Consider the following 128685-nt stretch of genomic DNA (forward strand, 5'->3'; position numbering starts at 1 on the left):
CAAAACGACGACAACGGCAGGTGCCGAATGTCCTCGGTCGATTCGTCGAGCCGATCGCTGCAGCTCGTGGCGTGTGAGACGGAGGCAGTAGAGAGAGAGAGACACACGTAGAGACACGGAGACACGCCAATACCAATACCCGCCATTCGCCCCTAAGTGACGGTTCAAGTTCAAGTTCATGTACTAGGTATAGCCCTGTGAGCCATTCGGCTCTTGAATCGGGTGCAACCGCAACAAACAAAAAAACAAAAACATGAACAAAAAACATCTTAAAGTGAATATGTGACTGAGTGCAAACAGAAAATCCAAGAAAAGACAGCAAAATATTGCAGAAAAAACACCGTACACCAACGCTGTGTGCAAAAATCCCAGTGGGATGCAAGTCAAACAACCAACAACAACCACAAGACAACTTAGATTAAGGCCATCAGTCTAACTCTGTACTACAACAAACAAACATGGCTAAACCAATACACTTTTCGAAATCACCAAACTAAAGCCATGAAAGCAATGACGGTGACGACTGTGCCAGGCCAGGTGCACTCTGAGAGACGTGCAGATGCAATTTGTATTTTTTATTTTACCAGGGTAAGGCCCCACTGAGGTATGTGGCTCTTGTTTAAAGAAGCGACTACCTGGCTTAGCCGGCTATCACAAACGACATGCTCAAGGAAGTGGGCTGATCATCGTGTGGACATTTGCAGCAGCCGAAAGTTCTAAACGCGCGACGTTGATTCTAAATGTGGGAGGACCCGGGCAAAAATCCGTGCTACTCCAAATAAGCAGCAGGTGTCAGTAGGTCGGGATCGAACCCACGACCTCCTGTATACCAGGTGAGCTAGTTGACATCTCACCTCTGTGGCGCCATACACGAGACAAAGGTCCCCGTATAGTCTTAACAGGCTGTCGGGGCAAGTGCTGTTAGCGAGCACCTATGAAGGCCGGCACGGCACACACGGAGGTGGGTGGCCAGCAACCACGCCCGGCCGCTTTTGTCTCCCTAGTGGCGATGTTTACACACCGCACCAGGTACTCATTTAAGGCTGAGTCGACCTAGGGGAGGCCCAGGACCGGTTCAGATCATCTTCACCGGTGTTGGCCGTGAGCGGGAATCGAACTTTGGTCGCCGTGTTCGCAGCGCAGCGCGCTAACTGCCCCGCCACCGTTCCCCACAAAAAAGACAAAAATCCCCCGTATAGCCTTAACAGACTGTAGGGGCAAGTGCTGTTAGCGAGCACCTATGAAGGCCGAAACGGTACACGAACGAGGGGGTGGGTGGCCAGCACCACGCCCGACCGCCTTTGTCTCCCCAGTGGCGATGTTTACACACCGCACCAGGTACTCATTTAAGGCCGAGTCGACCTAGGGGAGGCCCAAGACCGGTTCAGATAATCGTCACCGGTGTTGGCCACGAGCGGAAATCGAACTTTGGTCGCCGTGTTCGCAGCGCAGCGCGCTAACTGCTCCGCCACTGTTCCTCCCACACATACACACGGACACGTGCGACGCCCAATGTTTGAATTCCACGGTGAGACGGGGTCAGGATAACAATGAGGCCTGGGGCCGCAGGAATTCGACCTATGCGCGGTAGCTGGTGGGTCAGGGGGGGGGGGGGGGTCAGTCTCGGCGACCCACGCAGGCCACCTTAATTTCAAGCGGGGTCCTCGATCGGTAGCGAGTTTCAATGGCGGGTCTCTTGACCTGCGTGGAGACCCCCAAAAGGCGCTCGCCACAAATGAACCACGGTTACCGCAACAGCTCGATCGTCTCGTCAAGGAGCAGAAACCATCATCGCGCAAACTCCGGGGGTCATCCTCGCAGCAGCAACAGCAGCAACAGCAGCAACAGCAGCAACAGCGGCTTTTGCCTGCTAACCATCGAATAAGTAATATAAAAAAAAAATTGTAAAAACACGCTTTAATTAAATGTACCGTACTAGTAATGGAAGAACTCCACGACTTCAGGAAGTGGCCCCGAGGCTTGCCATAACGTCAGGGGCCGTGGTGATTTACAGTCAACCTCAGTTGAGCGTGGACAGTGAGACCCAAGCCGAAACATAACAAAATAAAAAAGAATGTTAAAAAATATATTGTTAATTTTTTTTATGATAGAATATAGTATTGTCATCAGTATGACATAGGTATACCAAGTTTGCAGTCGATACCACATTGGGAAGTGGGTTAAAATTGAGTTACAAGATTTGAGGATACAACAACAACACACAGAGTGAGTTAAATAAACGCAGTTACCGCATCGCACACTTTCAGATGTGCTTCTGCGGCCGTCTGGAACGCTCCTCCTTCTGATATTAGAAAGCCGCCGGAGCTCTGCACGTTTAAATCATCTCGATTGACAAACTCATTTCCTGAGAACTGCTTTTTGCATTTAGTTTGCTGTCCTTCCTCCGCACCTCCCATGAGCACGATTGGCTACGTAGAGTGTAAAGGAAGTTAAAAATACTGTACACACGCAGAGACCAATAGACTCGCATAGAGACCCACAAACTCACATAGGGCCCAATTGGCTCGCATAGAGGTCCACAGACTCACATAAAAGACCCACAAACTCACACAGAGACCCATAGACTCATATTGACATCAAAATACGCACGCAGAGCCCAACTTACTGATGCTGTATATAGATCCACTGACTGCCATAGAGATCCACAGACTGACACATGGACGTGAGTTGTGATTAGACTGAGTTTGCAACTGTGCCGAGTTCATTATCTCTAACCCCCATCACGTGCAGTTTGGCTCTGCACTTAATGTGGATAAAATCCAGCTCTGAGATTTAAAACGATACAGAAAAAAAAAGTGAGTTCGTTGCTCAGCCCGCTTGTCTTGGCGAGGGTTGTGGCGGTCCACACCTCCCTTTCCCTGGCAACGGACTCTAGCACTACTACACTACACTATACACTACACTATAAACTACTATACACTATACACTACTACACTACACTATATACTACTATACACTATACACTACTACACTACACTATACACTACATACTACTATACACTATACACTACTACACTATATACTACTATACACTATACACTACTACACTACACTATACACTACACTATATACTACTATACACTACACTATACACTACACTATATACAACTATACACTACTACACTACACTACGCACTACTACACTACACTATACACTACACTATATACTAATATACACTATACACTACACTATACACTACTATACACTATACACTACACTATACACTACTACACTACACACTACACTATATACTACTATACAATACTACACTACACTATACACTACTACACTATACACTACTATACACTACTACACTACTATACTACACTATACACTACTATACACTACACTATATACTACTATACACTATACACTACACTATACACTACACTATATACTACTATACACTACTACACTATACACTACTACACTACACTATACACTACACACTACTACACGACACTATACACTACACTATATACTAATATACACTACATTACTACTACTATACACTACTGCACTACACTATACTCTACACTATACACTACTATACACTACTACACTACACTATACACTACTATACACTACTACACTATACACTACACACTACTATACACTACTACACTACACTATATACTACTATACACTACTACACTACTATACACTACTACACTACACTATACACTACTACACTACACTATATACTACTACACTACACTATACACTACTATACACGACACTATACACTACTACACTATACACTACTATACACTACTACACTGCACTACTACACACTACACTACACTATATGCGACTATACTGTACGCAACTATACACTACTACACTATACACTACTACACTACTATACACGACACTATACACTACTATACACTACACACTACACTATATGCGACTATACTGTACGCAACTATACACTACTACACTATAAACTACTACACTATACACTACTATACACTACTACACACTACTACAGAATACACTACTACACTATACACTACACTATACACTACTACAATATATACAACTATACACTATACACTACTACATTATACACTACTACACTATACACTACTACACTATACACTACTATACACTACTACACTACACTATACACACTACACTATATACGACTATACTGTATGCAACTATACACTACTACACTATACACTACTACACTATACACTACTATACACTACTACACTATACACTACTACACTACACTATACACCTATACACTATACACTAAACACTACTACACTATACACTACACTATACACTACTACACTACACTATACACACCTATACACTGTACACTATACACTAGAAACTACGACACTGCTGCTGCCCGGTAGAGATCCAGGGGAAGTCTACTAAGGGGGGGAGGGGTAACATCTTACTGGGTGCCCACACCCCCTCAACTGACTCCTCTCGATCCGCAGGAGGAGCAGCGGCGGCGGCTCGACTCTGAGGCTCTCCCGGATCACTGAGCAGCTCCTCGCCCGATCAAGGCGAGAGAGACCGGCGATCCTGCGGGGAAAACCTCATTTAGGCCTCTTGTAGCCGCCATAAAACAAAAGAAACTAAACAGAAATCCGTTCCCACCACCATCCATCCCAGAAGAACTCCCTCATCAAGACTCTATAAAATAGAGCCCAATGCATCTCCGACCAGGAACACATTGCCAGTGAACTCAAACACGTACGCCAAGCTCTTAAGGCTAATGGTTACTCCGACTACACAATCCGCAAAGCCATCACTCCAACCATCAAGAAGGATCCTGTTGAGGAGCCTTTAAAAACCATCACCTTACCCTACATTGCTGGGGTCACAAAAAAGATCTCCAAAATCCTGATTAAACACAAGATCCAGGTCCGATTCAACACAGCATATAAAATCCGTGATCTGGTCCCATCTGTAAAAGATGTGATTCCAGACATACAGTACCCTGGCGTCTACAAACTAAGTTGCCTCTGTGGTAGCAGTTACATTGAAAAAACCAAACGACATGTCTCGGACCGCATCCGTGAACATAAAGCAGACTTGAAACACGGTAGGACAAACACCTCAGCCGTGGCTGATCACTGTTACAATTCAGTGGGCTCACATGATATTGACTTCTCCAAGACAGAGGTTCTCTGCAAGCCATCTGGCTACCATGAGAGATTCGTTCATGAGGCGATCCACATATACAAACACAGAGACAATTTCAACCGAGAAGATGGATTCTGGCTCAGCAACCATTGGAAGGACGTAATAAATCATTTCGGATCTTAACTGATTGTGTTCACGTTTACGGTGACTTTCAGACCGCAGTCCACTCACTGGCATTGACTGTGTATCTTGTGTTCTCCACAGGGAATGGATTATTTGCTCCGCTGCGGGTCTCCTTTCATCGCTCTCCCATTGATATGTTTCGTTGCTTCTACATACTATTAACATTCCCTCCCTTTGTTAATGCTACCCCCTACCCCCTCCCTTTGATGCTGCTAATCCTGCATAATACATGGGCATAATATGACTTTGAAAACCCCCCGCCCACCTCCTACGCATTTCCCATAAATATGCTAAATCCCTCTTGATATACAAATTATTTTGTCAAGGCGCTCTTCTTCCCCCTCCACCCCAGCTTAAATATATGCTCCAAGCTTGGTGGCGTTTCATTCTTCACCTGAGGATGGCTGCTTGCGTTGTAGCTGAAACGTCGTGAGAATTATTTAATGTTTTATTTTTATTATTTTATTATTTTCCTTCTACGTGACTTTACCAAAAGAACCAAGAAGAAAAATCCGTTGGTGTGACTGTCAACGGTGAACCACTGCGAGTGGGGAAAGTGCAGCCCCCTCAGACGAGGGTTGGACCAGGCAGGGGTCGCGTGAACTTTGAAAGGAGGTTCTCAAAGCTAGCTCTGTGATAACCACTTCCAGGGGCACGGCTCCTCGGGATTTCGTCAAGCCTCCTGACGTCACGGCAATGCTATGCAAATTGTGAGGAATGGGGGTGGGATATTCAATTATTTTTTATCTTTAAAAACGTTCTGAGAATGTGATGGAAGCATCGTGCAAAAATGCGGTTGTGTGGTAAATTTGGCTGGAGTCCAGCAACGAAAATTGAAAAATATCTGAGCATCGAAAATATCTGCTCGATTGTTATGGGATGAAGCTGTGCGTGGTAGTGTCTCGGGGAGCGGTGGCGCAGCGGTTAGCGCGCACTGTGCTACGAACCTGGTGACCCGAGTACGATTTCAACTCATGGCCAATTGACGCCAGTGACGATTATCCGAACCTGTGCTGGGCTTCCCCTATGGCGACTCAGACTGAAATGACCACCTGGTGTGGGGTGTAAAACATTGTTTTCAACGACAGTGTGACAGAACAACAAGTTATTTAAAACGCGGTTTGAATTATATATTTTTTTCTTCATGAAAATTATTTCATTTACGTTCCACGTTTTGTTGAAATGCAACTAGAGCGGCAACGCGATGTTGCAGAGAGGTAAACTACCAACGGAGCTGTCTGGCAGCGGCTGCATTTTGTGAACGCCCCTCCCATCTACAGCGTTAGATGTTCGAGACCGTGAGCGACGATGATGATGTGGATTAGGGGCACGAGGATGAGGAGGATGACGATGATGTGGATGAGGAGCATGAGGAGGATTAGGAGGATGAGGAGCATGATGCGATATATAATAATTATAATCACCTCTAGGGCGGTGGAGGAAGGGGTGGAGGGGGCGTGGAGGGGGGGTGGTGGAGGGGGGGGGGCGGTGGAGGGGGCGCGGTGGAGGGGGGTAGGGGGGGTATAGAGGGGGGGTAGAGGGGGGGTTGGAGGGGGCGGAGAGGGAGGGCGGTGGAGGGGGGTAGAGGGGGGTTGGAGGGGGCGGTGGAGGGGGGGCGGTGGAGGGGGGTAGGGGGGTATAGAGGGGGGTAGAGGGGGGTTGGAGGGGGCGGTGGAGGGGGGGCGGTGGAGGAGGCGCGGTGGAGGGGAGTGGAGGGGGGGGGTGAGGGAGGGCGGTGGGGGGGGGGGTAGAGGGGGCGGTGGAGGGGGGGTTGGAGGGGGGGCGATTGCAGCACCCTCCTCCCTGATGTCGCTTGCTGGGCCCCGCAGCAGCGAGGCGAATGTCTCGTGTGGCTGCTCCGCGTCGGCGACTCTGCCGTGCGAGTTGCTTTGACCACCTCTCTTATCGGAGGCGTCGTCTCTCCCCCGTGCCACCTCTGCTAGCCAGTCCTTCGTGGTCTAGAGATGCCGGCGTCGTTCCACTCTTCATGCCTTTGAACGCAAGAGGAATGTGGCCTTCGACCAACTTACAAAGACAAAGATCCCCCGTGTAGCCTGTAGCGGACTGTTGGGGCAAGTGCTGTTAGCGAGCGCCAGCACCACGCCCGGCTGTCTTTGTCTCCCCGGCGCACCAGCTACTCATTTGAGGCCGAATCAACCTAGTGAAGGCCCCGGTCCGGTTCAGATAATCGTCACTGACGTTGGCCGTGAGCGGGGATCGAACTTGGGTCGCCAGGTTCGTAGCGCGGTTCCAGTTTCAAGTTGTATTTATGAGGTATATCCCTGAAGACGGAGGCTTGTGTTGCCTCCGAAACGTCGTGATTTTTATTTTATTTGTTATTTTACTTTTATTAATTTAAATTTTTTACCTACGTGACTTTACCGAAAAAACCTAAGAATATGAATCATTGCAGTCACGAAAGCTTCAAATCTAGAAAAAAATATCCCTGTGAGCCACGCGGCTCTTGAGCCGGGTGCAACCGCAACAAACTAAATATGAACAGAGAAACATCTTAAAGTGACGACGCGCAACAGAAACATCCTGGAATAAACCAGCAGCGACTACACACGGACTGCACGCCTGCCTTCTCATAGCGCGTACAGCAACAAGACTAAAACCAACTCTCGTCACAGAACTCGCCAGCCACTTTGTGGCCTCCTTGGTAACAACATTACCGACTGTAATCACCCAGAAATGTCTGTCCGTCCCGCGCGTGACGTCACTCCACATGAGGCCCACCCCCCCCCCCCGCGTGACGTCACTCCACATGAGGCCCACCCCCCCCACACGTGACGTCACTCCACGAGGCCCACCCCCCACGTGACGTCACCCCACGAGGCCACCCCCCCCCGAGTGACGTCATTCCACATGAGGCCCACCCCCCCCGAGTGACTTCACTCTACATGAGGCCCCCCCCCTCATTAATATTCATGAGATGGTGGATTTTAACACCAAGGTCGAGCTGAATGAAATAATTTATTACGCAAAGTCGCTTCAAGTTATGACGTTTCTTGACAGAAAGTGGTGGTAAAAAATAAATCTACGCAGCATAGTGCGACATGCGTGCGTGACGTCACTGCAAAAGAGCCCCCCCCCCCCCTTCATTAATATTCATGCCCGTGTGAAAATTTACACGAACGCACAAGAAGGTCGCGCACTCCACATGCCGCACCCCTCCACAATCACCATGAGGGGGTGACGTCACTCCACGTGCCGCACCCCTCTACAATCACCATGAGGGGGTGACGTCACTCCACATGCCGCACCCCTCCACAATCACCATGAGGGGGTGACGTCACTCCACGTGCCGCACCCCTCCACAATAACCATGAGGGGGTGACGTCACTCCACATGCCGCACCCCTCCACAATAACCATGAGGGGGTGACGTCACTCCACATGCCGCACCCCTCCACAATCACCATGAGGGGGTGACGTCACTCCACGTGCCGCACCCCTCCACAATAACCATGAGGGGGTGACGTCACTCCACGTGCCGCACCCCTCCACAATCACCATGAGCGGGTGACGTCACTCCACGTGCCGCACCCCTCCACAATAACCATGAGGGGGTGACGTCACTCCACATGCCGCACCCCTCCACAATCACCATGAGGGGGTGACGTCACTCCACGTGCCGCACCCCTCCACAATCACCATGAGGGGGTGACGTCACTCCACGTGCCGCACCCCTCCACAATCACCATGAGGGGGTGACGTCACTCCACATGCCGCACCCCTCCACAATAACCATGAGGTGGTGACGTCACTCCACATGCCGCACCCCTCCACAATAACCATGAGGTGGTGACGTCACTCCACGTGCCGCACCCCTCCACAATCACCATGAGGGGGTGACGTCACTCCACGTGCCGCACCCCTCCACAATCACCATGAGGGGGTGACGTCACTCCACGTGCCGCACCCCTCCACAATCACCATGAGGGGGTGACGTCACTCCACGTGCCGCACCCCTCCACAATCACCATGAGGGGGTGACGTCACTCCACATGCCGCACCCCTCCACAATCACCATGAGGGGGTGACGTCACTCCACGTGCCGCACCCCTCCACAATCACCATGAGGGGGTGACGTCACTCCACATGCCGCACCCCTCCACAATCACCATGAGGGGGTGACGTCACTCCACGTGCCGCACCCCTCTACAATAACCATGAGGGGGTGACGTCACTCCACGTGCCGCACCCCTCCACAATCACCATGAGGGGGTGACGTCACTCCACGTGCCGCACCCCTCCACAATAACCATGAGGGGGTGACGTCACTCCACGTGCCGCACCCCTCTACAATAACCATGAGGGGGTGACGTCACTCCACATGCCGCACCCCTCCACAATAACCATGAGGGGGTGACGTCACTCCACGTGCCGCACCCCTCCACAATCACCATGAGGGGGTGACGTCACTCCACATGCCACACCCCTCTACAATAACCATGAGGGGGTGACGTCACTCCACATGCTGCACCCCTCCACAATCACCATGAGCGGGTGACGTCACTCCACGTGCCGCACCCCTCCACAATAACCATGAGGGGGTGACGTCACTCCACATGCCGCACTCCTCCACAATCACCATGAGGGGGTGACGTCACTCCACATGCCACACCCCTCCACAATAACCATGAGCGGGTGACGTCACTCCACGTGCCGCACCCCTCCACAATCACCATGAGGGGGTGACGTCACTCCACATGCCACACCCCTCTACAATAACCATGAGCGGGTGACGTCACTCCACGTGCCGCACCCCTCCACAATAACCATGAGGGGGTGACGTCACTCCACATGCCGCACCCCTCCACAATCACCATGAGGGGGTGACGTCACTCCACATGCCACACCCCTCCACAATAACCATGAGCGGGTGACGTCACTCCACGTGCCGCACCCCTCCACAATAACCATGAGGGGGTGACGTCACTCCACATGCCGCACCCCTCCACAATAACCATGAGGGGGTGACGTCACTCCACGTGCCGCACCCCTCCACAATAACCATGAGGGGGTGACGTCACTCCACGTGCCGCACCCCTCTACAATAACCATGAGGTGGTGACGTCACTCCACATGCCGCACCCCTCCACAATAACCATGAGGGGGTGACGTCACTCCACGTGCCGCACCCCTCTACAATAACCATGAGGGGGTGACGTCACTCCACGTGCCGCACCCCTCCACAATAACCATTAGCGGGTGACGTCACTCCACATTGGGCAACTCCCCCCCCCCTCCCTCATTAATAATCATGAGCTGAACAATTTTTCTATTTGATTTTCAGATTTAATGCAATCTACACCCGTCCTTGGACGGGCAAACAAACTCGTTATTTATATTCTCAGGTTTTTTCGGTAAAGTCACGTAGGTAAAAACATTAAAATTAATGAAAGTAAAATAAAACAAAACAAAATAAAATTCACGACGTTTCGGAGGCAACACAAGTCTCCGTCATCAGGTGGGACCGTCACAGCCGAATTAGCTGCATCAAGTGAAGCAATGATTCAAGATGTAATCCCTTATAAGCAAGTTGAAGGTAGGTGGAGAGGGGGGGGGGGAGAGCTTATCAGGCTGTGGTAGCCAATGAATGGAAACGTATCGGGAGGGAGGAGGAGCGGTGATCAAAGACTGCACGCAGTGCTCAACACAATGAATGGAGACGTGTCGGGACGGAGGGCGAGCGGCGATCAAAGACTGCACGCAGTCTTTCGGGGTAAAGGCCTTTCGACAGTACCATAACAAGGGCGGTATGCGGTCTCGTGTGTGAGTCCGAGGGTCTTGTACGAGTCTGTAAATCTCTCTGAGTCTATGTGTTTGTGTGAGTCTGTGTGTCTCTGTGTGTCTGTGTGAGTCTGTGTGTCTCTGTCTGAGTCTGTGTTAGTATGTGTCTGTGTGTGAGTATGTGTCTGTGCCAGTCTCTGTATCTGTGTGAGTATTTGTGTCTCTGTGTGAATAGTTGTGTATCTGTGTATCTGTGTGAGTCTGTGTGAGTCTTTGTGTCTCTGTGTGAGTCTATGTCTCTGTGTAAGTCTATGTGTCTGTGTGAGTGTCTATGTGTCTGTGTGAGTGTCTATGTGTCTGTGTGAGTGTCTCTGTGTGAGTCTCTGGATCTCTGTGTGAGGCTGTGTATATATGTGTGAGTCTATCTCTGAGTGAGTCTTTGTGTCTTTGTGTGAATCTGTGTCTTTGTGTGAGTCTGAGCCTTTATGTGAGTCTGTGTCTCTGTGTGAGTCTGTGTCTTTGTGTGAGTCTGAGCCTTTATGTGAGTCTGTGTCTCTGTGTAAGTCTGTGTCTTTGTGTGAGTCTGTGTCTCTGTGTGAGTGTCTCTGTGCTAGTCTGTGTCTCAATGTGAGTGTCTCTGTGTGAGTCTGTGTCTCTGTGTGAGTCTGTGTCTCTGTGTGAGGCTGTGTGTCTGTGTGAGTCTGTGTCTCTGTGTGAGTCTGTGTCTTTGTGTGAGTCTGTGTCTCTGTGTGAGTGTCTCTGTGCTAGTCTCTGTGTCTCAATGTGTGTGTCTCTGTGTGAGTCTGTGTCTCTGTGTGAGGCTGTGTGTCTGTGTGAGTCTGTGTCTCTGTGTGAGTCTGTGTCTTTGTGTGAGTCTGTGTCTCTGTGTGAGTGTCTCTGTGCTAGTCTCTGTGTCTCAATGTGTGTGTCTCTGTGTGAGGCTGTGTGTCTCTGTGTGAGTCTGTGTATCTTTGTGTGAGTCTGTGTCTCTGTGTGAGTCTGTGTCTCTGTGTGAGTCTGTGTCTCTGTGTGAGTCTGTGTCTCTGTGTGAGTCTGTGTCTCTGTGTGAGTCTGTGTCTCTGTGTGAGGCTGTGTATCTTTGTGTGAGTCTGTGTCTCTGTGTGAGTCTGTGTCTCTGTGTGAGGCTGTGTATCTTTGTGTGAGTCTGTGTATCTTTGTGTGAGTCTGTGTATCTTTGTGTGAGTCTGTGTCTCTGTGTGAGTCTGTGTCTCTGTGTGAGGCTGTGTGTCTCTGTGTGAGGCTGTGTGTCTCTGTGTGAGTCTGTGTCTCTGTGTGAGTATCTCTGTGTGAGTCTGTGTCTCTGTGTGAGTATCTCTGTGTGAGTCTGTGTCTCTGTGTGAGTATCTCTGTGTGAGTCTGTGTCTCTGTGTGAGTATCTCTGTGTGAGTCTGTGTCTCTGTGTGAGTATCTCTGTGTGAGTCTGTGTCTCTGTGTGAGTGTCTCTGTGCTAGTCTCTGTGTCTCAATGTGAGTATCTCTGTGTGGGTCTGTGTCTCTGTGTGAGGCTGTGTGTCTCTGTGTGAGGCTGTGTATCTTTGTGTGAGTCTGTGTCTCTGTGTGAGTCTATGTCTCTGTGTGAGGCTGTGTATCTTTGTGTGAGTCTGTGTATCTTTGTGTGAGTCTGTGTGTCTTTGTGTGAGTCTGTCTCTGTGTGAGGCTGTGTGAGTCTGTGTCTCTTTGTGAGGCTGTGTGTCTCTGTGTGAGTCTGTGTCTCTGTGTGAGTCTGTGTCTCTGTGTGAGGCTGTGTGTCTCTGTGTGAGGCTGTGTATCTCTGTGTGAGTCTGTGTATCTTTGTGTGAGTCTGTGTCTCTGTGTGAGTCTGTGTCTCTGTGTGAGGCTGTGTGTCTCTGTGTGAGTCTGTGTCTCTGTGTGAGGCTATGTGTCTTTGTGTGAGTCTGTGTGTCTTTGTGTGAGTCTATGTGTATGTTGTATTCGCACCGTACGGAGCCAACCGTGCAAATCGGAGGTACGGCGGAAGGACAAGAAACTCAACACAAAAATAACTTCTAAAGAAACGAGTGTCAATCTAGATGGTGATGATGATTTAAAGGTGCACAGTTCCCGTGGCTTCCTCATATCTGAAAGAAGAGCGTTCCAGACGGCCGCAGTGGCCACCACCGTCTTTGTTCGTCTCGCCAAACCGCCATAGGAATGTGGAATGTCCACCACTGGCTCGAAGGGGGAGGGGGGGGGCTAGGAAGGGGGAGCTGAGCTACGTTTCCGTTTCTATTTTGAGCAGCCGCTCGGCTGAAAGGAGGGCGAGGGCGGTCCAGGGTGCATCGAAGAGGAAGGAACGAGATCGGTCACCCCCCGACACCACCTGGGGGTGAGGGGGGGGGACCGGTCTCACCGGTGGGACCGGACCCCCCCCTCCTCGCCCCCCCTCTACTCGCCCCCCCCCCCCTCCTCGCCCCCCCTCCCTCCTCGCCCCCCCCCGTGTGCCCTCTCCCCCGTGCGTCTCACCTCTTGACCCACGCGGCATGAGCATTAAGGGTGATTGCTGGTGGTGATGCTACACATGATGATGACAGTGGTGATACATGATGATCAATACAAAAACGGATGACATTCATGCTGCCGAGGATGATGTTACTGCAAATGGTTCTGCTGATATGTGATCTTTCTGATAGTGTTGATGTCACCGGTATGCTGCTGATGGTCCTGGCAAATGCTGATGTTGATGATGTTACTGATAATGATACTGCTGCTGATGTTGATGATGTTACTGGTAATGATACTGTTGCTGATGATGATATTACTGGTAATGTTACTGCTGCTGCTGATGTTACTGGTAATGCTACTGCTGATTATGATGATAGTACTGTAATGATACTGCTGCTGATTATGATGATAGTACTGTAATGATACTGCTGCTGCTGCTGATGATAATCCTGGTAATGATACTGCTGCTGATGATGATATTACTGGTAATGATACTGCTGCTGATGATGATAATCCTGGTAATGATACTGCTGCTGATGATGATATTACTGGTAATGATACTGCTGCTGATGATGATATTGCTGGTAATGATACTGCTGCTGATGATGATAATCCTGGTAATGATACTGCTGCTGATGATGATATTACTGGTAATGATACTGCTGCTGATGATGATATTACTGGTAATGATACTGCTGCTGATGATGATATTACTGGTAATGATACTGCTGCTGATGATGATAATCCTGGTAATGATGCTGCTGCTGATGATGATATTACTGGTAATGATACTGCTGCTGATGATGATATTACTGGTAATGATACTGCTGCTGATGATGATATTACTGGTAATGATACTGCTGCTGATGATGATATTACTGGTAATGATACTGCTGCTGATGATGATATTACTGGTAATGATACTGCTGCTGATGATGATAATCCTGGTAATGATGCTGCTGCTGATGATGATATTACTGGTAATGATACTGCTGCTGATGATGATATTACTGGTAATGATACTGCTGCTGATGATGATAATCCTGGTAATGATGCTGCTGCTGATGATGATATTACTGGTAATGATACTGCTGCTGATGATGATATTACTGGTAATGATACTGCTGCTGATGATGATATTGCTGGTAATGATACTGCTGCTGATGATGATATTACTGGTAATGATACTGCTGCTGATGATGATATTGCTGGTAATGACACTGCTGCTGATGATGATATTACTGGTAATGATACTGCTGCTGATGATGATATTACTGGTAATGATACTGATGCTGATGATGATATTACTGGTAATGATACTGCTGCTGATGATGATATTACTGGTAATGATACTGCTGCTGATGATGATAATCCTGGTAATGATGCTGCTGCTGATGATGATATTACTGGTGTAGGGCTGTTACGGGAGGGCTGTAAGTGCATACGATCCAATGGGTAACAAACACAGTGGGCGGAGTTACGGGAGTACACGGGGGGGGTGCCCGCAGCGACGTCCGCATCAGGCAGCCTGGGGGGTTGTGATCCTGATGGGGGGTATAAAGGGGGAGGACAAAGAGAGCTCGGGGCTCAGTCTGGGAACGAAGGAGGAAGAGTGAAGATCCTCTAGCTAGAGCCCTGGACTCCCCTCGACGCCGCCCTTGTCAGGGCTGCAGAGGAGCGAGCCAGAGGCGTGGTTCCGTGAACCAGGGTTAGACCCTGGGACTCCGGAGACCGTAGCCCGACTCACCAGTGTCGGGCCAGTTAGCCTCCCCTAGCTCGTTAGAGGAGGACTTGGGGATAGGTGAGATTAGCTAGGGGGTATCCCCAGTTATCCGGGTGAGGGGGCCGCTACCCCCTCTAGTGTTGTCCTGTACCGATAAGCTGAAATAAATATACGTGTGCCTCAACCTGGGTGTCCAGCGTCTTCACCGGTACTTCATCTGGTGTCAGAAGTACTACGGACATGGAAACACGTCAGACAGCTCGAGCCAGAGTACCGGAGGAGGACACTGCTGAAGTCGTTGAGCCCGAGGCGGCTCACCAAGACATGGCGCAGCCGGGGGCCGACGCGTTCCTACCGGGGCATCGGCATGAAGAGGGGCCGCAGCCAGACGCGCTACGGCTGGCTCACGAGAGACTGGCGGAGCTACTGTACGCCGCTGCCGCCACGCTGGAAAACATCACGCGGCTGGGGGCTGGTGGTCCACCACGGGGCGAGGGGAGTCGTCAACCTGAGCGCCTTCCCGCCATTTCTGAAAACTCAAACTTTGAAATTCCCGCCATCGTCACGGCAGCTGCGGAGGGCGTGGCCGGGCTCAACCTTGGGTCCGACACCGCTCTCGCTGGGACAGCTGCGTCATCTCCAGCGGAGGGAGCGTCATCACATCCGCGACAGGCGATTCCATCTGCCATTCGCGCCGACGCACAGCCGAGTCCCGGGGATAGCAGCCTACAGACGTCCAAGGCGAACGCTGCGCTACAACAACGGCTGCCTCCGCTGAAAGAATTTGTTGGTGCAGAGGGCGACTGGGGCGGCTTCCAGCGACGCTTCATCGCCCACCAAGAAATGGCAAGGTGGTCCGACGATGAAGCCCTCTGCGCGCTGCCGGCGCTCCTCGACGCAGACGCGCTCGCCGCCCTCACATCGGCGCCGAAAGAGAAGCGGTCTACTCTGCCGAAGGCACTACAGCTGCTGGCCGGGGTCTATGGACCTTCAGCGGAATGCAGAGAGCGGTTCTACGAGCGCAAGCGGGGTGAGAAGGAGTCGCCCCTGGCATACAGGACGAGCCTCCTAGCGCTGGCTAAGACGGCTTTTCCCCGTATGGACGACGATGGCGTGGACGCGATGGTCACGGAGAAAATACTCCTCCTGGCAGACGACCTGGACATCGCTGTCGTCGCACAGGAGGACGCCGAGATGACCTCTCTTCAGGCGGCGCGCCTCCTTCACGCCAACCTTCTGTCCCTGCGGCGGAAAGCCAGCAGGGCATCGGCAGGGCGTGCGGTGGCTGCAGCCACCCTTCCGACGGAGGAGCTCTTCGCCGTCGACCATCGACGGCAACAGGCGCAAGAAGTACGGTCGGCCCGGGACGGGTCAAGCCGTTTCAACCGCCCGTCGTCTCCACCGGGGCTCCCGCGGTGTTTCAACTGCGGCGTCCGGGGCCACGTCGCCTCGGGGTGCCGCTCTCCTCGACAGCGCGGGACGACGGCTCGACGGGACGCCGGGCCTCCTCCTCCCAAGCTCCAGCAACATGACCCGGCGAGTCGCGGCACCACACATGTTTGGCCAAAGCACCTACCCGTTGCACGCTCTCGCACCACAACAAACGGGGGGCCGATGTCGCGTTGCGAGGGGCCAACGCGGATCACTGCGGGGACTCAAATCGAGCCCAAACAGTGGTCCGTGTTGGCCCATCGCGTGGTAGCCGCGTCGTCAGGGTCGTCGGCCGTAGTCGGACACATTGACGGGGTAGAAGTACGCATCTTGGTCGATACGGGGGCATCGGCGACAATCATTTCGGAATTAATTTACAATATTCTGCCCGTACAAAGCCGGCCTTTACTGCCGGTTAACGTCCCATTCTATGCCGCTAACGGGGGCTCTCTCGGCATCATGGGACAGATTCGAGCGCAAATTTCTATTGGGGACATCAAATTGTCGGGGCCGATTTTCGTTTCCTCCTCGCTGGCGGTTCCGTGCCTGCTGGGGACGGATTTCTTAGGTAAAATGCCCATTCGTATTTTGATCGACCAAGGATGCATTGAGCTTCCATCGGGGCGGCGCATGGCGTTCCTGCCATCCCCTGCGGCGGCTCGGTCGGCGTTCGCGACGGTACCGGCGTTCGTCGTTGAAACTGTTCGTGTGCCGCCGGGAGCTCAAATGCTAGTGCCTCTGAAACTTCGTAAGCCCTTCGCTAAGGGCATAGGGGATCAGGGTGTTTTGCTGGGACCGTCTAGGGCCGGGGTTAATGGGCCTCATTTGATTCCGGCCCAGACCGTCGTAAGAGGGGACGGGGACCCTTTCATCGCGGTCCTAAATGTGGGATCGCAGACGGTGGTGGTTCCTCAAGGGACGGTGCTCGCTCACGCGACGCCAATGCCCTGCGAGGAACCTGTCGCGAACCACGTTGGCACTGCTTCCCGGATGCTCCCACATTCGGACAGCGATGAAGGGTGGATCGACGCGCTTTGTGCGGGATCGACGGACCTGACAAATTCAGAGCGCCAACAGCTTAGAACGCTACTGAGGGAATTTTCCGACGTTTTCAGTCGTGATAAATATGATTTGGGTTGCACTCACCTGCTGCGTCACCATATTGACACGGGTGACAGCGCGCCAATTCGCCAAAATCCGTTTCGGTTAAGTCCCGCCGAAAAGGACCATGTCAAATCGGCTGTTGATGACATGTTAGCCGCCGACATCATTTCTCCCTCCACCAGCCCGTGGGGAGCGCCGATCGTCCTGGTTAAAAAGCAGGACGGCTCGTTGCGGTTTTGCGTGGATTTTCGGCGCCTTAATAAAATTTCGGTTGCCGACGCATACCCGCTCCCACGGATGGACGAATCGCTGGACGCTTTGGCGGGAGCGCGATTCTTCTCCACACTAGATTTACTTTCGGGATTCTGGCAGCTTCCTCTGGACGATGATTCTAAGCCTAAAACTGCTTTCCGTACACCGCACGGCCTGTTCCAATTCAACCGGTTGCCGATGGGCTTACACTCAGCGCCGGCAACTTTCCAGCGATTGATGGAATTGGTTTTGGCTGGATTGCAATGGGAATCGTGCCTGATTTATTTGGATGACGTTATTGTCTTTGGTAAAACTTTTGATGAACATCTCCAGAGGTTGCGGGCGGTTTTCCTAAAGATGCGGGCTGCTAATTTGAAATTTAAGCCCCAAAAATGCCATTTGTTACGCGAGTCGGTGCGTTATTTGGGGCACATCGTAGGGCGCTCGGGTATTGCTACCGATCCCGCCAAAACGCAGTGTGTCAGCTCCTGGCCGACTCCCACCTCGGTGGGAGAGGTCAGGAGTTTTATTGGCTTCGCATCATATTACCGACGCTTCGTCGCTAATTTTGCAACAATTGCCAAACCCCTACACGCGTTAACATCTAAAGGGGTTCGGTTCCACTGGGGTCAGGATGAGGAAGCTGCTTTCTGCTCCCTTCGGGACGCGCTGGTGAAGGCTCCTCCCTTGATTTACCCAGATTTTTCGAGGCCGTTTTTGCTCGACACCGACGCGAGCAACACGGGTATTGGAGGCGTGCTTTCCCAGGTGGTTGACGGCGTGGAACGGGTGGTCGCGTACGGCAGTCGGGTGTTGTCTCCAACGGAGCAAAGATATTGTGTCACCCGTAGGGAACTGTTGGCAATTGTCTATTTCATCCAACAGTATCGCCCATATCTGTACGGTCGGCATTTCACCGTCCGCACAGATCATGCGGCACTGCAGTACGCCCTGAAGGTTCAACAGCCATCGGGACAATTGTCCCGATGGCTGGAGGTCCTCCAGGATTTCAGTTTTGAAACCACTTATCGTAAGGGCGTTCGCCACACCAACGCTGACGCTCTGTCACGGATGCCAACCGCCTCCGAATGCGCATGTCTCCTGGGGTCGGGGCGTTGCAAGCCAGTGGGGGACGTGATGGTTCCGGTCCTGGCGGCGGCCGCCGACGATGAAACGGTAGTCCCCATTGATATCGCCGAACAGGGGAGAGATTCCCTGCTTGGATTGCCCGTTGATGAATGGGGGCGCCTCCAGTTGGAGGATGCCTCCCTCCTCGCGTTGCGTCGTCGCGCCGGGGAGAGGGGGCGTGTGACGGGTCATGCCGACGCATGGGAAACCCATGCGGGCTTGCTTATGCATTGGGACGGGAAATCCCAGCGTCACCGGCTGGTGGTCCCTTCTGGCCTACGAGGTAAGGTGGTGTGGGCTGCTCATGAGCGCCTCCTCCACCTAGGTACCCAGAAAACACTCGCCTTGCTTCAGCTGAATTTTTTTTGGCCGGGTATGACAAGGGATGTTGCTGATCTGTTGGCGGCATGCCCTCAGTGTGCGCAGCGCAAACCACCGGCACGGGAGTCGAACCCGCCCTTACAATCCATCCAGGTCTCCAGAATAAATGAACTGGTCGCACTGGATATTCTGGGGCCATTCCCCGCCACCTCCAGGGGAAATAAATATTTGCTTACTGGGGTCGAATATTTTACGCGCTGGCCTATGGCCTGGCCCCTGGCGAATCAGTCGGCAGCAGCCATCGTCGACGCCTTTGTCCAAGGTTATGTCATGGACAAAGGTGCCCCGGAGCGGTTGTTGACCGACCAGGGTAGAAATTTTTCGGGGAAACTCCTAAAACAAGTCTGTGATCTCCTGGGAACGAAAAAAATTCGAACCTCCCCCTATCACCCGCAAACGGACGGGATGGTCGAGCGTCTGCATCGCACCATCACGTCTATGTTGTCGCAGCAAGTTTCGGACTCACAGGCTGATTGGGACTTACAAATTCAAGGGGTTCTAGCGGCATACAGATTGGCTCCCCATGCTGCGACGGGGTTTTCACCTTTCTTTCTTATGTATGGCCGCGAACCCGACCCACCTGTTCGGGCACAGTTGCAGATCCACGTGCCGCTGGGCAAATCTAAATTGGACGATCACGTTAAATTTAACCTTGACAAACTGACTGAGGCGCGGGATGCGGCGAGGCTAAATTCTGACAGGCGTCAGAAGGCGAACGAGCGCCTCAGACTGGCTCGCGCGCACGTGCTGCAGTGGAAGCCGGGGGACAGGGCATGGCTGCACTGTCCCCAGGTACCACTCGCGACCTCCTCTAAACTCGTACGCCCGTGGCGGGGCCCCGTCGAGGTTATTGAGGTTTTGAGGCCTCAGTGCGTTCGAATCCAATGGGGGAGGCGCCGGTGGTTTGTACACCCCTCTAGGCTGAAGCCGTTTGTTGCGGTGCGGGGGCCCACGCCACGCACGCGAGGCCAAGCATGTGGGGGGTCGACCGACTCGGAGGGTCCGTCGCTGCTCTCGCCTGATGTGTTGCCGGCTGTCCCACCCACAGGTGTACCGGGAATGACGGGCTCACGCCCTGGAACCCCCACAGGTGATGCCGACAGTCGCGCGACTTCAATCGCGACCTCACCTCGAATGGGACAGCCGCCACCGGATGGTCCGCCGTCCGGGGTTGCCCCGTGTGACGGGCCTGCGGCAAGGACGCGCGCTAAAATGCGCAGACTCTTATAATATACAGCAGGAAGAAAAAGAAAAAAAAAAAAAAAACTTTTCTTATTTATTTTCCTTCACGTGTCATGGTTACTGTATGCTGCGTCGGTGGTGTGCTCCTTGCACACTGAGTGTGTTGTGTTGTGTGGGCGCGGTGTGTGTTGTGGGTGCGTTGTGTGTCGTGGGTGTGCTGTGTGTGATGGGGGAGTTCCTGGCTAGTTGTACATACGTGCTTACGGATTTCGTATTTATGCGGGGGGGGGGGGTGCGTCGGACATTCCCTTCGGGGGTATGGTTGTTGTTCTTGTTGTTGTTCTGCTATTTGCATTTTGTTGAAAAAATGAGGCACACACGGGGTCGAGGGGTAATTGTTCCTTTATTTGGAATTGTTGCAGCCGGGACGGCTGCGAGCTGTAATGGGGGGGGTGATGTAGGGCTGTTACGGGAGGGCTGTAAGTGCATACGATCCAATGGGTAACAAACACAGTGGGCGGAGTTACGGGAGTACACGGGGGGGGTGCCCGCAGCGACGTCCGCATCAGGCAGCCTGGGGGGTTGTGATCCTGATGGGGGGTATAAAGGGGGAGGACAAAGAGAGCTCGGGGCTCAGTCTGGGAACGAAGGAGGAAGAGTGAAGATCCTCTAGCTAGAGCCCTGGACTCCCCTCGACGCCGCCCTTGTCAGGGCTGCAGAGGAGCGAGCCAGAGGCGTGGTTCCGTGAACCAGGGTTAGACCCTGGGACTCCGGAGACCGTAGCCCGACTCACCAGTGTCGGGCCAGTTAGCCTCCCCTAGCTCGTTAGAGGAGGACTTGGGGATAGGTGAGATTAGCTAGGGGGTATCCCCAGTTATCCGGGTGAGGGGGCCGCTACCCCCTCTAGTGTTGTCCTGTACCGATAAGCTGAAATAAATATACGTGTGCCTCAACCTGGGTGTCCAGCGTCTTCACCGGTACTTCACTGGTAATGATACTGCTGCTGATGATGATATTACTGGTAATGATACTGCTGCTGATGATGATAATCCTGGTAATGATACTGCTGCTGATGATGATATTACTGGTAATGATACTGCTGCTGATGATGATATTACTGGTAATGATACTGCTGCTGATGATGATATTGCTGGTAATGATACTGCTGCTGATGATGATATTACTGGTAATGATACTGCTGCTGATGATGATATTGCTGGTAATGACACTGCTGCTGATGATGATATTACTGGTAATGATACTGCTGCTGATGATGATATTACTGGTAATGATACTGATGCTGATGATGATATTACTGGTAATGATACTGCTGCTGATGATGATATTACTGGTAATGATACTGCTGCTGATGATGATAATCCTGGTAATGATGCTGCTGCTGATGATGATATTACTGGTAATGATACTGCTGCTGATGATGATAATCCTGGTAATGATACTGCTGCTGATGATGATATTACTGGTAATGATACTGCTGCTGATGATGATATTACTGGTTTTGATACTGCTGATGATGATATTACTGGTAATGATACTGCTGCTGATGATGATATTACTGGTAATGATACTGCTGCTGATGATGATATTACTGGTAATGATGCTACTGCTGATGATGTTACTGGTAATGCTACTTCAGGCAGTAGACGATTAAGTGACGCCCTTAGCGTTGCCAGTGAAACACGCGGACGATCCAACTAAAATGTGTATCATGGGTCCCAGAAATCACAGCAGCAGCAGCAGTAACATCAGGATCAGTAGCAAGAGCAGCAGCAAAATCATCAGTAGTGGAGGCAACATCGCTGCCAACCCCGTACAGCTTCTTGGTTCTTTCGGTAAAGTCACGTAGAAGGGAAGTAATAAAATAATAAAAATAAAACATAATAAAATAATTCTCACGACGTTTCGGCCACAACGCAAGCAGCCGTCCTCGTTGTGGCCGAAACGTCGTGAGAATTATTTTATTATGTTTTATTTTTATTATTTTATTACTTCCCTTCTACGTGACTTTACCGAAAGAACCAAGAAGATGAATCCCTGCAGTCACGAACGCTTTAAATCGAAACCCCGTACAGGTTTACACGTATTCTTGTCCAGGGAAATTGAAAAATGTTTGTGTCTTTTTCTTTGTGCTTTTCTCCTTTGTGATGTGACTTTGTAGGATGAACGCTGATAATTATAAAGGCACGGGGGTGACCAATAAGATCTGAACTGGTCTGTAATAAGGTAGGGGCACTGATAAGGGGTTGATAGCTATGCGACAATATGTCATCATCAGTAGCGGTATATGCAGAAGCAGCAGTAGTATCAACAGAAATATAACCATCGGTATCCACAGCTGCAACGCCATTAAGATCAGTAGCGGCAATATGAACATCATCAGTGCGTCTTCTTGGTTCTTTCGGTAAAGTCACGTAGAATGGAAATAATAAAATAATACAAATAAAACATAATAAGATAATTCTCACGACGTTTCGGCCACAACGCAAGCAGCCGTCCTCAGGTGAAGAACAGGTCTGTCGAGACGACAGAGTCTGAATGACACACCCCAGGCTTGGAGCGTATATTTAAGCTGGGAGGGAGGAGGAAGAGCGCCTTGACAAAAGAATTTGCATATCAAGAGGCATTTTAGCATATTTATGGGAAATGCAGATATGCGATTAGTACTACTTGTGAAATGCGTAGGAGGTTTGGCGAGGGGTTTAAAGTTATGTTTTGCCCGTGCATTATGCAGGATTAGCAGCATCAAAGGGAGGGGATAGGGGGAAGCATTAAGAAGGAATGTTAATAGTCTGTAGCTGCAGCAAAATCGATCGGCAATGATAATCATCTTCAGCAGCAGGCGTATTACAATCATCGTCGTCAGCATCGTCGTCGTCATCACGAATCGCATCATCTCAGTCGTCTCAATCATCGCGGTCGACCTCTGTACCCCCAACCCAGACGACTCTTAACCCTCTGCTCACTCCGGGTGTCAAGCAACACAGCGCGCAATGCCATCAGCACGCGTTCGACTGCGCACGGAAGTTCTATGTCGACGTATCTCTCTCTCTCTCTCGGCGTCAACAACAGCAGCAGCAGCAAGACGCAGCAACAACGACCAGCACAGTACAAGGGTTAGAGTCAATGAGTAGGGTTAGAGTCAAGGGTAGAGTCAAGGGTAGAGTCAGGGGTAGAGTGACGGATAGAGGGGTAGGGGTAGAGCTAAGGGTATGTGTTACGTTAGAATCGCGAGTAGCGTTAGGGTGAGCGTTACGATTTATCCTGAAGGTGAAGCTTCACTTACAAGAGAGACCCCCCCTCCACCCTCTTGGTCAAGGCGCAGTTTCAGATGACAACGCTTCGGTTGAATTTCGATTTAAAGCTTTCGTGCCTGCAGGGATTCATCTTCTTGGTTCTTTCGGTAAAGTCGTCACGTAGAATGGAAATAATAAAATAATAAAATAAAACATCATAAGATAATTCTCACGACGTTTCGGCCACAACGCAAGCAGCCGTCCTCAGGTGAAGACCAGGTCTGTCGGGGGAGACGCTGTCTACGTGACTTTACCGAAAGAACCAAGAAAACGCTTCGGTTATTGGGAGTCGCGGTTTCGGGCGTTTGATTGCGCCAGTCTCGCGCAGGTAAATCGTTCGCGCGAGACGCTCACTCACTCTCTCGCACTCTCACCTGTGAGCACAACCCTCCTCACCTGGGCACGGCGGGCTCGAGGCGAGCAGCAGGATGAGGGCCCCCCGTCTTTGGCTTAATCGGCGCACCAAAGGTTACCCACCCTTCACGATGGCAGCCGGGTAAACCCGCACACGGCTCAGCTGTACGGAACTTCACGAGGAAGTTGTGTGGATGTCGAACAGGCGAGTGTGTGTGTACCTGTGTGTGTACCTGTGTGTGTATGCGCGCCCCCTACAGATGAGTGTAGCGATGTCCCGATGCAGGTGTGTATGTGTCAGTGTGTGTGCCCCTACAGGTGAATGGGTGTCTTTGCGTCCCACTCGATAGGCCTGTGTACCTGTGCGTGTGTGCCGTGCCGGAATTCATCGGGGGCTAGCTCACAGCACTTGGTCCGACAGTCTGTTAAGACCATACGGGGAATCTTTGGGGCCGTCCATAAATGACGTCACGCGATTTTTGACGATTTTTTACCCTCCCTCCCCCTCGTCACACGGCGTCACAAAAAGTCAGACTCCCCCTCAAATATGACGTCACAAATCTCTGTCCCCCCCAAACTATCTTTTCATTTTGAAAATAAAAGATGCTTCAAATCGCTTTAAACGATTGTCATTGTAGTGCGTATTTAATGTGGCGCTGCACTCTGATGTTGTAGGAGAAAACATTTATTAAAAAGGAGGCGTTGGAAAGCTTACATCTAGCATAAAATGTGAAAATGTTTAATAACAATCATTAAAACATTTTTCAAAATGTATGCTTCTCCATTCTCCCATGGAGAAGCAAACTGCTCCTTCATGGAATAAAGAAAAGGTGACCTTAGTAAATTTAAATAATCAAATAGTTAATAATGAAAATGTATCAAAATTAGTGTTGCTATAACATTTCTATATTTATTTAAAGTTGCGCATTTTTATGTGACGTCACATTTCTCAACCCCCCCCCCCCTCGTCACACATCGTCACAAACGTCTGAACCCCCCCCCCTAGGTGCGTGACGTCATTTATGGACGGCCCCTTTGCCTTGGTACAGGTGGGTATGTGTACCTGTGTGTCCCCCTACAGGTGTGTACAGTACCTGTGTGTGTGCGCGCCTCTGCAGGTGAGGAGCGGTGGTGGAGCGGTCAGCGTGCTGCGCTCAGAACCTGGCGACCCGAGTTCGATTCCCTAGGTCTTCTCAGCCTCGAATGAGTCCCTAGCACCACTAGGGAGACAAAGGCGGACTGGCGTGGTGCTGGCCACCCACCCCCCTCGTGTGCCGTTCCGGCCTCCGTAGGTGCCACTACTCGCTAACCGCACTTGCCCCAACAGTCTGTGAAGGTTCTAGATTTGAATTTCTCTCACTCGATACAGCTACCGTGCTGTGACGGTTCCACCTGAAGACGGAAGCTTGTGTTGCCTCCGAAACGTCGTGATTTTTATTTTATTTTTTATTTCATTTATATTTTACTTTTATTAAGTAAATTTTTTTACCTACGTGACTTTACCGAAAAAACCTAAGAATATGAGTCTGTGAAGGCCACACTGGAATTTGTAGGGGCGGGGGGGGGGGTCTTTGTCTTTGTGTGTACCCCGACATGCCTTCGTGAGAGCGTGTGTCCAAAGTGCACCGGTCCGCGCACAAAAGCGCTCCGGCGACGTCCCTGCCATGTCGTGCCCGTCTGTCTCTTATGGGGAACGGTGGCGCAGTGGTGAGCGCACCGTCCAAGGTCAAAGTGAAACCACAGACTGCTGAGCTGCGGAGCGCTTTTCTTTTTAAATCCTTTATATTAAGTTCACTTGCTTGCTTGCTTGCGTGCTTACGACCGTGCAAATCTTTCGGTCGTTTTTTAACCCACTTCCCGTGATCCAATCGAGCTGACATTTTGCACACAGACTCGTTGTGCGTGGCAATTTATTTTCGTGAATTTTTTTTTCCATAACTTTACACTTTTTAGGAATTTTTTTTTATATTTAATTACCAATTGCTTAATGGTGGCAGGCAATCATCTGACCCATAGGTGGCAGCCATCTCAAGCCAGAGGACGAGAGGACTCTAGCCGCCACGCATATAAAGGATGTATAGTGAAAAACTTTGTTTTTATGGGTACATTTTTTTAGAAGCGACCTGGCGAATCACAAATGACAGCTCAACGAAAGTGGCTTAGCCACGTGGGGACTGATGGTAGCAGCCGAATACTGTGGACGCGTGGACGTTGATTTTAAATGTGGAGGGAACAAAAACAAAAACCGGGGGACCTGGAGAAAAATCCACGGCGGGAGAGACACGCAGACTCCAAATATAGAGCAGGCGTCAGGGTCGGGGTCGAACCCACGACCTCCTGCGTACCAGGCGAGGTAGTTAACATCTCCTAGCCACGGTGAAAAAGACACGCAAACTCCAAATATACAGCAGGCGTCAGGGTCGGGATCGAACCCACGAAACCTCCTGTATACCAGGCGAGGTAGTTAACATCTCCTAGCCACGGTGAAAAAGACACGCAAACTCCAAATATAAAGCAGGCGTCAGGGTTGGGATCGAACCCACGACCTCCTGCGTACCAGGCGAGGTAGTTAACATCTCGACACGGTGAAAAAGACACGCAGACTCCATAGAGCAGGCGTCAGGGTCGGGATCGAACCCACGACCTCCTGCGTACCAGGTAAGGTAGGTAACATCTCGCCACCGCGGTGCCCCAAAAAGCCAGAAGGGGCACGCGGCTCCAATATGGGCTCGGAGGCGTGGTGATGAATATCGAGACTCTGGTGGAACACACCCCAGACAACAAATATCCCCCGTATAGCCTTAAGACTTTTGGGGGCAAGTGCTGCTAGCGAGCACCTATGAAGGCCGACACGTTGTGAACGGGGGCGGGGGGTTGTGGAGGTAGCACCACGCCCGGCCGCCTTTGTCTTCCCGATGTTTACCCACCGCAGCAGGAACACCTGCACACCGAGCCAGGCGGTGACTTACCCGGAACTGTGGAGGCAGCAGCGAGGGGTTGGTGGGTCACCACACAGATGATGTTGATGATGATGTGAAACTCTTCCTCTTCTGTGGGCGTGCAGGAGAATGAGGAGGAGCCGTACCCTGGCGACTCGCCAGGAGAAAGTATGGGATAGTGTATGGGGAGTTTCGATTGAAAGCTTTCGTGACTGCAGGGATTCATCTTCTTGGTTCTTTCGGTAAAGTCACGTAGAAGGAAAATAATAAAAAAAAATAAAACATAATAAAATAATTCTCACGACGTTTCGGCCACAACGCAAGCAGCCGTCTTCAGGTGGAGAACAGGTCTGTCGAGAAGGCAGAGTCAAATAATTCTCACGTCGTGAGAATTATTTTATTATGTTTTATTTTTATTATTTTATTATTTCCCTTCTACGTGACTTTACCGAAAGAACCAAGAAGATGTATGGGGAGTGTTGAGGATAGTCTATGATGATAGTTTATTGGATAGTCTATGGGATAGTCTATTGGATAGTCTATGGGACAGTGTGTGGGATAGTGTTTCCGTCTTCCGCACGTGTATTTTCTACGGGCACCCAGTTTCCTCCCGCACGTATAATAAACACCCGTCATTAAACGCCTTAATATAGAGGACTGCCAGAGCTTGGGCAATCTTTGGGAGCGCCGCCTCACTATGAGGCTGCCGCTGCCTTTCCACTTGTCTGTGGGTCATCCTCCTGGTGCCTCCGAGTCTCTACGAGTCGTCCTCCAAGTCGTCCCCTCTCTGAGTCGTTCTCTCTTGAGTCGTCCTCCAAGTCGTCCCCTCAGTCGTTCTCTCTCGAGTCGTCCTCCAAGTCGTCCCCTCTCTCAGTCGTTCTCTCTCGAGTCGTCCTCCAAGTCGTCCCCTCTCTCAGTCGTTCTCTCTCGAGTCGTCCTCCAAGTCGTCCCCTCTCAGAGTCGTTCTCTCTCGAGTCGTCCTCCAAGTCGTCCCCTCTCTCAGTCGTTCTCTCTTGAGTCGTCCTCCAAGTCGTCCCCTCTCAGAGTCGTTCTCTCTCGAGTCGTCCTCCAAGTCGTCCCCTCTCTCAGTCGTTCTCTCTCGAGTCGTCCTCCAAGTCGTCCCCTCTCTCAGTCGTTCTCTCTCGAGTCGTCCTCCAAGTCGTCCCCTCTCTCAGTCGTTCTCTCTTGAGTCGTCCTCCAAGTCGTCCCCTCTCTCAGTCGTTCTCTCTTGAGTCGTCCTCCAAGTCGTCCCCTCTCTCAGAGTCGTTCTCTCTTGAGTCGTCCTCCAAGTCGTCCCCTCTCTCAGTCGTTCTCTCTCGAGTCGTCCTCCAAGTCGTCCCCTCTCTCAGAGTCGTTCTCTCTTGAGTCGTCCCCTCTCTGTCCTCTCGAGTCATCCTCCCTCTCTCGGAGTCATCCTCAGACTCAAGAGTCATCCTCTCCCTACAAGTCGTCCTCTCCCTCTCAGTCGTCCTCCTTCTACGACAGCGAGGAGCGACGCGGCGTTGGGAGTCCACATCGCTACTCTTGCTCACAAAGACAAAGATCCCCCGTATAGCCGTACCAGACTGTTGGGGGCAAGTGCTGTTAGCCAGCACCTACGAAGCCCGGAACGGCACGCGAGGGGGTGGGTGGCCAACACCACGCCCGGCCGCCTTTGTCTCTCCAGTGACGATGTTTTTACACACCGCACCAGGTAATAATTTGAGGCTGAGTCTACCTAAGGGAGGCCCAGGACCGGTTCAGATAATCATCACCGGTGTTGACCGTGAGCGGGAATCGAACTCGGGCCGCTCATACACGTGCGCACACACAAACTCGCATGGCGATGAACAGCAAACATTTTCTTTTACTTTCCGAAATCAACATCGCATTCAAAGCGTGCTCAGGAACGACGCAAAGTGCTCGTGACAGCACAGCGACGTCAACCCGCGGCGCCCACCGATTACCAAGAACTCCCAAAGAGTGATCATAACGAAGCAATGCACACAACAAAACAGCGGGTAGCATCGAGTACAGGGTACAGACCAGGAGTGGTGCAAGTACAGGGACTCCTGCACTTACGAACATTCGACTTGTGAACTTTCAGAGATACGAACAAACCCGTCCGTATGTCCAGTTGCCTGTACGGACCGAGAGTCGTAAGTTCAACCGCCGTGCAATAAATAGATGGCGGTGGTGGCATCTGCATCTACAGAACGTGAAGAACCAGTGGCATCTACATCTGCAGAACGTGAAGAACCAGTGGCATCTACATCTGCAGAACGTGAAGAACCAGTGGCATCTACATCTGCAAGAACGTGAAGAACCAGTGGCATCTACATCTGCAAGAACGTGAAGAACCAGTGGCATCTACATCTGCAGAACGTGAAGAACTAGTGGCATCTACATCTGCAGAACGTGAAGAACTAGTGGCATCTGCATCTGTAGAACGTGAAGAACCAGTGGCATCTACATCTGCAGAACGTGAAGAACTAGTGGCATCTACATCTGCAGAACGTGAAGAACCAGTGGCATCTACATCTGCAAGAACGTGAAGAACCAGTGGCATGTGCATCTGTAGAACGTGAAGAACTAGTGGCATCTGCATAACGTGAAGAACTAGTGGCATCTGCATCTGCAGAACGTGAAGAACTAGTGGCATCTACATCTACAGAACGTGAAGAACCAGTGGCATCTACATCTGCAAGAACGTGAAGAACTAGTGGCATCTACATTTGCAAGACCGTGAAGAACCAGTGGCATCTACATCTAGAGGAGATTATACAATTTCGATTTAAAGTTTTCGTGACTGCAGGGATTCATCTTCTTGGTTCTTTCGGTAAAGTCACGTAGAAGGGAAATAATAAAATAATAAAAGTAAAACATAATAAAATACAATTCTCACGACGTTTCGGCCACAACGCAAGCAGCCGTCCTCAAGTGAAGAACAGGTCTGAATGGCATTCAGACGCTGTCTTTCTGACAGACCTGCTCTTCACCTGAGGACGGCTGCTTGCGTTGTGGCCGAAACGTCGTGAGAATTGTATTTTATTACGTTTTATTATTTTATTATTTCCCTTCTACGCGACTTTACCGAAAGAACCAAGAAGAGATTATACAACTTTCAAAGCCATTCCCCCGTGTTTAGTGTACACGCCGTACAACACGTTTGGAATCGACGGGAGTACAGTTGGACTTGTGAACAAATCGACTTACGAACAGACCACTGGAACCGAACTCGTTCGTAAGTAGACCGCACACCGTCGTCATCCCGCCGCGTCCACCGATTACCAACTCCCCAAGAGCGATTATAACAAAGCAATGCACATGCAACAGAGCGGATAGCGTTTTGTGCAGGGTACAAACCAGGGGTGGTGCAGTGGTGGTGGTGTTGGCTCATCGGGGGTGGTGGGGGGGGGTCTCAGCAGAAATCAATTAAGGGGGTTACCTCCGCACCCCCCCCTGCCCCTTAAGTGTATAAACTCCCAGTGAGATGACAGAAGAGATTTGAGAGAAACAAACGTGGGGCGTAGAAATGTAGACATGGAGATGTACGGTGAGATGACAAGCCGAGAGACACGGCCAAGACAGAGACACGTGAGTGAGATCGAGCAGAGAGAAGCAAGCGAAGACAGATGGAGACACGAGAGAGATGAAAGATGTCGCGCGATTAGAAAAAAATAAGAAAGATGCGGGTATGATGACAAGCGAGATACAGAACGTGTAAGAGAGACTTGGGACTTTTCTTTAATTAGCATTTTTTATTTGAGCTCATTTTTACACACCACCTATTATTTATTATGCAATGGAACCCCTTCAACCACCACTCTGTGACAGCCCCTCCCCCACCACCACCACAGCTCAGCTCTGACTTGGGGAGTTGCCGATGCCCAGTGCTAGCCACCACCACCAAATGTCCCGAGCCTGAAAACCCTCCAAGGGCCAAGAGCCACACTGGGTTTGTCAAAGCCCACCCCGGTTTAGCTGGAGCAGGTTGGCTGTAGAGATCTGCGGAAGCGCGCCCAGAGGGCAACCAACCCACGCTTGGCTTCTGCAGCCCGAGCGCGAGTGTCACTGGGACGGCGCTCTGACGCTTCCGCAGATTTTCTCCCCTCGTATCAAACAAAAGTTACAGTCCTGTCTATTGAAAAAGTTTAGAATAACCGCGGGAGCGCCCCTCGGTTGCTTCCTCACATTCCCCACCCCCGTGTCAACTAAAGTTATATTTCAAAGTTAATAATAAGCTGTGTCTCGATGCAGTGGTATATGAACTTATCAGGGGGCATGGTTTCGCCACCCCTGGTATATACTGTGTGCGTGTATTTACGTATGTTGAACTTCTTTCGCACCGTACGTAGCCAACCGTGATAGTCGGAGGTGCGGTGTGCGTGCGCATTCACCGCGTAGAAAAATATTCACTGCGTTTCCACGCACAAACAAAATGCACTAATCTCTATCCAGTGGTGCAGAGCCAGTGGTGAAAATTCCACATTCCTATGACGAGGGCCGCACGAACGTATGTTAACGCGTGTGTGTCGCCGTGTTTGTGTGCGGGTACGGGAACCGCAGGTGGGCGGCGGTCAACCGGGGAAGCCTTCACATCCAGCAGTGGATTGACCATGGCTCCTTCCTTTCACGACGATGCTGGAAGTATACATATGTGGGCCACGCTTCTGGACAAAATCTTTCCTGTCATAGGAATGTGGAATATCCACCGTCCCCTCTGAAACCTGCCGAAACGCTACACACCCAGCCACAAAAAACAAAGCCCCTTGGTGCAGGGAGACCTGTGCGTGTGTGTGCGTGTGTACGTGTGTGTGTGCGTGTATGTGTGCGTGTGCGTGTGTGTGCGCGTGTGTGTGTGCGTGCGTGTGTCTGTGCGTGTGTCTGTGCGTGTGTCTGTGCGTGTGTCTGTGCGTGCGCCTATGTGCGTGCGCGTATGTGTGCGTGCACGTGCGTCGAGTAGTAGTGTAGTAGTTAGTGCAACGCTGCGCGATGAACCCCGGCTACAGAAGTTCCATTCCCGCTCACGGCCACCAACACCGGTGACGATTATCTAAACCGGTCCTGGACCTCTCCTAGGTCGACCCAGCCTCAAATGAGTACCCGGTGCGATGTGCAAACATCGTCACTAGGGAGAAAAAGGTAGCCAGGCGTGGAGCTGGCCACCCAGCCTTTGTTGTATGCATGTGCGCGCGTGTGTACGCGTGCATGTGTGTGCGCGTACGTGTGCGTGTGTGCGTGTGTACGTGTGTGCGTGTGAAAAGCATCGGTGCCGACCCCGGGTACGCCCGTGACCCAGTGACCTGGTGCACCCGGTGACCCGATGACCCATCAGTCGAACTCGCGGTCGGACAGAATGAGCGGGGCGATAAGGGTCCAGGTGTAGAGACCCAGGCAGATCCAGCTGCTGGAGATTTTCACCCAGACGGACGGCCAGGACGTCACCATCGTCTTGCCGTCCACGTCCGGCCTGGTAGAGGCACGGTGGGGGGGGGGGGTGGAGAGGAAGGGGAGAGAGATGGACGGGATAAACAGAGACACAGACAGAGAGAGGCATGGGAAGCGGGGAGAGATGGAGAAGGAGAGTCAAGCCAGGCACCAAACCGTCATATGCTGCTGCTGGTCTCACAAGACGGATGAATCTGTCTCGGGGCCCAGCAGGGCCAGGGCTGGGCCTTTATGACGAGTTCACCGCACGTGACGTCAGTCGGTACGCGGTGAGGTCACAGCGTCACTACCGCGTCACCTGCACCGCGTCTCCACTCGTTCACCACGCGTGACGTCAGTCGGTACGTGGTGAGGACATAGCGTCACTACCATGTCACCCTACACCGCGTCTCCACTCGTCCACCTCGCGTGGTTGACAGTTGCTACGCGGTGAGGTCACAGCGTCACTACAGCGTCACCTGCACCGCGTCTCCACACCACGGCTCACGTACTTCACCGGTAAGCAAAGAGAAAACCCCCGACGTGGCGCCTCCCGGCTCGGCTCGGCGGCGGTGCACGGCGGAGCGCTCACCGGTACCAGTTGGTGAGCGTCATCATGATGTAGAGCGAGGCGAGGCACATCAGGAAGTGGAAGAAGCAGTAGCTGTAGGTGACGCCGCCCGCCTCGTTGTCTTGGGCCCGGCGCACCGTGCCACCCTCCTCGTCGCCCTCCTCCTCGCCCTCCGGCCCGCTCCCCGACTTGACGGCGACGCCTTCGTCCGCCGAGCCGCCCTCGTTCACCAGCACCGACTCGTCTCCCGACAGCGTCAGCCGCCCCACCTGGCTGTGGCTCGACGTGCGGATGCTGGCGGGGGGGGGGGAGGGACGGGACGCGGGCAGAGACGGGGAGAGAGATGGGGATGGTGAGAGAGAGAGTGCAATGTGAGAGATAGAGATGGAGGCAAAAATGTGAAGAGATGGAAATACAAAGAGACATGATCACCACCATCTCTATTCAGACCACCAGCACCACCAGCACCACCTTCATTACCAGTAGCACCTCCATCTCAATTACTGCCACTACCTCCATAAACAACACCACTATTATCAACGACAGCACCTCCACGAGCAGCACCACCTCCCATTAGCACCACCAGCACCACCAACAACACCACCATCATCAGCACCACCACCACTATCAGCACCACCACCACTAACACCACCATCAGCATCACCAGCACCACATCCCATTACCATAAGCACCACCATCAGCACCACTATCAGCACTAGCAACTCCAGCATCACCACCAGCACCACCACCAGCACTACCACCAGCACCACCACCACCACAGCCGTGGTGAGCAGCGGGCGGTGTGGCGGCTCACCTGGAGTAGAGGACGCACAGCAGGTAGACGACCAGGCCCACGATGCTCTGCGCGTCCCACCACTGTGGCGACGCCGGCACGGCGGAGGTCGTGGGGGCCGGGGTCGTGGTGTTCACGTGGCCCCCCGCGCCCCCCGAGATGGTCGTCATCAGCGACATGAGGCTGGGGTTGCAGGTGCGCTCTGCGCAGGGAGAAAACATTCAAGTAAAAGTCGTGCGCGGTCCTCGCTCCTCGATAGATCTCAACGGCCGAATCAAAATCTTTATTTTAAACTGGAGAAGGAATCCGAAGAGCTATAAAGCTCTTTTTCACAGATGTCCTGTCGGGGCACGGGGTCACAATGTTACGACGACAAACGCTACAAAAAACACGAAGTGCAAAATACGGGAAAAGTAAACACTTAAAAAAGGAAATTAAACTAAACAATGTTGATCTTTCGATTTAAAGCTTTCGTGACTGCAGGGATTCATCTTCTTGGTTATTTCGGTAAAGTCACGTAGAAGGGAAGTAATAAAATAATAAAAATAAAACATAATAAAATAATTCTCTCGACGTTTCGGCCACAACGCAAGCAGCCCACTGAGCTATTAACTTATTTTTCAGAAGCGACCTGGCCACAAATGGTAGCTCAACGAAGTGGCTTATCATCACGTGGACATTTATAGCAGCAAAATCATCCGAAATAAACTAAATGCATGTTTCAAAAATGATGAGGGAAAAACCGGAGGACCCGGATAAAAAAAAATATAATTCCACGTGACCACGGCGAGAGAGACACGCAAACTCAAAATATACAGGCATCAGGGTCGGGATCGAACCCCTGACCTCCTGCAAACCAGGCGGAGGAAGATAACGTCACACCAATGTGGGGAACGTCAAATAAATAATTTCACGCATCGTTCGCGATGGGTACCTGGCTCACTGCTCATCGCCGACCAGGTGAGGTACATGGTGTAGAGGGTGATGATGGAGGACTGCAGTAGGCCCGACCGGGGCTGCCCCTCCTACAAAGACAAAGAGAGAACACCCCCCCCGTGTAACCCCTTGCGGCATGGTGCACGACAGGGCGGTGTGGCCACAACCACCATGCTCAGTGCTGATACGTTCACACACCGCACCAGGTGCATGTCTTTTTGAGCCCGGGTCAGCCTAGGGGAAAGGCCCAGGACCGGTTCAGATAATCGTCAGTGACATTGGCCGTGAACAGGTATGGAACTCGGCCCGCCTGGTTCGTAGCGCGGCGCGATAACCGCTGCACTGCTGCTCCCCACCGTGCCCCACCACTGCGCACAAAGACAAAGATCCCCCGTATAGCCTTCAAGAAACTGACGGGGGCAAGTGCAGTCAGCGAGCAGCACCTATTAAGGCCAGCAACGGCACATGACGGGGCGGGTGCGGCCAGCACCACGCAGCGCCCGGCCGGCCTTTGTGCGTTTCCCCGGTGTCGACGTTCTACACACCGCAGCAGGTACCCACTTTATTTAAGGCCGAGTTGACCTAGGAGAAGCCCAGGGACAGGCATGGATGGCGTCATCGTGTTTGGTCCCTCGTAACCTTGCTCCACTTAACAAGGAGTGGGGCGAGGGGGGGGAGGTTACCTGTCATCTAAAGCACCATCGGTGCTGTTTGTGGCTGGACGCTTGGTGCTTTTGGGCCTCATACGGACAGGAGCTCGGCGAAGACCGTGAAGAAAGTAATGCTCTCGACAATACTGGTAGGAACCACCTGGTTCCACCAGCCCACAGGGGATTATTGTGTCCGTCCGTCGTGCAGGGAGGGGCTGGGTGGGGCTGGGTGGGGAGGGGCTGGGTGGGGAGGGTGGGGCTGGGTGGGGAGGGTGGGGAGGGGCTGGGTGGGGAGGGGCTGGTCACACCGTGGTGCCCATATAAAACTCAACGTTTAACCTACTCACACCGGCTTGTGCCCGCCCTCACAGTCGGGCATATTTGCGGAATACACCACGCCGCCGTTGACCCTGGCCATTGACCGAGCAACCCAACGTTCCTACCAGCTCCCTCCGCAGGAATGTGTTTACCGTCGCTCACCCACCCCTCTCTGCGAGACGCACGCAAGAGCGGGTTGGGGGTGGCCAGGACTACGTCCGGCAGCCTTTGTCTCCCCAGTGCCGAGTGTTTACACACCGCAGCAGGTGCTGACGAAGCGGACGATCCGATAGGATGTTTCGTTTGAGATTGCGTCAGACGTAATGAGTTCTCACTCATTGCTCTCGTAGAGAGGTGGTGAGGAGCCGGCGCTACCAATGATCGCCCAAGCTCTGCGGTCCTCTAGCTATTAAGGTGTTATCGGTCAATTAACAGCGAGCGTTTGTATGTGAGAGGAGAGCAGACCACCCCGGGAGAGAAACCCACGCGTGCGACGGGTAAAACACTCCATCCCGTGAGGATGTACACGAGTCCACACATTTTGCTGCCTTTAGTATCGCCTGTTTAATTTATGGCAAGATGCAGAGGAAAGTCAGAAGCAACGATCCAGGAAGGCAGAACGACTTCCCGGACTGACTTCCTGTATTGAAAGAATAACAATAAGTGTACTGGATTGGGGCACCATGCGAACGTGTGTGCGTGAGCATGTGGGAGCATGTGTGAGCGTGCATGTATGAGCACACGTGTGCATGTGTGAGCGTGTGCGAGCGTGTGCGAGCGCGTGCGTGTGCGCGTGTGTGTGTGCGAGCGTGTGTGTATGTGCATGGACTGGGCTCTGGGTTGTTCTTCGTGCTTTCGGAGTCCCTGACCCTCTGCTCACGATCATTAAGGACCTTCATGATGGTGAGCGGGCCCGGGTAAAACTACGTGGCCGGGAGTCGGAGCCTTTCCCTGTACACCTTGGGGTGCGACAGGGATGTCCTCTGGCTCCCACATTATTTAACATCTATTTCGACTGCATAGTTCGTGAAGCCTTCAATAGCTGTACCGGGGGAATTTCCATTTGGTACAGATATAATGGGAGGCTGATCGACGCCCGGGTGCGATCAAGGGATGGCTCCCTATTGGTCAACCACGTTATGTATGCCGATGATTTGGTAATAGCTGCTCATTCAGAAGAGGAGTTGGAGACGCTGCTGCTGAGACTGGAGCGTGCCACTAAGAGGTGGGGCCTTACCATCAGCCCCACCAAAACTAAGCAACTGCCTAAGGTATTTTGTACCATCGGACACTCCACCCCCACAACTCCCAATTGGTGATGGGGCAGTTGTGGAGAGAGTGGAGAGTTTCCCATACCTGGGCAGTGTGCTTATGACCGGCTCCAGTTTATGAGCAGAGGTCTCACTCCGAATCAGTCGAGCGGCAATATCTTTTCATCGGTTGCGTAACGCTGTGTGGAAGCTACCTGGTCTGTCGCTCCGCACGAAGCTTCAGGTCTTCTCGGCCACGGTCATTCCCTCCCTTCTCTACGCTTGCGAAACGTGGACCCCCCTAGTGGAGCATCTTCGCCGGTTGGAAACATTTAGGCTGGCCTGCCTACGATCCATCCTGGGTTTAACCAGGCTGGATTGTGTGAGGAGCTCACAAGTCCTTGAAAGATCTGGGCAAAGTCCCATCAGTGAGCTCCTCCGGCAGGCAAGGCTGCGTTGGCTGGGTCATGTAGCCCGCATGCCCAGCCACCGCATGCCTAAACAACTTTTGTTCGGCCGGATCGAGGGGGCTAAACGGGCGCGGCACGGGCTAGAGAAGAGATGGAGTGATGTGGTACAGGAGGACGTGGAGCTAAGTGGACTTGCCGATGACTGGTACCAGCGGTGTCAAGATCGGCCTCAGTGGAGGAGGCTCGTGAAGGACGCTACTGGGCAGTTGGAGGCAGTCGCCCTCCAACAACAACGGAGGGCGGAGGAGCGACGCTCACAACAACGAGCGGAGCGCCGGGTGGCTAAAGCACAGCAAGTTGGTACAGTAGGGGGCACAGGTGGTGCATCAGCCAGTCATCTCGGTCATCTAGGTCAGTCGACCCGTGGCACCTGGGTCTGCCCCGTGACCTCCTGCCAGCGGGCGTTCGACACTTCACGTGGCCTCAAGGTGCACATGGCCTGGCACAAGCGTCGTGGTGACGTCACCGCCACTTAGTGGCGAATGGCGGTTGTTGTTGTATGTGCATGTGTGCATGCGTGAGTGTGCGCGAGCGTGTGTGTATGTGCATGTGTGCATGCGTGAGTGTGCGCGAGCGTGCGTGAGCGCGCATGAGCGTGTGCGCGAGTGTGACCACGTGCGCGCGTGCCTGGATCTTGGGCAGCACGGAGGTGATGGAGATGGCGAGGCAGAGCAGCATGTTGACGGAGATGAAGGCCTTGTTGGCGACGCAGCTCTCGTGGCCGGCGTAGAACAGGAAGAAGAGCACGACGGCAACGAGCGACACCGCGTAGCCCAGCACCGTCACCGTCATGAGCGCTGCGAGGGGGGGGGGGGCGCCACGAGCGCGAGTTACGGCGCTATCCCAGTCACGGGCCCCCCCCCCCCATCACCATCCCCGGGTCAGGCCGCACACGCGCTGTGCATTTATGGTCTAAAGCGTTCACCGTGCGCGCCGAATGGGGGCTGGTGGGTGAGCGGGCGAGCAGAGGAATGAGCAGGTGGGTGAGTTGGCGAGTTGGCAAGCGGAGGAATGGGCAGGTGGGTGAGAGGGTAAACGGAATAGTGGGTGAGCCGGTGAACGGGAAGGTGGGCGAGCAGGTGAATGGGTGAATGCATTAGTGGGAGAGTGGGTGAAGAGGTGAGCAGGTGAGTGGGTAAGCAGGAGAGAGGTAAAGTGGACAGGTAAGCGGGTAAATGGGCTCGTGGATGAACAAGTGAAGGAGAGAGCGAGCGTCAGAGCAGGATGGCAGGTAGGCGAGTGAGCAAGTGGGTGAATGGGTGAGCGAAGGATTGAGTAGGTGAGAGAGTCGAACGGCTGAATGGGTGGGCTTGAAGTGGGGTAGGCAGGGTGAGTCATCGAGCGAGCGGTCAGGTGAGCGAGTGGACAGGGTGAGCGAGCGGGCAGGGTGAGCGAGAGCGGGCGGGCGAGTGAGCGGGCGGGTGAGCGAGTGGGTGAGCGGACAGGCAGAGTGAGCGAGCGGGCAGGGTGAGCGAGAGTGGGCGGGCGAGTGAGCGGGCGGGGTGAGCGAGTGGGTGAGCGGACGGGCAGGTGAGCGAGCGAGTAAGCGGGCAGGTGAGCGAGTGGGTGAGCGGACGGGCAGGTGAGCGAGCGAGTGAGCGGGCAGGTGAGCGAGTGGGTGAGCGGACGGGCAGGTGAGCGAGCGAGTGAGCGGGCGGGTGAGCGAGTGGGTGAGCGGACGGGCAGGTGAGCGAGCGAGTGAGCGGGCGGGTGAGCGAGTGGGTGAGCGGACGGGCAGGTGAGCGAGCGAGTGAGCGGGCGGGTGAGCGAGCGGGCGCGATCGACTTACCCGCATACCAGCAGCGTGAGTTTCCCTCCTCCATCCTCTCGATCCAGGACTCGTTCCAGGAGTGGGCAAAGTCCACCAGGAGGATGAGCTGCATGAGGATGAAGCAGAACGCTCCGACCATGCCCACGTAGAACCACGCTGGGGGAGGGTGTCACCGGGGGAGGGGGGTGGGTGGGCGGGTGGGGGGGAGGGTGTGGTGGGCGGTGGGGGGCGGGTGTGGTGGTGGGGGGATGGTGGAAGGAGAGACAGCATTACAATGCTACCACTTTATTGATGGGCGGTACGGTTACATTTCGAAGGGGTAGGAGTCATTTACTCTCGAAAATTTGAATTTCGTTCTGGTTGAACGAAATAAGCAATGACGACGATGATGAACATACGCCCACACCAGAGCAAGTCCTCCGTTTACTTTTGGGATGCGTCCTTGGAAAATGTGACGTTAGGCGAAACGTCGACCTAAACCTATTTTACCGTTACATTTAGTGTATGTTCCCGGGGGTAATTTTGCGGTCAAAATTTAGTAGACGAAAATGTTAAGTACCAAAAGACAACAGTAAAAAAAGGATACTCAAAAGATATGATAGAACCAGTTTAAATATATAATGTAATAGAGTACTCTCCAGAGATGGGCTGCAGAAGAGGGGAGCGCACAGGAGCCAGTATGGATATTAGGAAGCCACGGGAGCTACGCACTTTTACATTTCGGTTTAGTTTGTTGTCCTTGCCATGCACCTCCGATTTGTACGGTTGGCTACGTGCAACGTGAAATAAATTCAACATAGTCCATACGTGCCGAAGTTGTAAACACCGAGGGGTGATAGCCCACTAGGGGGCGCCGTGGCATAGAGAATAAATGCAGTTTAAATCGAAGTTCACGAAACTACCACTTTTTTTTTTACCAGGTGAGGCCCACTGAAAAGCTACCTGGCCACACACAAATTATAGCTCAATGAAGTGGCTCATCATCACGTGGCAATTTCTAGCAGCCGCCAAATACTCTAAACGCGTGATGTCGATTCTAAACGTGGAGGGAAAAACCAGAGGACCAGGAGAAAAAATCCACGCGATCACAGGGAGAGAGAGAGAGACATCCGCAAACTCCAAATATACAACAGGCGTCAGGGTCGCGATCGAACTCGCGACCTCCTATATACCAGGCGAGGGAGTTAACATCTCATAGCTCTCTTCTTGGTTCTTTCGGTAAAGTCACGTAGAAGGGAAATAATAAAACAATAAAAATAAAACATAATATTAATGCTACCCCTATCCCCTCCCTTTGATGCTGCTAATCCTGCATAATGCACGGGCATAATATGACTTTGAAACCCCCCCGCCCACCTCCTACGCATTTCACAAGTAGTACTAATCACACACCTGCATTTCCCATAAATATGCTAAATTCCTCTTGATATGCAAATTATTTTGTCAAGGCTCCCTTGCCCCCTTCCAACCCAGCTTAAATATACGCTGCCAAGCTTGGTGGTGTTTCATTCAGACGCTGTCTCCCCGACAGACCCGGTCTTCACCTGAGGACGGCTGCTTGCGTTGTGGCCGAAACGTCGTGAGAATTATTTAATGTTTTATTTTTATTGTTGTATTATTTCCCTTCTACGTGACTTTACCGCAATAACCAAGAAGATGAATCCCTGCTGCAGTCACGAAAGCTTCAAATCGAAATCTCATAGCTACCGCGGCGCCCCTTCTTTACCTTCCCTAACTCATCGGCGACGTTCTAGCGACGCGAGCGACGTAAACAAAGGACTTTCTGTCGTGGCTTGTTGCCAAGGCTTCAACTTACCGGTAGTGAAGCCGCCTTTGGGGATGAAGAAGGACCCGACCAAGATGCCGACGAGCAGGAGGAATTTGAGCAGCCAAAACCTGCAGAAGAACAGACGGCGTGAGTGTGGGGGGGGGCGGGGGAAAAACTGCTGTGTATTTTCAACGCTCTCTCCGACGACGGCTGCAACAATTCACGTGCGCCGGCTCTGTCCGTCCCTGTCATTCCGTTGCGGTGAGGGGTAAACGGTAATTCTTCAGCCGGGTGGTGGCTACGCTGCCTGCAATCCTCCAGCGCTGTGCCGGAGGCAGCAGCGAGGGGCTGAAGGATCACCGCACAAATGGTGTGAAAATCCCTTCCCCGTAGGTGGGCATCAAAGAGGAGCAGTACTCCTGGCTCGCCAGGAAAAGGCAGTACGGCAAAGTGCGGACTAATATCATTTGGCTAATGGCGATTAAGCAGGTGTTGGTGGTGGCTACGCTCCCTGTGGCCTGTAACCCAGCGCTGTGGAGGAGTCAGCGAGGGTTTATGGATCACACGCAGATGTGAAACTCCCTTCCCGTGAGCAGTGTATGAATGTCTGAACTTCTTTCGCACCGTATGTCACCAACCGTGCAAATCGGAGGTGGCGGGGGAAGGACAACAAACTAAACACAAAAGGCAGCGTTGAGGAGGAGCCGTACACTGGCCCGTCAGGAGAAAGCGGCATAGGAAAATGTGGAATCCATCTATTCCGTCTATATTTCGATTTAAAGCTTTCGTGACTGCAGGGATTCATCTTCTTGGTTCTTTCGGTAAAGTCACGTAGAAGGGATTAAGCGGGTGGTGGTGGTGGCTACCACCACCTGAGGACGGCTGCTTGCGTTGTGGCCGAAACGTCGTGAGAATTATTTTATTATGTTTTATTTTTATTATTTTATTACTTCCCTTCTACGTGACTTTACCGAAAGAACCAAGAAGATGTATTCCGTCTGTATGGGATTGGTGTATCCCCCAACTCTGGAGGAAACCCATTATCGGTGCGCCACCTTCTCCTGGCAGAGCCAGGGTACGGCTGCCTACACGGTGCCGGGTCACAGGCAAAGGGGCCACCGCACCGCCCCCCCAGCTACGGGCACCGCCGAGAACCGTTCGCCGTGATCAACACGATGATTGCTCGGCTGCGTCGCGTGTCTCCCGTCACGGACCCGTTGTGCAGGTGGGCGCGAGGGTCGCGGCTCGTCTTCACGTTGATGGTGATGACCGACAGCAGCAGGAAGAAGACGGAGAGCGAGAAGCACACGCGGTACACGGCCTCGTATCCCACGAGCGCGTCGCAGTTCACGTAGCCGTGCACACCGGGCACCTGCGTGCCGGCGCCGCCGTGGCACAGCGCTGGCACCTGCGTGTTGCCGGTGTGGGGGGGGGGGGGGGCAGGCAGAGGGCAGGAGGAGGGGGAAGAGACGGGCAAGCACACACATACACACACGCACTGTGAGTGGGAATACAAGGCAACATCGTCCACCCGATGCTAAAACTACTGCAGGCTGCAGCCTTGCGCTACGAGAATGATAGCGGGCATTGTACTGACGATTAAATTTGAAAGACAAGGATCCTTGCATGGCCTTTGACAGGCTGTTGGGCAAAGTGCTGTTTATAGCGAGCGGCACCTACGAAGGCCGGCACGGCACACAGAAGGGCGGTGTGGCCAATGCCACGCCCGGTGGCCTTCGTCTCCCTAGTGGCAATGAATGTTTACACACCTCACCAGCTACTCATTTGAGTCGATCTAGGCCCGGCTCAGATATAATCATCAACAGTGTTGGCCACGAGCGGGAATAAAACTCCGGTCGCAGGGGTTCGTAGCGCAGCGCGCTAACCACTACACTACCGCTCCCCACAGTAACACACACAGGCACGCACAGTCACAAAAGCGCGTACCTTCTTGAGCTGAATCTCGAGCCCCGGTGCCAGCATCACGGCCGCCATGATGGTGCCAAGCAGCATGAAGAAGGCGTAGACCAGGCGCGTCACCGTCGACGTGCGGCCGCTGGGGCAGCAGCTGCACAGCAAGCAGGACGCGCGGCCACACAGGCACGGGATCTGTGGGGGCGAGGAAGGGGGGCGAGGAAGGGGGGCGAGGGAGGGGGGTGAGGAGGGGGGTGAGGAGGGGTGAGGAGGGGGGCGAGGAGGGGGGCGAGGAGGGGGGCGAGGGAGGGGGGTGAGGAGGGGGGTGAGGAGGGGTGAGGAGGGGGGCGAGGAGGGGGGTGACGAGGGGGGCGAGGAGGGGGACGAAGGAGGGGGCGAGGAGGGGTGAGGAGGGGGGCGAGGAGAGGGAGGGGGAGGAGGGAGGGGGGTGAAGAGGGGGGCAAGAAGGGGGGCGAGGGAGGGGGGCGAGGGAGGGGTCGAGGGAGGGGGGCCAGGGGGGGGGGGGGTCGAGGGAGGGGGGCGAGGGGACACAAGGCAGGTGCAGACAGCATTAGGAGGCCATTGTGAGCGCCGAAACCACAGAACTCCTCTTATGCACGTCCCTATTATCCGTCCCTCCTACTGTCCGCCAATCATATTAACCGTGGCAGATGTAGCGTCCAAAAAACGCCTATTACCTGTGGCCCTATTCCTTGCTACTGTCTGAAAATATTCCCGTAAGTGTTTGCAAATGATAGGCCCCGCGCTAAATTAATCCTATTACACGTGATTCAGAGGAACTCAACGACTCGAAAACACTAGAATTGTGATTCTCAAGCGCAGTGAAGTTGATGGTCTCAGCCTGGCCACCAGTGGCTTCGATAGAAACCCATAGGCTCGTATAGATTCAGAGATCATTAATCAATGACTAAAAATACACGTTAACTCCAATCCAGAAGGGCATTCCGAACGTGAGGACATCGTGTTTTTGTGTCCTGTTTGTTGCTGTATCGTCCTTACCCCGTGCCCCTACTGGACATGTGAAAGGGCGGCGCTTTATAGGATTTCTCCAATATAAACATTGCAGATTTTCTGGTCTCAAACGTGGCCATTTACTTGTTAAGATTACTCAATTGTCTGTGCAAATCCTACATAATGCACGGGCATAATGACTTTGAACCCCCCCCCACCTCCTACGCATTCCACAAGTAGTGACTAATCCCATACCTGCATTCCCATAAATATGCTAAATTCCTCTGTTGATATGCAAATTCCTTTGTCAAGGCGCCCTTCCTCCCCTAACCCAGCTTAAATATACGCTGCCAAGCTTGGTGGTGCCCATTTCAGACGCTGTCTTTCCGACAGACCTGTTCTTCACCTGAGGACGGCTGCTTGCGTTGTGGCCGAAACGTCGTGAGAATTAAATTTTATTATGTTTTATTTTTATTATTTCCCTTCTACGTGACTTTACCGAAAGAACCAAGAAGATGAATCCCTGCAGTCACGAAAGCTTTAAATCGAAATTTAACCAAGAACATGTCCGTGGCGGGTTATTATCTACGCGATCTTACCCCACAAACACACCTCTCTATCAGGGGTCACGTTAACAACGCGGCCACCACGAACACCGTCAAATCCCTCCTCATGGACCACCACCACCACCATCATCAGAGACGTTCAAGAAGATCTCCACCCCTCATGACGAGGCCGTGGGGACCCTTCGCCATGCCGAGGTCATTCGGCTCCCTGAGCGAGCCAGGAGCGAGGCCACTCGTGGGAGGTCGCGAGAGACGGTGGCGGTGACACGGGAGGGCCTTGTCCATCCAGCAGTGGATTGACCATGGCTGCCGACGACGATCATGACGAGGACGACGACAATGAGGGCGAGGGAGCTGGCCATGATGAGCGGTGTTCCGCCCGCCCGCTCGCTCGTGACAAAAAAAACACAAAAATGTCAACTCACCCAGCTCGCAATGGAGCAGATGCCAATCGCGGCTCCCATGGCGAGCGGGTGGTACGTCGGCTCCTCTTGGGACGACTTCTTAGTTCTGCTTTAGTCTCCTGCTGCTGCTGCTCGTTCGCGGTTGTTGTTGTTGCTGCTGCTGCGACTGTTGCGTGCGACGCTGGGAAGGGGAATTCCGTAATTGCTCTTCCGAGTTTACGTGCGTGATGACGTCACGGCGCAGGGTGACGCAATGACGTTACGCGACCTCGTGCCGAGTTTACGTGCGTGGTGACGTCATGCCGCAGGGTGACGTAATGACGTACGCGATCTCGTGCCGAGTTTACGTGCGTGGTGACGTCACGGCGCAGGGCCGACTTAATGACGTACGCGACCTCGTGCCGAGTTTACGTGCGTGGTGACGTCACGGCGCAGGGCCGACGTAATGACGTTACGTGACCTCGTGCCGAGTTTACGTGCGTGGTGACGTCACGGGGCAGGGTCGACGTAATGACGTACGCGACCTCGTGCCGAGTTTACGTGCGTGATGACATCACGGCGCAGGACCGACGTAAAGACGTACGCGACCTCGTGCCGAGTTTACGTGCGTGATGACATCACGGCGCAGGACCGACGTAATGACGTACGCGACCTTGTGCCGAGTTTACGTGCGTGATGACATCACGGCGCAGGGCCGACGTAATGACGTACGCGACCTCGTGCCGAGTTTACGTGCGTGATGACGTCGCGAAGCTGACGGAATGACGTCAGCGACGCAATGACGTACGCGACCTCGAGCCGCCGATACGAAAGGTGGTGCGTGTCACGGCGCGGGACTGACGCAATGACGTACGCAACGTAATGACGCAAGCAAACTTGTGCCCGGACAGCCGCGTCTCTCGACAAAGACACGTACGCGTCGTCGCTACGTCATCACGCACGGCGGTGTTGTTGACATACGTAAAGTTACGGGACGCCATTAAGCACGGCGTCTTCACCCCCCCCCTTTCACCACCCAAGGATTGCGGTGACACAATCACGTGCGAGGTAAAACAACGCGATGACGTCATCGCGCATTTATTGCCGTTGTCGCACGTTACGTAACGGTGTTGGTTGACGTCACCGCAGTGACACCAGCTTAAACGTTCTACGGTGACGTCATCACGCGCGAGCGCCGCCATGGTAACGCCTCGATTGTACCACGTTGTCAATAAAAAACAGGGGACATTAACTAATCGATTGAACTAACGTTGTTTGCAATTTACATCTTTGCCACACGAATGCTCGCTTTTATATTGTACAGATGACTAACAAAGCAAATTATTTCGTAACAAATAGCCTCGGTTGATTTTAATCCTAAGCAATGTTAATTTAGAAGATTTCGTTTTGACAACACCCCCCCCCCTGCTTAGCTCGCAGTTGGTAGGGGCCCCGATTGCGTAACGGGTCAGGGGTCACGAGGCGGTTGGACGCGTCTGTCCACTCGGCGTGAGATTCGTTGCGGCGATTGTTGCTCGGCGCGTTATCCCGTTCGCATCGTGACGGCGATCGCCTTGTAATTGTCAGACACGTTTCTAAGTGTCGATCGCCTTGTTATCGTCAGTTGACATCGGGGCGGTGACGGCGACGGTCAACGGAAGGCCTCGCCTCAGTCGGAACCTCGACAGGAGGCCCTGTGCATGTGAGCGGTGAGTTGTGACTTTTAAACTCGCGTGACTGCACGAATTAATGTGCTTGGTTCTCTCAGTAAAGTCACGTAGATGGGAAACTAAAATTTAAATTAAAAGCAAAAAAAAAACGGAGCTGTAAATAGAATGAATCCGAAGAAAAGCCATTGATACGAACAATATGAAGTTAATGTTAATAGGGTACCGCATTAACAATGTTAATACGTACCGTGATTAACATTCACTTAGTCACACTAAGAAATTAACAACAGTATTCTCGCCAATTATTTAACGAGGCCAACAACAACAACAATAATACCACCCACAACAACGTTAATAAGTGTTGTGTAAAGTCGGCTGTAATCACATTATTGATACCGTGTACCACATAATCTTGGTTCTCTCGGTAAAGTCACGTAGATAGGAAACAAAAATCATAATTAAAAGCAAAAAAAACGGAGCAGTAAATAGAATCCGAACAAAAGCCATTGATACGAACAATATGAAGTGAATGTTAATTACGGTACGTATTAACATTGTTAATGCGGTACCCTATTAACATTAACTTCATATTGTTCGCATCAATGGCTTTTGTTCGGATTCTATTTACTGCTCCGTAAGTGATCACATAAACGTAGTTTCGTTTTGTCTGCACTGTGTGCGTGTTGAACTTGTACTGGATGGAAGAACAACAAACACGAACACACATTATAAAGAGTTAGTTGTTAATCTAGATGAAGGCAGAGCGTTCCAGACGGCCGCAGAGGCGCGTCTGAAAGAACGCGATGCCGTGACCAGCGGAGTTTGCGTGATGGTTTTTGCTCCTGAACTTATTTCGCAACGAAACAGAGCTTTATAACTCGGTGGGCCTCACCTTGCACCCGATTCAAGAGCCGAATGGCTCACAGGGCTCTACCAAATAAACTGAAACTGAAAAAAAAACTGAAAAACCTGGTAAAATAAAAAGTGGTAGTATAGTGTGCTTCCATTTAAACTGCATTGATTTGCTATGCAACGGCGCCCTCTAGCGGACTATCACCCCTCGGTGTTTACAACTTCGGCACGTATGTACGTACTCTGTTGAACTTCTTTCGCGCCGTACGTAGCCAATCGTGCTCATCGGAGGTGCGGCGGAAGAACAACAAACTAAACACAACAGAGCAGTTGTAAAGAAATTAGTTTGTCAATCTAGATGATGATTTCTTAATACCGGAAGGAAGAGCGTTCCAGACGGCCGCAGAATCGCACCTGAAAGTGCGCTATGGGGTGCTGACCACCGTCTTTCTTCGATGGTTAGCAGCCAAAAAGCCGCTGCTGTTGCGAGGATGAGCAGATTTTGCGTGATGATTCGTGCTCCTTGACGAGATCAGCGAGGGTGTTGTGGTTCATTTGTGGCAAGTGTTTTGTGTGTGCAATGAGTGTGACCCTTATAATGTATCGTTCGGCAACCGGAAGCCAATGCAGCTCTGCGAGCACTGGGCGGCAGAGGTCGCAACCGGGTACCCGATACCCGTACCCTACCCGATACCCGTATGATACCCGTACCCTACCCGATACCCGTACCCGGCCGAGTACCCATACCCGGCCGGGTACGGGTACTCGTTGGCGACCCTGGTGCGGCCGGGTACGGGTAGGCCGTGAGTCACTGGTGAGTAACTGTTTGTCACTCATTTCCCAACGTCTTGTCTCTTCTCACAATTCAAGTTCCTAGAATCAACCCACCCGCGCCTGCAACATGGCTTCATCCCAGAGGTCGCGATCAGGTACCCGATACCCGTACCCTACCCATACCCGGCCGGGTACGGGTAGGGTACGGGTACGGCCGGGTACGGGTACCCGTTTGCGACCCTGGTGCGGCCGGGTACGGGTAAGGAATCAAAACCCGTTTGCGACCTCTGCTGGGCGGACACGGTCGAACGCTGCAGTACCCGTCGCGACCCTTGGCATTGTCCCTCCACTCAAGTCCATTGCCCCGTGTGTGTCTCCCTACTTGACTCCGTCTGGGCCCATGTGTGTTCAAGTCCGTGTCTCTATGTGTGTCCATGTGTTTGTCACCTTGTATGCCGTGTGTCTCTTGTCTCCCTCTGGCCCCATGATGCATCTCCAAGTCTCTCTGTCTTTGTGCGTGTCAATGTGTTTGTCCCATTGTGTTCCCATCTGAAACTGTCATGTGTATCAATATGCTTGTCTCTGTGTCTCAATATGTCTCTGTCTCTATGTATTGCTGTGTCTCTATGTATGTCCCTATGTGTGTCCATGTGTGTCTATGTCATGTGAATCAATCCATATGTATCTCCATGTGTCTCCCTATTTCTGTGTCCCTGTGTCTTTGTTACTATTTGTCCTCATGTGTTAGTGTGTCTCTGGCTGTACATGTCTCTGCCTTTGTGTCCCCATGTATCCCTGTTTGTCTCTGACCACATGCCTCCCCACTTGTTTTCGTCCCTATATGCTGCCATGTGTCTCCATCTATATGCCTCCCCATGTGTGTCCCTGTCCATGTGTGTGTGTCCCTCTGTATTCCCACATCTCTTTGTCCATGTGTTTCAAATTATAGCCTCGTGTGTCCCTGTCCCTTGTGTTTATGTATGGGGGAGCGGTAGTGTAATGGTTTGCTCGCTGGCAATACGAACCCGGTGACCCGAGTTCGATTCCCGCTCACGGCCAACACCAGTGACGATTATATGTGAACCGATCCTGGGCCTCCCCTAGGTCGACTCGGCCTCATGAGTACTTGGTACGGTGTGTGGGGAGACGAAGGCGGCCGGGAGTGGTGCTGGCCACCCACCCCCTTGTGTACCGTGCCGACCTTCATAGGTGCTACTCGGTAACATCACTTGCCCCAACCGTCTGTTGAGGCTAAACGGGGGATCTTTGTCTATTTTTTTCGTGTGTATCTATGTGTCCACATCTCTCACTGTGTCCTCAATTCTCATCACCACCCACATCCCCACCGTGTCTCCACAGAGACGCCGGGGCGTGCCGCAAATCCTGCGATCTCCCGATGTCTCGTCGTCCTCCCGCACACCACCGTCACTACCACTAATCCTCCTCCTCTTCCACTTCACCATCCGCTTCCTCTGCCCAGCGCCCCCCTCTGCCCCCCAGTGCCCCCCTCTGCCCCCCGCGGTGCCGATGAGCGCGTACGAGCGCTCGCTGTGCCGCTTCGTGGACGCCGGTCGCTCAGGCCGGCGGAACGCGTTGCCCGACATCATGGCGGCGTCGTCCTCGGTGGGCACGGCGGGCCTCTCGGAGCAGCTGGCGCACGCCCTCACGCTGCTGGGGCCCGGTACGCTCTCGCACCACGGCGTCGGTGCGCGTGGGACGCGCGCACCACAACAGCCGGCGCAGGCGGGCGAGTGCACGCGCACGTACACAACCGGCGCCAGAGCGAACAGCGACGCGAATGGTCAACGCCCAAAGCGCACGTTGACAGATGCGCCTGCGGTCATGCACTGAACATCGTGCAGGTGGTGCACACTGACTAACTGAACGGTACCGATTGGTCGTCGAGGGGTGCGGCGTGCTGGTTCACACTCTCCGTCTCGTGCGTATTGAAAGGGGCCCATGCAAGCGACTCGCAACGGGGAAGGTTTGCGAGTTCAAACTCTGGTTTTGGGGTTGACCTCGGCTCGTCGTCCCACCGGGGTCGATAGAATTGGTACTACTTTTTGGGGAAGCCAGCGATGGTTGTCCCATGGATCGGCTTTCCCCCCCGCCACAGGAAAGTGAAATTTCGAGGACTGGCTCTGCAGAGCTGTACACGGGAGATGGGCCATAATGTCTCAATGCTCACTTTGAGTGCCTACTGAAGGCTACATTTGCAGTGACAGCAACAGCAGCAGCCAGACGTAAGCAGCCACACCTAACCCAACGGATGCACCTACTGCAACAGCAGTACTAGCAAGCAAGAGCCAACACAAAAGCAGCAGTAACGCACTCGCTCACAGCAGCGCTAACAGCGGTAGCACCATTTACTCTTATCACAGCAGCAGCTCCTCCAACAGTTACGTAGTCGGCCTCAGCATTTGCTTTTTGACATGCCCACATGGTACGCATGCATTTGTGTCTGTGTACACGCGTGGGGATCGGTATTGTAGCGGTGAGCTCACTCTGCTACGAACCTGGCGACCCCATTTCGAATTCCGCTCGCAGCCAACACCACTGACGATTCATCTGAACTGGTCCCGGACCATCCCTAGGTTGACTCAAATGAGTAGCTGGTGCCGTGTGTAAACATCACCACCCGGGAGACAAAGGCGGCCGGGCCTGGTGCTGGTCACACAACCCCGTCGTGTGCCGTGCCGGCCTTCATAGGTGCTTGCAAACACGGGGGATATTTGTCTTTGTTATATGTCTTCATGTGTGTCTTCGCGTGTGTGTGTGTGTGTCTTTGTGTGTGCGGGCTTGTTCTAGGAGAGCCACCGACTGGCCTGGTTCAGGGCTGTCTGCAGAGCGATGGCTCGGTGACCAGGCTCGGAGACGGAACGGAACCCAAGCGATGAGGGTTTCCCCTTTGCACAAGTCCAGGGAACACTGAACACTAATAACACTGAACACTCATCACCCTGAACACTAATCACCCTGAACACTCAATCTAACGCAAGATGCACACACTCGTCACAGGCATACTGGACACGACTCAATAGCACATTGAACACGAGGCAATGTAATACTGAACACTAAGCCAAGTGTATTTTGAAAACTATTCAAGTTCTTACTGAACACGAGTCAAAATGAATGCTTATTCAGCTACACATTGAACACGAGTAATGCTGAACACCATGCAGATGCTTACTGCACACTGGTAATACTGTGCATACGTAACACTATTCAACAGTATACTGAACGGTGTTCATATGGCATGTTGAACAGTATTCATGAGCTTACTGAACACTTTGGTTGCATAAGCATACTGAACTAATGCGAACTGAACACTGCAGCACATGGAACATTTGTCATCCTGAACACTATTCCCAATGAACACTACCTATCATCAACGCTATGCAGGTGATATCGGACACTATTCAGTGGCAAGCTGAACAATCAAACTGGCGTATACGGAACTCGATTCAATAGCATGCTGAGCACCATGCAGGTGCAAATTGAACGTGAATCACATGGCTCACAAAAGCCATATTGAACACTAGTCAACTCGTCAAAGTGCACAGTGACCACTAGTTAGGTGCAGACTGACCACTAGTCATGCTGAACGCTCGTCAAGGGCACGCTTTCGGTTAGGAATCGGCCAAAAATCCCGAGCAAAGGGGGGGGGGCCCCCTTGGAAAACGAGTCTTGAGACTCGGTGAGGCTTTTCCTGGGGTAAACAGCGCAGGATCATTGTTGTTTTGGGCGGTCATTCACTTGCACAAATCTCCGGGCAAACCTCTCTCGTGCACACAGAGACCCTACGATTGATCTTTCATAGCGGAGCGACGGCGTTGTTAGCGAGCACCTTTCAAAGCCGGAATGGCACGCGAGGGCGCCAGCGTCCGTTGGCCGCCAATTACGCGTTCCCAACCGCTTTTGTCTCCCCAATGCATTTAAGGCTCGGTCCACCTAGGGGAGGCCCAAAATAGCTTGCCGGTGATGTTTGCCACGGCCCGGAATCAAACCCGGGTCGCTGGGAAAATGTAGCGCAGTGTGAACCATTCCCCTACAGCTTAACACAAAGACCCCCCGTGTAGCCTTAACAGACATTTGGGGCAAGTGCTGTTAGCGAGTACCTATGGAGGCCGGCATTGCATACCAGGGGGTGGGTAGCCAGCACCACGTCTCCCTAGTGGCGATGTTTACACACCGCACCAGGTACCCATTTGAAGTTGAGTCGACCTTGGGGAGGCCCAGGAACGGTTCAGATAATTATCGTCACCGGTGTTGGCCGTGAGCGTGAATCGAGCTTGGGTCGCTGGGTTCATCGCGTAGCACGCTTACCACTATGCCCCACCGCTCCCCAGCCTAACAGACAAATATTCCCCTTATAGCCTGAACAGACTTTGGGGAAAGTGCCGTTAGCGAGCACCTCAGCTTAACACACACGCACGCACACGCGCGTACGCACAAAACCACGTGCTCATCTCACACGTAGAAGGTATGCACACAAGCACGTATCTGCACACGTGACACACACTAACTGGAAGGGAACAACAGAGGCTATAGTTTCGCCTTTTGACTCGTGGCCTCCGCAAATATTTATTTTGTTTACGGATCGGAGTCAACGCTTTGCCAACATTCTCCAACGGGCGTAGAGGCGACTGCCATTCTCTCGCCTTCTGCTCTGCCTCGGAAGTTTACCGTCACAGCCACTTAGTCAATTCGCTGTTGGATGATGGGGTTGTCCCCCTCCCCTCCCCCCACTGCCTGCCGCACGGCTCGTGCGGGTTGCCCGGTGGGGGGTCGGGGAGCACCCACGGACAGAGGTCGCAAACGGGTTTTGATTCCTTACCCGTACCCGGCCGTACCAGGGTCGCAAACGGGTACCCGTACCCGTACCCGGCCGTATCCATACCCTACCCGTACCCGGCTGGGTACGGGTAGGGTACGGGTATCGGGTACCTGATTGCGACCTCTGGGATGAAGCCATGTTGCAGGCGTGGGTGGATTGATTCTAGTAACTTGAATTGTGAGAAGAGACAAGACGTTGGGAAATGAGTGACAAACAGTTACTCACCAGTGACTCACGGTCTACCCGTACCCGTACCCGGCCGCACCAGGGTCGCAAACGGGTACCCGTACCCGGCCGGGTAGCCTGGTATCGGGTAGGGTATGGGTATCGGGTACCCGGTTGCGACCTCTGCCCACGGGTGAGGGAGCACAGAAGTACGGCGCAGCGATTGACTTTCCGGCGTTGTTCTTCCACTACCCACCCGCAACAGCCGATAGCAACCTGTTTTGGCGCGCGGGGGTCGCCCATCCAATCACTATCCAGGCTCAAACCCCCGCTTAGCTTCCGATATAAAATATTTTGAAAAAATTGCTCACTTGGTATTTCTGTCGTCATGGCAGCGCGAGGCTATCGCGAAGGTGAGACGTTTGGGTTACGTGACGTGTTGGCGCCTAACAAGTTAAAGTCGTGTAAAGTCGATTGTGGTGTAATGTTTGCGATGTGGCGTTTACGCTCCTGGGTGAATCTTCAAATTCGGAAAATATGATCTCTTAAGTGTCCATCGCGAAGGATACTCTGCGTAGTATTTAACGGTTAGTCACACCAGCGGTATTGACCAGGGCGGCCGCTGGGCTTGAGCCACGGACCTCGGGCGACTGGTGCGAGCTTGTGGTGAACGTTGGCATCGTTGAGTTGATCTCCCGCATTAGAGGGGTTCAAGCAGAGACTAGAGATCCTTGTTGCACCAACTTCAAAGCACCGACCATGTATTGCATGCACATGCTCCCAGGGGCTGTGGGGAGCGGGGGGGGGGGGCAGGGGCTGTGAAATAGGGGGCAGGAGCTGTGGGGAGCGGGGGCAGCGGTTGTGGGTAGCAGGGGCAGGGGCTGTGGAGAGCGGTCGGCAGGGGCACCGATGAGGGGGGGGCAGCCAGGGCAGCAGCTTTGTTGTCCTCTGGATACACACGCCCCCACCATAGGAATGTGGAACTTCCAACCGCAGGCTCATGGCTGTATGAAAAAAAACGAGATGGGCACCAACGCCTCCAAACTTAAGTCGAGCGAGAGGCATCGCCACGAGCGAGAGAGCGATACGAACCCGCAATACGAGGAAACAGGGACATCCCCCGCTGGGCAGCTTGCATGGGGACGCTGGTCAACACACTTTTTCTGGCATAAGGTATTCCAACGGTTTTAAGGTAATTTTGGGGTGCTGATTCCAAATCTGGCATCAGTTTTTGGTCTATCACATCAGGTTTTTGAGATATCAAATATTGCATTTTCAATAAAAACTGCGGAATAAAAATGTTAAATAAATGTGGATATCTACATAAAATGATATTATAAACACACTATCCTAAAAATACAGCACCACATTTTAACACTAAAGCAGTCACTGGCTCGCAACAACTTGCAATCGTAAGCTACAGAGTTAATTTTGGGTAAAATCAATGAAAATGGGGTATGCCGATAGCATAAAAATGAGATGTGATAGAGCAAATCTGAGATCAGATTTGGAATCAGCACCCTGAAATTAGTCTAGAACAGCTGCAAAAGTCCAGGCCAGAAAAAATTGTTTTTTTTATTGTTGACCAGTTTTATTGTTCCCGCTCGGCAAAAACCCCGCACCGATCGGCCCTCGACGGCCGTGGCGCGAGGCTCTTGATGGCCGTGTCGGAACCGGCGAGGGCCGAGGGGGGTGGGGCCCGGTCCGAGCAGCCTCTTGTTGACTAAGAATATTTATTTACAAACAAACCGCTCCCCCGTGTAGACGACGGGGGACGCTTTTACTTTTTCTGCTTCGAGTTCGGTCGAGCGCGGCTTGGGGGAGGGAGCGAGTTGTTTGCGGATACGGGACGCGGAGTGGCCACCCGTCCACTTGAATGGCAGTGCCGGTGGTGGTGAGGAAGAGCCCTCCGTGGGGTGGTCAGGCAAGGGGGGCACACCGACGCTCCGAGCGTTTAGCAGGGGCACAGTCACCGGCAGGCGTCGTCATGGTCCAGATACACCCACCATGTTCAGATGTGGCACAGAGACACGACGAGTTTAGACGTGGCTAGGATACACAGCAGATGTAGATGTGGCTAAGAGACACGACGGGATTAGACGTGGCTAGGATGCACAGCAGATGCAGATGTGGCTAAGAGACACTACGGGTTTACACGTGGCTAGGATTCACAGCAGATGTAGATGTGGCTGAGAGACACTACGGGTTTACACGTGGCTAGGATGCACAGCAGATGCAGATGTGGCTAAGAGACACTACGGGTTTAGACGTGGCTAGGATTCACAGCAGATGTAGATGTGGCTGAGAGACACTACGGGTTTACACGTGGCTAGGATACACAGCAGATGTAGACGTGACACAGAGACACTACGGGTTTAGACGTAGCTAGGATTCACAGCAGATGTAGATGTGGCTATGAGACACTACGGGTTTACACGTGGCTAGGATACACAGCAGATGTAGATGTGGCTATGAGACACTACGGGTTTACACGTGGCTAGGATTCACAGCAGATGTAGATGTGGCTGAGAGACACTACGGGTTTACACGTAGCTAGGATTCACAGCAGATGTAGATGTGGCTATGAGACACTACGGGTTTAGACGTAGCTAGGATTCACAGCAGATGTAGATGTGGCTGAGAGACACTACGGGTTTACACGTGGCTAGGATACACAGCAGATGTAGACGTGACACAGAGACACGACGGGTTTAGACGTAGCTAGGATTCACAGCAGATGTAGATGTGGCTATGAGACACTACGGGTTTAGACGTGGCTAGGATACACAGCAGATGTAGATGTGGTTGAGAGACACTACGGGTTTAGACGTGGCTAGGATGCACAGCAGATGTAGATGTGGTTGAGAGACACTACGGGTTTAGACGTAGCTAGGATACACAGTAGATGTGGCTGAGAGACACTACGGGTTTAGACGTGGCTAGGATACACAGCAGATGTAGATGTGGCTAAGAGACACTACGGGTTTAGACGTGGCTAGGATGCACAGCAGATGTAGATGTGGCTATGAGACACTACGTATTTAGACGTGGCTAGGATACACAGCAGATGTAGATGTGGCTAAGAGACACTACGGGTTTAGACGTGGCTAGGATGCACAGCAGATGTAGATGTGGCTATGAGACACTACGTATTTAGACGTGGCTAGGATGCACAGCAGATGCAGATGTGGCTAAGAGACACTACGTATTTAGACGTGGCTAGGATGCACAGCAGATGTAGATGTGGCTAAGAGACACTACGTATTTAGACGTGGCTAGGATGCACAGCAGATGCAGATGTGGCTAAGAGACACTACGTATTTAGACGTGGCTAGGATACACAGCAGATGTAGATGTGGCTAAGAGACACTACGTATTTAGACGTGGCTAGGATGCACAGCAGATGCAGATGTGGCTAAGAGACACTACGTATTTAGACGTGGCTAGGATGCACAGCAGATGCAGATGTGGCTAAGAGACACTACGTATTTAGACGTGGCTAGGATACACAGCAGATGTAGATGTGGCTAAGAGACACTACGTATTTAGACGTGGCTAGGATGCACAGCAGATGTAGATGTGGCTATGAGACACTACGTATTTAGACGTGGCTAGGATGCACAGCAGATGCAGATGTGGCTAAGAGACACGACGGGTTTAGGGGTGGGGTGGGTGGTTGGTGACCTCTACCGACCCTCTCTGTCGTCTACCCAGCAACCGCCGGGAACTATTTGCGAGGAAGTCACCCGCGCAACCTCAAACACGTGGTCGTGGCCCCCTTGGCTCCTGCTTGGCCTAACCGAATGGGGGGCTCTCCACTAGCTCGCGTTTACCCTTTGCATGTGTCTTGTAAGCAATAACGTGACTGAACGTGACTTTAATAAAGAACATGTGATGCTGACGTTTTGAATTTGTACCCGTGTCCTTACCGTCGAGTTTCAGGTTGATTTAGTTTCGCCATGACGTCACCCTGCTGCTGCTGCTGCTCTATTTAACACATTCCTGCGGAGGGAGCTGGTAGGAACGTTGGGTTGCTCGGTCAATGGCCAGGGTCAACGGCGGCGTGGTGTATTTCGCAAATATGCCCGACTGTGAGGGCGGGCACAAGCCGGCGTGAGTAGGTTAAACGTAGATACGGGTAGGAACAACAGGTTCCACACTGCCCACCAGGGATAATGTGTCTGTCTTGCGTATCCGGAATTCCGCCCCACCCATGCATCTCCCCACCGAACACCGAGCTACGCCGCGATTGGTTGACGATGTCGGGGAGGGTGGGGGTGAAGGGTAAACACGCCCACTCATCCAACTGCCCCCCCCCCCCTCTGAACGCTGCGCTGTCTAACCAAGTTCCTTCCTGCCCACTCCGAAGGAACGTGTCAAGGGCACCACGGGGTGAGCAGCCCCTCCCCATCCAGCCCCACCCCTCCCACCCAGCCCCTCCCCACCCTCCCCACTCAGCCCCACCCTCCCCACTCAGCCCCTCCCTCCCCACCCAGCTCCTCCCTGCACGACGGACGGACGAATGAATCCCCTGTGGGCTTCTGTAACCAGGAGGGTTACTACCAGTAAGACCGGGAGCAAGATGAGAGCCTCACCATTCTGACAAATCGTCCGATGATGCTGGATGTAATTACCAGCGAAACGTCGTGCTACTCAAATTTTAAACGATGTTGATTCTCTCTTCAACACACCGGTGGGCTAAAGAAGTGAATTATTTTGTCCTTTGTAAACGTGACACATTTTTTTACTGTTTGGCCGTGTCGGGTGGTTGAGGGTTACGACACTTTTATAAATAACGCGATCTAACCCAAAAAACATTATTACAAATAATATTGGTCTCGAAAGCCTACGTGTTTAACATGTACTCCTGTTTGTGACCCCATGTGTCTCTGACCCCACGCCTCCCCATTTGTCTTTATCCGCTACCATGTGTGTCTCCATGTATGTGCCTTTCCATGTGCGTGCCTGTCCATGTGTGGGTCTGTCCCTCTGTATTCCCACATCTCTTTGTATGTTTCACATTCTATCCCCCGTGTGACCCTGTGCCTTGCGTGTATCTAAGAAGGAGTGGCAGTGTAGCAGTTTGCTCGAATGACCTCGATTGTCACCAAAATGCCGAAAGTCTCATTTGTAAAATGTTATTTGCAGTGGTGACCTGAGTTTGATTCCCGACTCGGGCGCGATGCTTTTGTGTGGGGTTTGCATGTTCTCCCCCTGTTCTGTAGAGAGTGAGTGGAGTTTGTACGATCTCCCCCTGTTCTACAGAGTGAGTGAGTGGAGTTTGTATGATCTCCCCCTGTTCTTCAGAGTGAGTGAAGTTTGTGTGATCTTCCCGTTCTACAGAGAGAGAGAGAGAGTGTAGTTTGTATGATCTTCCCCTGTTCTACAGAGAGAGAGAGTGTAGTTTGTATGATCTTCCCCTGTTCTACAGTGAGTGAGTGGAGTTTGTATGATCTACCCCTGTTCTACAGTGAGTGAGTGGAGTTTGTGTGATCTACCCCTGTTCTACAGTGAGTGAGTGGAGTTTGTGTGATCTCCCCCTGTTCTACAGAGAGAGTGAGTGTAGTTTGTATGATCTCCCCGTGTTCTACAGAGTGAGTGAGTGGAGTTTGTGTGATCTCCCCCTGTTCTACAGAGCGAGTGAGTGGAGTTTGTATGATCTCTCCCTGTTCTACAGAGTGAGTGAGTGGAGTTTGTATGATCTCCCCCTGTTCTACAGAGTGAGTGAGTGGAGTTTGTATGATCTCTCCCTGTTCTACAGAGTGAGTGAGTGTAGTTTGTATGATCTCCCCGTGTTCTACAGAGTGAGTGAGTGGAGTTTGTGTGATCTCCCCCTGTTCTACAGAGCGAGTGAGTGGAGTTTGTATGATCTCTCCCTGTTCTACAGAGTGAGTGAGTGGAGTTTGTGTGATCTCCCCCTGTTCTACAGAGTGAGTGAGTGGAGTTTGTGTGATCTCTCCCTGTTCTACAGAGTGAGTGAGTGGAGTTTGTATGATCTCTCCCTGTTCTACAGAGTGAGTGAGTTGAGTTTATATGATCTCCCCCTGTTCTACAGAGTGAGTGAGTGGAGTTTGTGTGATCTCCCCCTGTTCTACAGAGTGAGTGAGTGGAGTTTGTGTGATCTCTCCCTGTTCTACAGAGTGAGTGAGTGGAGTTTGTATGATCTCTCCCTGTTCTACAGAGTGAGTGAGTGGAGTTTGTATGATCTCCCCCTGTTCTACAGAGTGAGTGAGTGGAGTTTGTATGATCTCCCCCTGTTCTACAGAGCGAGTGGAGTTTTTTTTCTGCAATATTTTGCTGTCTTTTTTTGGATTTTCTGTTTGCACTTAGTCACATAGTCACTTTAAGATGTTTTTTTGTTCATGTTTTTTGTTGCACCCGATTCAAGAGCCGAATGGCTCACAAGGGCTATACCTAATAAATGAACTTGAATCCTTCGCTTTAAAGCGGCACTTTTCTGGAACGCCATCTACCGCGTTAAGCGAGGAACTGCTCGCTCGCTCGCGCCCCTGCAAGTCGAAGGGGCCTCCGCTAGGGGGAGGTCTGGAGCGAGGTCTCCGGTATATTTGGTCGGCGGCAAAGAGGCGAGATGACCGAGCTCTAGAGGGCCACGCGACTGCACGGGAGCGAGCGGGGGAAGGATGGGATGGAGAACACAATAACGGGAGGCCTTTTCTCGGCAGTGGCAAGATAAAGACTGAAAACACCAAAAATAGTCTGTGGGTCTCTGTGAGTCTGTGGGTCTCTGTGTGAGTCTGTGGGTCTCTGTGTGAGGCTGTGGGTCTCTGCGTGAGCCAATAGGTCTCTGTGAGCCAATATAGGTCTCTGTGTGAGTTTGTGGGTCTCCGTGTGAGTCTGTGGGTCTGTGTGAGTCTGTGGATCTCTGTGAGTGTGGGTCTCTGTGTGAGTTTGTGGGTCTCCGTGTGAGTCTGTGGGTCTGTGTGAGCCTATGGGTCTCTGTGAGTGTGGGTCTCAGTGTGAGTTTGTTGGGTCTCTGTGTGAGTCTGTGGGTCTCGGTTTGAATTTGTAGGTCTCTGTATGAGTTTGTGGGTCTCTGTGAGTGTGGGTCTCAGTGTGAGTTTGTTGGGTCTCTGTGTGAGTCTGTGGGTCTCGGTTTGAATTTGTAGGTCTCTGTGTGAGTCTGTGGGTCTCTGTGAGTGTGGGTCTCTGTGTGAGTCTGTGGGTCTCTGTGAGTGTGGGTCTCAGTGTGAGTTTGTTGGGTCTCTGAGTTTGTGGGTTTCAGTGTGAGTCTGGATATCTTTGCGTGAGCCGATGGGTTTCGTTTAGCTGTTGTGAGTCTGTCGGTCTCTGTGCGAGTCTCGAAGCGATTCTGTGGGGCTCTGGGAGAATCTGTGGCTCAAAAATGTGCAAGTCTAATGGGCCTCTGTGTGGGTCTGCGAATCTCGTTGAGTCGATGAAAAGATAAAATGTTGCTGACAAAAACCACCACCACCACCACAACAGCAACAACAACTACAGACAGATATTTTCTTTTTTAAGAAAATCACTTTTAAATTTATTAAAAACTGAGATCACCCTGTTAAATGGCTACAACAATAATCAGAAACGGAGCATCGGATCAACTCCAGGATGTGCTAACCGGCGTAGTAGTATAAGCATGTAGTAGTATAAGCATGTACATCGCGTCGTGTTCACAGTGGCAACATTCCGCTTATGGGCCAGCGTTTAATTACACATTGAATACCGTCAAACGTCCACCTTGGTTGTACAGCTGTGGGTCAGAGCACAGGAATAGAGTGGTGGATGGTTGGGGTGGAGTGGTGGAGGTGGAGCAGTGGGGGATGGAGCGCTGGAGGTGGAGCTGTGGCGAGTTCACTTTCCTACGAACTCAGCCTCCTGACGAGTTCGAATCCGGGCCACAGCCAATATCAGTGGCTCGGAGTGACAACTCATCCAGTCCTGAGCAACATCACCACCCCCGCTCACCACCCCCGCTCACCACTTACGCTCACCACCCACCCCCCATCACCAATTTGCTGCACCAACCTGCACTGACCAGAATGGCGAAGTATGGTTAATGACCTCCATAACCGGCACATCATGGGGAGGGCATTCATCCAGCAGTGGATTGAGTGTACATTACATTAAAAAAAAAAATCAACATTTGCAATTTAATTGTTACAATTTATTAAAAACATCGTATTTTTTTTTGTTGCATATCAAGTGCTATTAATTAAGCGCTATTACACACGCAGGATCGCCAAAATTGTCCCAAAGTTGGCCCAACATTGGGCCAACATTCCCAACAACACCAACACGCCAACGTTGACCCAACGTTCTCAACAACACGCCAACGTTGGCCCAACGTTGACCCAACGTTCCCAACAACAACACGCCAACGTTGACCCAACGTGGGTGTGGCTTCCCGGTACGGTACCCAATAAACGTGAAATGTCGGGCCAAAGGTTCCAAACCACATGCAGACGGTGGCTCAGCGTTGGCACGCTTGAGAGCGAGGGGCGGCGCGCTGTCGTGGGTACTCCACGAATGGTGAACCGGTTACTGACAGCGGCTCCCTCCTGCAGTCATTCCGTTCAATTGCGGGGAGTACCGTACACATGGCAGTAATGTCGCGGTGATATAAACGGGGCGGTCACGTGGGGTGGGGGGGAGAGTAAATCGATTTTAAAACGCCGCTCGCTGTGCGTTGCACCACGTGCTCCCCCACCCCCCCCCCCCCGTTCCTGAAGAAGATCATAGGGCATGTGAAGCGAAACGTCGGACATCGGGCACGCTGGGCGCAGCCTGCAATCGCATCGGAGAGCCACAATCGCGGAAAATCTACGCAGTAGTGTGATTTAAAAAATATATATAGAATATATATCGATGTTATTGGCCGAGCCTTTTCACGTAGGCGTACTGTTCGTAAACTCGTACACACAGCGGTTAGTGCGTACGCCTATCTGCATATATGTGTGTGTATATGTGCACATGTGCGTATGAAGGTTTACGTGTTTCAATAACATTGTGGCCCCATGATCCACAGGAGGGTAGAGTAGAGATGCAGGCTGCAGGGTAAAGACACAGGCTGCAGAGTAGAGACACAGGCTGCAGAGTGAAGACATGGTCTGGAGAGAGACACGGCCTGGAGATAGACACGGCCTGGAGAGAGACACGGCCTGGAGAGAGACACGGGCTGCGGAGTGGAGACACGGGCTGGAGAGAGACACGGGCTGGAGAGAGACGCATGCTGCGGAGTGGAGATGCAGCCTCTCACAGGCTGGTGTCCTGCTCCATGCCGTACTCCTTGTAGAGTCTCTGCAGGAGCTGCTTCTTGTCGGGCTCCGCCAAGAACCCCGCACGTGCCGCGTTCAGGTTCTACACGGGGACGGGAGAAGCACGAACACAGAGAGCCACAGGCTCACGGAGAGACCCACAGACTCACACAGAGAGCCACAGACTCACGCAGAGACCTACAGACTCACGCAGAGACCTACAGACTCACGCAGAGACCCACAGGCTCACGCAGAGAGCCACAGACACACAGAGACCCATAGACTCACGCAGAGACCCACAGACTCACACAGAGAGCCACAGACTCACGCAGAGACCCACAGACTCACGCAGAGAGCCACAGACTCACGCAGAGACCTACAGACTCACGCAGAGACCCACAGACTCACGCAGAGACCCACAGACACACGCAGAGACCCACAGACTCACGGAGAGACCCACAGACTCACGCAGAGACCCACAGACTCACACAGAGACCCACAGACTCACGCAGAGACCTACAGACTCACGCAGAGACCCACAGACTCACGCAGAGACCCACAGACTCACGCAGAGAGCCACAGACTCACACAGAGAGCCACAGACTCACACAGAGAGCCACAGACTCACGCAGAGAGCCACAGGCTCACGGAGAGACCCACAGACTCACGCAGAGAGCCACAGACTCACGCAGAGACCTACAGACTCACGCAGAGAGCCACAGACTCACGCAGAGACCCACAGACTCACGCAGAGAGCCACAGACTCACGCAGAGACCTACAGACTCACGCAGAGAGCCACAGGCTCACGGAGAGACCCACAGACTCACACAGAGAGCCACAGACTCACGCAGAGACCCACAGACTCACGCAGAGAGCCACAGACTCACGCAGAGAGCCACAGACTCACGCAGAGAGCCACAGACTCACGCAGAGACCCACAGACTCACGCAGAGACCCACAGACTCACGCAGAGAGCCACAGACTCACGCAGAGACCTACAGACTCACGCAGAGACCTACAGACTCACGCAGAGACCCACAGGCTCACGCAGAGAGCCACAGACTCACGCAGAGAGCCACAGACTCACGCAGAGAGCCACAGACTCACACAGAGAGCCACAGACTCACGCAGAGACCCACAGACTCACGCAGAGAGCCACAGACTCGCGCAGAGACCCACAGACTCACGCAGAGAGCCACAGACTCACGCAGAGAGCCACAGACTCGCGCAGAGACCCACAGACTCGCGCAGAGACCCACAGACTCACGCAGAGAGCCACAGACTCACACAGAGAGCCACAGACTCACGCAGAGAACCACAGACTCACGCAGAGAGCCACAGACTCGCGCAGAGACCCACAGACTCACGCAGAGAGCCACAGACTCACGCAGAGAGCCACAGACTCACGCAGAGAGCCACAGACTCACGCAGAGAGCCACAGACTCACGCAGAGACCCACAGACTCACGGAGAGAGCCACAGACTCACGCAGAGACCCACAGACTCACACAGAGAGCCACAGACTCACGCAGAGACCCACAGACTCACGCAGAGACCCACAGACTCACGCAGAGAGCCACAGACTCACGGAGAGAGCCACAGACTCACGGAGAGAGCCACAGACTCACACAGAGAGCCACAGACTCGCGCAGAGAGCCACAGACTCACGCAGAGAGCCACAGACTCACGCAGAGACCCATATACTCAGAGACCTATAGCCACACAGAGACCCATAGACTCATGCAGAGGACCCATAGACTCACATAGAAACCCATAGACTCAGAGAAGCCCATCGTTCTGCCTTAGCAGTCTCCCACCACTTGGCCTGAGGCCTTCTCTTCTCAATGGTCGCCAGACTCATGGGGACCACTCCCAATACTGGTCTCTGCAATCGGCCCTCCTCCTCCTCCACCCTGCCCAGTCACGGCTACATCACTCACCTGCCGTGTCTCCAACCTCCCAAGTCGCTTACCCCATCCTCCTCCTCCTCCACCCTGCCCAGTCACGGCCACATCACTCACCTGCCGTGTCTCCAACCTCCCAAGTCGCTTACCCCATCATCCTCCTCCCGCCATGCCGCCCAGTCACGGCTACATCACTCGACCACCTGCTCTCCCATCTTCTCTACGGGACGTCTGGCTGCATTCCTCGTTTCTTGGCGCACAACTCCTGGAATCCCTCTCGACAACACCTGGGGCTCAAATGTGCTGTGCTATACTCTTAGTTCTTTCAGTAAAGTCACGTGGGTAAAAAATGAAATTAAAATTAATAGAAATAAAATAATAAAATCACGACGTTTCGGAGGCAACACAAGTCTCCGTCATCAGGTGGGACCGTCACAGCCAGATTTGCTGCATCACAGCCAGATTTGCGATGTGTGCTTGCGTTTTTTCATTGGCTGATGCAGCAAATCTGGCTGTGACGGTCCCACCTGATGACGGAGACTTGTGTTGCCTCCGAAACGTCGTGATTTTATTATTTTATTTTTATTCATTTTAATTTCATTTTTTACCCACATGACTTTACCGAAAGAACTAAGAGTATGAATCCTTGCAGTCACGAAAGCTTCAAATCTAGAATGTGCTGTGCTAGTGACGAATTGGTCACGTCCTGTTTACGTGACAACCCTTGTTAGTTGGCCGCGCCGGGTGGTGGCGGGTTTTAACGACGCGTTTATACATTGACGCGATCTCACCCAAATCAAAACCTCTGTTGTGAACTTCCTCTGGAGCTGCTCAGAGACAGCTGTTGTCGCTGCTACCGCCGCTGTCACCGTTCACTTACCAGCTCCATGAAGTCCGAGTCCGTGAACCCTCCGTACTTCCGCAGGATTTTGTAGTCGGTGGCGAGCGTGGAGTCGAAAATCAAGGGGTCGTCGGTGTTGATGGAGAAGTTGGCCTTGTCCTTGTGGAACCTGCGTGCGTGCGCGTTCGTCGCAGGAGCATGCTCAATCCACTGCTGGACGAAGGCCTCCGCCTCTTGTGCCCCCCTCCCCCCCCCCGTGTCTCTCGTTCACATCACGGTCCGGCCGTCAGAATCCAACGCTTTCAAGAAGGGACATTTCCCAGAACGCCGCCTGTTATGTCTAATCTAATTTAATGTTTACATAGAGCGCCTCTAGATTTGATGCTTTCGTGACTGCGAGTATTCATATTCTTAGGTTTTTTCGGTAAAGTCACGTAGGTAAAAAACTCAAATAAAAATTAATAAAAGTAAAATAAAATTAAAAATCACGACGTTTCGGAGGCAACACAAGCCTCCGGCTTCAGGCTTGTGTTGCCTCCGAAACGTCGTGATTTTTTATTTTATTTTAATTTTACTTTTATTAATTTTAATTTTAGTTTTTTTACCTACGTGACTTTATCGAAGAAACCTAAGAATAGTAGAGCGCCTCCTTCGCTCAAGGCGCTTGGCAGACAAAGCGGTGACAGAATGGAATGGTTGCAAGGGTTGATGAATGGGCAGCACCGTGGCATGGAGATGTTAACCACCTCGCCTGGTATGCAGGAGGTCGTGGGTTCGATCCCTGACCCTTGACGCCTGCTGCTGTATATTTGAAATTTGCGGTGTCTCTCTATCTCTCTCCGTGGTCGCGTGGATTTTTCTCCGGGTCCTCCGGTTTTTCCACTGGGACATTTGGAATCAACGTCACGTCACGCCTTTAGAGTAATTTGACCGCTGCAAACGTTCACGCGTTGATGACGAGCCACCTCGTTGGGCTATCATTCGTGTGCGGCCAAGGTCGCATTCTCAAAAACGTTGCTGGACAGCTCAGTGGGCCTTACCTGGCCCAATGAAAAAATTAACCCGTAAAAACTAAGTTTTTCACTATAAATCCTTTATATGCGTGGCATCGGTTTTATTTTATTATTCATTTCTGTTTTTCTTGAGTAAGAGTTTCATTTTTATCACATTGGTATTTTAAATTAAATATGAAATTTTTTTTTTCCTAAAAGTGTAAACTTTTGGAAAAAAATTTTTTCACGAAAATAAATTGTCACGCACAACGAGTCTGTGTGCAAAATGTCAGCTCGATTGGATCACGGGAAGCGGGTTAAAAAACGACCGAAAGATTTGCACGGTCGTAAGCGCGCAAGCAAGTGAACTTAATATAAAGGATTTAAAAATAGGTTGCGTATAAACAAACAACACTTTGAGTTTGAACGAGTGACAGCAATAGAGTGGCTCGTAGGGGTCACGGAAGGGTAGGGGAGGGACGGGACGGAGTGGAGGGGCGATGGTGAAGAGGCGAGGCTGTGAGAGAGGAACGGAATGATGTCCGGCTCCTCCGGATATTCCCCCTCAACATTTAGAATCAACATCCAAGCCCCTTCAGGGTAATTTATCCTCAGCAATGATGATGATGATTCGTGTGTGACGGGCCAAGGTCGCATTTTCTTAGGTTTTTTCGGTAAAGTCACGTAGGTAAAAAAATTAAAATTAATAAAAGTAAAATAAAAATAAAATTACTTTTTGTACCTACGTGACTTTACCGAAAAAAGACCTAAGAATATGAATCCTTGCAGTTACGAAAGCTTCAAATCTAGAATCAAGGTCGCATTCTCCGAAGAAAATGGCTATGCACCCACCACAAGTGGTCCTTACCTGGTAAGATCAAAATAAAAAGTCTAATATAATGATGACGGTGGTCGTGTTGGTGGTGGTCACGATGACGACGACGTGAGGACCCACCTCACGACGGGGTGTTTCGAGAAGTCCGCCTCCTTCTCGCCGGAGAGGCAGGCTCCCGTCAGGTAGCTGGACCAGGGGCAGATCTGTAAAGCGGAGGGGGGGTGGGTACAGCATCGCAGTTTGTTCGCTCTCCACGCTTCCGCCACAAGGGGTCTCTGGCCACTCGGGGGAGAATCTAGATCAGGGGTGGGTAACGTCCGGACCGTGGGCCGTATAAGGCCCGCGAAATCATTTGGTGTGGCCCTGCCAAGGCAACCGCAGGCTGGGACTCGAAATTCAATAAATCTAGGAGCTGGAAAAGCAGTTGCGAGTAGCGACATCATCAATGACAGCTAACATCACACGCCTCGCCCAAAGAGAAGCAGTTCCAGCCGTCGCATTAGGGGGCGAGTTCATTAAACGTTTGACCAAATATAAACGGGCTAATTTTTAAGTTGACTATTTTGTATGGCCCGCGAATGATGTTATATAAATATCCAAATGGCCCTTGGCAGAAGAAAGGTTCCCCACCCGTGGTCTAGAGGGTCCCAGGTGCTGCTGCTGCTGCTGCAGAGAGGGTGGTGAGTGCAGCATGAAAGCGGCCATCTTTGTTGGGTGAGTGAGTGAGTGGGTGAGAGGGTGGGTGGGTGGGTGAGAGGGTGGGTGAGTGGGTGAGTGAGTGGGTGGGTGAAAGGGTGAGAGGGTGGGTGGGGTGGGTGGGTGAGTGAGAGGGTGGGTGAGTAGGTGGGTGGGTGAGTGGGTGGGTGGGTGAGTGGGTGGGTGGGTGAGTGGGTGGGTGGGTGGGTGAGTGGGTGGCTGAGTAGGTGGGTGGGTGAGTGGGTGGGTGAGTAGGTGGGTGGGTGAGAGGGTGAGAGGGTGGGTGAGAGGGTGGGTGAGTGGGTGAGTGAGTGGGTGGGTGAGAGGGTGAGAGGGTGGGTGAGTGAGTGAGTGGGTGGGGTGAGAGGGTGGGTGAGTAGGTGGGTGGGTGAGTGGGTGGGTGAGTAGGTGGGTGGGTGAGTGGGTGGGTGAGTAGGTGGGTGGGTGAGTGGGTGGGTGGGTGAGAGGGTGGGTGGGTGAGAGGGTGGGTGGGTGAGTGGGTGGGTGAGTAGGTGGGTGGGTGAGAGGGTGGGTGGGTGAGTAGGTGGGTGGGTGAGAGGGTGGGTGGGTGAGTGGGTGGGTGGGTGAGAGGGTGGGTGGGTGAGTGGGTGGGTGGGTGAGAGGGTGGGTGAGTGAGTGAGTGGGTGGGTGGGTGGGTGAGTGGGTGGGTGAGTAGGTGGGTGGGTGAGTGGGTGGGTGGGTGAGAGGGTGGGTGGGTGAGTGGGTGGGTGGGTGAGAGGGTGGGTGAGTGAGTGAGTGGGTGGGTGGGTGGGTGAGTGGGTGGGTGGGTGGGTGGGTGAGTGGGTGGGTGGGTGGGTGGGTGAGTGGGTGGGTGAGTAGGTGGGTGGGTGAGTGGGTGGGTGGGTGAGAGGGTGGGTGGGTGAGTGGGTGGGTGGGTGAGAGGGTGGGTTGTTCGACCTCCATGCTCCCGCATCTACTCACACCCCCCACCCTCACCAATCCCGCACTGATAGCCGGCGTGGTGAAGTATGGTCAAATACCCCCCCGCCCCCCCGCGCGTGACCTGCACGGCACGTGGGGGGAGGCCCTCACTCACCCAGTGGCCAGCGCGCGCTGAGGCTACGAACCCGGCATCCCGGGTTCGATTCCCGCTCGCGGCCAACACCGGTAACGATTACCTGAATAGGTACCTGGGCCTCCCTTAGGTCGACTCGGCCTCAAATGAGTACCTGGTGCGATTTATAAAAGCATTTATCACGAAGGAGACAAAAGCGGCCGGGCGTGGTGCTGGCCACCCACCCACCCCCTCGCGCGCCGTGCCATCCTTCATAGGAGCTCGCTAACAGCTCTTGCCCTAACAGTGTGTTAAGGCTATCCGGGGGATCTTTGCGTGTGTTTGTGTGAAGCGGTCGCTACGAACCCGGCAGCCCGGGTTCGATTCCCAACACCAGCGGCGATTATCCGAACCGGACCGTGGGCCTCCCCTAGGTCGACTCGGCCTCAAACGAGTACCTGGTGCGGTGTGTAGTAACCATCGCCACCGAGGGAGACAAAGGCGGCCGGGCGCGGCTCTGGCCGCACCGCGCCATCGCGGGCGCTCGCCCCGTCGCCTTGAAAACGACTACGCGGGGGACCTTTGGCTTTGTCTTTGCTCGCCGCGCGCGCTACCTCGAAGTGCATGTTGGCCTTGAGCAGCCGCGCGTAGAGCTCCGGGTCCTCCAGGGTGTGGTAGCCGTGGCCGATCCTCTCCGCCCGCAACACGTCCACCGCCTGCCACCAAAGACAAAGATACACCCCCCCCCACACCGTGTAGCCTTCACAGACAGTCGGGGCAAGTGCTGTCAGCGAGGAACGGCGCCTATGAAGGCCGGCACGGTGGCACACGAGGTGGGTGGGTGGCCAGCGCCACGCCCGGCCGCCTTTGTCTCCCCGGTGGCGATGTTTTATGCATCGCACCGAGCGCTCATGTGAGGTTGTGTCGACCCCGCACCAGTTTAAATCATCGTCAACGGTGTTGGCCGTGAGCGGGAACTCGGGTCGCCGGGTTCGTCGCGCGGCGTAGCGCTGACCGCTGCGTTGGACGCGCTGGACGCACGCCCGGTAATGATGAATGATGTCATCAGCGAATCAGCGTCCCCGTTAATCATGGGGCAATCATGGGGCAATCACAGGGCTGGACGCTCATTGTCATCATCACCACCCGCGTCATTACCCACTACGCACACGCTCTCTCATACCTCTATCATCTCACTCCCCTCCGCACAGTCTCCTACCTCTCATCTCACTCCACTCCCCTCCACGCACTCTCCTACCTCTCATCTCACTCCACTCCCCTCCACGCACTCTCCTACCTCTCCCCTCTCATCTCACTCTACTCCCCTCCACGCACTCTGCTACCTCTCTCCTCTCATCTCACTCTACTCCCCTCCACACACTCTCCTACCTCTCCTTTCATCTCACTCTACTCCCCTCCACACACTCTCCTGCTTCTCCCCTCTCATCTCACTCTACTCCCCTCCACACACTCTCCTACCTCTCCCCTCTCAACTCACTCTACTCCCTTCCACACACTCTCCTACCTCTCCTTTCATCTCACTCTACTCCCCTCCACGCACTCTCCTGCCTCTCCCCTCTCATCTCACTCTACTCCCCTCCACACACTCTCCTACCTCTCCTTTCATCTCACTCTACTCCCCTCCACACACTCTCCTGCCTCTCCCCTCTCATCTCACTCTACTCCCCTCCACACACTCTCCTACCTCTCCTTTCATCTCACTCTACTCCCCTCCACACACTCTCCTACCTCTCCCCTCTCAACTCACTTTACTCCCCTCCACACACTCTCCTACCTCTCCTTTCATCTCACTCTACTCCCCTCCACACACTCTCCTGCCTCTCCCCTCTCATCTCACTCTACTCCCCTCCACACACTCTCCTACCTCTCCCCTCTCAACTCACTCTACTCCCCTCCACACACTCTCCTACCTCTCCTTTCATCTCACTCTACTCCCCTCCACGCACTCTCCTGCCTCTCCCCTCTCATCTCACTCTACTCCCCTCCACGCACTCTCCTACCTCTCCCCTCTCAACTCACTCTACTCCCCTCCACGCACTCTCCTACCTCTCCCCTCTCATCTCACTCTACCCCCCTCCACGCACTCTTCTACCTCTCCCCTCTCATCTCACTCTACTCCCCTCCACGCACTCTCCTGCCTCTCCCCTCTCATAGAGCCACAGACTCACACAAATATCCACATGATCACACAAAGACCCATAGACTCGCACCCATAGGCTCATCACAGAGACCCATAGACTCACACAGTGATCCGGGTACGGGTAGGGTACGGGTACGGGTAAGGAATCAAAACCCGTTTGCGACCTCTGAGACACAGGCCTCTGTCTATGGTCTATGAACATCTGGCAGGCCGCCAGCTTTGGTTCAAGCGAGGCCCCGACGCTGCTGCTGCTGCAGCTCATGTTGTTGTTGATGCTGCTGAAGATTATGGGACACTGCATGTCCAAACCCGTCCAGAGTGTGCGTTCCCAGCGTTGAACCGATGCTGCTGAGTTACGGGCACTGCCACAAGGAAGGCGGTGGGGTCAGAGGTTGCAAACGGGTTTTGATTCCTTACCCGTACCCGTACCCGGCCGCACCAGGGTCGCAAACGGGTACCCGTACCCGGCCGGGTACGGGTAGGGTACGGGTATCGGGTACCCGATTGCGACCTCTGGGATGAAGCCATGTTGCAGGCGCGGGTGGGTTGATTCTAGGAACTTGAATTATGAGAAGAGACAAGACGTTGGGAAATGAGTGACAAACGGTTGCTCACCAGTAACTCACGGCCTACCCGTACCCGTACCCGGCCGCACCAGGGTCGCAAACGGGTACCCGTACCCGGCTGGGTACGGGTAGCCGGGTATCGGGTAGGGTACGGGTATCGGGTACCCGGTTGCGACCTCTGGGTGGGACTGATGGGAAGCGTAGAGGAAAACATGTATTTGTTTCGTTACCAGGACAGATATGAGGAGGTGTAAGTGTGATCCTGTCTATCGTCATGTATCGGACCTTCAGGAGAAGGTGTATTCTCGGTTCTTTTGGTAAAAAGTCACGTAGATAGCAAATAACAATAATGAAATAAAATTAAAAAGAAATTAAAAATCATAAAAGCAAAAAACCCACGACGTGTCGTTGCGATCGAAACGTCGTGGGTTTTTCGCCTTTATTATTTTCAATTCATTTTCATTTTGAAATTTTAATTTAATTACGTCATTTTTATTTTCTATCTCTACGCGACTTTACCGAAAGAACCAAGAACATGAATTCCTGCAGTCACGAAAGTGTCGAGTCAGGAGGTCAAGCATTTACACCATTGGAACCTCATTTGCCAGTAAAAAATATGATAATTGTTTTTTTACCCTTCTATCTGGCAACAAAACTGCCACCTTTTTTTACAAGGAGTCATGTTTACATAGACCACAATATCTGCAGTCATAATGCAAACAAAAAACACAACTCTGATAATGTGCGCCTTTTGGCGTCATCTGGTCCAACCCATGTGAGACTAGGCTCAAGGAAAGCTGTCTCGGGTGTGGACCAATCAACTTCAAGGACAGTGCATATCATTATCAGAGTTATGTTTTTTGTTTGCATTATGACTGCAGGTAATTGTGGTCTATGTAAACACGACTCCTTGTAAAAAAGATGTCAGTTTTGTTGCCAGATAGAAGGGTAAAAAAACTATTATCAGGAGAAGGTGTTTTCCTTCCACCCTCCTCCTCCTCCTCACCCCGCACACCCCCTCTCACCTCCTCGACGACCTTCGATGACCCCACCTCTCCGGCGTGGACCGTGCGGTGAACGCCGTCCCTCACCGCCTCCTGGTGACACCGACAACAAGGACGACAAAGTACGGGTCCACCCCTCCATCCCGCCGTGTAGCCTGCGTCGGCTGTAGAGGCAAGTGCAGTGAGCTGCACCACCGCTCCCCGCAAATTACACCACATCCGTGGGGGGTGTCGGGGTGTGTCGGGGTGTGTCGGGGGTGTGTGGGGGTGTGTGGGGGTGTGTCGGGGTGTGGGTGGTGTGGGTGGCTTGGGTGGTGTGGGTGGTGTGGGGTGGTGTGGGGTGGTGTGGGTGACGTGGGTGACGTGGGTGGTGTGGCTGCTGTGGGTGGTGTGGGTGGTGTGGGTGGTGTGGGTGCTGTGGCTGCTGTGGGTGGTGTGTGTGGTGTGTGTGGTGTGGGTGGTGTGGGTGGCTTGGGTGGTGTGGGTGGTGTGGGTGGTGTGGGGTGGTGTGGGGTGGTGTGGGTGACGTGGGTGGCGTGGGTGGCGTGGCTGCTGTGGGTGGTGTGGGTGGTGTGGGTGGTGTGGGTGCTGTGGCTGCTGTGGGTGGTGTGGGTGGTGTGTGTGGTGTGTGTGGTGTGGGTGGTGTGTGTGGTGTGGGTGGTGTGGGTGGTGTGTGTGGTGTGTGTGGTGTGGGTGGTGTGAGTGGTGTGTGTGGTGTGTGTGGTGTGGGTGGTGTGAGTGGTGTGTGTGGTGTGTGTGGTGTGGGTGGTGTGTGTGGGGTGTGTGGTGTGGGTGGTGTGGGTGGTGTGAGTGGTGTGTGTGGTGTGGGTGGTGTGGGTGGTGTGAGTGGTGTGTGTGGTGTGTGTGGTGTGGGTGGTGTGTGTGGTGTGAGTGGTGTGTGTGGTGTGAGTGGTGTGGGTGGTGTGTGTGGTGTGTGTGGTGTGTGTGGTGTGGGTGGTGTGTGTGGTGTGGGTGGTGTGGGTGCTGTGTGTGGTGTGGGTGGTGTGGGTGGTGTGAGTGGTGTGTGTGGTGTGGGTGGTGTGGGTGGTGTGAGTGGTGTGTGTGGTGTGGGTGCTGTGTGTGGTGTGGGTGGTGTGGGTGGTGTGGGTGGTGTGAGTGGTGTGTGTGGTGTGTGTGGTGTGTGTGGTGTGGGTGCTGTGTGTGCTGTGTGTGGTGTGTGTGGTGTGGGTGGTGTGGGTGGTGTGGGTGCTGTGTGTGGTGTGGGTGGTGTGGGTGGTGTGGGTGGTGTGGGTGGTGTGGGTGCTGTGTGTGCTGTGTGTGGTGTGGGTGGTGTGGGTGGTGTGGGTGGTGTGAGTGGTGTGGGTGGTGTGGGTGGTGTGGGTGGTGTGGGTGGTGTGAGTGGTGTGGGTGGTGTGGGTGCTGTGAGTGGAGTGGGTGGTGTGGGTGGTGTGGGTGGTGTGAGTGGTGTGGGTGGTGTGGGTGCTGTGAGTGGTGTGGGTGGTGTGGGTGGTGTGGGTGCTGTGAGTGGCGTGGGTGGTGTGAGTGGTGTGGGTGGGGTGGGTGGTGTGGGTGGTGTGAGTGGTGTGGGTGCTGTGAGTGGTGTGGGTGGTGTGGGTGGTGTGGGTGCTGTGAGTGGTGTGAGTGGTGTGGGTGGTGTGGGTGGTGTGGGTGACTTGGGTGGTGTGAGTGGTGTGGGTGGTGTGGGTGGTGTGGGTGGTGTGGGTGACGTGGGTGGCGTGGGTGGTGTGGGTGGTGTGGGTGGTGTGAGTGTTGTGTGTGGTTTGGGTGGTGTGAGTGGTGTGGGTGGTGTGGGTGGTGTGGGTGGTGTGAGTGGTGTGAGTGGTGTGTGTGGTGTGGGTGGTGTGGGTGGTGTGGGTGGTGTGGGTGCTGTGTGTGCTGTGTGTGGTGTGGGTGGTGTGTGTGGTGTGTGTGGTGTGAGTGGTGTGTGTGGTGTGGGTGGTGTGGGTGGTGTGGGTGGTGTGGGTGCTGTGTGTGCTGTGTGTGGTGTGGGTGGTGTGGGTGGTGTGGGTGGTGTGGGTGGTGTGAGTGTTGTGTGTGGTGTGGGTGCTGTGAGTGGAGTGGGTGGTGTGGGTGGTGTGGGTGGTGTGAGTGGTGTGGGTGGTGTGGGTGCTGTGAGTGGAGTGGGTGGTGTGGGTGGTGTGGGTGGTGTGGGTGGTGTGGGTGCTGTGAGTGGTGTGGGTGGTGTGGGTGGTGTGGGTGGTGTGAGTGGTGTGGGTGGGGTGGGTGGTGTGGGTGGTGTGAGTGGTGTGGGTGCTGTGAGTGGTGTGGGTGGTGTGGGTGCTGTGAGTGGTGTGAGTGGTGTGGGTGGTGTGGGTGGTGTGGGTGACTTGGGTGGTGTGAGTGGTGTGGGTGGTGTGGGTGGTGTGGGTGGTGTGGGTAACGTGGGTGGCGTGGGTGGTGTGGGTGGTGTGGGTGGTGTGGGTGGTGTGCGTGGTGTGGGTGGTGTGGGTGGTGTGGGTGGTGTGGGTGGTGTGAGTGGTGTGGGTTGTGTGGGTGGTGTGGGTGGCTTGGGTGGTGTGGGTGGTGTGGGTGGTGTGGGTGGTGTGGGTGGTGTGGGTGGTGTGCGTGGTGTGGGTGGTGTGGGTGGCGTGGGTGGCGTGGGTGGCGTGAGTGGTGTGGGTGGTGTGGGTGGCGTGGGTGGTGTGCGTGGTGTGGGTGGTGTGGGTGGTGTGCGTGGTGTGGGTGGTGTGGGTGGTGTGGGTGGTGTGAGTGGTGTGGGTTGTGTGGGTGGTGTGGGTGGCTTGGGTGGTGTGGGTGGTGTGGGTGGTGTGCGTGGTGTGGGTGGTGTGGGTGGTGTGGGTGGTGTGTGTGCTGTGTGTGCTGTGTGTGCTGTGGGTGGTGTGTGTGCTGTGTGTGCTGTGGGTGGTGTGTGTGCTGTGTGTGCTGTGTGTGGTGTGTGTGCTGTGGGTGGTGTGTGTGCTGTGTGTACTGTGTGTGCTGTGTGTGCTGTGGGTGCTGTGGGTGCTGTGTGCGCTGCGCCGCCCACCAGGAAGGCTGTGCGGTGGGGGCCCCCGGCCTCGGCCACCAGTGACTCGTCCCCCGCCAGGTCGATGGCCACCACCCCGTGGTCCCTGTACTTGAGGCACAGCCTCAGCACCTCCGGCGACCAGTCTAGCCACACACGCACACAGACAAAGGTCCCCCGTGTAGCCTCGGCAGCCTGTTGGGGCAAGTGCCCGCAAGCGAGTAGCAAGCGCCAGTGCCGGATTATCCCAGCAGCACAAGTAGCTACATGTGTAGTAGGTACATGTATAGTAGCTACTGCATGTGTAGTAGCTACACATGTAGTAGCTACTACATGTGTAGTAGCTACTACACGTGTAGCTGCTACACGTGTAGTAGCTACACATGTAGTAGCTACTACATATGTAGCTACTTGCTACTACACATGTAGTAGCTACGGGCTCCGCACTTTCAAGGGCCCCGCGCTAAATGCTTTCAAGCTATCAATTCCTGTTCATGATTCTGCACTTGCTCTATTACTATAGTACTATACTGCCTTTAACTTTTATGAACGACTGGGTGTTTAAGGTTAGCGATTTGTCGTATTGTCTGGCTGTATAGCAAATTAAAAAATACAATTTACTATGCAAGTATAAACATTGTGTTTGGATATTTACGTGTTTTTTATTTTATTTAAGGCCCCGTTATGTCATATGCTACAGACCACGCCCTTGGCTTCATCCGGCACTGTATCGTGTGTACTGTGTGTGTATCATGCGTACTGTGTGTACTGTGTGTGTGTATATCGTGTGTACTGTGTGTGTATTGTGTGTACTGTGTGTGTGTATCGTGTGTACTGTGTGTGTATATCGTGTGTACTGTGTGTGTGTGTATCGTGCGTACTGTGTGTGTGTGTATCGTGTGTATCGTGTGTACTGTGTGTGTACTGTGTGTGTGTGTATCGTGTGTACTGTGTGTGTATCGTGTGTACTGTGTGTGTATCGTGTGTACTGTGTGTACTGTGTGTGTATCGTGTGTACTGTGTGTGTGTATCGTGTGTACTGTGTGTGTACCGTGTACTGTGTGTGTATCGTGTGTACTGTGTGTGTATCGTGTGTACTGTGTGTGTACCGTGTACTGTGTGTGTATCGTGTGTACTGTGTGTGTATCGTGCGTACCGTGTACTGTGTGTGTGTATCGTGTGTACTATGTGTGTGTATCGTGTGTACTGTGTGTGTGTATCGTGTGTATCGTGTGTACTGTGTGTGTGTATCGTGTGTACTGTGTGTGTATCGTGTGTACTGTGTGTATTGTGTGTGTGTACTGTGTGCACTGTGTGTGTGTACTGTGTGTGTATTGTGTGTACTGTGTGTACTGTGTGTATAGTGTGTACTGTGTGTGTATCGTGTGTACTGTGTGTGTATCGTGTGTACTGTGTGTGTGTACTGTGTGTGTGTACTGTGTGTACTGTGTGTACTGTGTGTATAATGTGTACTGTGTGTGTATCGTGTGTACTGTGTGTGTGTACCGTGTGTATCGTGTGTATCGTGTGTATCGTGTGTACTGTGTGTGTGTACCGTGTGTACTGTGTGTGTGTACCGTGTGTACTGTGTGTGTGTACCGTGTGTACTGTGTGCGTGTATCGTGTGTACTGTGTGCGTGTATCGTGTGTACTGTGTGCGTGTACTGTGTGTACTGTGTGTGTGTACTGTGTACTGTGTGTGTACTGTGCGTGTGTATCGTGTGTACTCTGTGTACTGTGTGTGTACCTTGTGTACTGTGTGTACTGTGTGTGTGTATCGTGCGTACCGTGTGTGCTATGCATGTGTATTGTGTGTACTGTGTGTGTGTACTGTGTGTGTACTGTGTGTGTGTACTGTGTGTACTGTGTGTGTACTGTGTGTGTGTATCGTGTGTACTGTGTGTGTGTACTGTGTGTACTGTGTGTGTACTGTGTGTGTGTATCGTGTGTACTGTGTGTGTGTACTGTGTGTGTACTGTGTGTGTGTACCGGGCATGTGCCGCATGCAGCACAGGATGGAGCGCACCGTGTGTACTGTGTGTGTACTGTGTGTGTGTGTACCGTGTGTGTGTTATGTGTGTGTACTGTGTGTGTACTGTGTGTGTGTGTACCGGGCATGTGCCGCATGCAGCACAGGATGGAGCGCACCGTGTGTACTGTGTGTGTACTGTGTGTGTGTACTGTGTGTGTGTACTGTGTGTACTGTGTGTGTGTACTGTGTGTGTGTACCGGGCATGTGCCGCATGCAGCACAGGATGGAGCGCACCGTGATGCCAAACTCCTTCTCGCCCTCGCGGAAGCCCTGGTTCACCAGCGACACCACCTCGTCCGGCGTGACGTCACCGCTGGGAGGCAAGGCACAGCCATCGTCAACGTCATCACCACCATCATCATCATCGTCGTCATCACCACCATCATCATCATCGTCGTCATCACCACCATCATCATCGTCATCACCACCATCGTCATTGCTATCGTCATCATCATCGTCGTCATCACCACCATCATCATCATCGTCATCACCACCATCATCATCATCGTCATCACCACCATCGTCATCACTATCGTCATCATCATCGCTATCGTCATCATCATCACCACCATCGTCACCATCATCTTCATCGTCATCATCGTCATCTTCGTCATCACCACCATCGTCATCACCACCATCGTCATCACCACCATCGTCATCGCCACCGTCTTCATCGCTATCGTCATCATCGCCATCGCTATCGCCATCGCTATCATCATCATGGTCATCACCACCATCATCATCGCTATCATCGTCATCACCAACACCATCGTCATCACTACACCATCGTCATCACCATCGTCACCACCACCATCATCATCACTATCACCATCGTCATCATCACCACCATCGTCATCACCACCATCATCACCACCATCATCACCACTGACACCATCACTGACACCGTTGCCACCATCGTCATCACTATCGCCGTTCGAGTGCCGTGACGTCTCGCCAGTGATTACAACAACAACAACAACCACAGCAGCAGCCAGCCAGCATCATCAGGCGGATAGCCGCAGAGTTGTGGAGGTCTCCCTCCTCCCCGTTCAGGTCCTCAACAGAGACGTCGGACAAACGCGAGGCGATGCTCACGTGACCTCACCCACAGCACCTCCCACCGGCGCGTTGCGCACCAACCGCGACGAAGAAGCCCTGGGGGCAAGCAAGCTACCTGCGCTGCCCCCAGGGCACGGGCGTGACGTCGGCGTTGGCGAGCAGCTGGGGGCTGTAGCGAGCCTCCAGGTAGACGACGCCCTGCCCAGCCTTGTCCGCCACTAGCTCGTACGCCACGCGGCGGATCGCCTCCCGGTCCCCACTGCCAAAGTGTGGGGGGGGGGGGGGGGGGTGGGAAGGGTGGGGTAGGAGAGAGAGACGGGGGGGGGTGGGGGCGGTGGGAAGAGGGGGGGCAGGAGAGAGATACGGAGGGGGGGGGGGGGGTGATGGGAAGGGGGAGCAGGGGGGGGCAGGAGAGAGACGGGGGGGGTGCAAGAGTTGGTGAGCGGTGCAGGGGGGGGGGGGGTGCGTCTTATAATACGGCGTCTGAGTGTGTGTGTGAGTGTGTGTGTGTGAGTGTGTGTGTGTGCGTTTGACCACAAACAATAACTTCTGCCCCCCCTCATTTTAGCCCCCTGCCCCCTCCTCCATCCACTGGCGCTGTGTGTATGTGTGCGTGTGTGCGCGGGTGCGTGTGTGTGTGTATGTGCGCGTTCGTGTATGTGCGTGTGTGCGCGTATGTGTGTATGTGTGTGTGTACGTGTGTGCGCGCGTGCGTGCGTGTATGTGCGTGTGTGTGTGTGTACGTGTGTGCGCGTGCGTGTGTGTATGTGCGTGTGTGTGTGTGCGTGTGTGTGTATGTGCGTGTTCGTGCGTGTGCGTGCGTGTGTGTGTGCATGCGTGTGCGCGCATGTGCGTGCGTGTGTGTGTATAGTGCGTGTGTGTGTGTGCGTGTGTGCGTGTGTGCGTGTGTGCGCGCGTGCGTGCGTGTGCGTGCGTGTGCGTGCGTGTGCGTGCGTGTGTGTGCGTGCGTGCGTGTGCGTGTGCGCGTGTGTGCGTGTGTGTGCGTGCGTGTGTGCGTGTGCGCGCGCGTGCTTGCGAGAGTGCTCACGCGATGGCCGGCATGTAGAGGGCGAAGTACTCGAGGAACTTGGTGAGCGACGAGGGCTCCCCGTAGCTCAGGCAGCCGTGGAGCTCCCGCTCCGTGTCTGCCGGCAGCTTGACGCCGCGCTTCCTGCGCACAGCGCCACGCGGGGGGAGGGAGTCAAACTCGTCCCGCGCGAACTCTCCGCTTCATCCTCGCAGCGGCGATAGCAGCGGCAGCGGCTGTCGCTGCCGTCGAACGAGGGCGGTGGTAGTCACCGCATCGTGTGCGGCTCCTCTTCCGCGGCCGTCTGGAACGCTCTCTTCCTTGCGGTATGACGAAGAAGCCGCTGGGAGCTGTGCGACTTTTAAATCATCATCTGCATTGACAAACTCGTTGCTTTGCTTGTTGTTGTTGTGTTTAGTTTGTTGGCCTTCCCCCGCACACCTCCCGATTAGTACGGTGCGAAAGAAGTTCGACACACATACAGCAGCACTCGTTGGTCCACACGCAAGCCTGACTCTGCTGCTGACGAAACACTGAATGTGGAAACCGCTCCAGAGTTTGCTTGTGTTGGACCACTGGTCCAGTGGAGAGAGGCCGATTTGTCAATTGTCCAGTGGAGAGATGCGGATTTATGAATGAGACCATCCGCTTGTCTATATCGTCGCCCTTCGGTTCGCTGTGACTAAAGACAAAGATCCCCCGTATAGCCTTCACAGGCTGTTGGGGCAAGTGCTGTTGGCAAGTAGCACCGACGAAGGCCGGCACTGAACACGAGGTGGTGGCTGAGTCGACCTAGGGGATCCCCAAGAGCAGTTCTAATAAATTCGCTGTCACTCTTATTGGTCATGAGCGGGAACAGTGCAGTAGTGCTGTGCGCTCACCGCTGAGACACAACTCCACTCCGGCACTGCGTATGGGGCATGTGTATACATTTAGGAATTTTAAAATGCGTGAATAATTTTTGTAAGGTTTAAGCGGTACCCGTTTTATTGCCTCGTGGTGACGGTGATGATGAAAATGATGACGGTGATGATGATAATGTTGATTAGAATGATGATGGTGGTGAAGATGATGATGATGATACCAACGATGATGTTGGTGATGATGATGATGGTGAAGATGATGGTGATAACTATGATGGCTGTGATGATGATTTTGATGTTGATGACAACGATGGTGGTGGTGATGATGCTTACAATAAATGATGATTACAATGATGATGGTAAAATTATGATCACGATGATGATGGCGATGATTACGATGATGATTTTGATGTTGATGACGGCGATGAAGGTGAGGATGATGATCATGATTTCTACTCACTTGGCGAATTCCAGGATGGTTGAGGGTCGAATAGCTCCATCCAAATGGATGTGAAGTTCAACCTGGGATGGGGATGATGAGGAGGTGGGGGAGAGACAGAAGAGGAGATTTGTCAAAAAAAACATCTTCAGCCAAACGATTGATCAACAACCCACTGGGAACCAATCATCACTCCACGTGTCCACGCAGGGAAGGCAAAGACAAAGATCCCCCGTGTAGCCTCAACAGACTGTTGGGGAAAGTGCTGTGAGCGAGCACCTAACGGCACACGAGGGGTTGGGTGGCCAGCACCACGCCCGACCGCCTTTGTCTCCCCAGTGGCGATGTTTACACACCGCACCAGGTACTCATTCAAGGCCGAGTCGACCTAGGGGAGGCCCAAGACCGGTTCAAATATTCGTAACCGGTGTTGGCCACGAGCGGCTATTTTTCTCGAGACAAGCACTTGCCCCTTCAGCCTGTGCAAGGCTATACGGGGGATCTTTGTCTCTGTGCGTGTGTTGATAGGTGGGGAACGGTAGAGTAGTAAACATCGCCACTGGGGAGACAAAGGCGGCCGGGCGTGGTGTTGGCCACCCAACCCCCTCATGTGCCGTGTCGGCCTTCATAGGTGCTGCTCGCTAACAGCACTTGCCCCAGCAGCCTGGTCAAGGCTATACGGGGGATCTTTGTCTCCGTGTGTGTGTGTAGATAGGGTGGGGAGCGGTAGTGTAGCGGTTAGCGCTGCGTTACGAACCTGGCGACAAGGGTTCGATAACCGCTCACGGCCAACACCAGTGACGATTATCTGAACCGGTCCCGGGCCTCCCCTAGGTCGACTCAAGCTCAAATGAGTACCTGATGCGGTGTGTAAACATCGCCACTGGGGAGACAAAGGCGGCCAGGTGTGGCGTTGGCCACCCACCCCCTCGTGTACCGTTCTGGCCTTCATAGGTGCTCGCTAACAGCACTTGCCCCTTCAGCCTGTTCAAGGCTATACGGGGTGTCCTTGTCTTTATCTTTGTAGATAGGGTGCGAGTATTCGTGTTACCCTCCTTGTCTCTCTCAGTGACCCTTGGTCTGGGGTACTAAGGGTCAGTCAGGGTGTGGGTAGACCCTTACCCCTCCCCTCACCACCACCACCACTCTCACCACCACCCTCACACCCCTAACAACGCACCCTTAGCACATTCCGCGTTACACACAAAGGCAACATTATGGCCTAATTTTGCCCCCCCCCCCCCCACTTAATATTTATCAGCAAATCAACCGAGTCGCTAAACCACACAACGTAGGGGTGGACGTCACGGGCACAGCTGTGAACCCATCACGATTCACCCCGTATTCCTGCACAGGGAAATTGTTGAGTTTTCAGGTCCATACGGCGTAGGAGCCGTTTCAATACGGGCAATAAAGAATACTCGTGTTTTGTCCATTGTGTTTGTGTTTCTCCCTTGCGATGGGACTTTGTAGGATGAACGTTGTGATGTATAAGGGGGCACGGGGTGACCAATACGGTCTGAATTGGTCTGTAATAAGGTAGGGGGGCACTGATAAGGGGTTCACAGCGATGTAAGATAGGGATAGTGCTAGGGATAGTGCTATGGATAGTGCTATGGATAGTGCTATGGATAGTGCTAGGGATAGTGATATGGATAGTGATAGGGACAGCATCGCTGTCAACCCATACGATTCACCCCGTATTCTCGTCCAGGCAAATTGAGTTTTCAGGTCCATACGGCGTACAGCCGTTTCAATACGGGCAACAAATTGTCTATTGTGTTTGTGTTTCTCCCTTGTGATGAGACTTTGTAGGATGAACGTTGAGATGTATAAGGGGGCACGGGGTGACCAATACGGTCTGAATTGGTCTGTAACAAGGTGGAGCACTGACAAGGGGTTGACAGCCATGGGGGACGATGGTTGACAGCGGCCCTGGGAGGAAACACAACGAGCCGCTGTGCTCGCGCAGGGAGCAGCGAGAGGTTGGCGGATCGCACACGGATTGTTTGGAACTCCCTTCTACCCGTGGGTGGGCGTCGAGTAGGTAGCAGTACCACCGTGGCTCTGCCAGGAGAAGGTGGTGCTACAGGAGAAGGTGGTGCTACATGAGAAGGTGGTGCTACAGGAGAAGGTGGTGCTACAGGAGAAGGTGGTGCTACAGGAGAAGGTGGTGCTACAGGAGAAGGTGGTGCTACAGGAGAAGGTGGTGCTACATGAAAAGGTGGTGCTACATGAAAAGGTGGTGCTACATGAAAAGGTGGTGCTACATGAGAAGGTGGTGCTACAGGAGAAGGTGGTGCTACAGGAGAAGGTGGTGCTACAGGAGAAGGTGGTGCTACATGAGAAGGTGGTGCTACATGAGAAGGTGGTGCTACAGGAGAAGGTGGTGCTACATGAGAAGGTGGTGCTACAGGAGAAGGTGGTGCTACAGGAGAAGATGGTGCTACATGAGAAGGTGGTGCTACAGGAGAAGGCGGTGCTACAAAAGAAGGCGGTGCTACAGCGAAGTGTGTGCAACTAAACCGCCATCTCTTTTAATCAATCTGTATGGGGGGGGGGGGGGGGTATCGAGCATTGCTCCCTCGCTCGAGGCATGCAGCTTTCTCCGGCCGCCCCGGTTGTTGCTCCCCTCCCCCCACGTGAATAATAAACACGACTCCGCATCATCATCGTCATCATCAGCAATTGGCTTTAAACATCTTTAAAATGAAATTCAAATAAAGTATATTTATGGGAAATGCAAGTTTGTGATTAGTACTACTTGTGAAATGCGTAGGAGGTGGGCGGGGGGTTTCAAAGTCATATTATGCTCGTGCATTATGCAGGATTAGCAGCATCAAAGGGAGGGGATAGGGGTAGCATTAATAAAGGGAAGGAATGTTAATAGTATGTATCTGCAGTAACTAAACAACCAGTTAAAAAACTAAAGTATAAACTACATAGTATCATCAGTATACTAAATATACTCTCCAATAAGCTGAGCTACTAACAGTAAGTAATACATTACAATTCTACGTCGCAAAAAATATAATATGCTTCCAGCATATTATTACTTCCCTTCTACGTGACTTTACCGAAAGAACCAAGAAGATCAAATAAAGTAGTACAATTGTAGTGGCATAGCGCTGGCTGCTGATGGAAAAGGGTAACTGCGGTGTACGGCGCCACTCGCGTCAGCAGGCCACGATAGAGACCACGAGAGGGGGACATCTCGGGGGGAAAGGTCACAGAAGGGGCCCATCGGGAATTCTAGATATAAAAAACTCCTATCCAGGGGCCTACCCTGGCTCCTCCCCCCTCAAACAGTATATATACAAGGTCGGATCTCTTGGAATTTCTTATTCACTTGATACAGCGAGCGTGCTGTGATGGTTCCACCTGAAGACGGAAGCTTGTGTTGCCTCCGAACCGTCGTGATTTTTATTTTATTTTTATTTTACTTTTATTATTTTTTATTTTTTACCTACGTGACTTTACCGAAAAAACCTAAGAATATGCCCATCGGGAAGCCCCGGGAACTCGCGAGTAGGTCCCAGAGAGGGGGGCGTGGCCGGGGTGGAGCGTCGTGGCCACGCTGGGAGGATCAGAAGGACCCCTGAACGGGACCTCGGGACTGTCGCTGGAAGCGGGATGCCCGTCACTCCGCTCAAGTCCATCGTCGTCACCATCTCCTCATCGTCGTCTCCGTCTTCACCAGACAGCCGACCAACTGTTCTACGTAGTGCCGCCGATGATAGACGGTCTTAATAATAATTATAATAGTGTGCACCCACGTAGTGTGTTGTGTGTGTTACCACGATGGTGCTTGTGAAATAAAAGAAGGGCCTCCAGTTATTACTGTCTCCGAGTTGAGTCACTACACAATTAGAATGTAAAAACCCCAACGCAGCACTGAGTCCTAATGACTCAGCGTGCCGTATATTTGGAGTTTGTGATCTCTCACCCGCTCTTTCTCCCCGTGATCGCGTGGATTTTTCTCCGGGTCCTCCAGTTTTTCCCTCGACATTTAGAACCAACATCACGCGTACAGAGACTCCTCTACTTACGGACATTCGGACTTTCAGAGATACGAACAAACCCGTCCGTATGTCAAGTTGCCTGTTTGGACCGAGAGTCGTAAGTTCAACCGCTACACAATAGATGGCGGTGGTGGCATCTACATCTGTAGAACGTGAAGAACCAGTGGAATCTACATCTACAGAACGTGAAGAACCAGTGGCATCTACAGAAAATGAAGAACCAGTGGCATCTTCATCTACAGAACGTGAAGAACCAGTGGCATCTACAGAACGTGAAGAACCAGTGGCATCTACATCTACAGAACGTGAAGAACCGGTGGCATCTACATCTGCAGAACGTGAAGAACCAGTGGCATCTACATCTGAAGAACCAGTGGCATCTACATCTGCAGAACGTGAAGAACCAGCAGCATCTGCATCTACAGAACGTGAAGAACTAGTGGCATCTACATCTACAGAACGTGAATAACCAGTGGCATCTACATCTGCAGAACATGAAGAACCAGTGGAATCTACGTCTACAGGAGGCCATTCCCCGTGTTTAGTGTACACGCCGTGCAACACGTTTGTAATCGACAGGCGTAAAGTTGGACTTACGAACAAATCGACTTACGAACAAATCGACTTAGGGGCAGACCTCTGGAACCTAACTCGTTCGTAAGTAGAAGAGTCCCTGTATTTGTCTGCTATAAATATCCCCGTGATGACGATAAGCCTCTTAGTCGAGCTATCATTTGTTATGACCGGGTCGCTTCTTAGTGGTGCCTTACCTGGTAAAATTACAATATAAAAAAAAAATTTCGTTTGAAAAAAAACAACAACAACGGTGGATCATTGGTTTTTTACCCTTCTATCTGGCAACAAAACTGACACCTTTTTTTTACAAAGGAGTCATGTTTGCATAGACCACAATACCTGCAGTCATAATGCAAACAAAAAACATAACTCTGATAATGTGCACTGTCCTTGAAGTTGATTGGTCCAGATAGAAGGGTAAAAAACCAATGATCATATTTTTTACTGGCAAATGAGGTTCCAATGGTGGAACAACGGTGGAATCAAGAAAGGGAAGCTGACGAGGGTGACCCGGTGGCCTGCGTGGACTAGGATGACGAGGAGTGGGACCGCCGCGCGTCTTTCTGCAAACGTCACTTTTACAATCGGCGCGTAGAACGTGGGGACGGTCAGCCTGCGGAGGCGTGGGATCGTCGGCAAACCGCACCTCCGATGAGCTCGGTCGGCTACGTACGGTGTGAAAGAAGTTCAACATACACGCGCGCGCGCGCCTACAAATCGACAAAGCTGGGAAAAGCGCGCTGCGAAGCAGAGGAGAGAGAGAGACTCGCCCTGGGAATTGGTCCTCGCACCCGAGAGAACATAACGGAGGAGCCACGTGGACCAGAGTCCCCACCACGCGCCCGCGACGTTTCGCTGATGAGGCTGAATCAAGGGGAGAGAGGGCTGGGGGGTCGTGAGTGGGGTGATGGGGGTGGGAGGCCGCTGGGTTGCGCCCTAACCCCGGCTTGAACTCGGCCGCCCTTGACCCCTGACCCCGCTGTAAGGCGCCACGCGGTACGATCTCGCTCTGCCGGCAGCAAGTGGCGGTAACGTGGCCGCTTGACGGTCAAAAACAAAACCCCAACAATTGCGCAAGAGATGGTTACGCGCCATGAAAATGTGCCCATTGCCCAAGAACGTCACCGATTGTAGAATGTAATTCGTGCTGCTAAGGCCACACACACACACACTCGCTCTTAGTGTGGTTGTTGTTATTGACGAGCGAGTTAAGAGTTCCATCTGCTTGGTTCTTTCGGTAAAGTCACGTAGAAGGAAAATAATAAAAAAATTAGAATAAAACATAATAAAATAATTCTCACGACGTGACTTTACCGAAAGAACCAAGAAGATTAATCCCTGCAGTGACGAAACCTTTAAATCGAGAGTTAAGAGTTGTTTTTTTCCGCACCCCGCCCCCGCCCGCAACGATTGCAGCCACCGACCGACTGTTCGTGAGCCGCGGAACATCGGAGCTGTAATCTCGCCCTTTTACGAGGCTCGCGAGCAAAGGTGCAAACGACAAGCAACAGAGAAATCCCCAACGTGCCCCGGCCACCACCTCCAGTGGAACTAAGCAAAGACCCCCCACCTCACCCCCCCACAGCACCGTATAGCTTTTACAGATTGTTGGACCGAGCGCTGATAGCGAACGCCCACAGAGAACCCATCAGCCCCCCCCCCGTCCCGTGGAACTAACCAAAGGTCCCCCGTATAACCTTAACATAGTGTTTAGGGCAAGTCATTAATTGCAACATTTTTTGTTATTTTACCAGATAGAGCTCCACTGAGATACGCAGCTCTTTGTCCAGAAGCGACCGGGCCATCACGAGTGATAGCCCCACGAAGTGGCTCATCGTCACGCGGAAATGTACAGCGGCCAACAACTCTAAAGTCGAAATGCGCGTTTCTTAATGTGGGAAAAAAACCGGAGGATCCGGAGAAAAAAATCCACGTGACCACCGGGAGTGAGAACATGCAAACCCCAAATAAATATGTAGCAAGAGTCAGGGTCGGGATCGAACCCACGACCTCCTGTAGACCAGGCGAGGTAGTTAACATCTCCTAGCCCCCGCGATGATGATGAGAGAGAGAGACACGCAAACTCCAAATATACAGCAGCAAGCGCCAGGGTCGTGATCGAACCCACGACCTCCTGTATACCAGGCGAGGTAGTTCACATTTCCTAGCCACCGTGATGATGATGAGAGAGAGAGACACGCAAACTCAAAATATACAGCAGGTGCCAGGGTCGTGATCGAACCCACGACCTATTGTATACAAGGCGAGGTAGTTAACATCTCCTAGCCACCGTGATGATGATGAGAGAGAGAGACACGCAAACTCAAAATATACAACAGCAGGCGCCAGGGTCGTGATCGAACCCACGACCTCCTGTATACAAGGCGAGGTAGTTAACATCTCCTAGCCACCGTGGCTGTGAGCAAAGGCCCAGGTTGACTCTGCTATAGTTCTACTGCCCGCGTGTGTACGTGTGTGTGCGTGTTGTGCGGAGCGGTAGTGTAGGGGTTAGCTCGCTGCACTACGAACCCGGCGGCCCGAGTTCGACTCAGCCTCAAATGAGTACCTGGTGCGGTGTGTAAACATCGCCACTGGGGAGACAAAGGCGGCCGGGCGTGGTTCTGGCCACCCAGCCCCTCCGTGTGCCGTGCCGGCTTTCATAGGTGCTGCTCGCTAACAGCACTTGCCCCAACAGTCTGTTCAGGCTACACGGGGGATCTTTGTCCTTGTGCGTGTTGAGCCGTCTTAACGGATCTGGGAGCTAAAATAACGCTCCCTTCCAAGGCGCTGCTTGCTGAGCTGAGACGGATGAGGGAGAATCGGGAGTTGAAGCGATCTAATCCGCACCGATGCAGGGGGGCAAAAGGCGCAGCTCTGCAACTGCGCGCTCATTGCCACTGCTGGCGGATAGGGGCCTCCACTTGGGAGGGGCTCCGGTGTGGCTAGGAGATGTTAACTACCTCGCCTGGTGTACAGGAGGTCGTGCATCCCGACCCTGACGCCTGCTGCTGTATATTTGAAATTTGCGGTGTCTCTCTCTCTCATCATCATCACGGTGGCTAGGAGATGTTAACCACCTCGCCTGGTCTACAGGAGGTCGTGCATCCCGACCCTGACGCCTGCTGCTGTATATTTGGAATTTGCGGTGTCTCTCTCTCTCATCATCATCACGGTGGCTAGGAGATGTTAACCACCTCGCCTGGTCTACAGGAGGTCGTGGATCCCGACCCTGACGCCTGCTGCTGTATATTTAGAATTTGCGTGTCTCTCTCTCTCATCATCATCACGGTGGCTAGGAGATGTTAACCACCTCGCCTGGTCTACAGGAGGTCGTGGATCCCGACCCTGACGCCTGCTGCGGTATATTTGGAATTTGCGGTGTCTCTCTCTCTCATCATCATCACGGTGGCTAGGAGATGTTAACCACCTCGCCTGGTATACAGGAGGTCGTGCATCCCGACCCTGACGCCTGCTGCTGTATATTTAGAATTTGCGGTGTGTCTCTCTCTCTCTCATCATCATCACGGTGGCTAGGAGATGTTAACTACCTCGCCTGGTATACAGGAGGTCGGTTTATAAGAGAAACTCCCCCCCCCCCGCCCCCCCGTATTCATTGTTCCAACTCCCGCACCGAGAGATGGATTCGAACCGGTCAACAGCGATGCGCTGTTGACCCCCTGCAGAGCCACAGATGGGGGGAGGGGGTAGCGTCTCCCTCTCTCCCCGTGGGGTTCGCGCCACCGTTTGACTCCTCACTCGACGTAGCCCGTGCTTGGAGTCGGGACTGTCGGCGGCATAAGGCACTACCACGAGAGTACAAACACGTCCTGCGTTATCGCACCCGATTAAGTCATCGGGATTAACAACGCAAAGTTTGTTAAATAGAATTCTCATCAATCAGGGCCCCATCTCCTAGTGGTGTAAAATAACCTTCAGCTCTCATCATCCACCCTCTCTCTCTCTCTCTCTTCCAGCCTCTCAATTCTAGTGCTCTGAAGAAGGGCCATTGCCCGAAACGTCGCCCGTTATATACTTGTCCTTTGCATGTACCTACGTTGAACTTCTTTCGCGCCGTACGTAGCCAATCGCGCTAATCGGAGGCGCAGTGTTGAGTCTATGGGTAGTTGTTAGTCTATGGGTAGTAGTTAGTCTATGGGCAGTGTTGAGTCTACGGGTAGTAGTTAGTCTATGGGCAGTGTTGAGTCTACGAGTAGTAGTTAGTCTATGGGCAGTGTTGAGTCTACGGGTAGTAGTTAGTCTATGGGCAGTGTGTGTGTTGAACTTCTTTCGCACCGTACGTAGCCAACCGTGCTGATCTGACACACACGTGCAGCTTTGTTGACGAACGAGTGTTTCATCTTCTTGGTTCTTTCGGTAAAGTCACGTAGAAGGGAAATAATAAAATAATAAAAATAAACCATAATAAAATAATTCGCACGACGTTTCGGCCACAACGCAAGCAGCCGTCCTCAGGTGAAGAACAGGTCTGTCGGAAAGACTCCCTGCAGTCAAGACAGCGTCTTTCCGACAGACCTGTTCTTCACCTGAGGACGGCTGCTTGTGTTGTGGCCGAAACGTCGTGAGAATTATTTTATTATGTTTTATTTTGATTATTTTATTCTTTACATTCTACGTGACTTTACCGAAAGAACCAAGAAGATGAATCCCTGCAGTCACGAAAGCTTTAAATCGAAATTGAACGAATGTTTGTTCTCCGATATCCCGATGATCCCATGGGGGGCGGGGGAGACTAATACCGTAAGCACCTTGAACACAAAACGGCGCCGCAGTGTCGATGAGATGTTAACTACCTCGCCTGGTACGCAGGAGGTCGTGGGTTCGATCCTGACCCTGACGCCTGCTGCTGTATATTTGGAGTTTGCGTGTCTCTCTCTCTCATCATCATCACGGTGGCTAGGAGATGTTAACTACCTCGCCTGGTATGCAGGAGGTCGTGGGTTCGATCCAGACCCTGACGCCTGCTGCTGTATATTTGGAGTTTGCGTGTCTCTCTCTCTCATCATCATCACGGTGGCTAGGATATGTTAACTACCTCGCCTGGTATACAGGAGGTTGTGGTTCCCGACCCTGACGCCTGCTGCTGTATATTTGGAGTTTGCGTGTCTCTCTCTCTCATCATCATCACGGTGGCTAGGAGATGTTAACTACCTCGCCTGGTATACAGGAGGTTGTGGATCCCGACCCTGACGCCTGCTGCTGTATATTTGGAATTTGCGGTGTGTCTCTCTCTCTCTCTCCGTGGTCGCGTGGATTTTTCTCCGGGTCCTCCAATTCTACCCCTCCACATTTAGAATCAACATCGCGCGTTTCCGAGTCATTTGGGCTGCAATACATTTTTCTACGTGATCACGATAAGCCACTTCATGGGGCTATCATGTGTGACAGTCAGATTGCTTCTGATAATCGGCTACGTAGCTCGGTGTAGCCTTTCCTGGTACAATTAGTGAGAGATTGTGTCGCGGTGTCAAAATCAGTCATAACCACGGCAATTACCGGATCGCGAATAACAGAGCAGGCTATGAATTGACGCTTTGCAGCATGCAGCATGGGAAACTTGCGTCTGGTTTCTTTGCTGCGGCTGTCGTGTCTCTCGGTTTTCGGGGGAGACCTGAGTATAGTTGAATCGCGGGCTGTGGATTGACGCTTTGCAGCATGCAGCATGGGAAACTTGCGTCTGGTTTGTTTGCTGCAGCTGTCGTGTGCCTCGGTGTTCGGGGGGAGACCTCTGCAAAGTGAAACTGTGGACGGGGGATGTGTTTGTGCCAGCGCTTTTTGAGAGATTGCGAAAAGGGATTTTCACAACCCAGAGCTGTTGTCAATTCGGCACATTGCCACACCGCTACGCAAGCACACACACGTACACACACACACGTACACACACACACACACACGTACACACACACGACCACAGAGACACACACACATTCCTGGTTATACAACACAGATATACACAGACCTCGCCGCCACCCCGTATAGCCTTAACAAACTGTTGGGGCAAGTGCTGTTAGCGGGCTACTGCCATAAGTAGCGATGCTTACAGACCGCAACAGGTGCTGGTTTGAGGCTGAGTCGACCTAGGGGAAGCCCAGGACCGGTTCAGATAATCGTCACCGGCGTTGGCCGTGAGCGGGAATCGAACTCGTGCGGCTAGGTTCTGTAGGCCAGTGTATTAAGTGCTACACTACCGCTCCCCACGTATCAACACACACACAAGACAGAGACACTCATACATACAAAGACAAAGATCCCCCATATAGCCTTAAGGTACTGTTGGGGCAAGCGCTGTTAGCGAGCTACAGTAAACGAGGGGGGGGTGACCAGCTTCACGCCCAGCCGTCTTTGTTTCCCCAGTGGCGATATTAACACATCGCACCAGGTAGTCATTTGAGGCTGAGTCGACCTAGGGGAGGCCCATGACCGGTTCAAATAATCGTCACCGCTGTTGGTCGTGAGCGGGAATCGAACTCGGGTCGCCGGGTTCGTAGCGCAGCGCGCTGACCGCTACACTCTATACACACAGACACGCACACACATTAATGAGCATGAAACAGACTCACCCACTCACACGTAGACACACACACACATTCGCTGTACACACACTCACACACACACACTCACGCAAACAGATGCACTACTTCACTCGGTATATCTGCCAGTCTATTACTGTCCGGTAACCTCATTAGGAAACGGATCTGGCAGTCGATTGTCTAGAGACCTCATCAGAGACTCGGTCTGTCACTCCATTGTCTAGAGACTCCATCAGAGACTGGGTCTGTCACTCCATTGTCTAGAGACCCCATCAGAGACTGGGTCTGTCACTCCATTGTCTAGAGACTCCATCAGAGACTGGGTCTGTCACTCCATTGTCTAGAGACCCCATCAGAGACTCGGTCTGTCACTCTATTGTCTAGCGACCCACATCATAGACTGGGTCTGTCACTCCATTGTCTAGAGACCCCATCAGAGACTCGGTCTGTCACTCCATTGTCTAGAGACCTCATCAAAGACTCGATCTGTCACTCCATTGTCTAGAGACCCCATCAGAGACTGGGTCTGTCACTCCATTGTCTAGAGACTCCATCAGAGACTGGGTCTGTCACTCCATTGTCTAGAGACCCCATCAGAGACTCGGTCTGTCACTCTATTGTCTAGCGACCCACATCATAGACTGGGTCTGTCACTCCATTGTCTAGAGACCCCATCAGAGACTCGGTCTGTCACTCCATTGTCTAGAGACCTCATCAAAGACTCGATCTGTCACTCCATTGTCTAGAGACCCCATCAGAGACTGGGTCTGTCACTCCATTGTCTAGAGACTCCATCAGAGACTCGGTCTGTCACTCCATTGTCTAGAGACTCCATCAGAGACTGGGTCTGTCACTCCATTGTCTAGAGACCCCATCAGAGACTCGGTCTGTCACTCTATTGTCTAGCGACCCACATCATAGACTGGGTCTGTCACTCCATTGTCTAGAGACCCCATCAGAGACTCGGTCTGTCACTCCATTGTCTAGCGACCCACATCATAGACTGGGTCTGTCACTCCATTGTCTAGAGACCCCATCAGAGACTCGGTCTGTCACTCCATTGTCTAGAGACCTCATCAAAGACTCGATCTGTCACTCCATTGTCTAGAGACCCCATCAGAGACTGGGTCTGTCACTCCATTGTCTAGAGACTCCATCAGAGACTCGGTCTGTCACTCCATTGTCTAGAGACTCCATCAGAGACTGGGTCTATCACTCCATTGTCTAGAGACCCCATCAGAGACTCGGTCTGTCACTCTATTGTCTAGCGACCCACATCATAGACTGGGTCTGTCACTCCATTGTCTAGAGACCCCATCAGAGACTCAGTCTGTCACTCCATTGTCTAGAGACCTCATCAGAGACTGGGTCTGTCACTCCATTGACTAGAGACCCCATCAGAGACTGGGTCTGTCACTCCATTGTCTAGAGACCCCATCAGAGACTCGGTCTGTCACTCCATTGTCTAGAGACCCCATCAGAGACTGGGTCTGTCACTCCATTGTCTAGAGACCCCATCAGAGACTCGGTCTGTCACTCTATTGTCTCGCGACCCACATCATAGACTGGGTCTGTCACTCCATTGTCTAGAGACCCCATCATAGACTGGGTCTGTCACTCCATTGTCTAGAGACCCCATCAGAGACTCGGTCTGTCACTCCATTGTCTAACGACCCACATCATAGACTGGGTCTGTCACTCCATTGTCTAGAGACCCCATCAGAGACTGGGTCTGTCACTCCATTGTCTAGAGACCCCATCAGAGACTCGGTCTGTCACTCTATTGTCTAGCGACCCACATCATAGACTCGGTCTGTCACTCCATTGTCTAACGACCCACATCATAGACTGGGTCTGTCACTCCATTGTCTAGAGACCCCATCAGAGACTGGGTCTGTCACTCCATTGTCTAACGACCCACATCATAGACTGGGTCTGTCACTCCATTGTCTAGAGACCCCATCAGAGACTCGGTCTGTCACTCCATTGTCTCGCGACCCACATCATAGACTGGGTCTGTCACTCCATTGTCTAGAGACCCCATCAGAGACTCGGTCTGTCACTCCATTGTCTAACGACCCACATCATAGACTGGGTCTGTCACTCCATTGTCTAGAGACCCCATCAGAGACTGGGTCTGTCACTCCATTGTCTAACGACCCCATCAGAGACTCGGTCTGTCACTCCATTGTCTAGCGACCCACATCATAGACTGGGTCTGTCACTCCATTGTCTAGAGACCCCATCAGAGACTCGGTCTGTCACTCCATTGTCTAGAGACCCCATCAGAGACTCGGTCTGTCACTCCATTGTCTAGAGACCCCATTAGAGACTGAGTCTGTCACTCCATTGTCTAGAGACTCCATCAGAGACTCGGTCTGTCACTCCATTGTCTAGAGACCTCACCAGAGACTCGGTCTGTCACTCCATTGTCTAGAGACCTCATCAGAGACTGGGTCTGTCAGTCTATTGTCTAGAGACCCCATCAGAGACTGGGTCTGTCACTCCATTGTCTAGAGACCCCATCAGAGACTCGGTCTGTCACTCCATTGTCTAACGACCCACATCATAGACTGGGTCTGTCACTCCATTGTCTAGAGACCCCATCAGAGACTGGGTCTGTCACTCCATTGTCTAACGACCCCATCAGAGACTCGGTCTGTCACTCCATTGTCTAACGACCCACATCATAGACTGGGTCTGTCACTCCATTGTCTAGAGACCCCATCAGAGACTCGGTCTGTCACTCCATTGTCTCGCGACCCACATCATAGACTGGGTCTGTCACTCCATTGTCTAGAGACCCCATCAGAGACTGGGTCTGTCACTCCATTGTCTAACGACCCCATCAGAGACTCGGTCTGTCACTCCATTGTCTAACGACCCACATCATAGACTGGGTCTGTCACTCCATTGTCTAGAGACCCCATCAGAGACTCGGTCTGTCACTCCATTGTCTCGCGACCCACATCATAGACTGGGTCTGTCACTCCATTGTCTAGAGACCCCATCAGAGACTCGGTCTGTCACTCCATTGTCTAACGACCCACATCATAGACTGGGTCTGTCACTCCATTGTCTAGAGACCCCATCAGAGACTGGGTCTGTCACTCCATTGTCTAACGACCCCATCAGAGACTCGGTCTGTCACTCCATTGTCTAGCGACCCACATCATAGACTCGGTCTGTCACTCCATTGTCTAGAGACCACATCATAGACTCGGTCTGTCACTCCATTGTCTAGAGACCCCATCAGAGACTCGGTCTGTCACTCCATTGTCTAGAGACCCCATCAGAGACTGGGTCTGTCACTCCATTGTCTAGAGACTCCATCAGAGACTCGGTCTGTCACTCCATTGTCTAGCGACCCACATCATAGACTGGGTCTGTCACTCCATTGTCTAGAGACCCCATCAGAGACTCGGTCTGTCACTCCATTGTCTCGCGACCCACATCATAGACTGGGTCTGTCACTCCATTGTCTAGAGACCTCATCAAAGACTCGGTCTGTCACTCTATTGTCTCGCGACCCACATCAGAGACTCGGTCTGTCACTCCATCATTCTCTCTGGACCTCATCACGGCTCAATGTGTCAACCTGCGCGTGTAAATACTGTGATCACGAATTTAGTTTTGTTTGCCTCGACCTCCGTACAGTATCCACTGTATTCTCTACAATCTGATAACTGATAACGGTCGTGGAATTGTGGCTTTTGACAGAAACGAAAAAATGTATATGGACATCCACTTCCTCTCCGCTAGCTCCCACACAGCATGTTGACGTAACGCCTACACACTTAATGCACGTGCTTGTTTGCGAGCACCTATTAATGCCTCCTGGTGGTGGAGTTGTGGCCGGTGCCATGCAGGCCCGGGGCGCCATGTTGTGCGAGATGTTAACTACCTCGCCTGGTCTACAGGAGCTGGGTTCGATCCCGACCCTGACGTCTGCTGCTGTATATTTGGAGTCTGCGTGTCTCTCTCTATCTCATCATCATCACGGTGGCTAGGAGATGTTAACTCCCTCGCCTGGTCTGCATGAGGACGTGGGTTCGATCCCGACCCTGACGTCTGCTGCTGCATGTCTCTCTCTCTCTATCTCATCCAGTGGTCGCGTTGATTTTTTCCCCGGATTCCTCCCGTTTTGCCCCTCCACATTCAGAACCAACGTGAAGCGTTTAAGAGTATGTGGCTGCTGCTATACATCTCCCACGTGATGATAAGCCACTTCGTTCAGCTATCGTTTGTGATAGCCAGGTCGCTTCTGTAAAAGGGCTATACAGCTCAGCGGGCCTTACCTGGTAACATTTAACAAATACAATAAGAACTGGTTTTACCCTTTCTGGCAATAAAACAGGAGATGTTCAAACATGAATCAGATACATTTTGGAAGGAATCAAGTCTGCATTAACCACACAGTACTTGTGTTGAACATGCAAACATGCTTTGATCATTAATATACGTATTGTCCTTGAAACTGATTGGCCTACATCAGAGGCAGGCAGCCTTCTTCATGGCCCAGTCTCACCACCATCAGTGTCAGACCAGAGAACGACGCCATCAGGCGAACAGCCCAAAGACAATGCCACACTTTATTTCATTTTACTTTTATTAATTTTAATTTTTTACCTACGTGACTTTACCGAAAAACCTAAGAATATAACAATGCCACACGTATCGGAGCATTTATAGTTCGGGGTGAGCAGCTATAGAGAGGGTAAAACCTCAGCTTATTTCTCATATTTTTACATTGATTAAAAAAAAGGTCCCATGATAACAAAAAGGTCCCATAATCAATGTTTGTTTGTTGAAATAAAAAGGTCCACCTCAAATTTGAGAGTAGCGGGGGGGGGGGGGGTGTGACCTTGTGACCTCAAGGTCCCCACCACGGCTGCCGTGGCACCCTGGTCTCGCTTCGTTTTGTTTCTCGTTCCCGTCCCTGTGGACAGGAATAGAACCGAGAACCCTTCTCCCCGGGGTTGCTGGGACCGTAAGGGGCCGCTTGATAATCTCAACTAAAAAAGCTCAACTTTTAATTTTTATCTTACCAGGTAAGCCCCCCCCCCCCACTGAGCTACGTAGCTATTTTTTTTCCCAGAAGCCACCTGGCCATCATCACAACGGACAGCTCAACGGAGTGGCGGCTTATCGACATCATCGCCCGGACATGGAAAGCAGCAGCCCAAGCACCACTGCCGATGACGTCAACGCGATCTTGAACAACGCCAACACACACACAGAGAGGCCCCCTTGCCTTTTACAACCATCGGGCAGCCTCACGAGCAAATTCCACATTCCTCTAACAGCCCCCCTCCCCTCACCCCCCCCATTGCCAAGGAATGGAACGCGAGGGGACGCATCCACGGAGTAGACGGAGCGAGTCTGTGTCGGTGGCTTCGGGGGAGCAGAAGGACGCCTTCATCCAGCAGTGGACAGCCCATGGCCGATGGCTATTTGACTATATTGTTTTTGAGTTGTGCGCCTTTTGGCGTCATCTGGTCCAACACCAATGTAGACTAGGCTCTAAGGTAAGCTGTCTCGGGTGTGGACCAATCAACTTCAAGGACAGTGCATATCATTACCATTATCAGTTGCTTCTTTTTGTTTGCATTTTGACTTCTTGTGTTGAGGTTATTGCAAACATGATGCCTTGTATAAAGGTGTCAGTTTTGTACCAGTTTAAAGGGTAAAAACCTACTACTATATTGTTTTTGTTTTAGCAGGCAAGGCCCACTGAGCTGTTTAGCTGTTTTTCAGAAGCGACCTGGCCACAGATGGCAGGTTCAACGAGGTGGTCTCATCACGTGGAAATGTACAGCAGCCAAACACTCGAAACGCGCGATGTCGATTGAAAATGTGGGGGGGAAAACCGAAGGACCCGGAGAAAAATCCACAGGGTCGGGATGGAACCCACCACCTCCTGTATACCGGGCGAGGTAGTTAACATCTCCTAGCCACCGTGATGATGATGATGATGAGAGAGACACGCAAACTCCAAATATACAGCAGCAGGCGTCAGGGTCGAGATGGAACCCACCACCTCCTGTACACCGGGCGAGGTAGTTAACATCTCGCTACCGTGGCGCCCCAATCATCGTAACCTTCAGACACGATCTATCCACAGCGTCCCCAAAATCCGCCAGCCACGTCTCGCGGTTCCCCCGACTGCCACGCTCGCCGTGGCTCCGGCGCGCGTGCCGATTCCGTCGCTCCATCTCCTACGACGGCGCTCGCTGCCCTCGACGGGGGCGCCACCCCACGCCTGTTTCACCGCCCTTGGCTGCCGCACCGCCAGAGGTCGCAACCGGGTACCCGATACCCGTACCCTACCCGATACCCGGCTACCCGTACCCGGCCGGGTACGGGTAGCCGTTTGCAACCCTGGCGCGGCCGGGTACGGGTACGGGTAGGCCGTGAGTCACTGGTGAGTCACCGTTTGTCACTCATTTCGGGTAGGGTACGGGTAGGGAAACGGGTACCCGTACCCGGCCGGGTACGGGTACGGGTAAGGAATCAAAACCCTCTGCGCACCGCCCTCGGTCTTGACCACCGGCCGTCATTAGCACGGTAGGCTCCGCACGGCACGATAGAAGTTCGACGTACGCGCACGTACGCGCACACAAGTCGTCACCTCTTCCATCCGCGACGCGTCCCTCCCGAAGGCCCGCTTCACGATCGTTCGCAGGCGACGCGATGCCGCGGTCGAACTGTGCACGCCCGTTTGCCTAACCCGTCGGGGACGGATCTGTTCCGCGTGTCCCTGGTGCCACGCGTGTCCCTGGTGCCACGCGTGTCCCTGGTGCCACGCGTGTCCCTGGTGCCACGCGTGTCCCTGGTGCCACGCGTGTCCCTGGTGCCACGCGTGTCCCTGGTGCCACGCGTGTCCCTGGTGCCACGCGTGTCCCTGGTGCCACGCGTGTCCCTGGTGCCACGCGTGTCCCTGGTGCCACGCGTGTCCCTGGTGCCACGCGTGTCCCTGGTGCCACGCGTGTCCCTGGTGCCACGCGTGTCCATGGTGCCACGCGTGTCCCTGGTGCCACGCGTGTCTCCGTTACGCGGAGAGGGGACAGTGGAACGCGTGGGTCGGGGCAGCCTCAAGGATCGCCGGGACACTGATCCCTCGCTGTTCACGAACTCGTCGCGTCCGCGATGATGGCTGTCCGCGAATCGCCCCCTGCAACTCTCGACGACTGCTGCGTCGAGAGAGAAAGCAAGTGACGAGATAGAGTGATGAGATAAAGTGATGATGTTCACGTATCTAATAGCTTATTCACGTATTTATTCACGGTAATTGATTAAAAAGGGTTCGGTTTTCGTAGGCCATTATTACTCTCTGCGAAACGTCCCATAACGCGAGCATCTCCGGAACGTATCCCCCCTTTGAATAAAGAGGGAATACGAATGATACTGTCACACAGCAACGGGCAAAGACAAGGATCCCCCGTATAGCCTCCAACAGCCTGTTGGGGCAAGAGCTGTCAGCCTTTGCCTCCCCCCCCCCAGTGCCGATGTTCACACGCCCCCACATCAGGTACTCATTTGAGGCTGAGTCGACCTCATGGAGGCTCAGGACCGGTTTCAAATATTCGCCGTCACCGGTGTTGGCTGTGAGCGGGAACTGAACTCGGGACGCCGGGTTCACAGCGCAGTGGCGCTAACCGCCGCGCCACCGCTCCCCGCACGGCGATGGATTCACACGGACGCCAACAACCAGCAAACGCCACCGCTCCCACCAGCAGCAGCAGCAGCCAGCCCGAGATAACCTCGAGATAAACCGAGCCGCTCAATTCACTTCCTGATGAAGCTCCCAGCACGCGGCGCGAAACGTCGGACGCCCGTGCCCAACAGCTGTATCCTGGTGGAACGAATGGGCTACCCCACTCAGCTACCCCACTCAGCTACCCCACTCAGCTACCCCAACACACCACTCTGTATCTTGGTGGAGCGAGTGGGCTACCCCACTCAGCTACCCCACTCAGCTACCCCACTCAGCTACCCCAACACACCACTCTGTATCTTGGTGGAGCGAGTGGGCTACCCCACTCAGCTACCCCACTCAGCTACCCCACTGAGCTACCCCACTCAGCTACCCCACTCAGTTACCCCACTCAGCTACCCCAAGACACCACTCTGTATCTTGGTGGAACGAGTGGGCTACCCCACTCAGCTACCCCACTCAGCTACCCCACTCAGCTACCCCACTCAGCTACCCCAACACACCACTCTGTATCTTGGTGGAGCGAGTGGGCAACCCCACTCAGCTACCCCACTCAGCTACCCCACTCAGCTACCCCAACACACCACTCTGTATCTAGGTGGAGCGAGTGGACTACCCCACTCAGCTACCCCACTCAGCTACCCCACTCAGCTACCCCAACACACCACTCTGTATCTAGGTGGAGCGAGTGGACTACCCCACTCAGCTACCCCACTCAGCTACCCCACTCAGCTACCCCACTCAGCTACCCCACTCAGCTACCCCACTCAGCTACCCCACTCAGCTACCCCAACACACCACTCTGTATCTAGGTGGAGCGAGTGGACTACCCCACTCAGCTACCCCACTCAGCTACCCCACTCAGCTACCCCACTCAGTTACCCCACTCAGCTACTCCAACGCAACACGCTGTATCTTGGTGGAAGTAATCTGATTACCCAAGTAATACGATCACTATTGCAATGTAATCTCATTACTCAAGTACTGTAATCTGACCATCCATGTAGTCACATTACCATGGTAATATAACCCGATTACTCACGTAATCCGATTACTGCTGCAATGTAATCCGCTTGGTCGGTTAGTCTTATCGCGCACGTAATCCGATTACGATTAGTCGAGTTATCCGGCCAATCAGTCAATCCGTGTAGTCCGACCTGCCGATCATGGACACCCGGGGATGGTTACAGGACGCGCGTCACCGACAGGAGGGACGGCGATGGGCGTAAGGTCGAGAAAATCAGAGCATTGATTTGGACTGCAGGAGGAATCCGATGAGCTATGAAGCTTCGATTCAAAGCTTTCGCGACTGCAGGGACAACAACAGAAACAAAAAGGCTCGAAGCTTATGTGGCTGTATCGAAGAATGCTGAAAATCCCACGGACAGCCAAAACCACCAATACACAAGTTCTGCAAGATATGGGCACTGACAGGCAACTGCTGAAGACCATCGTTAGCAGGAAGTGTTACTGCCTAGGCCACATTGCCCGAAACGACCACAAAAATACCAGCTATTAAAGCAAATCCTGGAAGGAAAAATCGAAGGGAAAAAAATTAACCCGTAAAAACAAAGTTTTTCACTATAAATCCTTTAAATGCGTGGCATCGGGGCGGCTAGAGTCCTCTCGTCCTCTGGCTTGAGATGGCTGCCACCTATGGGTCAGATGATTGTCTGGCAGCATTAAACATTTGGTAATTAAATATTTAAAAAAAATTCCCTAAACAGTGTAAAATGTAGGAAATTTTATTTCACGAAAATGCATTGTCACGCACAACGAGTCTGTGTGCAAAATGTCAGCTCGATTGGATCACGGGAAGTGGGTTAAAAAGCGACCGAAAGATTTGCACGGTCCTAAGCAAGCAAGCAAGCGAACTTAATATAAAGGATTTGAAAACGACCAGGACGGCCAAAAACGACATGGCTCGGTAACATCAAAACACGGCTACAATTAACAGCAGCAGCACAAACTCTACACGCCGTGCTAGACCGGGACCAATATCATCGTGAAGTCGCACACGCCGTTAGGCAGCACTAAAGGAGAAGAAGAAGACTGCAGGGATTCATCTTCTTGGTTCTTTCGGTAAAGTCACGTAGAATGGAAATAATAAAATAATTGAAATAAAATAAAACACGGTAAAATAATTCTCACGACGTTTCGGCCACAACGCAAGCAGCCGTCATCAGGTGAAGAACAGGTCTGTCGAGACGACAGACCTGCTTGCGTTGTGGCCGAAACGTCGTGAGAATTATTTTTAATGTTTTATTTTAATTACTTTATTATTTCCATTCTACGTGACTTTACCGAAAGAACCAAGAAGAAGAGGAAGCTCTTTATTTTCTTCTTCTACAGGTGTCCAGTAGGGGCACGGGGTCAGAACGATACGACAACACAATTTTGACTTAAAACATTCGTGACCGCAGGAATTCAAATTAGTTGGTTTATTTAGGTAAAGTCACTTAGATAGAAGAAGAAAAAATTATAATGAAAATAAAGTGAAGACAAATATCACGACGTTTCGATCACAACACAAGCGGTCGTCATCGGGCAAAGGAGGTTAGCCTCTAAAGGCAAACTGTTCATAAAGGTTTGGAGATGGTCGTATCAACAATGCCAATGCAGCAGCAATGCCAATGCAGCAGCAATGCCAATGTAGCAGCAATGCCAATGCATCAACAATGCCAATGTAGCGGCAATGCCAATGTAGCGGCAATGCCAATGCAGCAAAGGGGCCACCCCGCTCCCCACACACCACACTGCTGACGGTGGAGGTTGACTGACAAGAAAACCCAAGTCAAGTCGTGACTTGGGAGATGGAGCGATGAAATCCGTCCGTGCGGAATGTTGCATCGCAAGATCAGCAAGGGGTTGGCGGCTGTGGCTGGGTGGGGGGGGGGGGCTTCATCCAGCAGTGGATTGACCATGGCTGCTGCTACTGCTGCTGATGATGATGCTGATGATGTGGAGAGAATGACGTCGGTCTGTTGTTAAACAAAATAAACCCCGAACTCTCCATAGAGTTCAGAGAGAGAGAGTTCAGAGAGAGTTGAAAGGGAGTTGAGAGAGAGAGGGAGAGCGGAAGACACCGGGAGGAGGTTTGGAATCTGAACTTAATCAACCCCTGGGCCGGAGACTGCATGGTGTGTGTGTGTCAGAGCATCGGTATGTGTGTGCGTATGTGTGTCAGAGAATCTGTGTGTGTGTCAGAGAATCGGTGTGTGTGTGTGTCAGGGAATCGGTGTGTGTGTGTGTGTTAGAGAATCAGTGTGTGTGTATGTGTGTGTCTGATAATCGGTGTGTGTGTTAGAGAATCGGTATGTGTGTGCGTATGTGTGTGTGTCAGGGAATCGGTGTGTGTGTGTGTGTTAGAGAATCAGTGTGTGTGTATGTGTGTGTCTGATAATCGGTGTGTGTGTTAGAGAATCGGTGTGTGTGTGTCAGAGCATCGGTATGTGTGTGCGTATGTGTGTCAGGGAATCTGTGTGTGTGTCAGAGAATCGGTGTGTGTGTGTGTGTCAGAGAATCGGTGTGTGTGTGTGTGTCAGAGCATCGGTATGTGTGTATGTGTGTCAGGGAATCTGTGTGTGTGTCAGAGAATCGGTGTGTGTGTATGTGTGTGTGTCAGAGAATCGGTGTGTGTGTATGTGTGTGTCTGATAATCGGTGTGTGTGTGTTAGAGAATCGGTGTGTATGTGTGTATGTGTGTGTGTCAGGGAATCGGTGTGTGTGTGTGTATGTGTGTGTCAGGGAATCAGTGTGTATGTGTGTTAGAGAATCGGTGTGTGTATGTGTGTGTGTCAGGGAATCTGTGTGTATGTGTGTTAGAGAATCGGTGTGTGTATGTGTGTGTGTCAGGGAATCAGTGTGAGTGTGTATGTGTGTGTCAGGGAATCTGTGTGTATGTGTGTTAGAGAATCGGTGTGTGTATGTGTGTGTGTCAGGGAATCAGTGTGTATGTGTGTAGGTGGGAGCGGTAGTGTAGCGGTTAGCGCGCTGCGTTATAAAGCCGGCGACCCGAGTTCGATTCCCGCTCACGGCCAACATCAGTGACGAATATGTGAACCGGCCCTGGGCCTCCCCTAGGTCGACTCAGCCTCAAATTTGTACCTGGTGCGGTGTGGAAACATCGCCACCGGGGAGACAAAGGCGGCCGAGCGTGGTGCTGGCCACCCACCCCCCCTCGTGTGTCGTGCCGGCCTTCATAGGTGCTCGCTAACAGCACTTTCCCCAACAGCCTTTTAAAGGCGACACGGGGGATCTTTGTCTTTGTGTGTGTGTATGTGTATATATGTGTGTATGTGTGTGTGTATGCGTGTGTATGTGTGTATGTACGTCCTTGTGTGTGAGTTCACCATAATCACTTCCTCTCCCTCGAGAGTAACCCCAACGCTCTTCCTCTCTGACACCCCCTCCCCCACATATTTCCACCATCGGCTCACTCACCACTACGCTCACCACCCCCTCCTCACCACTCACCCCTCGTCCAACGGCGCAACTTTAGGAAAGTTGCAACGTTTTCCGAAAGCAACTTTGATTGCAAGTAGTGCCGGATTATCCCAGAAGCACAAGTAGCTACACATGTAGTAGCTACGGGCCCCGAACTTTCAAGGGCTAAATGCTTTCAAGCTATCGAATCCGGTTCAGTGATTCTGCACTTGCTCTATGATTATAGTACTATACCGCCCTTCAACTTTTATGAACGGCTGGGTGTTTCAGGTTAGCGATTTGTCGTATTATCTGGCTGTATAGCAAATGAACAAAAACAGCATTTAATTTACTATGAAAATTATACATTTTTTAAATACTAACGTTATTTATTTTCTTGGTTCTTTCGGTAAAGTCACGTAGAAGGGAAATAATAGAATAATAAAAAGAAAACATAATAAAAGTATTATATTATTATTTTATTATATAATTGTAGATTTTTATTTATTGTATTTTTCCCTTCTACGTGACTTTACCAAGAAGATGAATCCCTGCAGTCACGAAATCTTTCAATCGAAAGTTGTATTTATTTATTTAGGGCCCCTTCATAACATATATGCTAGAGGCCCCGCACTAACTTCATCCCGCACTGATTCAGTTCCCGTACGGGCGGCCAACCGCCTCCTTCATCACGCCGCGATCGCTGCCCACCCTGTGGAACGGGACCCGCGTCCTTCACGGGAACTCTTTCACGCACTTGAGGTCACAAACGACACCACAGAGACAAAGATCCCACCACCACCACCACCCTCGTGTAGCCTCAACGGACTGTTGGGGCAAGTGCGGTGAGCGAGTAGCAGAGCCTGTGTAGGTCGTGGGCACGGCACACGAGGGGGTAGGTGGCCAGCACCACGCCCGACCGCCTTTGTCTCCCCGTTGTGTGTGTTCACTGTGTGTGTGTGTGGGGGGGGGGAGCGGTAGCGTGGCGGTTAGCGCGCTGCGCTACGAACCCGGCGACCCGAGTTCAATACCCGCTCGCGGTCCTGGGCCTTCCCTAGGTCGACTCAGCCTCAAACGAGTACCTGGTGCGATGTGTAGACATCGCCACGAGGGAGACAAAGACGGCCGGGGCGTGATGCTGGCCACCCCACCACCCCCTTCGTGTGCCGTGCCGGCCTTCATAGGCGCTAACAGCGCTTGCCCCAAAAGTCTGTTAAGGCAAAATGGGGCATCTTTGTTTGCGTGTGTGTGAAGTCTGGACGAACCGGTACTTTGAGATGAGCGTGGGGGTTTGGGTCACGATATCGGCAGCATCCTCGATAAACCGCGAAGAGGGAAGTTTAAGATCGCCTGACCGAGTTGTTTTTTTGGTCACGTATCTCACCCAAAGCACGCAGCGCGCTAACCACTGCGCCACCGCTCCCCCCACCGTACACACACACAGAGAAAGCCCTTCACCAGACTGCCGGGGCAAGCGTTGTTAGCGAGCAACAAACGGCACACGAGGGGGTGGGTGGGTGGCCAGCACCACGCCCCGGTCGCCTTTGTCTCCCCGCAGTGGCGATGTTTACTACACGCCGCGTGCACTCATTTGAGGCTGAGTCGACCCAGGGGAGGCCCAGAACCGGTTGGGACATTCGTCGCTGTTGTTGACGGCCGTGAGCGGGAATCGAACTCTGTTGGCCGAGTTCGCAGCGCGGAGCGCTGCCCACTGCAACGCACGCGTAACACAACGACAAAGGTGCCCCGTGTAGCCTTAACAGACTTTTGGGGCAAGTGCTGTTAGCACCTATGAAGGCCGGCGCGGCACACGAGTGTGGCCAGCACCACGCCCGGCCGCAGTGGTGATGTCTTCACACCGCACCGGGGTGCTGATTTGAGGCTGAGTCGACCTTGGGGTGGCCCAGGACCGGTTCAGATAATCGTCACCGGTGTTGGCCGTGAGCGGGAATCGAACTCTGTTGGCCGAGTTCGCAGCGCAGCGCGCTAACCGCTGCACCACCGCTCCCCACCGAGCAAACGTGACACTCCCACACACACAAACACAACACTCACCCACCCCACACCACAACTCCCCTCCACCAAACACGCACCGTGTTTGCTTTCGGCAAATTGTGAGCAACAAGTGGCACCGTCCGCCCACTAGGTCGATTCGGCATCGACAGCATCAGCGACGGCTCGTAACGTGTGCTTGTTGCAGCCCATGAACGAGTGTGGAACAGACACGAGTTGTTGCTAGAGCCCATGAACGAGTGTGGGCAGCGTGCTAACCACTACTCCACCGCTCCCCTACGACACCACCACAGCCACCTCTCACAATCCACCAAATTGAATCCACTCCAGCCAGCAGCAACCCCACACGCGAGCTGATTTCATCGCTCCATCTCCTCCAGGCGGACGTACATCCCGCAGTGGATAGACCCCACCCCACCCACCCGGGCCACCCCCCACCCCCCGCCCACCGGCCCCCCCACCCGGCCCCTCCACCGACCCCGCCCGCCCTCTCCACTTAGTCGCGTATTGCCAGGTACGTCAACCACCACCTCCAGCCCTCTCAACTCCCTCGCTGGCGCGTGTGCAGTCGGGCCAAGCAGACACGCAGAGACACGGGGCGATACGCGGACGCGGGGACACGGAGACACGCAGTTGGGCAAATTCTTGTCGTGAATGTTGCCAGCGCCACTGATTGATGAGATCATAACCGACGAGGGAAATCTCACTCAGCTACAACGCGTTCCCAACCAGCCACCCCACCGACCCACCCAAGCCACCAGAAGCCACCAAGTCACCCACTCCACTACACCCAGCCAGCCACCCAGCCACCCAGCCACTCAGCCAGTCAACCATTCAGCCACCCACCCACCCACCAAGTCAGCCACCCACCCAACCAGCCAACCACAGCTACCCACCCACCCCGCCAGCCACTCAGCCAGCCACCCACCTAGCCAGCCACCCACCCACCCACCCAGCCGGCCACCCACCCACCCAGCCGGCCACCCACCCACCCAGCCACCCACCCACCCACCCAGCCACCCACCCACCCACCCAGCCACCCACCCAGCCACCCACCCACCCACCCAGCCACCCACCCACCCACCCAGCCACCCACCCACCACGCCAGCCAACCCACACACCTACCCGGCCACCCCATACCACCACACCCACCCAGTCAGCCAGTCAGCCATCCAGCCAGCCACCCACCCACCTACCAAGCCACCCACCCACCAAGCCACCCACCCACCAAGCCAGCCACCCCACCCACCCAGCCAGCCGGGGCCCACAGTGAGTGCTCAGTTCTGCGCGGCAGAAGCGAAGATAGAGCGAGCTGGACAGTGAGCGCGGCGCCGTGGAGTGACACGGTAGTGGGGGGGGGGTGCGAGAAGCACTGGATTCGACAAGAGGGCAGCCCCCCTCCTACAGACGGCGATTCGTCTTCTACGTGGGCCCCAGCCACCCTCCCCTCTCCCCTGAGGCGTCCTCCCCTCCCTGCCCGGGTTCCTGACCTTCCCCCAACTCTGTTGGCCACTCTCACCGCCCGCCAAGACACCTGGTACTCAGAATAATAATAATAATTGTCATCTTCTTGGTTCTTTCGGTAAACTCACGTAGAAGGAAAATAATAAAATAATAAAAATAAAACATAATAAAATAATTCTCACGACGTTTCGGCCACAACGCAAGTAGCCGTCTTCAGGTGGAGAACAGGTCTGTCGAGAAGGCAGAGTCTGCCTGCAGTCACGAAAGCTTTAAATCGAAATAATTGTCATTTCATCATGCCAGGTTATCGCAGTGCCTCCATGCACGAGGTTAGGGTGTGTATATAAGAACACTGCAAAGTCCTCCAGAACTCCACTGGGTCACACGCGTGAAGTGTCGGCCTGCAGGCAAAGAGGGGCGAGAGTCTTTAGAGAGGACCGAGGAAGGAATGATTTCTGCACAATTCTAACGCGTCGACTGACGAGGCTGGCTGTCGTACAATCGTCACTCGGACACCGTCAACGTAGCGGCGGTGGCTTTAACTCTCCGGTAAAGTCACGTAGGTGAAAATTTTAATTTAATAAAAGTAAAATAAAAATAAAATAAAAAATCACGACGTATCGGAGGCAACACAAGCTTCCGTCTTGTGTTGCCTCCGAAACGTCGTGATTTTTATTTTAATAAAAATAATTTAATAAAATTAAATAAAAATAAAATTAAAATCACGACGTTTCGGAGGCAACACAAGCTTCCGTCTTCAGGTGGAACCGTCACAGCACGATTGCTGTATCACTTGATAGCTGTATCACTTGATACAGCTATCGTGCTGTGACGGTTCTACCTGAAGACGGAAGCTTGTGTTGCCTCCGAAACGTCGTGATTTTTATTTTATTTTACTTTTATTAATTTTAATTTTTCACCTACGTGACTTTACCGAAAAAAACCTAAAAATATGAATCCTTGCAGTCACGAAAGCTTCAAATCTAGAATTTGACTCTCCGCCCACACCACACAACCGGCGTGCACTCGAACGACTCAACTAAATTGGCACGTTTTAGGGAAATAATAAAACAAATAAAAATAAAACAATAAAACCACAGCAAGAAAATGCTAAAACGACTCAACTAAATTGCCACGATGGGAACCTCAATCAACTTCAAGGACAGTGCATACATTATCAGAGTTATGTTTTTTGTTTGCATTATGACTGCAGGTATTGTGGTCTATGCAAACATGACTCCTTGTAAAAAAAAAGATGTCAGTTTTGTTGCCAGATAAAAGGGTCAAAAACCAATTATCATAAATTGGCACGTTTTAGGGAAATAATAAAATAAATAAAAATCAACACATCACTTCCACCACTACACACAAAGACAAAAGATTCCACGTGCAGTCTGTAACAACAGACTGCTGGGGCAGGTTGAACAGCAGCAGCAGCAGCTGTGAAGGCTACCGGCACTGTGGCACACGAGGGGGTGGGTGGCCAACACCACGGCCGGACCCGCCTTTGTCTCCCCAGGAACGATGTTTAACACTGCACACCCGGTACTCACTTGAGGCTGAGTCGACCTAGGGGAGGCCCAGGGCCGATTTAGATCAACATCGCCGGTGTTTGTGGCCGTGAGCGGGACTCGAACTCGGGTATCCGGGTTCGTAGCTCAGCGCAGCGCTAACTGCTGCACCACCGCTCCCCACACACACACAGACATCTCACACACACACACACATCTCACACACACACAGACATCACACACACACAGACATCACACACACACAGACATCACACACACACAGACATCACACACATAGGCAGACATCTCACACACACACAGACATCTCACACACACACAGACATCACACACACAGACATCACACACACACACACAGACATCACACACACACAGACATCACACACACACACAGGCATCTCTCACACACACACAGACATCACACAGACATCACACACACACAGACATCTCACACACACACATCTCACACACACACAGACATCTCACACACACAGACACACAGACATCTCACACACACACAGAGACATCACACACACACAGACATCACACACACACACAGGCATCTCTCACACACACACAGACATCACACACACACATAAACACACACAGACATCACACACACACAGACATCACACACATCTCACACACACACAATCTCTCACACACATACATACATCTCACACACATACATCTCACACACACAGACATCACACACACACAGACATCACACACACAATCTCTCACACACACACAGACATCACACATACATACATACAGACATCTCACACATCTCTCACATCTCTCACACACACAGACAAAGACAAAGAGATCCCCTGTATAGCCTTAACAGACTGTAGGAGCAAGTGCTGTTAGCGAGCACCTATGAAGGCCGGAACGGTACACGAACGAGGGGGTGGGTGGCCAGCACCACGCCCGACCGCATTTGTCTCCCCAGTGGCGATGTTTACACACCGCACCAGGTACTAATTTAAGGCTGAGTCGACCTAGGGGAGGCCCAGGACCGGTTCAGATAATCGTCACTGGTGTTAGCCGTGAGCGGGAATCGAACCCGGGTCGTCAGGTTCATAGCGCAGCGCGCTAACCGCTACACCACCGCTCCCCATTAGATATATCTGTGTGTGTGTAGCGCTGTGCGATAACCGCTACATTACCGCTCCCAACCCACTCATCACCACCACCAATACAGTACACCAATGCATCACAAGCATCTCCACCACCATCAATACACCATCACCACTACTACTACTACACCACCACCAATACACCATCACCACTACTACTACACCACCACCAATACACCACCACCAATACACCACCACTACTACTACACCACCACCAATACACCATCACCACTACTACTACACCACCACCAATACACCATCACCACTACTACTACTACACCACCACCAATACACCATCACCACTACTACTACACCACCACCAATACACCATCACCACTACTACTACACCACCACCAATACACCATCACCACTACTACTACACCACCACCAATACACCACCACTACTACTACACCACCACCAATACACCATCACCACTACTACTACTACACCACCACCAATACACCACCACTACTACTACACCACCACCACCACCAATACACCATCACCACTACTACTACACCACCAATACACCATCACCACTACTACTACACCACCACCACCACCACCAATACACCATCACCACTACTACTACACCACCAATACACCATCACCACCACTACTACACCACCAATACACCATCACCACTACTACTACTACACCACCAATACACTAGTGGGTAGTGAGTGGTGAGTGAGTGGATGGGTGGTGAGTGAGTGTGTGGTGAGTGGTGAGTGAGTGAGTGGGTAGTGAGTGGTGAGTGGGTGGTGAGTGAGTGGGTGGTTAGTGGGTGGTGAGTGGTGAGTGGGTGGGTAGTGAGTGGGTGGGTAGTGAGTGGGTGGGTAGTGAGTGGTGAGTGAGTGGGTAGTGAGTGGTGAGTGAGTGGGTGATGAGTGAGTGGGTAGTGAGTGGGTGGGTAGTGAGTGGGTGGTGAGTGAGTGGGTGGGTAGTGAGTGGTAAGTGGGTTGTGAGTGAGTGGGTGGTGAGTGAGTGGGTGGTGAGTGGGTGGTGAGTGAGTGGGTGGTGGGTGAGTGGTGAGTGAGTGTGTGGTGAGTGAGTGGTGAGTGGGTGAGTGAGTGGTGAGTGGGTGGTGAGTGAGTGGGTGGGTGGTGAGTGGGTGGGTGGGTAGTGAGTGGGTGGGTAGTGAGTGGTGAGTGAGTGGGTAGTGAGTGGTGAGTGAGTGGGTGATGAGTGAGTGGGTAGTGAGTGGGTGGGTAGTGAGTGGGTGGTGAGTGAGTGGGTGGGTAGTGAGTGGTAAGTGGGTGGTGAGTGAGTGGGTGGTGAGTGAGTGAGTGGTGAGTGGGTGGTGAGTGAGTGGGTGGTGGGTGAGTGGTGAGTGAGTGTGTGGTGAGTGAGTGGTGAGTGGGTGAGTGAGTGGTGAGTGGGTGGTGAGTGAGTGGGTGGGTGGTGTGTGGTGAGTGAGTGGTGAGTGAGTGGGTGGTGAGTGAGTGGTGAGTGAGTGAGTGGTGAGTGAGTGTGTGGTGAGTGGGTGGTAAGTGGGTGGTGAGTGAGTGAGTAAGTGGTGAGTGAGTGGTGAGTGGGTGGTGAATGCGGCCGCCTCACCCGGGATTTGGAGAAGTCGCTGACTTCGTTCACGAACTTGGAGGCCATGGGCCCGACTCTGGAGCGGCAACACGCGGAGTGGAGCGGGGGAGGGAGTGGGAGAGGGGGGGAGAGACGTGTGTGTGAGAGTGAGAGAGTGTGTGTGTGAGTGAGAGAGTGTGTGTGTGAGCTGTGTGTGTGTGTGAGAGAGAGTTGTGTGAGCTGTGTGTGTGTGAGAGTGAGAGAGTGTGTGTGAGCTGTGTGTGTGTGTGAGAGAGTGTGTGTGTGAGAGTGTGTGTGTGTGTGTGAGCTGTGTGTGTGTGTGAGAGTGAGAGAGTGTATGTGAGAGACGTGTGTGTGTGTGAGAGAGTGTGTGTGTGAGAGTTCTGTGTGTGTGAGATAGTTGTGTGTGTGAGAGAGTTGTGTGTGAGAGAGCTGTGAGTGTGTGTTTGTGTGTGAGTGAGAGCTGAGTGTGTGTGAGCTGTGTGAGTGAGAGCTGAGTGTGTGTGAGTACTGAATGTGTGAGAGCGCTGTGTGTTGTGTGTGTGTGTATTTGAGAGAGCCGAATGTGTAAGCGAGCTGTGTGTGTGTGTACGCTGGCGAGCTGAGTGTGTGAGAGCTGTGTGTGAGTGAGAGCTGAGTGTGTGTACGATGGAGAGCTGAGTTTGTGTGGACGAGGGAGTTGTGTGTGTGTGTGAGAGAGGCGTGTGTGTGTGTGATGTCTGTGTGTGTGTGTGTGATGTCTGTGTGTGAGATGTCTGTGTGTGTGAGTGTGTGTGAGAGAGAGAGAGAGACGTGTGTGTGAGATGTCTGTGTGTGTGAGTGGGACAGAGACGTGTGTGTGTGAGATGTCTGTGTGTGTGTGAGATGTCTGCGTGTGAGAGAGAGAGAGGAGACAGAGAGGAGGGGTGTACCTCTGTGTCGCGCTGTGGGAGTGAGTGAGTGAGGGGGAGTTCGCCGGGCGACGGAGCGGGGTGCAGGGCGACGCCTGAAGGAGGAGCCCGGCCGAACCGACCTCTCGGCAGTTCGCTCCAACTCGGCAGAGTTCAAGCCACTCGGCGACGCGGACGGACGTGGGACAGCGTTGCGTGTGTGTGTGTCTGTGTGCGTGTGTGCGTGTGTCTGTGTGTGTGTGTGCGTGTGTGTCTGTGCGTGTGTCTGTGTGTGTATGTGTGTCTGTGTGTGTCTGTGTGTGTGTGCGTGTGTGTCTGTGTGTGTGTCTGTGTGTGCGTGTGTCTGTGTGTCTGTGCGTGTGTCTGTGCGTGTGTCTGTGCGTGTGTGCGTGTGTGTTTCTGTGTGTGTGTGTCTGTGTGTGCGTGTGTCTGTGTGTGTCTCGCTAACAGCACTTGCCCCTACAGTCTGTTAAGGCTATACGGGGGATCTTTATCTTTGTCTGTGTGTGTGTCTGCGTGTGTGCGCACCGCGGGGAGCGGTAGTGTAGTGGTTAGCGCTACGCTGCGCTACGAAACTGGCGACCCGGGTTCGATTCCCGCTCACGGCCAACACCGGTGACGATTGTCTGAACCGGTCCTGGGCCTCCACTAGGTCGACTCAGCCTAAAATGAGTACCTGGTGCGGTGCGGTGTGCAAACATCGCCACTGGGGAGACAAAAGCGGTCGGTCGTGGTGCTGGCCACCCACCCCCTCGTGTACCGTTCCGGCCTTTATAGGTGCTCGCTAACAGCACTTGCCCCTACAGTCTGTTAAGGTTATACGGGGGATCTTTATCTTTGCATGTGTCTGTGCGTGTGTCTGTGCGTGTGTGTGTCTGTCTGTGTGTGTGTGTCTCGCTAACAGCACTTGCCCCTACAGTCTGTTGAGGCTATACGGGGGGGATTGTTATCCTTGTTATCTTTGCGCGCGCGCCGTGTTTAACCGCACCTCCGATTGGCGAGGTCGGCTTCGTACGGCGCGAAAGAAGTTCCACGTGGGGCCAACGGCGAGGCAACCGTCAGTCACCTCGTGCGGTGGCCGTCAAGCGCGGTGCGAGCTCCACGCTACGACGGTTTCGCTTTGTGCGCTCCTGTTTTTTTGGAACGCATCTACTACCGCGTAAAGCGAGGCAAACCTGTGGCTGCGCGCGCGCGTGTGTGTGTAGGCCTCGGCAAGGTAAGGTGATTTACCCTTTTTACCGGGTAAAAGGGTAAAGGTAAAGGGTAAAGGTGTCGACATGCCAAGGGGTAAGGGTAATGTGTAGGGTAAAGGTAGGCTCGTTGCTTTTTACCTTTTAACTTACCTGCTAAAGGGTAAAAGATAAGGGTAGAGTGATTGTATTGTGGTAAGGTAAAGGGTAGGGTAAAGGTAGGCTCGTTGCTTTTTACCTTTTAACTTACCTGCTAAAGGGTAACAGGTAGGGTAGAGTGATTGTATTGTGGTAAGGTAAAAGGTAAGGTAAAGGTAGGCTCGTTGTTTTTACACTTTTACCTTACCTTGCCGAGGTCTACGTGTGAGTGTGAGAGATGGAGAGAGGGGAGGCGGAGGGAGAGGTGTGCGTAAAATATATATCTCTGAAGAGGTTCCGAACCTCCTCTAGGTCGACTTAGCCTCAATAGCCGAGTGCCTGCTGAGGTGTGTAAACGACGTGGCTGGCTACCTGGCTACACACAACTCCGACCCATCGCGTTGCGTTGCCGGACCTTCATAGGTGCTCGCTAACAGCACTTGGGGGCCCGACAGCCTGTTGAAGGGCTGTACGGCGTCGGTGAGGATGTGGGGAAGATCTTTGTCTTCGTGCGAGAGAGGGAGGGTTATTTGTGTGTGTGTGGGACAGAGGGCTCTCGGGGTAGCTCTGTTGAAGATGAGTGCCGATCCCCACCCCTCTCTCTCTCTGTGTGTAACTGTATACGTGCTGTGTGTAACTGTATACGTGCTGTGTGTGTGTGTGCAGGAGAGGGTTGGCTGTGTCTGTGGGTGGCTAAAGCACAGCAAGTTGGCACAGTAGGGGGCACAGGTGGTGCATCAGCCACTCATCTCGGTCATCTCAGTCTGTCGATCCGTGGCACCTGCTGGGTCTGCCCCGTGACCTCCTGCCAGGGGGCGTTCGACACTTCACGTGGCCTCAAGGTGCACATGGCCTGGCACAAGCGTCGTGGTGACGTCACCGCCACTTAGTGGCGAATGGCGGTTGTTGTTGTTGTGTGTGAGAGGGGAGCGGTGGTGTAGCGGTTAGCGCTACGCTGCGCTACGAACCCGGTGACCCGAGTTCGATTCCCTGCTCACGGCCAACACCGGTGACGATTGTCTGAGCCGGTCCTGGGGTCTCACCCCTAGGTCGACTCAGCCTCAAATGAGCACCTGATGCGGTGTGTAAACATCGCGACTGGGGAAACAAAGGCGGCCGGGCGTGGTGCTGGCCACCCACCCCCTCGTGTGCTGTGCCGGCCTTCACAGGTGCTCGCTAACAGCACTTGCCCCTACAGTCTGTTAAGGCTACACGGGGTGGGGGGGGGTGATAGAGGCGTGACATTTGCTCGGCATCTCAGTTAGTTCACCCGGGTGTGTCCCGTGACCTCCTGCCAGCAGCGAGCCTTCCACGCTTCTCCCAGCGTGGCACACGCCGTTATGTCTCCCTGTGTCTTCTTGTGTCGCTGTACATCTGCAAGGGTGTCCGTGTGTGCGTCTCTGTGGAGCGCCGGGTGGTTAAAGCACAGCAAGTTGGCACAGTAGGGGGCACAGGTGGTGCATCAGCCAGTCGTCTCGGTCATCTCAGTCAGTCGACCCCGTGGCACCTGCAGGGTCTGCCCCGTGACCTCCTGCTAGCGGGCGTTCGACACTTCACGTGGTAGCCTCAAGGTGCACATGGCCTGGCACAAGCGTCGTGGTGACGTCTCCGCCACTTAGTGGCGAATGGCGGTTGTTGTTGTGTCTGCGTGCAGCCGTGTCTCGTTGTATCCGTGCGTGTGTGTGTGCGTCACTGTCAAATCATCTCAGTCGGTCGACCCGTGACACGTTGGCGTGTCCCGTGACCTCCTGCCAGCGGCGAGACTTTCACACTTCCCGTGACGGCCTCAAAGTGCAACCTAGCCTGGCACCGTGAGCCCGGGGAGCGGTGGCGCAAGTGGTGAGCGCACTGGGCCTCCATCCCGACGAGCCGAGTTCGATTCAGGCTCACGGCCAACATCGGCGACGAGTATCTTAACCGGCACCTGGGCCCTCGTCTAGGTCGACTCAGCCCGAAATGAATGCGTACCCGGTGCTGATGTGTAAACAGCATCAGCACGAGGGAGACAAAGGCGGCCGGGCGTGGTGCTGGCCACCCCCGCTCCCTTTGTGTGCCGTCTCGGCCTTAAATTAATATCTGTACATCAAAGAAAACATTTACAATGTGTTCATTCTAATCAGGCACCACCTCCTATGAATTGTCCACTCTATCGAGCCTCTTGTTGCGCCATGAAAAAGGACCATTGCCCGAAACGTCACCTATTTCATATTTATTCCGTTTCAGGCCACGCACACACACACTGTTATTGACAATTGCGTTGAGCTTTTTTTTTAAATAGTATTTTATTACTTGGCCTTAATAGGTGCTCGCAAACAGCACTGGTGACACACGCGAAAGACGGTGACGTAACCCTGGCCGCGGGGAGCGGTGGCGCAGCGGTTAGCGCGCTGCCCTGCACCACGAACCCGGCAGAGACCCGAGTTCGATTCCCGCTCACGGCCAACGTCAGGTGACGATTACCTTCAAACCAGTCCTGGGGCCTCCCCTAGGTCGGCTCGGCCTCAAATGAGTACCTGGTGAGGCGATGTGAACATCACCACTGTGATCGGGCGTGGTGCTGTGGCCACCCAAACCCATCCTCCCACAGCTGCTGCTCGCATCACGGCACTTGCCCCAACATTGTGCGAAGGCTACACGGGGGATCTTTGGTATCAGATTGAACCGGGCTACCGAGTGTCGCCAGCGTCGCTGATGTCAGCCCAGCCACCGACGACTGCGCGCGCGCGCGATGAGCCCCGTGGCTCGAGTTCGATTCCGCGACGGAATGAAGCCAAATTCCAGCACCTGAGAATTACACAAAACATATATATCCCGGCTCGAGCGCGGAGTAGCGGGGGGGAGGGGGGGGGTAGCGGGGGGAGGGGGGGTAGCGGGGGGAGGGGGGGGGCAGCTGGGGGAGGGGGGGGGGGCAGCTGGGGGAGGGGGGGGGCAGCTGGGGGAGGGGGGGGGGCAGCTGGGGGAGGGGGGGGGGGGCAGCTGGGGGAGGGGGGGGGGGCAGCTGGGGGAGGGGGGGGGGCAGCTGGGGGAGGGGGGGCAGCTGGGGGAGGGGGGGCAGCTGGGGGAGGGGGGGGGCAGCTGGGGGAGGGGGGGGCAGCTGGGGGAGGGGGGGGCAGCTGGGGGAGGGGGGGGCAGCTGGGGGAGGGGGGGGGCAGCTGGGGGAGGGGGGGGGGGCAGCTGGGGGAGGGGGGGGGGCAGCTGGGGGAGGGGGGGGGCAGCTGGGGGAGGGGGGGGGGCAGCTGGTTGAGGGGGGGGGCAGCTGGTTGAGGGGGGGGGCAGCTGGTTGAGGGGGGGGCAGCTGGGGGGGGGGGCAGCTGGGGGAGGGGGGGGGCAGCTGGGGGAGGGGGGGGCAGCTGGGGGAGGGGGGGGCAGCTGGGAGAGGGCTGCGCCCTACTGCTGCGTGAAGCATGTTTCAACATCTCTTTATTTAAACACATTATTATTATGGGGCGATGCGGCGTTGGGCGGTGGTGCGCGCGCACAATTAACAGGCGAAGCGCGCGTGCGTGGTGCGGGTGCGTGAACGGCCTTCATTAAGTAAAACTATAAAGTCAGGCGACGTTTCAGGCAATGGTCCTTTTTGAGAGCAGAGTCGGATAGAACTGGGGGTGGGAGATAACTGTCGATGTGTACGAGGGCAAATGACCCTACTTCATCGCAATTGGGCCGTTACCCGAAACGTCGCCTGTTATATTGTTGTTCCTTTTAAGGAGGTCACACACACACACGTCACTGACAAATGTGTCGGAGAGCGTTGTGTCGAGGGGTGTTGTGGGTTTACTCTGCAACACAACCCAGTGTGCTGAAGTTGTAACCAATTGTCAAGTTTTGTTCACGTGACAAACCTTACCAATTGACTGCCGGGTGGTGGCGGGTCAACGACACATTTTATATTTACGCCATCTAACCCCCCAAAACGATCCATTTATTATGAACTAGCTGTACTACCCGGCTTCGCCCGGGACTTGGATCCACCACGCCCGGCCGCCTTTGTCACCCCAGTGGCGATGTTCACACACCACACCAGTTACTCGTTTGAGGGTCGCCGGGTTCGTAGCGCGGCGTAGCGCTAACCACTACACTACAATGCGTTACGCTTCCACGTGCGCGGGTCACGTGACAGATGTGACGTCACAGCTCACTTGCTGTGCAAGTGTATTTTTTTTATAAAGTTTGTTTGCATGGTGTACATTCTGGAAAGTACCCACAAGGAAAATTTCCAGTTTGTTGCATGCCGGGAAGTACGCTAAACATTTTGAACAGACACACATAATCACAACTTTGCCTTTTATATATATGGAGATATTGGTCGTGAAAGCCGACTTAGGAGGCGTTAAACCCACTTGAGAAAGCCACGACACCACCACTCACCCATGCGACGCTTCACGGTTCCCTAACCCTTGGAACGAGTTCGGGCGGTGGCGATGGTGATGGCTGTGTGATGCACGTGGCCGCCTGTAGTCCTGCACCACGTGGAGGCATGAGCAGCGAAGGGGTAGGTGGATCACCGCACTGATGGCGCTAAGCTCCCTTCTTCCCGTGAGCGCCGAGGAAGTCGAGGGAGCCGTACCCCGGCTCGCCATGCGAGCATCGACGCGGGATAGAGCGTTTCCCCCTCGCTCGAACACGTGTCTCCGGACACTCAGGTTTCCTCCCACGTGCATAATAAACACTCGGTAATTGAATTTCGATTTAAAGCTTTCGTGACTGCAGGGATTCATCTTCTTGGTTCTTTCGGTAAAGTCACGTAGAAGGGAAGTAATAAAATAATAAAAATAAAAACATAATAAAATAATTCTCACGACGTTTCGGCCACAACGCAAGCAACGCAAGCAGCCGTCACCTGAGGACGGCTGCTTGCGTTGTGGCCGAAACGTCGTGAGAATTATTTTATTGTTTTATTTTTATTATTTTATTACTTCCCTTCTACGTGACTTTACTCGGTAATTGGCCCGCAATTCCGTCATATATATAGAGGGGACCGCAGAGCTTGGGCAACTGTTGGCGCCAGCTCAACGTGTGGCTGCTGCCGCTGCTGCTTTTCCCTTCCTTGCTCGTCTGTGGTTCCTCCTGGGGCCTCTGAGTCGTCTATACTGTCTCTCTGTCGTCTGTGGTTCCTCCTCCTCCTCTGAGCCGTCTTCTCTGTCTGTTTACGACAGCGATGCCGTGCGGCAGCAGCGGTGTCGTGTTACCTGTTGACATTCCGTTATTATTATGAACGAAACTTACATTTTATTTTACCAGGTAAGGCCCACTGAGCTACGTCGCTCTATGGCAGAAGTGACGTGGGCCATCACAAATGATAGCTCAACAAAGTGGCTCATCATCACGTGGAGATGTTTAGTAGCCAATTACGCTAAACGCGTGATGTTGATTCTAAATACGGAGGGGGGGGGGGGGAAACCGGAAGGACCCGGAGAAAAATCCACGCGACCACGGAGAGAGAGAGAGAACATGCAAACAACTCCAACTATACAGGCGTCAGGGTCGAACTCACGCCCTCCGACATAGCAGGCCGACGGGGGTTAGCATCTCACCACATCATCGCCCCATTAGGCTCAGCCTCTTAAGCCTCACCTTACCATATTAATAAAAACGTGTGCCGTACTTAGCCCTTCCCCCTCTCCAACCATTATATATACGGAGTGGTAGCTCTTGCAATCTCTCATTTACTTGATAGAGCTGTCGTGGCTGTGACGGTTCCACCTGAAGACGGAAGCTTGTGTTGCCTCCCAAACGTCGTGATTTTTATTTTATTTTACTTTTATTGATTTTGATGTTTTGCCTACGTGACTTTACCGAAAAAACCTAAGAATATGTTGTAAACGGCGAAGAGGGGTAATGCCGCTTTCTCTCACCTCTGGGCAGTTCTGCCCTACTCTTTGTTTTTTTCGGTAAAGTCACGTAGAGGTTAAAAAACCGTCACAGCAAAATTGCTGTATCGAGTGATACAGCAATTTTGCTGTGACGGTTCCACCTGAAGACGGAAGCTTGTGTTGCCTCCGAAACGTCGTGATTTAATTGAATTTGTTTTCTTATTTAACCTACGTGACTTTACCGAAAAAAACAGAGAGTACGAATCCTTGCAGTTACGAATGCTTCAAATCTATAATCAGTTCTGCCCTGTTCATAATCAAGTGTTTTTGTTGAGTTAGAGCGCGGTAGAAACACTGTGTCGTTAACCCACTACCACCCGACAGAGCAAATTAGTAAGGTTCGTCACCGGTGTGTTAAAGAGAATAAACCTCACATTTAGAATTTGAGTACGACGTTTCGCTGGTGATTACAACCAGCTTCATCAGGCGATTTGCCAGAATGTAATTGTGTAGACGTCGTACTCAAATTGTAAATGTTGTGGGTTTACTCCCCAACACGCAGCCGCTGTGTTGAAGTCGTAACTCATTGGCACATATTCTTGGTTCTTTCGGTAAAGTCACGTAGAAGGGAAATAATAAAATAATATAAATATAAAACAATAAAAATCCACATCACGTGGAGATGTTTAGTAGCCAATTACGCTAAACGCGTGATGTTGATTCTAAATACGGAGGGGGGGGGGAAACCGGAAGGACCCGGAGAAAAATCCACGCGACCACGGAGAGAGAGAGAGAACATGCAAACAACTCCAACTATACAGGCGTCAGGGTCGAACTCACGCCCTCCGACATAGCAGGCCGACGGGGGTTAGCATCTCACCACATCATCGCCCCATTAGGCTCAGCCTCTTAAGCCTCACCTTACCATATTAATAAAAACGTGTGCCGTACTTAGCCCTTCCCCCTCTCCAACCATTATATATACGGAGTGGTAGCTCTTGCAATCTCTCATTTACTTGATAGAGCTGTCGTGGCTGTGACGGTTCCACCTGAAGACGGAAGCTTGTGTTGCCTCCCAAACGTCGTGATTTTTATTTTATTTTACTTTTATTGATTTTGATGTTTTGCCTACGTGACTTTACCGAAAAAACCTAAGAATATGTTGTAAACGGCGAAGAGGGGTAATGCCGCTTTCTCTCACCTCTGGGCAGTTCTGCCCTACTCTTTGTTTTTTTCGGTAAAGTCACGTAGAGGTTAAAAAACCGTCACAGCAAAATTGCTGTATCGAGTGATACAGCAATTTTGCTGTGACGGTTCCACCTGAAGACGGAAGCTTGTGTTGCCTCCGAAACGTCGTGATTTAATTGAATTTGTTTTCTTATTTAACCTACGTGACTTTACCGAAAAAAACAGAGTACGAATCCTTGCAGTTACGAATGCTTCAAATCTATAATCAGTTCTGCCCTGTTCATAATCAAGTGGTTTTGTTGAGTTAGAGCGCGGTAGAAACACTGTGTCGTTAACCCACTACCACCCGACAGAGCAAATTAGTAAGGTTCGTCACCGGTGTGTTAAAGAGAATAAACCTCACATTTAGAATTTGAGTACGACGTTTCGCTGGTGATTACAACCAGCTTCATCAGGCGATTTGCCAGAATGTAATTGTGTAGACGTCGTACTCAAATTGTAAATGTTGTGGGTTTACTCCCCAACACGCAGCCGCTGTGTTGAAGTCGTAACTCATTGGCACATATTCTTGGTTCTTTCGGTAAAGTCACGTAGAAGGGAAATAATAAAATAATATAAATATAAAACAATAAAAATCCACATCACGTGGAGATGTTTAGTAGCCAATTACGCTAAACGCGTGATGTTGATTCTAAATACGGAGGGGGGGGGGAAACCGGAAGGACCCGGAGAAAAATCCACGCGACCACGGAGAGAGAGAGAGAACATGCAAACAACTCCAACTATACAGGCGTCAGGGTCGAACTCACGCCCTCCGACATAGCAGGCCGACGGGGGTTAGCATCTCACCACATCATCGCCCCATTAGGCTCAGCCTCTTAAGCCTCACCTTACCATATTAATAAAAACGTGTGCCGTACTTAGCCCTTCCCCCTCTCCAACCATTATATATACGGAGTGGTAGCTCTTGCAATCTCTCATTTACTTGATAGAGCTGTCGTGGCTGTGACGGTTCCACCTGAAGACGGAAGCTTGTGTTGCCTCCCAAACGTCGTGATTTTTATTTTATTTTACTTTTATTGATTTTGATGTTTTGCCTACGTGACTTTACCGAAAAAACCTAAGAATATGTTGTAAACGGCGAAGAGGGGTAATGCCGCTTTCTCTCACCTCTGGGCAGTTCTGCCCTACTCTTTGTTTTTTTCGGTAAAGTCACGTAGAGGTTAAAAAACCGTCACAGCAAAATTGCTGTATCGAGTGATACAGCAATTTTGCTGTGACGGTTCCACCTGAAGACGGAAGCTTGTGTTGCCTCCGAAACGTCGTGATTTAATTGAATTTGTTTTCTTATTTAACCTACGTGACTTTACCGAAAAAAACAGAGTACGAATCCTTGCAGTTACGAATGCTTCAAATCTATAATCAGTTCTGCCCTGTTCATAATCAAGTGGTTTTGTTGAGTTAGAGCGCGGTAGAAACACTGTGTCGTTAACCCACTACCACCCGACAGAGCAAATTAGTAAGGTTCGTCACCGGTGTGTTAAAGAGAATAAACCTCACATTTAGAATTTGAGTACGACGTTTCGCTGGTGATTACAACCAGCTTCATCAGGCGATTTGCCAGAATGTAATTGTGTAGACGTCGTACTCAAATTGTAAATGTTGTGGGTTTACTCCCCAACACGCAGCCGCTGTGTTGAAGTCGTAACTCATTGGCACATATTCTTGGTTCTTTCGGTAAAGTCACGTAGAAGGGAAATAATAAAATAATATAAATATAAAACAATAAAAATCCACAGCAAGAAAATTTGAAAAAATGTCTTGCTGTGGATTTCACACCTGATGATGATTGCTTGTGTTGCAGTTGAAACGTCGTGAAAATTATTGTTTTATATTTTTATTCTTTTATTATTTCCCTTCTACGTGACTTTACCGAAAGAACCAAGAAGATGAATCCCTGCAGTCACGAAAGCTTCAAATCATTGGCACATTTTACAATTCGACACCTTGTAAATTCACGCGATCTAATCCAACAACCTCTATTGTAGATATTTTGTTCGCGAAAGCAGACTACTTACTGGGTTCATATTCTTGGTTCTTTCGGTAAAGTCACGTAGAAGGGAAATAATAAAATAAATATAAAACAATAAAAATTCTCACGTTTCACGCCTGATGATTGCTCGTGTTGCAGTCGAAACGTCGTGAGAATGTTTATTGTTTTATATTATTGTATTATTTCCCTTCTACGTGACTCTACCGAAAGAACCAAGAATATGAATCCCCGCAGTCACGAAAGCTTTAGATATAAATTTACTTACCGGGTGTTAAAACTGAAATTATCGCGTGCCAACTCCTCTTCTCGCTCGAATCAGAGGCGGCTTGGTTCGGCGGTTGCTGCCCCCTACCGACCCAGCCAGAGAACGCCCGCTCACTCGCTCGCCCCCACCCTCGTTTGTCGCAGAGGTTCGCGGTTGGAATTCAAGGGGCCGCCCTGGATTAATACTGCGGTACTGACAAACAGTACAAATACTTTTCGATTTAAAGCTTTCGTGACTGCAGGGATTCATCTTCTTGGTTCTTTCGGTAAAGTCGCGTAGAGGGGAAAAAATAAAATAATAAAAATAAAACATAATAAAATAAAATTCTCACGACGTTTCGGCTACAACGCAAGCAGCCGTCCTCAGGTGAAGAACAGGTCTGTCGGAAAGACAGCGTCCGAATGAACACCACCAAGCTTGGCAGCGAATATTTAAGCTGGGTTAGAGGAGGATAGTGCCTTGACAAAGGAATTTACATATCAACAGAGGAATTTAGCATATTTATGGCAAATGCAAATATGGGATTAGTCACTACTTGTGGAATGTGTAGGTGGTGGGGAGGTCTCAAAGTCATATTATGCTCGTGCATTATGTAGGATTAGCAGTCATAAAGGGAGGAAGTAGTTGTGGCGGAAACGTCGTGAGAATTTTATTTTATTATGTTTTATTTTTATTATTTTATTATTTCCCCTCTACGTGACTTTACCGAAAGAACCAAGAAGAGTACAATTACTGCGCACCGCCGTCGACATCACGTGACCGTGGGCGATCGAGAGCCCGCGACGACGCTCGCAAGAGTCGGGCTGTGGTGTGACGGCATCGCCATCGGCTCTTCATTTTTAAATCCTTTATATTAAGTTCACTTGCTTGCTTGCTTGCGCGCTTACGACCGTGCAAATCTTTCGGTCGTTTTTTAACCCACTTCCCGTGATCCAATCGAGCTGACATTTTGCACACAGACTCGTTGTGCGTGACAATTTATTTTCGTGAAAAAAAAATTCCTAAATTTTCCACTTTTTAGGGAAAAATTTGTTTCATATTTAATTTAAAATACCAATGTGATAAAAATGAAACTCTTACTCAAGAAAAACTGAAATGGATAATAAAATAAAACCGATGCCACGCATATAAAGGATTTATAGTGAAAAACTTTGTTTTTACGGGTTACTTTTCCCCAATTTTGCTTTGTTGCAAAATTACCCGATTGGGATTACACATGGCCAATATCCCCCTCCACCGCACCCATGCCCCCCTCCCTCCCTGCTGCGAAAACTTGGCAGGATCCTCCCAATAAAAGAAATGAGTCTTGAGACTCGGCGAGGTTTTCCCTGGGTAAATAATCGTAAATAAAACCTCCAACGGCTAAACAAGACACCCAGGTTCATATTCCTAGGTTTTTTCGGTAAAGTCACCGAAAAAACCTAAGAATATGAATCCTTGCAGTCACCAAAGCTTCAAATCTAGAAGACACCCAGGCTGCTGTTGCTGCTAGTGTTAGGGGGGGGGATTCAAAGGTGGATTTCTACCCCCCCCCCCCCCCATTTGTAACCAAGGGGGACGATTTCCTATCCTCTCCTCCCGCCGCAGTAGCTGAAACACTGGGACGTGCCTCTTGAATCAGCCCACCCCCCGTGCCCCCCACCTTGTCGCATGCGGTCTTTTTTTGTGTGTGTGCAGTCATTGGTTACCAGGCAGAGACCATGAACTCACTGCACTTTGAGAACCCGGTTTAGTCACAACTCACATTTATGTGTCTCTATGCGAGTCTGTGGTCCTCTATGCGAGTCCATGGGTCTCTATGCGAGTCTATGGGTCTCTTTGCGAGTCTATGGGTCTTTTTTCGAGTCTATGGGTCTCTTTGGGAGTCTATGGGTCTCTTTGTGAATCTATGGGTCTATATGCGAGTCAATGAGTCTCTGTGTAAGTCTATGGGTCTCTATGCGAGTCCATGTGATTGTACAGGTCTATGGCTCTCTACGTGAGTCTATGGGTCTCTGTGTAAGTCATTGGCGACCGGGCTGCACTTGAGAAACCCCGTGTGATCGCTGTGGTTGGGGCGGAAACCCGGAATGGAACCCAGGATCCCAGCGGAGCCGGCTCCGCGTCCCTGACCCCTGTGACACCACACGGCCCCCTCGGCTTTCAGTCTAAACGGGCGGTGAACGACACAATAAGACCAACACAAGAACACCAACACGATAACATCGACACAATAAGACCAACACAAGAACACCAACACGATAACATCGACACAATAAGACCAACACAAGAACACCAACACGATAACATCGACACAATAACAACGACACCATAACACCAACACAATAACACCAACACCATAACACCAACACAATAACACCAACACAATAACACCGACACAATAACAACACAACAACACAAACACAACATCAACACAATAACACCACAACACCACAACACCACAACAACACAATAACAACAACTAAAGCAACACACCACACACACGTTTGCGTTGTGACGGGGATTCTTTACACCCCCCCTCCCCCAATTTTACAGATTTGACGAACAAATAAAACAACAATAACAACAACAACAAACATCATGGGACCTCTTTTGCCAGTACCAAAATATACTAATAGGGTTTTTTCCCCTTTTTTCTGGCAACAAAACTGACACCTTTTGCAAGGAATCATGCCTACATTAACCACAATACTTGCAGTCAAATGCAAACGAAAAACAATACTCTGATCATTTATGCATTGTCTTTGAAACTGATTGGTCCACACCAGAGACAGCTTTCTTTAGAGCCTAGTCTCATATGGTATTCGACCAGATGACGCCAAAAGGACCAATCAGTTTCAAAGACAATGCATAAATTATCAGAGTATTGTTTTTCGTTTGCATTTGACTGCAAGTATTGTGGTTAATGTAAGCATGATTCTTTGCAAAAGGTGTCAGTTTTGTTGCCAGAAAAAAAGGGGAAAAACCCTATTAACAACAACAAACGTTTAAGCAGCACACAAACGAGACGAAACGCATCAGCTGGGTGTAAGAGAGAAAGGCCTTCATTCAGCAGTGGATTGATCATGGCGACAGTTGATGATGATGAACCACAGGCCCGGAATCACGAATCACGGTAAACTATGGCGGATGTAATTTTTGTTCACAACGCGCGTCAATCGCCCGGCGTGACGATTGCCGCGATATCGGCGTAGATCACGGCGAGATCTCGGAGTACGTGGCGGGGGTTAGGTTCCGTGTACCCCCCCCCACCTCCCGCGTAAGCGCAAATTCGCGTAAGCTGGGGGCTGTTTAAATCTTCAACTCAAAGCTTTCGTGACTGCAGGAATTCATATCCTTTGGGTCTTTATTTTTATATTGTTCTTATTTTTTTCTATCTACGTCACTTTACCGAAAGACCCACAGAACCCCATGGGGGTGTTTGCCTATACAATGTAAATATATACTACTACATGACTATACACTACTATATACTACTATGTTACTTTTCGATTTAAAGCTTTCGTGACTGCAGGGATTCATCTTCTTGGTTCTTTCGGTAAAGTCACGTAGAAGGGAAATAATAAAATAAAAACATAATAAAATAATTCTCACGACGTTTCTGCCACAACGCAAGCAGCCGTTCTCAGGTGAAGAACAGGTCTGTCGGAAAGACAGACCTGTTCTTCACCTGAGGACGGCTGCTTGCGTTGTGGCCGAAACGTCGTGAGAATTGTATTTTATTATGTTTTATTTTTATTATTTTATTATTTCCCTTCTACGTGACTTTACCGAAAGAACCAAGAAGATACTATGTTACTATAGAGATGAATCAGGAGGGGTGGGGGGGGAATCACTTGCGTATGAGCGTACTCCGAGCTCTTACCGGACTTGCATTTAAAAAAAAAATTTGATTCGCTAAGTAAGTCTCGATCATTCGACGAAGTTACTGCGTACCGCGTATGCCGTCCGGAAATCGAAATTTAGTTTATAACGATCGCGAAAATTTGACGCGGCCGATTGACGATGCGGTCATCGTGGTGCTTGCATCGTGGCATCGCGAACCCCCCCCACCTCCACATCGACGGGGGTCATCGCCACGTCACAATCTCACGAGCGTGGCTGGCGAACGTACGGTGCAAAAGAAGTTCAACATACGTACGCACGCACGATGTCACAATCGATGAGACGACGTCAAGATCAACGCGATGTCACGATGAAGCCAATAACGTCACAATCAACGCGACGACGTCACAATCAACACAACGTCAAGATCAACGCGATGTCACGATGAAGCCAATAACGTCACAATCAACGCGACAACGTCACAATGAAGGCGATGAGGTCATCCATCAACGCGACGTCACAAACAACACGTCGTCAAGATCAAGGTGATGACGTCACAATCAAGGTGATGACGTCACAATCAACGCAATGTCACAATGGAGGCGACGACGTCACAATCAACACGTCAAGATCAACGCGACATCACAATCAAGGTGATGACGTCACAATCAAGGCGACGACGTGACAACGCGACGTCACAATTAAGACGACGACGTCACAAAGCGTCGACGTCGACATCAAGGCAATGGCGTCACAACCAAGGCAATGACGTCACAACCAAGGCAATGACGTCACAACCAAGGCAGTGTTGCAATCGCTGGAAAATGGATTCGTTCGCCCGGCGCAGCAGGCCGATGCTGCTCCATGCCTCCTTCATGAACGCAAAGACGAAAGCCACAGCCACAGACGTGCAGCGCCGTGGGTGCATTGGCCATGGAGCTCCTGAACCACACAACGCCGACGATGCTGCCGATGCTGCCGATGGCTGCTGTTGCCATCGTGCGCAGGAACAGAACAGTTTCCGTTCACTCCGTGTCCATCAAATCAACTTGAGTCAAGAGATCAACGAGGGTGTTGCGACCGTTGGTAGCGGTGCTTCAATCATCATCATCATCATCTTCTTCACTACCAGCCGTGCGTGCAGGAGGCGCTGCTCGCCGCGGGCCCTGCCAGACGGCCCGTGCGTCGCCACTGTTCCACCACCGTCAGCACCGGCGTCGTCCGGGATCGATGCAAGGGTCGAGGTCGATCGTGACCCCCCCCCACACCCCCCCCCCCCCCCCCCGCTGCCACCGCCGTTCACTTTGTTTTTTTGTCTCTGACCGCGGCCGCC

At 52.4% G+C, this 128685-nt stretch overlaps 2 protein-coding genes and 1 long non-coding RNA gene across 4 annotated transcripts; 1 reads left to right on the top strand and 2 right to left on the bottom strand.

Moving 5' to 3' along the window:
• Positions 1 to 29153: 29153 nt before the first annotated feature.
• On the bottom strand, positions 29154 to 45353 carry LOC144940617 (serine incorporator 1-like). Its single transcript, XM_078866875.1, has 10 exons — positions 45139 to 45353; positions 43209 to 43370; positions 42476 to 42669; positions 41310 to 41389; positions 39512 to 39649; positions 38350 to 38519; positions 35033 to 35123; positions 34120 to 34300; positions 33327 to 33599; positions 29154 to 32777 (listed from the first exon to the last, which is right to left on the bottom strand). Exons 1-10 carry the CDS (start codon positions 45175 to 45177, stop codon positions 32639 to 32641), a joined length of 1467 nt encoding a protein of 488 aa, XP_078723001.1. The 5' UTR covers positions 45178 to 45353; the 3' UTR covers positions 29154 to 32638.
• A 1213-nt stretch (positions 45354 to 46566) lies between these two features.
• Positions 46567 to 54198, top strand: LOC144940618 (uncharacterized). Of its 2 annotated transcripts, none has more exons than XR_013639147.1 (3): positions 46567 to 46805; positions 49873 to 50073; positions 51201 to 54198. It is a non-coding gene; the product is annotated as an uncharacterized LOC144940618 (long non-coding RNA). The 2 variants fall into 2 exon arrangements; XR_013639148.1 differs by having other exon boundaries at positions 46567 to 46798.
• Positions 54199 to 61505: 7307 nt separating this feature from the next.
• ADA (adenosine deaminase) lies at positions 61506 to 112551 on the bottom strand. The gene is made up of 11 exons (XM_078867383.1): positions 112009 to 112551; positions 81033 to 81094; positions 79731 to 79853; positions 78798 to 78941; positions 77821 to 77936; positions 75613 to 75737; positions 72666 to 72737; positions 69528 to 69629; positions 67323 to 67405; positions 65415 to 65544; positions 61506 to 62733 (listed from the first exon to the last, which is right to left on the bottom strand). Exons 1-11 carry the CDS (start codon positions 112054 to 112056, stop codon positions 62629 to 62631), a joined length of 1110 nt encoding a protein of 369 aa, XP_078723509.1. The 5' UTR covers positions 112057 to 112551; the 3' UTR covers positions 61506 to 62628.
• Between the last annotated feature and the right edge of the window lie 16134 nt (positions 112552 to 128685).

Source organism: Lampetra fluviatilis, chromosome 23 (genome assembly GCF_964198595.1).
Source record: "Lampetra fluviatilis chromosome 23, kcLamFluv1.1, whole genome shotgun sequence".
Taxonomy (NCBI): Eukaryota; Metazoa; Chordata; class Hyperoartia; order Petromyzontiformes; family Petromyzontidae; genus Lampetra; species Lampetra fluviatilis.

Bases quoted from the DNA above. Each gene is read 5' to 3' on its own strand.
- LOC144940617 (XM_078866875.1), bottom strand. From the start codon at position 45,177: ATGGGAGCCGCGATTGGCATCTGCTCCATTGCGAGCTGG. The intron at 34,301-35,032 runs GTACCCATCGCG...CTCCCTGCGCAG, and splicing joins GGCGATGAGCAGTGAGCCAG to AGCGCACCTGCAACCCCAGC. The intron at 33,600-34,119 runs GTGAGCCGCCAC...CCCCCCCGCCAG, and splicing joins CTGTGCGTCCTCTACTCCAG to CATCCGCACGTCGAGCCACA.
- ADA (XM_078867383.1), bottom strand. From the start codon at position 112,056: ATGGCCTCCAAGTTCGTGAACGAAGTCAGCGACTTCTCCAAATCCCGG. The intron at 77,937-78,797 runs GTAGCTTGCTTG...CTTGCCTCCCAG, and splicing joins GTGCCCTGGGGGCAGCGCAG to CGGTGACGTCACGCCGGACG. The intron at 67,406-69,527 runs GTAGCGCGCGCG...TCCGCTTTACAG, and splicing joins AGGCCAACATGCACTTCGAG to ATCTGCCCCTGGTCCAGCTA.